Raw genomic sequence first — 144,179 nt, 5'->3', positions numbered from 1 at the left:
ATAAGATCTTGTCAAATACACCAGTATTGTTTACCCTATGCAAAGAAATGTTTAAAATAAAAAGATTTTTTATTTTAGATACTATTTCATTTATTACTAACATTTTTACCAACATTTATAATTAAAAACTTCCAATACACCGAATATCAAACCAAAGAATCAACAAAAATAAATGCCATGAAGAAATCATTTTACAATTTTTTTTTTTCTTTACCAATTTAACTTACAACAATAGAATAAAAACCTCATGAGGAAGGGATTTTTCATCCCCCCCCCCCCCCATTCTAAACATTTCCTTTGAGTCTCGCGCCAACTCGTGCCAAAAAATGACACCGCATCAAGCGCCATCTACCGGCGGACTCCAAGCAACAGCTGTTACGGCACGCACGCATGCAGAAAGTATGGGGGAAAACGAAACGGATTGTGTGGGAACCTAAGACAGGTGCGAACCGTGGGAACGCCGACAAGAAATTCCGTTCCGCCAACAGAACACGTGGTTTTCCTTTTTTTCTACCCCCTTTTTATATATTTTGTTTTATTATCCCTCCTCCCTACATATTGCCACGCGAAGAGAGTAGCTAAATCCATTTTTTTTTCTACATATATATTATATATTTAGGTATTAAGAGTGAATTTTCTTCAAGAAAGTTGATCTTTTTCCCACGATTGGTATACAAGGCAGATGGAATTGTAGTTTTTGAAGGGGAACTTTTAACTGGGAACTACTAGTGTAGATATTTTCCCTTCTTTATGTTTTCCCAGCTTTTTTTTTATTTCGTCTTTGTATCTATGTAGTTTTATCCCTGAAACGCCTACGATCGAAACCGTTTTTCTTAACTGTATTTTTTTTAGGTGCCTGCCCGTTTTTTGGGGCGATGTACGCTGGAAAAAGGGCATTTTTTTTCTTCTCTCGATGTAAATTTAGGCTAGCGGTGTAAAGATCGGGTTCTGGGAACCTATTGTAATTTTTTTTTAAAGTAATAAAAAAAACTTTACGATAAAACCAGCTGTTTTTTTAAATTTAAAAGAAAAATCTTTTTCAAAATCAATTCAGGGGAGCATAGTAGTTTCGGAAAATAATTTTAAAAAAAGGTGGTATATTTTCAGATTTTTTTTTTCAGGCACAAATTACAGTAATTTTTAATACACCAAATTACAAATTTTTTTACAAAATGGTGACCTCGGACTTTTTTTACGGTATGGCAGAGAAAATTAAAATAATTAAAACAATGATTATCATGAAACCCGAATGCGAAATAAAGCAGAATTTTATTTTTTAAAACAAAATAAAAGAACAAAACAATTGACTGATTTGTTATTGAGTTATTATTTTTCCAATTTTTAAGACATTGGTTTCGTGTAACATTAATTCGAAAGTTGAAAACAAGCTTTATCAAAGATTTTACAACAACGGAAACTGGCAGATTTCATTTTTTCCTGTACTTAGGAGGAAAACAATTATCGACAACTAACACTTATTTTTCTTGATTGTGACATGTAAAACTTCATTATGCTTGACAAGTAATAGTGGAAGTAATACTTTATTTACGTCGCACTAGAGCTGCACTGTGGGCTGCGGGATATTAGTGATGTGGGTGAGCGTCCACTTTGATCAGCCTGCGCAGGGACCGAGGTTCTACAGTATCGGTCCTCGTTAAACTGTTATACCGTTAAGTGCACTACTTTGAGCGCAATTCGTCGGGCTCCTTACATTAAAATAAAGATGCTGTAAGTTTACATTGGAATAATGATATTATAAGTTCATGCAATATAGTAAAAAAAATGCAATGCGGAGAAATACTGAAATCTATAATTTTGCATACGTAAAATCGTATTGCATATAAAATAAATGAAATGTTTAAAGATCAAATGCTTCACAGGATGTTTAGATTGCAAATCTTTAGAACTTCGTTCTCAAAAAAGAACTTTAGTTTATTTCATCAGCATGCAAACAAAGAAGATATAAGTATCCAACGAGCAAACTTAATGAGCTCGAATTGCGATGCAATCTAAAAGGAACAGAGAAACCATTTTAGGGGGTTAGCAAGGGGGGAGGATATTATGTAAAAAAAAAAATTGCTTGTTCGTCGTTGATCAGCCGATCTAATATTGTGTATACGACTACTAATGTTCAACTCCGTAGCATTGTAATTTTGAACCCAATCCAGATGACAAGGGAACTTCTGGATCAAGTAGTGGGAGAAATTTTCCTTCGAACTTTTTGATGGAACTAACTCGCATTTGCGTTACATAGAGAGAAAAATCTCGAACACCTCCCACGGTTAGCCTGATTTCAAGGGGACTCTAACCCATGATCCGTCTACCGATATTTTACGTCAATACTGTGGTCAGTGCAAGCCGGGTGCGGCGAAAGCTCTATCCCTGGAACCACCACGGTTCTATTGCCTATTGCCATAAAACAGATGAAATTTCCTTTTCGCATTGGCACCTAAGAACTGAAAACTTAAACACACCAAGATAGTCACAAACATTAACGTTGAAGCTTACATTTGTACGAATTTCTTAATGAAAAACTTTTTCTCGGGTGGACAACAAAAAGCTGAAACAAGCTGAGAGTTGGGCAGAAATGAAACGGTAAATCGGACAGTTCAAATTGGCTAACAAACTGAGCAACAGTTTTGTTTTTTTTAAAAAAAAGAGAGAGAGAACAGCGTTTTCTTCCCAGATTTATTTATTTAGTTTTTTAGTTTTATGCACTGTAAAAAATAGTAAACTCTACCAACAAAAAAAAACCTTTTTCACTAAAAAAAAAAAAAAAAAAAAAAAAATTAAGAAAATTCTGATTTTTTTTGTTTTTAACCGTTATTTGCGATGGATTTCACGAATTAATGTTAAAATAAAGGACCTATACTTAAACTAACTTAACTACACTGTACTTAAACTGTATTGTTTGAACATACTTAAACTGACGTATCTTCAAACAAGAAATTTAAAACTGTTTATAAAGGGAAATTCTATGAATTATTTGTTCCAAATGTATTCAATCTTAATGGGTAGAAATCGAATTATATGTAGACAAGTCAAAAATTTCACAAACTGTATCGATTTTGCATATTTTTAGAACTTTATTTTAGAAACAGTACCGGAATGCATGTAAAGCTAGACTAAAACATAAGAGCATAAAATGAGCTAACGAAGCGGGCTCAAATTACAAATCAATCCATAAGCCTAGCGAGCAGAGATAGGAGTATTCCAATTGATGCAAACACATTTGAGTCGCTCAGAAGTCAATGCGGTTAAGTCCAAAACACAAAAATTGAGAAAATTAATGTTTTTTGATACAATAGTTTTTAAAATTCTTGGTTTATTAATTTAATTAGAAAAGTGTATAAAGTCTTTTTTCGAGGTGTAAACTCTGCAAAAAAAGCAAGATATGTACAGGATGTGTAAATAAAAACGTAAGTATTTATTGAAATAATGACAGCATCTTAAAAATTTTAGGACTTATACCTTTTGGCAGCTGAAAAAGATAAGAAATTTATGTGAAAATAATAAAATAGCATTTATTGTCATATATGTTTTTCAGTGTTACCAACAAATATCGAAAGAAGAAGAATTTAATTTTTATTTTAAAGTTTATGTAAAAAAATATTGATAAAAGGTGCACTTATTCACAATGGCTTCTGAAATTATTATACAGTATATTCAGAAGCTATTAAAAAAAGGGCTGTCTAACCTAGAAAAAAGTAACCAACGAGTAAATCCTTTAATAACTAAGAAGATTATTATTTATTTCATCAAAATTTCCAAAAATTAGAAAATATCAAAAAATGAACTTAACCGCATTGGCTTCTGAGCGGCTCATTTGATATTAAAATTTGGCGCTCTAAATTCTCTACCACTAACTTTATTTTCTTAAATATTTACCTTACAAATATTATTACTAGTTTCATTTGTGTATTAAAAGTTTGATTTACAAATAAAAAAACTTTTGAAAAAATCATGAAAAAATCATGAAAAAAAAATCTTTTTTTTCTAGATGCTTTAAAAGAACGCTGCCAACTTGTTGATTTTATTTTTAATCGGCAAAGAAGAAAAGAAATATTTGAATCATACATGGGGGTGGTGAAGATGGACAGAGCGGGTGTTCCTGGGGCGTTAACGTTTTCCCACGATCTTCAAAGAATGCATGATATGCTTCGACGACCAAAGGTTTCGCCATCTAACCCACCTTACCACTTTTATTTATTTATTTTTTCTGCCTTACTTCTAACCCTGCTTTTTTACTTTCCAAATTTTTCCAAGCTAGTTTAATTTTCTTTTTTTTTCTTTTTTTTAGTTCATGTCTTGACTTTTATTCTTAACTAGTTTTATGACTGTAAGTCCCTGGGAAATGATAAAGTAAGAAATTCACATCAAGCTTGAAGTAATATTATATATATATATATAATGTTATATGACATCATCGAGCGCCAATTAGGAGAAAAAAATTGGCGACCGAAAAATTTCAGTTTTAAAATAAAATATTACATTTTAATTAAATAGGATAGTTGATACGAATTCTGTTCCATGCTCGCACCGTTCAAAGTGCTGACATAAAATATTCTCAGTAGTACACGAATATCATTGGTTATATTCCGTTTACCATCGGGATAACCATGGAAGGTTTTCTTGGTTTTCCTCTCCATGTGAAACAAATGCGGGTTAGTTTCATGAAAAAGTCCTCCACGAAGGCTAGTTTGTCCCAATGCTTGAATCTTGAAGTTCCCTTGTCTTCTGGGTTGGGTTCAAAAATACAAGGCTACAGAGTTAAATATTGATAGGCGTAAACTCAGAATTGGGCTGGTTATCACGCCGAAAAAAATTTTTAATTTAATAGGAGTGATGGTAAGATCGAATTGGATGCAGATTTTAAATGCATGGAACCGGATGCGAATAAACTGGGCCAAAAATCTAGGTAAATAGATATTTATTATTTAAACAAATTAAATAATAATAAAAAAAAAACAAATGCCTAACGTAAAAACAAAAAGGAGTAGAATGAAAAAAAAATTTTGTTTTTAAAAAAAAGGATAAGGGAAACCGTATTTATCTATTTATCTTGATTATGTTCTTATTATATTATCAATTAGAAAATGAAATAATGAAAATTATTTATAAAGAACAGAAAAGACGTAAAAAAGGGCTTTTTTTATTGCAGTTATTATACCATTCCGCCATTTTACTAGATTTAGCCTTTATTTATTTTCCGTGTTGGTTTCTAATTTTACATCATTTATATAACCTCATTGCCTCGTTATTAATCTCAATTATTTCTTTCATGTAGCACGTGCATGGAGTGCCCACTAAATTCTTGTTCTAACTTTTGAGCCTCTGCAGCTATAGTCACAGTGTTCATCTATATTAAAAGGGCAACACGATATTGAATGAGGTAGACGGGAAAAAAAGTAACCGGAAAAACAGGATCCGATAAAAGCACCCGAAAAAAAAGAATTATAAAATCATTTTAGAATGTAAAATTACTAAATTAGATTAATTTTGTTTAAATATAAAATTTCTTTGTAATCTTCTTCCATACTTTCATAAATAATTTCAATTAATGTGTGTACAATGGAAAATTTGTATAAAAAAACCCCGCATGTTTTAATAAATTATAATAATAATTTAAAATAATAATTACTTGTGAGAATTTATTCTCTTTTTTGTATTTATAAAAAGAGTAGTTCAGAAATAATATTATTGTCTTTCAGCTAACTATTAATATAAATTTGTAAAGAATAGTTTACAAAATAAAAGTCAAATAAATAAAAAATAATTCATTTTTTAAAAATAATTTATAATACATTTGTCATTAAAACACTTTTTTTTCTTCCATGATCGTTGGAATCAAGTTCATGAATTAATTATAAATTAAAACTCCTTAGACTTTAGGATTGTATTAATTAAAGTAAAAAAATGTCGAGATTATTTACTTTAAATCCATCAACAAATTAATTTTAGAAGTTGAAGGTATATATCTAAGAACATTTAAATGAATGAAGAAAACTAATACAAACGTTTACTGCTTTTTATATCTTTAATTGCAAATGCAATTATACAATTAATACAATTTATACAATTTATACAATTAATACAATTTATGCAATTATACAATTAAAGTACACTAGCATAGTTATTTAATAGTTCATCAAATAACAGTAGACTCAAAAGGGGTTGAATCTTTTGCTGAATAAAAAATATTAACAAAAATTATAATGTATATTAATTTAATGCACAATTTTTGCAAAAATAACTATTATTGGTATATTACTATTATATCGTAATATAATAAATGTAATGAAATTTAGAACAATTTTAGAGGAGTTCTAATCATTTTGTTAAATGGTAGTTAGTTGGGATAGTTCCTTTACGTTAGCTTTTAATTAATCCTCATTAATTAGTTTTTTTTTAAATTATCCAGTTTCATTCAAATGAATGTTTAATTGCTTTAAATTCTGTCTCAACGGACAGAATTGAATCTGTTGCGGTTAACTTCATGTAATTATTAATGAGGTACTTTTTTCCGGTGTTCGTATTCTCCGAGCTTTTTCTTCCGGTACTTTTTGAGTGCTCATTTTTTCTTCCTACTGATATAAAATTTTTCATGGTGTTCTCAGTTCCACAGCAGTTTTTTTTCCTTAAACACCGTCATTAACACATATTTTTAAGTTTACTTTTGACAATTTAAAACCGCCTGAATGCCACGCTAATTTTACATGGCTTATTGCATCAATTTCTCCAAGCCATTTTAGTGACGATAATAATATAAAAAAATTAAAAGCATTAAAAATTTACTCGAATTATGTGTTTCTAATAATCTTGGCTTCGCCGGTGACCGGTGACTACCCTGGCGCTACGAACAAACTCAGTGCCGGTCACCGGTGACCTCCATAACATTCAACGTGTTAAAAGCAAAGTCAAAAATATATGTATAGGCATTAGGATTCATAAGTTAATGTTTAAGAAAGAAAAAAAAAATTTACGAATTACTAAGAGGACGGTATTAAAAACATCAAAAAATTTTGATTTCCTTGAATGAGCTTCTAAACGTCTTGCATATAACTTCATGTGAAATTTTCTTTATTTTTGACAAGGATTCTAAAAATAAATATTACGGGTCACATTTTTCTTAACAAACATAAATAAAGATCTTTCGATAACTACGCTTCTCTTTAATTTTCAAACATCATATAAATCGAGAACAGAAATTAAAGAAAAAAAAACTAAATATTTCAATACTCTGTTGGATATATTTAACTATGCTACTTTTACATTGTTAATTGTAAAAGCTTTCTGTTAAAATTCAAATTTTCCTTCGAGATCTAAATCGGAACACAAAATATTCAAGGCATATAATTAAGAACATTTTAAAAATGCCTCAAAGTAATGGCTCATAAATAAGCACAAAATAATAACGAATATTTCTGTACTTGTTCAGTGCTCAAAATAAAAAGCGAACCATCATGAATAACTTTTAATCGAATCTTCACGGTCATACTTTAAAAAAGTCGTATTCTCAGGAACTATTCGATCGATTTCGCTCAAATTTTGAATTTTGGCATATTAAACTAGGGAAAAAACGTGAAGTTGTCGACCGAAAAATTAAAATATAAAGGTGAGAAACAAAAATAGAAAAACCGCAGTAGGGAACAGAGAAAAAAAATGGAGAAACAGAATAAGAAAAACCGTAGCCGCTACACTGTTGTACTAGTTATTCACCACCTTTCCATAGCTCGTTGAAATTCATTTTGCCCTGATTTGCTCCTCTCGGCCACTATGGTTTTTCTATTTTTGTTTTGTTTTTACAACTCATTTACGCCTGTCAACTCATAAAATGGGCACCTATTTTAGAATGCTTGTAACATGTCAACTGATATTTTCAACTTACATATTTTTGAAGCGAATAAAATTTTAAATCAACTATTTATTACTTCATGCCAAAAAAATAAAACGATTACAGAAATTGCCTGTAACCAAAGTTGCGTTTCCTTTAATGAGAAAGCCAAAATAAGCACTAAAAAATTCTAAATTAAATAGACCAGTGAGTGAAAAAATAAGTCGAATCTCTTGGATCATTAAAAAGGCTGTAATCAAAGGATTTATGTTTTACCAAAGTATTTCCCTCAACTATTGCAGTATTTGTCTGTTCATTGATTTGGAGAAAAATATATTGCTTTGCAGCACCGCCATGGAATACAGTACCAAACATTGTTTTTACGATTCATTTGGTGTTTCAAAATAAGAAAAAAACAAAGCAATTTCATTGATTACTTGGGGCCATATTCTCCGAAAAACTTCTCACAATCCATGATCTTCTCTGGGGCATCGAACATCGTGAGAACGGATACCTGAGGAACAACAACAACTGACCCGTGGTTCTGTGGTCATGCTGGCGGGCCATTTCTAGTGGCTGCTCAAGCGAGGGGATCATCTTCAACGTCTTGGAAGACATCCCGAGGAAATCCAGTGGTCTGAGAGGGCGTTCACGCTCAATCGGCGAAAGGATGGCCAGGAAGGAAGGACGCTGATCGATTCGGCAGATTTAATTTTCAGCTTGGTTAAATCTTTAATTCTTTTTATAGCAACTCTTTCTGAGGAGTATTTATTTATATCTGGAAAGGATAAGGTTCACTTTCTCTTCAGTTCATTTTAAGTAAAAGTAAAGCTTTATCTTTTTCTAAAATCAAATCGTTGGCTTGACTTCATTTGTTAAGCCAGGTTAATTTATGTGGAATCTTTGTTCATTTCCCTGCTTACATCAGAAAGGAAATGGAGTTTTTAAATGTGAAATTGAGTGTTTTCAATATCTCTTAAAATAGTCATCCTTATGTTAGATTAAATTTCGAATTATTTCTGAGTTGAAAATGTGCTCAAAATATTGTATAAGAAAACGCAAATCAAGTGGAATTAATTTAGAGTGCCTTTTCCTCGCAATACGAATTCTATCTCATTGTAATTGGAACGTAATTAAATATTTGAAGTTTACGGATATAAAATGTTAACATAATTTTAGCTAAATGAATAGGACTCTTCAGAAGATAAAAAAAAAATATTAATAATTCCAGTAGTTATACTTTATGATGTAATTAACGTATTTATTTATACGTTATAATTAACGTAACGTGCATTATGATGTAATTAACATATACAACTAATAACGTATAAACGTATGCTTTTCCAACTAATGATTTTTAATAGCGAATGAAATACGTTTTTGAATTTAGTAATATCAAAACTTTATAGAAAGGGCTACTTTCAAAGGAAAAAAAAAAAAAAAGAAATTGAATAGAATTTGGTATGGACACAGAATTTTGATCCCCCCCATAAAAAAGCAGATAGTAGAATAAACAAAATGACAGCAGCTGAAATTTGCATGTACCACGAAAAATTGCTGCGAAGTTTAAGCAATCACAGATAATTTAATTTACATTTGATGAATGAGTGAAAACGAACGCTGGGAAAAATCTGCACAGTAAATAAAGCATAACTTTAACTATTGTATGAATTTAATAATCGTTTAAAATTTACATTTTAATGTAATTAAATATTTATGTTTAAAGGTATTTATACAGAATTTCAAAAATAAAATTAATATCGGGTTTCACCAAGTTTATCATGAAATAAAACGTATTGCATTTAGTAGGGGTTCCTCAAACAGTAAATGAACAGTTGCATCAGCTGCGTAAGTCATAAAAATATCTAAAAATAATTCATATACAGAGGATTTGATAGGTTTTTCTCTCCGTGTAGCAAAAATACGGGTCAGTTCCATAAAAAAAGTCCTCAACGAAAACAAATTTCTCCCGATAATAGGAGTTCCCTTGTCTTCTGGATTGGGTTCAAAATTATAAGGCTACGGAGGTAAATATTGGTAGTAGTAAACTCACTGTTCAACGACAGTTATAAAATAAATTCCAGGGGTCTTTAAACGACTTTTCCGAAGGCCGTGGAGGCCGAAGTTGATTCCAATTATAATGTAAACTTTTATTTCTTTTTAAATTTGTTACCTAAACTAAAAAAAAGTGAAAAATCAAGTTTTTTTTCTTAAAAAAAAAGAAAGAAAAAAACTGTCTTTTTGAAATTAAGAGATAGAATTTCTTAAGCCAAATTAATAGCCTTCAATTAGCAAAAATCCGCAAATATAATTGAATAAAAACAGTCAATAAATACTAACTATGATTTTTTAATTAATTATAACAGTGAAAAAACTAATTATTAATTATATTGAATTTAACAAAATAAATCGTGATAAAAGCTTGCCAAACATTATTTCCTTTTTCTTTTTTAATCCCTCTCCTCCCTGCCTCCCCCTTCCCTATATCTCTTATCCTTCTTCTCTTTTTAATCCATGAATTGAATGCGTGCCTTCACATGCGATCTCTCTCTGTGAAGCAGGATTCATGAATGTCTGCTCTCTATCGCGCTCCGACGCACAAAGGGAGCGAAGGGGAAATGGTGGAGGACCTTTGGAGCATGAGAGCGATTGCTTTCCCACGCTCCCAGCTCGGCCCGCTCCTCAGCACGTGCATTTGTTCCTTTTTTTCTACCAGACAGCATGCGCCGTGGAATGGGCTCGTGCACCCCACGCGAAACACCCGCGCGTTCCCTCGCAGCAGGATCCGTTGCTTTTCCGCTCTCTTTTTTCTTCTTCCACTGCACTCTTTCATCTATTGGAATTCAAAATGCAGTGCTGCCATCTATTATTCAAAAGACGGACTAACTTTGTTATTGTTGTCGATTGCAGAGTAGAATTCCTATTTTAATTTAAAATTGTATGATTTTTATTTGTATAGTTCATTTTAATAATTAAATCATAATGATATAATTATTAGATAAATATAATTAAAACATATTTTACAATTAATTATAATTATATGATTATTTTCTATCATAAAACACTTAAGAATTTTTCAGAAAAATCCGAAAAAGTGGTTCGGGAGAAAGAACTGTTTAAAAAACCTTTTTTTTTTTTTTTTTAAGTAAAAAAAATAATAATAATAGGATTTCTTAAATTCTTACCAGAAAATAGAGAGATCCGAAAGGGTGTTTAAAAATAAATTATATATTTTAAATTCCTTGGGCTATACTTTTTGATGAACTTTGCGAAAAATCCAACAATGAAAATTAATAATTTAATATATAATACCACTGAATGTAAGTGGTACCACAAATTGGTTTTATCACGGATGTCATTTAGGTCACTGTCCTTAGAAATTTGTAGCAATTCTTAACTATATCAGCAATCAGTGGCGTAGTTTTAATGTATTCCAAATGTTTAAATTACAAAAAGTAAATAATGGAAAGATTTTTATATCTACATCCTATTTACCGTACTCATAAATCAAGTATGTATACATTAATGCATAATTTCGGATGGGGGTTTTGTCCCTTGAACCCTCCTCAAAACTACGCCACTGTCAGCAAATAATGTCTGAAGAAATGCATGTTTTAAATCGACTACAAGAAGACGATGCCAATGTTCATAAATTCGATTAAAATATTAAAACTACAGTACAACCACGATATAACGATTACGACATATTACTGAAAGTCCACTATAAAGCACATTTTTGAAATTGTAGTTTTTACTAATTAAATGTAAGCTGACCAGCGTCCGTAAGGAACTAAGAAACTGCTAGTAAAATTTTTACATGAATGTTTGAAAACTAACTGCTTTGTCTTTCCAAATTAATGTTCTTAAAGAATTCTTAATTTTTCAAAAGATTCTGATAAAATTGTAAAGAATCCCTCGCACGGATTCATTGATTTACTTTAGGTAAAGAAAAGAGAGCTTTCGAATGTTTTTTTGAATTCTTTCAGCCAGTTTCTTTCTCTTTTTAAGGATGCTGGTCACCTTAATTAAATAGCAATATTATATGAAAAAGTGTTAAATGGAAGACATTTTTATTTATTTCTGGTATCAGTACAGAAAAGTAAAAAAAAGCGAACATCAATTCCTACTTACAATTTTAACCCTTTATTATTATGAAGCAATGAGTGGGCGCTTACTGGCTAAGTTCTCTTCATCCTCACAAAAAAGTTCTTCAGTTATATTTGAAAATTCAACCACTAACTTAAAAGGAATGCTTCTTTATTCCCCTTCTTGACAACTCAATATTAAAATCAAAATTTTTTTCTATCAATGGAGCCAAAAGGTCTTTAACATCATTTATTTATTTATTTTTTAATTTCTTTTAAAATTATTATTATTATTATAATGTTTGTTTTTTTTAAAAAAAAAAAAAAAAAACTTGTTTAAACACTCCTGGCTAAGTTCTGACTTTCATGAAGTACATAGATACGTAATTTAATCTACAATATGTAGGCAAAAACAGTTTATTCTAGAAATGTATTTTAAATCAAACAGTTGAACAAAAGAAGAAAAAAAAACGAGAAGCATGCCTATTTCGCTTATTCTTTTTATTACTATTTTAATTTTAAATGTAAAAGTATTTGCTCATGAAAACAAGCTCGAAACAGAGTCAATTTCATCTGCTACAATGAATTGTCGTAACTAAACTGGATTTGAACTTAACTAATTAGACCTTAATTAATTAACTTGAACTTAACTTTAACTCAATTAGTTAACTTAGGTAGACAATCATTCAAAGAAAAGGGAACCGAGGAGGATGATTCATCTGAATGACTGGGGGAAAAATGGCCTGGAAAAAAAGTACGAAATGAATTTAAAAACTGATTTAATTCTGGCAGTTAAATACGAATTTAATATAATTTAATACTTGCAGCCTTTTATGGAAGATAAAATATGGTTTTATCATTTAGATATTCCGTTTTATAAACTTCTTCAGTAATAGCCTAGTAAGTTACGATTCTATGGTTTGTTTATATTCCTTAAATAAATTCTTTCTTAATTTGTTTATAAGACTTCAAGAGACTCTTAAAGCTGACACGAAAGAAATTTAAATTGTTTTGAAGTTTATGTTTCCAAAGAATTTTTACTTTCTCAAACATGATAAAAGGATTCAAATTCATTAACTACTGCTTTTTCTTCAGTATCAGTAATTGGTGAATCAGTTGTTGTTGTCTTTGTCTAAGGCAGTGCTCAATATTTCCAAAAATCCGGAGAATCAGTTAAAATACCAATTGATTTAATGTCCAAAAATTTTTTAATTAGACAACCATCACAACGGGTGACAATTGGGCTTACTGCATTGAAATATTAATCTGATCCTTTTAAAATAATGCATCTTCAGTTCGCGAAAATCGTCAGCGAATTGAATTGTTTTTAAGAATTCGTTATTTCAAACGATAATTTTTATTTCAGGTGGGTAGTTGAGTTTTTTTCTAAGACTTCTAGCATAATATTTAATTTTAGATCTTCACTATTCTTATGTTAACAATATTTAACAAATTTATTTGATGTTGCTTTGAACCAAAATACTTAATTGACAATCTCTCCTCTTTTACTGTCGATAAATTTTCTGTATTCCCTAAATTTACCAATTTATTTGATTTCCATTGCAAAGAAAAACTAACATTTTCTTCTATGTTTCGATTTTCCGTGACAACTGTGCAAAATTTGTTTAAGAGGAAGAAAAAAAAGAAAGATTGGAATTCTATTCAGTTCTTAATTTGTTCTCGCAAGAATTTACATGCTTTGAATTTAGTTTCTTGATAATTTTCGTTTCAGATTACAGTGGGGTTGAAAATCCACAGAGTTAATTGTTATCAAGGAAATAAATTTTGTTATCACATTTTTCTTTTTGGGAATATTTAAAAAGCAAATTTAAATTACCGTCGGAAAATAAAGCGTTTTTTTATTCAAAATAAAACCATCTACATTTAAACTCCAACGATTGATTTTTATAATATTATAAATGCAAAAGATACAACACTTTTTTCATAGACGCACTTTTAAATGAATTCTATAAAACAGCGTTGTTTTTCCCACTGCAATGAATTCACTTCTCTGATATTATCCAATTTGCTTGAACATTTTATGCATTCTCTAATGTAGTTTTCGTAGCATTTTTAAAAGTTTAATGCAGAGTTTTTGTTAAATCAAATGTAAAAACATTTGGAGTAAATCATTGGACTAGTCGAAAACAATAAATGTATTTAATAAAAAATTCCAACATGAGACAGAAACTTACTCTTTTATCATAACAAACTACACAGCTTATGTTATTAGGTAACTCAATCTCAACCTATTATAAATACTATAAAAATTAAGTACATTTTTTATGTGTTGCAAGAGCGTTTCTTTACAAATAACCTATTTTTCATGTTTCAAGAAAGTTTCCATACAAATAACCCTTTAAAATAAAAAATTATTAGCTTTTTTTTTTTTTTTAAATGCATTTACATGTAGCATTTTTTTGTTAATTAAGTCATTTGGTAAAACTTTTGAATGCAAAAAATGAATTTAGTATTAAGGACTAAGCGTAAATTAAAATTTATATTAAACACGAGGAGTTATCATTATCTAAATTAATTATTTATTATCTGGTACTACATTGAATTATTAGGCATCTTAAAAGAAAAAGAATAACACATAGGTTAGAAATAAACCACCGCTTTAAAGAGGGGGGGAAAAGATTTATTCCTATCAAGTATTTAATTTCGTTAAATAAATTCGAGTACGAGTACTAAGTTTAATTTTATTTTCCACAAACAAAAAATGCGAAAAAAATTTATTAATTTTGGTATAAATAATCTTTTATTCCCTAGATGACACTACTAAACGATATAAGTTTTGCTATCCTGTTAGAATTTATTAGATGGATTAACACATTTCATTACATATTAGTGGCGCCATCTGCTACAAATAATAAGAACTACAAAATTGTTTCAGAGTAATCGCTGTAATATGAAAACTATTGGAATTTTTATTGAATATAAAAAATTCAGAAAAAGATCTGAAAAATATTAAAATATGTTTAGCAAGTAATTAAAAAATAATAAAACGATCATGATTATATTATTCGAGTAATATTTTATTCATTATTAAGCATTAATATAAAATTCATAATAATACTTTACTAATAAAATATTACTTTTCAAAATAATAATTTTCATAAAAAGTGCTTATAAATAACTAAATAGATAATTTATCATTAAAAAATTCCTGTCATTAAAAATAGTGTTGATTATAAATGTTGTGATATACGATTCTAAACAATTATTAAAAACGCCTAAGGTGGCCAAACAGCAAATTAAATTACCGTATAAATCAGGGAAACTTCGAAATTTATTTCGAAAATTTGAAACTAAAATTTGTGCAAGAAAAGTAAACGGAATACTTTAGCTTTTAGTTCAATTCTTTGCATTCCAAATAAATAATATTATTTAAAATAATGGAATCACTAAGTCATTTAAAATACATAATATAACATTTTTATCTATGTTAAACAACAATAAAAGCAAAGTAGCTATTAAATATTAAGATATAAAATTCTAAACTTCAATAAGTGGTAACTTTTAAAGTCATATTAGAAGAGACATGACATTACGGTGAAAAGGATTAAAGATCAGACTATCGCTTGCGAAAAAATCTTGATGATTCGAATTGAATTGAATTGAAAATATGCCTTAATAGCACAAGGTATAAAAATGACTTTTAATGTTTCGAAACAGACACAGTATTTTGAAGCATGTTTGCGCCTATGAGATTTTCAGATGTAAATTAGACACAGAAATGTATTTTTCACTAAATAAAAGAACCTGCTTCAGCAGATTTGTATTCTTGACTGTGTGAAATGGTGCCATACAATGAAGTTTTGCATAAGCTAGTTTTAAAATCGAAATTACAAATAAAATATGAACATACATTTCATCGAAAAGATGTGTCACATAAGACAATAAGTTGAAAATAAAACAGAACTTCCCAATGAGGTAACCGGGGTTCGAATTTTGCTCCCAGCTTGCACCGACTATAGTGCTAACGAAAAATATCCTCAGTAGAGAATGGATCATGGGTTGGAGTTCCTTTGCATAGAGATAACCATAGGAAGCTTATACGATTTTCCATGTGACGCAAATGCGGGTTAATCTTATTAAAATAGTCAGATATTTAAATTTATCAGGAACTATTCGACCGATTTCGCTCAAACTTTGTGTTTTGTCATGTAAAATTACATTCTTTAAAATGATGTAAAAATTTTATACCTTTCAATTCAAAAATGTTTTGACTACTATTAAATAAAATAATGCATATTCGCTATAAGTTTTTTTTTTGTATGGAATTATCTTTAGTTAAGTGAGTTTTATAATTGTGTGTAAAAATTTTTCAATTCGCTTAGAAAGTTCTTGAAATAAGAAAAATAAGCAAAATGTAAAATTAACATTAATAGGTCCAAGCTTTAGTTCGCTCTCCTGACCAAAATATTGGAACCGTATTTCCCAGATTCCGGCTAAACCCTATATTCGAAACGGTGTGTTCAAGGAAAGTACGTTTTTGTGTTTGATTTCTTAGCTTAGAATTTCTGCACTAATTAATTAACAACTTTAATGTCAATATCTCGAACTAATAAGATTGAGTCCCATAATGCGAAGATCTGATCATTAGATCAAAAGTTATTTAAATTCATAATTCATTATTTATTTTTCTGAGCACCATTCATACAACTACATATTAATTACTCACATAGTACATCTGTAAATATCATGCATCTTCACCATTGTATAACCTGTGATGATGGGTGATGGTGAAGTCCTGCTAACCACCATCACCACTCACCTGTAATTCCCTCCGCATTCTGCACCACACTGTCATACCTCATCGAATCAATTTCAAGAAAAAGGCAGCATTGCAGATTCAGGCACACAGCTAAAATATGAAGATGAAGTTTCAAATTACTAGTGGTCCAGTTATGCATCAAATGCATGCTAAATACATCAAGGGCAATACCCATACTAAATCAGGCTATAGCATCTAGTTCTTGTTTCTAGCAGAATAGAACATTAATGATCAATCCATCTTGCGCAATGACAAAATCACACGATATATAACTGCTTTAAAATTAGAGCTTGAATATGTTTAACAATGTCGCTAAAACAGAACTAATCCAAATCATCAGAAATTTCTACTTCTTCTTCAGTGGCACGTCAAGCCTGGGTGGACCCTGGCCTTCTCAAAAATTTTCCTGCAGGCCTCTCTATTTTTGGCTATTGTCTTCTTATTAATCTCTCTCTTTAAATGACGAGATCCCTTTTTAGACAGTTAACCCATCTGAGTTTGGGTCAGCCCCTAATTTTTGTTCCAAAGGGTCTGTCCAAGAATATTTTCTGTGTTGGACGTTCTTTGTTCCTTCTAATAACATAACCAGCGCATCTAATTCTTTGGATTTTGATGTATTTAAAGATGTCGCGCTCTTGGAAGGCGAATTGAATTGAATTGAATTGAATGTTGGGTTTAATGGCACAAAGTCCACAGAAGGACATGCTGCGCCAAACAAACTTCTCTTGGAAGGCGCGATAAAGTTCTAAATTTGAGGGTCTGTGTCATAAGCCATCAACTTGTATCTTGTATTCCTCCAAAAATAGCTCTTAGTAACCCAGGGCTAAAGAGAATAGAAGGGCTGGTTCACTCCTTTGAAGTAGCTCTCGCCGCGCCAATCATCCGATTTTCTCTAGTGACGTCACTTTGGCGCAAAGCTGGCACTTTTACTTCAAGAACGGAGCGTTCGGTCTTACTAGCTCTAACTAATATTGGAGCATTTTTTTAGCGAGATATTCTAAGACATTTGTTAGTTTTTATAATGACTTTCCTCAGTTTTTGCAGTGAATTTACAAGAATTTAAAACTCGAAATGCCAGTTTGCGCGATTGCAACTTGAAAAAATTCTGATAGAAAAACAAAAGGAAAAAATATAATTTTCCGCGTGTTCCCAAAAGTAAATGAACAGCTAGGTAAAGAATGGATTCCGAAATGACACAGATAATATAAAACAGCAATACGTTTATTCTGCCGTTAAGAACTTTTATAAAAATTCATTATCTAAATAGAAACCGCCTCGTTATTTCAAAAATAAGGGCAGGTGAAAAAAATTAAAAAATGAATTAAGTCAAAGAAAATTAAAATGTAAATACAACGTATAAATAAAATATATAGTATATAGTTGGAATTCTCCTAATTTCGTAACATATTTTTTAATGTAGTTATTCTAAATATTTATGATTTTTAAAAAAAATTATATTCTCTTAAATTTAAATATCTATAAATTATATCATCGTAAATTTAAATATCTATAAACCATTGTAAAATTTCTAATGTCATTATGAACCTAAATTATTATTTTGTTTCAGTAATTAGCGTTTAAGGTTGATGTTTCCTAATGATTCAGTAATTAGCGTTTCCAAATTGCTATTAACGGCATATTTTAAAATCGGAGATTCTAAATTTAGCTCAACTTAATGTTATAAAAGAATATGTAGACAAAAAAAGGGTCGATATCAGGGCCCGATTAACCTCTGAAAATAGGGGAAGCATAATAGGATTTTGGGGCCCCCCTAACTTGGGCAAAATAAACTTTTGATATTTTTCGCCCATAAACAATACATTTTAAAGAGACGAGAACCATGTGAAAAATATTAGAACCTTAGAAAGGAATACAGAGATCCTATGCAATCATGTTGGACCCTTCTTTACGTGCTTTATAGTAGCAAAAACATGTTAACAAAATTTAAATATTTCACTAAATTAAATTATAAAATTTCTTGTTGTTATACGAAAGGTTCTTTGCAAGATTAGTCTCTTATTTTACGCCAATTTGTTTACTAGCGGCAAAACAACACAAAATTCTAATTCAGCATAAATTATTGCTACTGCACCAGAAAAATCATACCAAATAATTTTCAGACATGAAACAAAAATATTTTTTGTACTGATAGATATTTGAAAGTCTTGTGTGTTTAGTTCAACAATAAAAAGCAGAGTAAAATTAAATTGAGCACGCATGATAGAGAAGAAAGATTTTTAAAAAAATAAGAAAACTCATAGGTTACCATTACATAGGCTTTTTTTTCGTTTTCAAATTCGCAAAATCTTCAATAATATGTGCAAATTGTAACCTATTTGTAATATCACTCTCTATTGCTAAAAGGGCTAAACCACTTAATTTATTATTTGAAAGAGTTGATCTCAACCGATTTTTTATTCTTTTCAATGCAGAAAATGAACGTTCACTAGTGCAGTGCAAAAATAAGAAATTGGGCCCCTAATTTCAGTCATTTGGGGGCCCCCCTAGAATTTTACAGGGGAAGCACTTGCTTCCTGTGCCTTTTCGGTAATCAGGCCCTGGTCGATATATGCTTTAATTTTTCTTAATAATTAATGTTAAAACAGAACTTTTTAAAATAAAGTATTCATAGTGTCATTTTCGCCAACTAGTAAAACATTTTTATAAGTTTAAAATGGTATTTTTTTTAATATAATGGCCAAAAAAGTTTTTTTGAACTATGTTTATGAACGGTAATAATGTGTTAATTATGTAAAGTTTGAAAGCTAATAACCAGAAAAAGTCTAACTTATTTTTACAAAGAGAAAGATTCAAAGTTATCATAATATCTTTGCTTGCGATCTCCGAGATCTGTGGACGCAGTGACGTCATGAGAAGGGAAATCGTAGCTTCAGCTCTCAAAGCGGAGTGAACTAGCCCTTCTATTCTCTTTAGCCCTGTTAGTAACCGCCGTTAAAAGACTCTATGAGCATTTTCCTCTTCTTGTGTCAATGTCAGGGGCCGGGATAGCCTGATCGGTAGGGCACTGGGCCCATATCCAAGAGGTCGTGGGTTCGATCCTCTCCGACCGAAGACTCCCCGTGTAGTAAATGGTGACTAATGCACGTTAAATCTGTCGAGTCTCAAAAACCTCCATGTTCCCACAACAAATCAATACCTCTGGGGGTACTGATCCAGGAGTTTCCTTGACTTCTGGATTGGTTCAAAATTACAAGGCTACGGAGTTGAACGTAAGTAGTCGTAAACCCATGAAACTGGGTCGGCTGTTCAACGACGGTTATAAAATAAAATAAAATGTCCAAGTTTCTGATGAGCATGTGAGTATAGGTCAGATTAGACATTTATAAATTAATGGATTAGTCTTCCTTTTAATTACGTTCATCAGACATTTAATATACAAAAAAGCTCCAGAAGAAGATAATATAAGTAATAAGATCAAAAAACTCCCGAAAAATAAAATCAATGACATTATGACCAATTACACAAGCCTGCGAAATTAAACTTTTTGAAAAATACAAGAGAAGTTATTGTTGATTTATATGTTATTTGATGTGCTGATTTTGAAAATGACCTTCCTTTTCCCCAATCACATCAGGATTTTTTATAAAATCGATATTAATGTTTTTAGTAAAATCCTATTTGGAAAGGAATTTTCTCAAATAATTTTGCATGTACTATCCGGTAACTGTTCTCTTCATTCATTTTGATCTATGTAAAATTTAATCTTGTGAAAGAAAATTGATTTTTGAGCTATCAACTGATTTTTTATAGGTTAAAATGAATAAAAAATACTGTTACCAGATAGCAGAAGTCACCTCTGGTCAAGAGAAAAGCAATAAGTTCTTTGTGTTCAAACTTTTTACTTCAGTTTCTAGAAGAAAATCACCAACATACCATTTTAATTTCTTTTTATTGAGATAACTTACGCAAAATTGACGATTAACCAAGAATAACAAATATTGTGTATGTGTATATGAAAGTTTGAAACAAAAAACAAAACAAACAAAACAAGCAAAAAACAAAAGAGAAATGTTTCTATTTAAGTATATACTCGTTTTCCTCTGAAACTTATTTTTGATGATCTTTTTTCATGCTTAATCTCAGGTTTATCCCGAGCTATCATCCAACAGTAGTCAGAGAACATGTTCTTGTCCCATCTTCCTTGATATTATGCTAAATATCTCTGATCAGGAACCTTGTTCTTCGCTAACTGCTCCTAAATTTTCAGGGAAAAAATCCACATCTGAGGGAATCATTTTGACCCTCATCGAGAAACCCAAAGTTTTAAATTTATCCAGTATTTTCATTACGATTGCTTTAAAGTCAGTATCCTTGCAGTTATACAGAAATTTACTGACGACATCTTTGAAACAACCCAAGCTTCTTCTTCCGTTGTTGTCATTCTAGTCTCAAATTCCTTATCCTTCATGAGTTTGCGGATATCTGAACCAACAAATATTCCTTCTTACAACTTAGCTTGGGATAAACCTGGAAACTTTTTGCACAGGTATTTAAAACAATTGCCATCTTTTGGAACAGCCTTGACAGACTGCTTCATTGCACCTAATTTTATATGTAGCGGAAGTAACAATACTTTTTTCAGATCAACTAAGCTGTTTCGAATAACGTTCTTGGTGCCTGGGTCAAGATTTTGTCTTTTCAGCAATTATTTTTTGACCCAATGTTAAGTCTTGTCACGGCTGTCCCTCTCACAAATGAAACATGGGTACTTTATAAATCCCCCTTGTTAACCAAGAAGCATGCAGATAACTTTCAAATCACCGCAAATGGTCCAACTGTGGTCGATATATTTTATTTTGTTCAGGACGAGAGCCAGGTTCAGATATTAGTCTTTGATTTTTTCTGTTATACCCGGTTATACTTTGATATATTCGGTTATACATAGTCTGTAATGCTCCCACGAACATGGCAGGAACAAAACTAACAATCATCAAAGTGGTTTTGGGGCTCTCTCCACGTCATAGGAATTCCAAATCGTAAAGCAGTCTTCGTTCCTTGAGGACATAAGAGTAGATCATTTGCGACACTGCACACAAACTTTATGAGGTGCCCAAGATTTGTCCTGATCTCCGAGTTTCATGTCAAAATATGCGAGATAAAGTTGTCTTACATAGTCTGTAATGCTCCTCATGCGATTTTTAACTACACTTTATTCGCCGCATGTATAACAAAAGTCATCTGGGAAATTTTCACAATGTCTTGAACTCAAAGCCATGTTTCACGAAACGCACAGAAAAAAGCAAACTTTAAAATGACTCCCTATAACGCTTAATAGTGTTTCTGAGAGGTCAGCGGACCTAGATAAAGATTCTTAAGACGCTATTGGTAGAGAGAGATTGTTACAGAGAGAGGGACGGTGACAGGAAGTAGTGATAGAGGGGTACTTTTGTAGATATGACCAAAGTAGAATGCTGGTCTATCAAAAAGGGAAGAAATTCAAAAATGAAAATTTTTTTATGGTAAATGTTCAAAAAAATTCCATTAAAATTGAATTTTTCTAAAAAACGTGACGTGATGGACATTCTTCATTATTATTTTAAATTTCAGCTCCAAAAAATACATTAAGTTCAGCTATCAGACCCCTTGTATTTTTTTCATCGCAGGCCTGTGTTATTAGACTTAAAAAAGTAGCAAATATCCAAACGCTCTGAAAAATTGAAGTAATTTTGTTCCTCAAAACGAATAAAAGACAAGAATTGCAGAAAACTGTCGACCTTTTAGTTCACTTCCACACCTTGGCAAGATATTCAGAACAATTAACATGATAAGACTGGAACTTTTTCTCACTTTTACATCTAAAGAACAATAGGGTTTAATAAGAAACTCTCAACTACCAAACAACTCATAAGGATAATTTCATTTTTTTAGCGATAGATTTTCAAGGGAAAAAAAAACATTTTAATTTATTCTAACCATGGTCAATGCATTTGACCGCGTCAGACACCTTCGAACAAGACGACAATTGGATTTAACATTATTTTTAGTAGCTCCTTTGTCAAGGAAAATAAAAAAAAACATGAACAATTTAAGTACTTTACACTTGAAATAAAACTATAACTTTGAACTATATATACCATATTACTGTGAAGAATTATCTGGGCTTTATAGAACGGACAAATAACTTAAAATATTTTAAAAGATATTGAAATTTTTAAAAATAGCCAAAGCGAAATTTTTCTACTTGATAAATATCATTTATCAAAATCAATTAATTATTCTCATATTTTGCAAATTTTCATGAGACCAAAAAATGCAGCAATGGAGTAAGCTTTAAAATATTAAAAAATTAGACCGCAAACGTTTTTCATTTTCTCTAAACTGTGGCTTTTCTGCATAGTGACGTTTTGCGCCTTTTTCAGAACAAACTTAGAGTGTGCTGGCTAGAGATAGGCTAAGCTTGACTTAACAATCATGAATAGCTGTTGCTATCATATCAAAGGAGATAATACTTCAACAATTTCAAACACGCTTCCGAGAATTCAATCGATTCATCAATCGATTATGCACAATCGATTATGAGGAAAACGCTAAAGAACAGGAAATAGTCAATGGCTTTAAAAAACTACTGGATCCTTAGTTTTTTTTCACTAAAAATCCTGGTCCTTGATCATAACTGAATTAATAAGACATTGCATTACATTTAAATTTAGGACAGATTTTTTTTTTCTTCAAGTGATCGGTAATCATCTCCAAGCATAAAAGCTGGTACTTAATTATTCAAAGCTAAATTATATTAGGCCATCTATAAACAAGAATTGTAGACAGAGTCAAACATGTTTGTCATAAGATACAACTCCTCATTACAACTAATCCGAAAAATTCCCCCTTCACATCAAAGTAATTTGATCACGATTATATAGTAGATGTAATAGGGTCCTTGAATCAACTCTGTACAAAAAGTTGAACTTGCTTTTAGCAGGTTTCAACAAGAATCGAACTTCATCGTAATCATAAAAATCGAGATTTTTCTAAGTTATTTAAAGCTTCAAAGAAAATCTATTCAACTGAGCGCTAGACAGACGTATTGGCCTCGGCACTTTTTAGATTTCGATCATCTTTCAAGCAAGACGAAAAATAGACGTTTATAGAACAGCTTTAAGACACCCTTGAGAATTTTTAGCAATCAAGAACAGCTAAATTCTCCAGATTTTATTTTGAACTTTAAACAGTAAATAGAAAACTTAAAGCAGTACCAGCATCAAATATTTAGCAACGCGTAATATTTATTCACAAAGAATCGTAGAGCTATTGTCGCGTGTTTCTCCTCGTTAATAAAATTAAACCAGCTAATGTCACTAAAGCTATTATTCGAAAGAAGGAAAATACCGAACAATCACAAATGCAGCATTTAGAGCACCCTAACAAAATACTTAAACAAAAATATACTTCTTTCAAATTTTTATCAGTCCAGATTTAAATGCGGATGTTGTTCAACTTGCCGTATACGGAGGCGGGGCAGAGTCACATGTGCAAATAGTCTTACAATACAACTCATTTATAAGCAATTAAAGAATAATATCTGCTAATGGTACATTATGTTCTCCTCTTTTGATTAGTCTGAAATAAAAAACGAATGGGTTTGGGTATGTTGTATTAAACGTTACAGCTTAAACTGTTTGGGTATGTTGTATCAATCGTTACTGTTCAAACTGTTTGGGTATGTTGTATCAAACGTTATTGCTCAAACTGTTTGGGTATGTTGTATCAATCGTTACTGTTAAAACTGTTTGGGTATGTTGTATCAATCGTTACTGTTCAAACTGTTTGGATATGTGTATCAAAAGTTACTGTTCAAACTGTTTGGGTATGTTGTATCAAACGTTACTGCTGAAACTGTTTGGGTATGTTGTATCAATCGTTACTGTTCAAACTGTTTGGGCATGTTGTATCAAACGTTACTGCTGAAACTGTTTGGGTATGTTGTATCAAACGTTACTGCTTAAACTGTTTGGGGATGTTGTATCAATCGTTACTGCTAAAACTGTTTGGGTATGTTGTATCAATCGTTACTGTTCAAACTGTTTGGGTATGTTGTATCAAACGTTATTGCTCAAACTGTTTGGGTATGTTGTATCAATCGTTACTGTTAAAACTGTTTGGGTATGTTGTATCAATCGTCACTGTTCAAACTGTTTGGGTATGTTGTATCGAACGTTACTGTTCAAACTGTTTGGGTATGTTGTATCAAACGTTACTGTTCAAACTGTTTGGGTATGTTGTATCAATCGTTACTGTTCAAACTGTTTGGGTATGTTGTATCAATCGTTACTGTTCAAACTGTTTGGGTATGTTGTATCAATCGTTACTGTTCAAACTGTTTGGATATGTGTATCAAAAGTTACTGTTCAAACTGTTTGGGTATGTTGTATCAAACGTTACTGCTGAAACTGTTTGGGTATGTTGTATCAATCGTTACTGTTCAAACTGTTTGGGCATGTTGTATCAAACGTTACTGCTGAAACTGTTTGGGTATGTTGTATCAAACGTTACTGCTTAAACTGTTTGGGGATGTTGTATCAATCGTTACTGCTCAAACTGTTTGGGTATGTTGTATCAAACGTTACTGTTGAATGCATTTTATCTGGAAAATTAATTAAACGCATGGGTCAAACAATGTTAAACCATTTAATAAACCAAGTTAGACTATTTTTTCATACATAATTATTTGAATCGGGATAATAATTACATTTTAACATGTGTAGAAGATATCAAAAATATGGGAAACGTATAAGGGGAAAAAATTCCTCTTAGAACACGAGCCAAATGTCAACTATCGGGTGTGGGTCATAGGTGATGGCGAAGATGATGCAGAAAAAAAATATTTTTTATATCTTTAACAATATCTTTCAACAATATCTCCCTTGAAAAATATCTTTAACAATTAGAAGTAAACGGAAAAAGAACCGAGTGATGCCAAAGAAAAATTTTTTGAATGTTAACGCTCTTTCATTACGTTCTTTGTTACGTCTGTTAAATTATTTGTTTGCAGTAGGATTTTTGTCAACCAAACTTGGATATTTCGCAATATCTTGCATGCTTAGTTAACTAAAGCTAAGCAACACACTTTTAAAAAAGTCCTGTTTCTGATTTGGCAGCATTGGTTTCTGCTTAATTGTGTAAAAAGTCTAATTATAACTGTGAAATATAAGCCTTTGTGGCTGTCACAGTGATATTTAAAGAGTTGGCAACTCTTATGCGTCTTTTTTTATTTCTATATAACCACTTTTTTAATAGAATAATTAATGGCTCAGAGGATGGAGCGCTATCCTTCCAATGAGGTCACCCGGGATCAAATTCCAGCGATGACTGGTCGAAACGAATTCCGCACCCGATTCGCACCGACCATAATGTTGACGTAAAATATCCCCAGTGGTTGATGGATCATGGGTTAGAGTCCCTTTGTCGTCAGGCTTACCACGGGGAAGCTTTCGTAGTTTTTCCTCCATTTAACGCAAATGCTGGTTAGTTCCATTAAAAAGTATTCCACGATGGTAAATTTCTCCCAATACTTGATCCGGGAGTTCCCTTGTCTTCTGGTTTGAGTTTAAGGTTGCAAGGCTACGGAGTTCAACATTGGTAGTTGTAAACTCAAATTTGGGTCGGCTGTTTATTAAATAAAATTATATAGAAGGTTATGAAATAAAGTTATATACAGTCGGAAAGTTTAACATGACCCTATTATAAGTGTTAACCCTTTTATAAGTCTGATTGATACTAATGAAGAAGTCATTGTCATCAATTTCAAGTATTATGTTTGAAAAATACTACTGATGTTTAATATAATATTCTCTTTTTGACTTTATTGAGAGAATCCCGAAAATTTGAACATTTCTTTCATAAAACTACAAAAACTTCGCTGCTCTGACCATAAAAGCAAAGAATTCACTGAGAAATAAAAAAATTTTCATGATAGAGCAGGTTAAGCATTTTTTTCAAAAATCCTGAAACTAAAAGTAATATTACATAGTTATTTGGTTGTTCGAAACCTTTAGACCCCGTGGGTGCATCCTACCTCTTCATCACGTGATACTTCGTCTTCTTGTAGTTATAATCACGAATTAGAAGAAGAAATTAAAGAGAAAAGATTGGCTAACAAAATCACAAAATAGACTCAAGAATATAATTGGTTAATATGTTGCGATTATTTATATTAATTTACAATATGTAATATAACTTTAGTAGTAATTACTACTGTACCACCAGTAATTACTATTGAAGTTATATTCTATATTGTAAATTATTATAAATAATAAAAAAATTTAAACATTTGGTGGTAGATAAAATATTTAGTTTTAAACTTTATGTCATTTCCAGTCACTTTGTATAATGCTATTAATCAGAAATTGTTAAAATATGTTTTTTCGAACATTCTTTTTAATCACATCATCAATAAAAAATTATCAATCACAGCTTAAATAAGATTACAGCTCGATTGCAAATAAACAATTACAGATTAACTCACTATTACTTTTATTTGCCGAAAAGGGTTCGTCTTAGTAGGATTGTTGAAGTATTACTTAACGTTATCTTTAGGTTACATGGTATCCTTTTCAATTTTATGTAATTGGAGATAAATTTTTGACTAACATGTAATAAGGATAAAATTGAAATTAGTTACGTAAATGAAAACTTAATTTAGGAAAAACTGTCTTTACTATTATATAAATTAATTACTAGAGATTCTATGCAATTATAATTTCAATAAGATATTCAAAAATATCTCAAATGGCTTTAAGTGCAATTAAGGTACAAAACTTAAGGTGCATATTTAAATAAATAAATATTCATTTTTTAAAAATTTTACATTAATATAGATTTTAAAGTAGCTAATTCACGTTATTAGACTCGATTTTGTAAAGTTAACTGGAATTAAGGAAATCATTACTCATGTTTGCAAGTAAATCTTTATCTGCATTTCTATTTCGCTTATTTTATCCAGAAACTACGAAATTAAAACAAATGAGATAATTAATATTAATAATGAAAAAAATTAACAAAATTGGTAGCAGATAAAAATATTTATTTTTAAAAAATAAAATATCGGTTTCACTTTTATTTTTTATATCTGTTTCACTTTTTAATGTTATAGTTTGAATTGCAAACTGCAAAAGATTTTTTTACAGACTTTTGGCTAACTCTTTGAAATTCACTTTCATACAAATTAAACTATTTCGATAGTTACTTCTACAACGTATCAATGTTATGTTTTCTTCTGTATTGTATTTATGAGTGTATTTATGCGTATTGTAATATTAATATAATCTATTTCTGGTAGTCTAGTAAGTAGTATATTTATTGGTGCTTTTTAAAGACTTGCATTAAAAAAACAACTCATTATTCTACCATCAACCCATAGCTATGTATGAGCCATAGTTTGTTTTAAGCATGTTTTGCATGGTTCAAGTTAAAAAAAGGTCATCCCCCCATTATTCGATTAAGCCGAGCAAGTTAAATAATTTCATTGAATGTTGTATTTTAAACTTTTACAGAAGAATTTCTAACTATCGCGGAGCTCTGAATACACTTCTAAAGTCTATTCAAATTTAAATTTAACTTTTTTTCTATTAATTTCAAATTTTAATTCAGATTTACGATAATATAACAACACGAGATTACTATATGTAGCAATATTGTGCCGTCATTTGCCTTGTCTCAGCTATAGAATTGCAATTAACAGTGTTTAAACTCGTATTATGATGAACTTTAACTAAAGACACTTTTTTTAAAAAATTAGAATACTAGTTCATCGATTGTCTTATAAAATTGGTAGTCTTTGTCTTATGAATGGTGGAATACAAACACGAAAGCATCATCTGAATATATTTTATAAGAAAAAAATTGCGTCGAATTGCAATTAATTTTTAGTCTCAGAAGGCAGATTATTAATTAAAAACAAATTAAAATCCCGGGTCTTCGGAAGAGTTTTTTTAAAAAAAATCTTTTTCTAAAATGAATTGAATATTCCATGTTTTCTTGACGTCATCTAAAACAGCGACCTCTATAAACAATTCGAACATCCACATCTGGAGAGAACTCAGCTGAAGGAAAAGAAGATTTCTCCTCATCGTAATAATGGAAGCTAAATCAGCGAGTTCATATTTTCCTTTTCTTAGATCTTGCAAAGAGGAAACAGATTTACCTATTGAAGGCGAAGCGAAAGGTAAGTAATTTATTTTATGGTTTATTTTATTCCTTTATGTTACTGAATGTTTCACATAACTTACATGCTTCACAGACGGATGATGCAATGTAGGATCGATTATTTCGATCGATAACTCAGTGACGTCATGCAGGAGAACTAAATCTCCCTTATACGTCTCCCCATTCTTCCCCCAATTTTTTTTAAAGCGAAAAAGTTTTTTTTTATTAATATATTATTAAAAAAAACTATAAATACGTTTTTAGAAATTGCTGTTGATTCATTCCATTTAGGAGGTTTAACGTCATCCTTCATTTTGAAAATATGTTTTTAAATGTAAATTATTTAAAGGCAGATGTATTATTAATTATATATTTTTGCTGAAAACGCGATTTCTTTAAAAGTTGTTGTAAGGTAATGGGAATGATGTTAATATTAATCTTAGACAACTGATAAATAAGTTAGGAACTATATTTCCTCTTCGCGGGGACATTCATAGTTGCAAAGAAATAAAAATAACTAAATGTTTTCATATATTTTTAAAGCATATATAATATTTTTCAATTTTTTTATGTATATATCTTTGAATTATTCAAATGTAGTGATGGTTAAAATTAGTTTTCAATTAAATACTGTATCATAAATTTTGCTGCAACTTTATATAAAATGAAAAATATTTTGCTAAAGCCGGAGAAGTTACAGGTTTGTTCTATTTTCAAAAAGCCAAAATTAGACTGTTTTCTTTGAACTCACGGGCTTACTCGCAGTATCGTTAACATGTTTCTATGCTAAAAAAAGAATTTACGAAGCTCTAGCCATTAGGAAAATGTATATTTACGTTGAATGCTTGCAGCATTAACTGATATATATATATACTATTCATTTGTATGAAAATTGAAATGAAATTATTGAGAATTTACGAAGCTCTAGCCATTAGGAAAATGTATATTTACGTTGAATGCTTGCAGCATTAACTGATATATATATATACTATTCATTTGTATGAAAATTGAAATTAAATTATCTACACAAATTTTCGAATAAACAGCAACGTATTATTTAAAAAGAGAAAAAAATTAATGTTAAATACGAAATTATTTTTTAAAAAACTGTTAAATTTTAAAATAACTCCTTAACTGTTCAATTTTTTTAAATAAAAATGCTTAACTTGTTTATTGAAGAGATGTCTAAATAATTAATTACAGACAATTTCAATTTAAAAATTAGTAAAAACTAATGCGCCAAATGATGTAAGTTGTTTATCAACCCTAAATTATAAATACGTTAAATGCAGTAGTTATAGACAAATACTATTAATCAATATTATAAGAATTATATTATTATTAAGCATTATTGATATTATTGTCCAATACTATAAATGCATCATTAGTCTTTTCCCACTAGTATTACTTCTCAGTTAAAGACATCGTAAAACAATATTCCTTACCTTTTTGTTTAAAGAAAAATAATAACGCTAAAACATAAAAAAGAAAACGTTCTTTTTAAATGGAAAGATGAGTTATTATTCTAAGCCTTTTAACTGCTTCGAAGAATAAAAATCTGGGAGATGCTATTTGAAAGACTGGTTTTTAAATACAGAATATCAAGCTCTGCTTAAATATAAATACTGTTAAAACTGCACTGCAAAATAATAATAAAAAGTCAAGCCCTGTCACCATTCTTGCTAATTATGTAAAATTCCCATTTAAATGAGAATATGACTCCCGTTTTACCATTTTCACCCTTATCATCATTTTTTTTTCGGGAATGTTAGATTTCATTTGAAGGACTAGAAAGGAGAAAAGTTCTAAAATATGAACAGTAGTGAGAAGGATTCCAGTTTCATTCCATACCCTCTTTTCCTACCCCAAACGCTATTTTGGCTAAAAGCAGATGAGACTGAAAAAAAAGTCTTCCTATAGAGAGTTTCTTGCGAGAGTTTCAGAACTTCTCCATAAAAGAAGAATTGTTATTTTTACCGTTAAATTTCTTCTGGGAGGATAGAGAGGAGAAAGGTTATGAAGCATAAATGTTTCCTGGGAGGATGGAGATTACCTTAAATTTTAAAAAAAAAATTCATTTAAAACGAAATCGTTTAATTTTCAAAGGTACATTATTTCATTAATTACTATACATTCCATCGAAGGGAACTAGGCTGCTTATTATTTTATCTAATGTGACAACGTGCACAAAGATCAAAACTAAACATAATTTCATATTCATTGTTATTAAATTGTACGTGTAAATCTAATATTTGAGAAATAATATAAAGTTTCTATCAGAATTCTTTACTGTTTTGATACTCGATACAATGCTTAGAATCAAAAAAAAAAAAATTTAACCATCTTATTTTTTTATTCTTTTTTTTTTACAATATATTTGTAATAAATACAAGGGCAAGCATTTCATTGCATTCTAAAGAAAATACAGAAAAGGCAGAGCCTGAAACCAATTCCAAATTCCATATAACCGCATTAGAATTGTAATGAAACAAGCATGATAATTGTTGATACAGTTAGAGCAATATGCTTACGTAATAGTTTTCCTGTTAGAACAATATGCTAGCACGTAATCTAAAATTGTTTGACAGCAGTCGGGTTGTAATGTCCCAGGATATTAAAAATGCAGTATGTAAAATATTCATTCTTGTGTAAAAGTATACCCAATTTATCAAGTAAAAAGAATATAATCCTAATTGTTTCCTTTTAAAAATGTTAATGTAAACGAAGAAGACTTTTTACTTATAGATAATATCATGCTGAGACTGGTCACTTACAACTAGCGCATAGATGGTATCAAAATTTAAAATTAAGCGCAATTTGTTACACATGTCTCGATGTTAGTGAATAAATAAATAAAAATTAAAAATTTATCATTGAACATTCGCCCTAACACACTTATTCTTATTTTATCGTAAACACTTCAGCTGAATTTTCAGATAATGTTACAAATAAAATTAAGTAGGGAAATAACTTTCTTTTATGCTTGTTCCGAACTCAAATATCGAATGCATGTCTTTTAGCTAAATATTTTGTTACTTATATCTAACGGAAAAAACCCCGACTAAAAATGGTAGTAAAATAATACAAAATGTTTAATTCTATAATAAGAGAACTTTCTTTGAAAGAAACGCGCTTAGAAGCAGCAGAATTTTCAAAAGAAAAAATAATTGAAGCAATAAATTCACTAAAAATGGATTATATGGTCACCTCAAGAACTGGCTGAGCCTTCATTCGCTGAGCCGTTGTGGTATAACATCCTACTTTCAATTACTTAATTTTTTTTAATGTGAAATTATTTCGTTAGTGTTGCCACTGGGAAGAAACAAATTCAGACCTTTTTCCAGGATAAGAACATTCTTTAAACGAAACAGAAATTGAAAATTTAAAGTAAAAATTAATAGTATTATTTTGCTTTTAACAATGAAACACATTCCAAATTTAAAACAAAAAGAAAAGAAAAGTAAAACCAATTTCTACTGTTAGTGAAGTCTTAAATAAATTCAGAATAAAATTCGGAATAAGGAATAGAAATGTTTCTTTTCTTTAACAATTTAGTAGTTTAAAAGCCAAAAAAGACAATTTTTTTAACCTTGGCTCAAGGGATCATTTTCATTTTAAAAGCAACCAAGCATAAAATTACGAGAAAGTATACTAAAAAGTTAGAAATGCAATACTCTCTTTTATTTCCGGTTTCAAGAAAGATTGGATGACACATTATCATACACATTTTAAATAATTGATACTTGAATTCCGCGAAAGTCTTCTGAGATTTCATTTTTACGATCTTTCACAAGTATAACTAATCTTTAAAAAAAAAAAAAAATCTTAAAACTTTATTTGATTAAAAAAAGTTATGAAAAATTTGAGTAAACTTTTTAAAAAAATGTTTTTTATAAAACATCAGTTATTTTATAAATGTTTCATAGAAAATATCAAATAATTTCTGCAATATAAGATATTTCGTAAACTAATTATCTCTACGCCAGGGCTCGAAAAGCCTCCCGTCCTCGGCGGTAAAAAATTCCCCGCGGACAACAAATTTCTCGAATCCAACGTCCGCACGGACGGCCATTTTCCCGTTAATGTTCGTGATATATTTTCAATTTTTGTTATCTTACAAGAATCTAGCTGCTCACTTCTAAAATGACCCTCTAATCTCGAAATACAGCAACATACTGATGTTTTCTCTGTCTGGGAGTACTGCAGCGGTTGAAAGGGGCTTTTCAGCAATGAACTTGCAAAAAAAAAAAAAAAAAAACCACATTACATGCTGGTCTTAATAAATGAAAAACCTCTTACAGATTTCTGTGCAGAAACCTCTGCAAATCAGTGGCTTGATTGTGGAACTGGCAAACGTCGTATTTGATTCATTTAAAAAACGCAGTACCATCGGATAAATTGACATGATAATTGACAGATAACTTGACCTTTGTTATTTAAATTATTTCATTAAAGAAATAAATTATTTCATTAAAGAAATAATGGGTTTTACTATTAGTAACCTAGTATTTCTTTTATTACCGTATAATGCTATCCTAGTAATTGTAATCCTAGTAACTACTAATTCATTGCGCAATTTATATAATTGTTAGTAATAAATAGGCGAAAATTATATTTTTATTTATTTAGAAACGACGGGTTAGTTTCAAAGGAGGACGGGTACATTGTTGGACAAGCCGTCCTCGGGGACGGGTAAAATTTCTGACTTTTTTCGAGCCCTGCTCCACGCTAAATAAAGAATATAAAGCGATAGTGCCAATTTTTCAATTGCTTGTGGTATCAAATGATACAAAAGTCCTAAAAAAAGGGCTAAGTAATCTGAGCAACAACTTCACATTCAAACAATAATTATAATGATAAATGTGTAAATATGGAAAATTTAATAATTATTACCGCACTATGGCGCTCAAAATTGTTTCTGAAATTCTGCGCATAACATACTAAGAATTATTAAATAGATTTCTTTTCAGGTTTTAACCTCCGAATTCAGAAATTTTTTTTCATACGTGAATTGTTTTGACTTGGAATAAAATTTAAAAGTAGTCCCAGGAATTTATAATATTGTTGTCGTAGGCCATTTAGGTAAAGGGTGAGATTGTTCTTGTTTTTACAGTGACGCCATCTATGGCGAAGAATTCGACTTTTGCCACACCCCTAGTCATAGGTAGGACCTATTCATTCATCCACAGATCATAATTTTGACCTAAACCAGAGAACGATCAATCTCCAATTCAGTACCCCAGAGGTACAATTTGTTGTGGGAATATGGAGAGCTTTGCGACCTGACAGATTTAACGCGCAACAGTCACCATTTACTGCACGGGAAATCTTTGGCCGGCTGGATTCGAACTCCCATTCTCACGAACGAAAGTCCAGCGCCCTGCCAACCAGGCTATCACGACCCAAGGATTAGCTGCAAATGCTAAAATTTCTAACTTGGCGTTATTTGTAAAAATTCTGAATTAATCCAGTCCTGGAACTAAGCTTTCGGGGCAAGTCAAAATATAAATTTTATTTATTTACTTATTTATTATTTTTCTATGTTATTAGCCTATCACTTTTCTTTCAATTTGAATCTAACCATATCTGTTTATTATGCTTACATCTGTCAAAAGAAAAAAATGAATTTTTTTCCTTAAATTTATAAAATAATTCCAAGCGTTTCTAAACTTTGTGGGGCACTGTAAGAGTTTTAGTACACTTCAAATTAATTCTTGTAAACAATTAATTTAAAAGAAATATCTAATGACATCTGAGTTATATAAAAATATATTTGTTTTTACTAACCAAATTGAGTCAATTTTTTGAGATGCTTTTTTTTCCTATAAATTTTTCTCAGGATTCGGATGGACTGGGTTTGTGGTTTGTGAGCGGAATTGTATAATGCATATATAACGTATAAATTATTAGCTAAAAAAGCTTTACACATTTTTAATAAGTTAACAGTCATTTAATCATGTTTTATCTTAATTTACTTTGTCAGAATATTTAAAGAAACAATGTCAAAAACTTTCAGTTTGAAACATTGTAACTAAAAAGTGATAAATATCGCTAATTTTTTTTTCTCACGAGTTTCAACAAATCAGTTAAAAAAAATAATTTGACCTTGTATAATATTTTCAATAGAATTTACGAGCTTTTTTATTACTTATCTCAAGTTATCCACCTTTAATCTTTTCTTTTTACGATAATGTGAACTATTATTAACATTCTGAACATATTATTTTTGAATCAATTCCATTTTTTACAATGTCATTATTTAATTGAGGTAACTATTACGGCAAAAACTACACTGATCAATTCCATTTTTTACAATGTCATTATTTAATTGAGATAACTATTACGGCAAAAACTACACTGATCAATTCTGTAAGATAACATACATAACGTAAACATTACACAATTGATTATAATTGGTTTAATAGCGCAAAGGTCCATAGGAGCTGAAGGAAACAAAACTGTTTAAAAGCAAATCAAAAGGTAAAGTACGGACGACAAAATTTATCTCGCAAAATTATATTAAATTGATAAAATGGTGCTTATCGATAGATATATTTATAAGTGGATAAAATTATACCAAATTAACTCCGTTAAGCACGTATACATAATTTAAAATACCAATACCACGCAGTGGCGTAGCTAGGTAACCAAGGTCCCTGGGGCAAATTAAAAAATGGGGCCCCACTGCTATGTAAATTGATTAGGTTTTATCAAATAAAAATATGAAATATACAAATACTTTAAAAATGCTAAGCTACTTAAGCTCTTTTTTGTGCACTGCAGGGCAGGTAATAAAAATATTAAGCAGTAACAACATAAATTACAATTAATACTTGGTGTAGGTTTGGCTAATAGCGCGAAATAGAGAAGATTCAAGGATTTATTATATACAGATCGGGCCAACCAACTGACTAAATAACAATTATATTTAAAATTTTTTCCTAGCTTTAGTTTTCGCAGAAGTATCAATAACTTCGTTTAAATCCAGGCTTGATGCGGTTTTGTTTTCAATTGCTTATTATTTCTTGAATAATTTTTTATTATTTTTAATTTGCTAAATGACCTTTCAGCTGCTGCAGAAGTGACAGGAATTGTAAAGAATAATAACATTGCTGTAAATACTTCCGTTAGGTCGCATTCTAGCACTCCATATTTGCTCATTATTTCCTTACATAATTGGTGAACAGTCCATGCTTGAGTTAGTTGAGGTGAAACTAGGTGGTAAATATCTATTAATGAATTGAAGTGAAAAACTATATCTGAATATTTCCTTTGGAATTCGTCACACTTTTGTAATAAAGTTGCTTCATCAGCATGTAATAAAAATGTTGGTGTTAGAAAATCGAATATATGACAGACTGCACTCATACCAATAAAACGTGTATCTAATTGAGATATTACTGTGACTAGTACATTATTGAAAATCTCAATTTTAAATATTTTTTCTCGGTTTGGAAATCGGTGATCAGCAGCTAATTCATCAAAATGTTTTTTTAACTTCTCTTTGCCTTTTTTCTTGAAAATGGGTATCAATACCATATTTTCTTACAGTTTCACTGGCTTTGCACTTGAATAATTCGAAATCATTTCTATAAATTTGCAACTCTGCTTTGGTCTCAGCTAAAACTTTACTCGCCTCGCCCAAATTGATGTCGCATTTTTGTAAAGTTTTGGATGCATAATTGATGTCGTTCAATAATACACTGTGCATGAATTCGCAAAGCAACACGAACTCGAAATTTAGCATTTTTGTTTTAATACTCTCTGCTTCACTACGCTCATCTTTATTAGGGCTCTTTAGAACTATTTCTGATAATGCTTTGATAATATCTAAATAACGAAGTTTTATTGCTGAAATCGTATTGACCCTACTGGACCATCTAGTCGGATTTAGTTTTTTTAGAGTGGTGTCCGATTCGCCGGTGAATTTTGACAGATCCCAACGTTTGATGCTGTTTCCGAAAAAGTTATACAAATCTTGCAACGTTGCGAAAAAAATCTGTATTTCCACACAACTGCTAACGGCATCATTTATCACCAAATTTAAATTATGAGTGGCACAATGTACGTACTCTGCGTTAGGCTGGATATCCTTAATATGTTTTTGTACACCATTATACACACCACTCATCACACTGGCTCCATCATAGCCTTGCCCCACACATTTTTTTAAATCAATATTTTTGTCGATAAATAATGTTGTCACTTGGTTGACTAAATCTACTGCGCCATGTTTGATGGCTGCATAAGAGCCTAGAAACAATTCTTTTACTTCTATATCAATTGACTGTCCATTTTCCGATCTGGTTATTACTGCATACCTCACAACAATGCTTAGCTGATCTACCTTCAATATGTCCTGTGTCGTATCCATTATGATGGCAAAAAACGGTGACGCCCTAGTAGATGGGTTTCGAGTTTGGTCCCCAAGCTCTCAATCATTTCATTTTGAATTGTTGCACTCAGATATCTTGTAGATCTTAAAAACATAAAAAAACACAATTTCAAAAAAGTCCTGATATTAAACAGTTAATAATTATAAACAAAATAAAACGATAAAAAAAACTTAAAAATAATTATTATTACCTTTGGGCATATCCATAACTTGCCGCAAAATGTGATCATATCGGGTGACAAGCTCTACAAAGGACAGAAAATTTCCGTAGTATCCTTTCTGACTTAAGTCTTCTTGATGTCTTCTCAAAGCCAAAGAACTCTTTGCTAGGGTAAGTATGATATCGAGTAACCTTTGAAAAACCATTTTCCAAAATGATGCTTCTTTGCGAATTTCATTTTCAAGTTCCTTGTCGATAGTATTAGTATCGTTTTTTTTCTCCAAAATTCATACACAGCACATGCTTCCGGAAGGCCACTCGAACAACTGTGTTGTTTAATTCTTTCTGTTAAATGCTTCCAATCTCGAATTCCCGTACACCAAACATTATTCCTTTGTGAAGCAAATAACCAGCAGGGTTGACAATCGGCAGAGTCTAGTATTTTGGAATAACACAACCAAAAATGATTAATTGGCCCATATTTAGAACACGAAACGTAGTACGATTTTGAAAAACACCTATTGTTCTGGTTGACGTCTGTTGAAAAAGGTCCTGAAGGCTGTAAAGGCCCCATATCAAGAATTTGACGTTTTTCGTTATCACTTAATATCTTGTTCGTGAAGTTTCCCAAGTCATAAGAAGATTTGTCGTACACATTTTCTAAAAATATAGAGGTCTGTGGTTCCTCCAAACCCTCCGCTCTTATGTGTGTCATGCAAACATCATCCACGTTCACATGATCGGCGGCGGAGGTATCTCCAACTGCAATAATTGTCGAATCTTCTTCAGTAGGCTTCTCAACCAACACTGCAGTTACCACATTATTTGAGTCATTATCAATAGAAATATTTTGGCCAGATGTACTTGCAGAAGGCTGACTAAAAAACTTGTCAATTTTGGGCAATTTTTGTTTACCATCTTCTCTTTCTTGGCGTTGTTTGCGTTTAAATGCACCACTGGGTTTCTTCTTTTTATCCATAATTTTCTAATTTATTTAAACAATACAATATTAGATTGTGCTCGAGTAGGTAGGTACTCACTGTTCACTGACGACGTTAAAAGTAAAATAAAAGGAAAGAGAAACACAATGATACGCTACAAGTGTTGTTGGGGAATCCCCGGAAATAAATTATCACCGATAGTGTTACCACATTTAACGGTGGAGACTTTAATGGTTGGCAACTGTTTGGCGACCTTTTAAGGCGCATTTTGTCATCCCGTCGGAGGGATGAGAGAGAGAGAAAAGTTGATGTATGTTTGATATAATCGGGAGAGGGTCTCCCTTGGTATTCTAAGAGCTGGAAGCTCTTACTGGAAAACAATGCCCATTTCTTTTGTTTTTAAATAAAGTTAAGTTTCATTGTTTCAAAAATTTGGTCTGCTTATTTATTGGAAAGGAAAGGCATTACAGAGACCATGAACGATCTCCTGCCCGCGGACCTGAATTAATGTACCTACTGCAGGTGACTTGCATTTTTTCATGATATTTCGCGTTATACAATGAACTGTAGTCAAAATCTATATATTTGTTACGATTTATTGACTTAACGGACATGATGTGTGGTAAAATCAAATAAAATTGAGCCACTATATTGAACAGTACAAAAAAGTTTATTGACATTAGCTTACTTACTCCTGATACAGTATTAATTTTTCAACCGTTCTCGAAAAAAAATCTTAACTCGAATTCACAATAAAACGCACATCGATGAATAATAAAACGCACATATCACTATCCGTCAAATTGACAACACTGCCAACCTACAGAAAGAATTTAGGGGAATTCCCTAGGCATAACTTTTGAATTTCTCTAAACTGAGTTGTCATGATTAAAGTGGGGTTGCAATCTGTCATATTTATTTTGAAAATGGGAGAAATTTCCAAAAGTTCAGTTCGATCGAGATTTCTGGTTAGGATTCGAGGGCCCCCTGAGCTCGAGGGCCCCGGGGCACTGCCCCGCCTAGCCCCAAGGTAGCTACGCCACTGATACCACGTAGAAAAGCAAAGATGTGGGGATAATGAGTTTTTTCAACCAAGTTTTTCGTACATAAAAGATCTACCAAAAATGAAAGAATTCATTGATTGAATGTTGAGTTTAATGGCACAAGATCCAAAAGAGGATATGCTGCGCCAAACAGTACGTTAATGCAGCTTAAAATATAAAATGCAAACTAAAATTTTAATTTTATAAAATACAGGGTGTTTATGAAGTCCCGGACCCATTTTGATGCTTAATAACTCATCAAATAATAAAGATAGATCAAAATTAATAGCATAAATGGTTCGATAGACTCAAAAAGTTTCATGACCTTTGTCAATGAACTTCCACGTGTGCCCCCTTCTTCGCACGGAGAATATCAAGTCGATAGTCAATTTCACGCCAGGTAGCGGCAAGCATGTCGGCATCCACAGGGAATTCTGGCTTTCAGGTCATCAATGTTCGACACGATCCTTCTGTAAACATTGTCCTTTATAAATCCCCAAGGAAAAAAGTCCAGCAACGTTATATCAGGTGACCGAGTTATTGGGCCTTTTTTTTTACAGAAAAGACGGTGTCATCAGTCATATACTTAGACATGTTGGAAAACTTCGTATTTCCACAACTAGAAGAGCTTCAGTCACATGCTTTCTTGCAATAAGATGGTGCTCCACCTAATTGGGGTATCATCGTTCGTAGTTCTTTGAATGACCATTTTCCAGGAAGATGGATTGGGCGAAGAGGTCCAATTCCTTGGCCACCCAGATCACCTGATATAACGCCGCTGGACTTTTTTCTTTGGGGATTTATAAAGGACAATGTTTACAGGAGGATCGTGTCGAACATTGATGACCAAAAAGCCAGAATTACAACCGCAATAGTCTCTGTGGATGCCGACATTCTTGCCGCGACCTGGCGTGAAATTGACTATCGACTTGATATTCTCCGTGCGAAGAAGGGGGCACACGTGGAAGTTCATTGACAAAGGTCATGAAACTTTTTGAGTCTATCGAACCATTTATGCTATTAATTTTGATCTATCTTTATTATTTGATGAGTTATTAAGCATCAAAATGGGTCCGGGACTTTATAAACACCCTGTACATAAAGGTAATAAAACCGTCAACAGCGAGACGAATATATTTAAAAGTCAAGTAATTCCAATAAAGGCGCAGTTATGTAAAATACATGAAATAGGTAAAACTGTGCATGGGTAATAAATAACAGTGGATAAAATCAGATAAAACCTGTTATATACAATATAAAATTCCAATAGCTCGCAGAGATGCGAAAATGTTAGGATGATGGATTTCACCTAACAAATCCTTCATACATAAAATAGTGCTATTAGAAAAGGTAATACGATGTTAGTTAAAACAAGGACAAATAGTTAAAACGTGATGGAGCTTAAGTAAAACAATATAGCAGAAGCCTTTAACTAGGGTTCCACTATTGATCACTATTTGCTTAAAGTGTAGAGAGAGAAAAAAAATTCTGATTTTTTTTCTCCTTTCTTCTGTTGAAAAAGTTTAATGCATGAATATTTTCCATAATGCATGTTTTTACAATTTATTTTCTTGGATCCCAATAAACGAAAAAGAACAGAAATCGGCTCATTGACACTCAATTGAAACAAAAATTTAAACAAGTTCGTATTATGTGTTTTTGGATTGTTGTTAATATGCAAATAAAATCTCATTTTTCTTCTCCCTCTCAGTTAAGTTGCGCGAGTTGCGTAATGTAATACAACGACTTCCCGATAGGGGATATCGATATATATTTGTTGAAGAAGCTGACTGGTTGTTGGTTGATTCAGATGTGTAGCACTGTGTGTGCGAACTATTGTTTCCTCATATTATGTTTTAATAAATACCTTATTTGCCGGCATTAGCCTCTGTGTTATTCAACCAAACAACATGGATAAATAAGAATATCCTGACAATATCAAAAGAGATGTAAAACATCTAATAAAATAGAAAGTTTTTCGCATGCATACGTTTAAATGAATGACGTCATTCATTTAAACGTATGCATGCGAAAAACTTTCAATTTTATTCGTCTCGTTGCGACAAAAACAAAATATAGAAACAGAATTGAATAATGAAGACTACATTAGGTTAAAGATTTCAATAATTATTCGAAATGTAAAAACTTAGCGATAAAAAAAAAGCTATATTAAATTAAATACAATGGTAAGTCTACTTTTTATTTGGACTATGTTTTTCCAGAGTACTGAAAGCGTTTTTAGTATTTTGTATTGTATCTCTAAATTTTATGGATTCTTCAAACAAAGCAAAAAATTTTAAGACAGATCTTTTAGTTAATTTCAAGATATTTATTTAATATACAAAATGTAACAAAATTACGAGAGTAATTATATGTGAGGAAATTAAAAACCTATAGACGTTTCGGTGTTACAATGGTACATCTTCATCAGTAGGAAAAATGGCTTTAACAGCTCGGTAATTCCCAAAATTTCATGCCACTGTGTATTGCCGTACATAGAACAAACTAAACGAGCAATCAAACATCGGCTCAAAGAACGGCTCTGCGTCAAAAACTCCACCATTCATCTATTGTAAAACATATTGTTGTACAGAAGACCTTAGGTGAGATTTTCCTTCACCTCATATCATTCATAAATGTATTTCTTGTGCTGTCCTGGATTTTGGGGACAGATCAAAAATAAAAACTCTATGGTATTGATCTTGTTGAGCTACCATATTTCTAAAACGTTTGTAAATCATAATTTTTTTTAATTTTAAATTTTCTGCTACTTTAATGTTTTACCTTTAACTTAAGTATGACGTAACCTCCTTCGGTTTAAATCATCTCTGTTTTTACTTTCCCTGTCATTTATCCTATTGATAAAGGTGCACCATTGTGACACCGGCACGCATATAGGTTTTTTTTAAAAAAAATATTAAACGCTGTTTTCAATGAAGTTCGATATAAAATATAAATAAAAAAACTGCAACTTCCGCAATTATAGGTTAAAATCGGATGAAATTTTGTTATTACTGCTGATTGTTTAAAATTCACTAGCACTAGTACTTACAAATTGGTGTGGTACAGTACTGGTATGGCTTTGTTGCAACATGTTCTTTGCTAGTAGACTTGAATTATTTAATAAGACATTTTCATTTTAAATCATTTACTTAAAAGTTTATCCTGCGTGTGTCCAGGTGAAATTCCAAGATGGCTGAAAGGATCACTGATAAGGATAGGTTCTGGACTTCTAGAAGTGGGACCCGATCACTTCAATCATATATTTGATGGCCTGGCTCTGATGCACAAATTCAGTTTTCAAGACGGTAAGGTAACTTATCAAAATAAGTTTTTGAGAAGTGACACCTATCGACAAAATATGAAGGCCAATAGAATCGTCGTGAATGAATTCTCCACTCCTGCTATTCCAGATCCATGCAAGACTATTTTTCAAAGGTAACAACATAAGAACATAATAAAAATAACTAAAAATTTAAGATAATTAAAAATTTACTAAAAACTAAATTACTAAATAAAATTAATAATTATTATAAAATAAATAATTAATTATTATTAAAATTAATAATTAATTACTAAATTACTAAAAAAAGTTACTAAATAACTAAAAATTTAAGATTAATGAGGAAATTTACTGTAATCACAAATTACTTTCATTGTGACAACAACATTTAAAACATTACAATTCAAGTAATTAGTGATAAACAATACTGCTTTACAAGCATTATATTATTCGCATCAATATTTACATTTAATCAAACTAAAAAAAAATTCATTACTAATGTACTGTCCTTTAAATAGAATGGCTTCAGTTTACCTTTCAATATATTCACTGATTAAAGGTTATAAATAGTTATTAACTAGATCATTTTAAAACAAATGTTGAAGTAAGTACCCTGGACTTGGGACAAACCAATATGACGAACTCTGTGAGGGAATGGGATCAAACAATTCATTTCTATCAAATGCAATTGCGAATTGAATTGAATTGAATTGAATTGAATTGAATGTAGGGTTTAGTGGCGCAAGGTCCAGATGAGGACATGCTGAGCCAAACAATACGGTAAATTCATTTAAAAACCTAAGTGCATACGAAATTTAATTGTAACACAATTATAATTGATAAAATAGTAGTAGTGGGTGATTAAGACAAGATAATTTAATTAAAATCAGATAAAAAGTATGGATAAAATCAGATAAAAAGTATGAATACAGTATAAATCGCACGAAGTGGGTAAAATGTACAAAGGTGCAAATGCAATTGCAATTGCGTGTTTGGGGCGGTGTTTTGTGATAAGGCCTGGCACCTTTACATGCTGTTCTTGCTAAATTGCACGCCAATGCCTGCAGGAGCATTTTAAGCCCCATGCCCTTTCAATTTTATGGAATTTACAAATGCTACTCCAAGGACGAGAACGCTCCATGTCATGTTGCAGCATCTGTGAAGCAACGATGACTATATATGCTTATAAAGCGTTTTCCTTGCCCTATATTTAAAGTACTTTAGTCCCATAGAACATTTGTGGTGAGTTAGAGCTATGCTTTCGAACCAAGCAAACACGCTTGAAGTCTACAGTTTTAGCTGATCAGATATTTATGGCAAATATGGACACAAATCTCAATGGCTGCGAATCAAATCCTTGTTGAAAATAGAATAAGGGTTACTACTACATACATTGAAAGGTTGCTAGAGTAATTGCAGAAGATAGCAGATCAAATTTAATGCTTTATTTTCTTTATACCATAGTATTACGATCGATCATAGTAAAGGAACGTGTTATTCACGTTACGTTAACCAAGTGAAAAAAGGTGCAATTTGAAGTCACTGTGATGAGTAATGAATTGAATGTAGAAGTTAATAATACGTTTTTTTCTTTTCTTTTTTTTGAAAAAAAAAGAGCACGTTGTAGATAAGAAAGAAAAAGGAGTTAATGAACGTTCCATCGCTTTTATATTCAAATCCTCTCAATATATATGCATTTTTATTTTCATTTCAATCATTACACAGAAAAAGACTCTTACGCCAAAAATATATTACTATCAATCAATCAATTCCTATTTAAACGAAGATTCGCCTGAAATGTTTCAAATTTTTAGTTTCTCTTTTTTAGTCTATTGTTAAACATACAGTGATTAATTTTGATTTGCTTTAAACTAACTGAGCTGTCTTTAGAAACATCATTACTTTTTCAATAAAATTATTGCTCGTTTCAGGTTTTCAAGTTTATTTACAGATGAAATGACGGACAATGATCTGGTGAACATTGTTATGTTCTCCGAAGAAGCGTATGCTTGTTCAGAAACCAACTGTATTTGGAAAATTGATCCTGTGACGTTAGATAGTATCAAAAAGGTTAGTTGAGAAAACAATGAATGTGGTACTAAAATTGCGGTTATTTCACCAAGTTGTCAAAAGGTTTTGTGACCGATCACGAAGTTTCGGTGCCATTTACTCTGTTTTTAATTCATAGAAATTTTCGATTGTAATATTAAAAATAAATGATTAAAATTTTAAAATGCATTTATATGCCGTATCTGAGCAAACAGTGAAAGACAATTTTATGCAATTTATAATACAGCTTCAAAAAATTAAAGCATCGCCCAAATTTTATTTAATTTATAATGAATAAAGTTCTTTTATTAATATTTTTTGCAATAGAACTTTAAATTATACTGTTATGCACTAGACTTAAAAATATGTGTTTCTCAATAAATTATATTTTATGGCAAAAATAATAAGAGTGTAAAAGTTTAAAATTCTTACCACACAATTATAGCCTGACTGTAACTGATTTTATTTATTTTAATTTTAAAGTGGGTGTAAGTTTAAATTATGATTCATATAATAAGCTCACCGGAAAAAAATTAGTCACCCTAGTGCGCAAGCACCGATGAATCGTTAGATGATGCAGTGGTCAAGTGACGTGCTGAATTGCATGCGCATTGCCTCAACGTGTTTAAAGGCAAGTAGCCATCCGAGAGATATTTTCATTTCAAGAGGAATTTGTGGGTAAATATTGATAAGTGTCAGAATGTGACAGAGTGACAAAAAGGGCAATTGCGTTTGGTCGTGCCCATGGTCATACGGTGAATGAAGTTGCTCGATTTGTGGGTGTTACAAGCAGTGGTGTAATAACACGTGGTTGCGAAAGACATCGTCAGAATTGTCGCCGGAAAAAAGATCCTGCATGAGAGGAACCGGAGACGTGTTTCACGACTTGTCAATCAAAATCGCTTTCAAACCCGCAGGAATTGATTCAGTAAGTAAGTGTTTCCCAAAGTGGTCCGTATGGACCCCCAGGGGTCCATGGTACCACTCAGGGGGTCCCTGAAAAATAAAAACTGATTTAGGGGTCCCTGAACAACGTCAGGGGGTCCGCGTGAGGTTTTATATAAAATAATAAAATTGTGATTGGTTTTTATTATTATAGAAATTAAAATAAATAAAATAGTGGCCATTTTTACGTGCAAAGTAAACTATAAATAAAGGTGGGTGCTTATAATTATTAGCAGTGGTTTGTTACAAACTAAACAGTATGAATGAGTCGGGGAAAAGGCGCCGAAAATACAGTGTTGAATATTTGAAGTATGTCTTTATTTCTTCACCAGGAAATAGTACTTTACCTATGTGTCTTCAATGTAATAAAACTATAACAAGTGATTCAATGAAACATTCCAAGCTTAACGAACAATTGATAAAAATCCATAGTGACAAAAAAGATAAAGACTTAACTATTTTTCAAACAGTCAAAGAAAAATAACTGAAAACACTGTCACTGCAACAACTTATAGGGACAACGTCAAAGTGAGGTGACGATGTTTCTCATAGTTTCTATATATTACATGATTTCAAAGTCCGGAAAGCCTCACACTATTGAAGAACTTATTTTACCAGCTGTAAGTGAGATAATACTCACTGGGTTGCACAAACCAGCTTTTAACATTGTAAAAAGAATTCCACGGAATAATAATAATGTACAAAGAAGGATTGACAATATATCTCAGTGCGTAGAAAATTCTTTATGTGACACTTAAAAATGTCTGAATTTTCTATACAGCTTGACGAGTCCACTTATCCAAGAAACGAAGCTTTTACTTTTAGCTTATGTTAGATTTGTAAAAGAATAAAAATTTTACCAAGCATTGTTATTTGCTAAATGTTTGGAAAGCGATACGAAAGGTGAAACGCTATTGACTGAATTAAAAGCTATACCCATGACTAATATCATTTCTGTAACTACTGACGGTGCTCTGGCAATGGTAGGGAGATACCGAGGTTTTCTGGCTAACTTAAAACAAGCTGCAGCGAATGTATTTTCAGTACATTTGCCAAACTTAACGAAACTAATTTGAAACTACAAGATGAACAATTAAATTAAATCAAAACTAAAATCGTAAAACTGCGTTTGTTGCAAAACTTTCTCTGTATAAACAAAACTTGGGAAGAGGATATTGTTCTCTCAGTTTCAGAGCCGTAATGAACCTTATCACAAAAAAAAATAATAATAAATATATTATTAGAAATTAGTGCTCACAAACATTGAGCCTGACATAAATACACTCTTAAAATCTCATCATATTCACCCAAGTCATGAATTTTTATTTTATTTTAAACAAAAGATATAATTTCAATAAATAGTTCAACAAAACGTTTTTTTTTAATTAGTAATTTTTATACCGTATATATATGCAGTTTTTCACTTGGGGGTCCGTGGGCAAGTTTTGACCATAAAAAGGGGTCCATGGGTCAAATAAGTTTGGGAACCACTGCAGTAAGTGAACGAAGGTCCATACCAACCTGTTAGTGAGAGAACATTGCGACTGGAGGTGCATGCAATGAACATTTGGTGTCATACACCTAGTAAGTGGCCATTGTTCTCACAGGAACATAAAGCTGCGCGACTAGGCAACTACAATGGGCTAGAAGTCACCGAACCTGGACAGTTGCTGACTGGCGGAATGTACTAAGCTCTGACAAATCACGTTTTTGTCTTTATTCAAATGACGCGAGCCTTCAAGTGCACCGGAGACTAGATGAAGCATTTCATCCTGACTGTGTGCAAGCTCAGGTTCAAGCCGGAGGTGGGTCTGTCATGTTTTGGGAGTGTTTTTCTTATTATGAATTGGGCCCCCTCACTGAGGTGGCCACTAACATGAACCAACATATTTCTTTGAACATTCCGGATGATCATGTGTGTTACCTTTCAGTCAACATCTTCTTGAGGAGTGAGTTGTCGATACCCCTATTTTTCACGATAACAACAGCAAAGTTCATAGGACTGGAAGAATATGTGACTGATTTTATGAACACTCAGACACTCAATTACATTTCGACTAGGTTGTGAAATCACCTGACTTGAAACTGATTGAAAATTTGTGGGACAAGTTGAAACTACGGGTAAAATGCCGAAATCAGCATCCTCGCAATTTGGTGGATTTGCGCAATCAAATCCTTAGCGAGAGGCTTTAACTGGATTCGACATACCAGCAGAACCTATTGGATTCACTTCCTAACCGAATCCAGGCAGTTATCAAATCCAAAGGCGGTGTTACACGTCATTAAATGATGTTTTTAATGATTTCTCTAAGGATGACTAATTTTTTGTTAGGTGTGCTAATCGCTTTAGTTCTGACTAAATGCAATTTAAGATAAAATTGACTGAATAAATGATATTTTCTAACTGTAGGGAGTCTAAAGTTTCTCAAACGAATTAAGTACTGAGGATTTATCTGAAACACTTGACAAAGTAAAATATTAAACAAAAAAAGTTTTAAAAAAAGGGAGGAATTGAATTGAATGTATGGTTTAATGCCGCAAGGTCCATAAAAAAGCATGCTGAGTCAAACAGGCTGTTTGAAAAATATAAAAGGAGGAAATAAACATTATTATAGCCTCTTCCTTATTGTTTGTAGGACTAATTTTTATCTAAAGAAGATGAAACCCGTGAAAGGTGGGGTCTGTGCAAGGCAGTGATGTTTTTATAAAGTTGTGATTTAGAGAATGTACGGCATTAAGAACATTAATATGAAACAAAACTTAAAATGTAAATTAAGAATTGCCACTATAGTAAAAAATATTATATTTCAGGTTAAACTCAGTGATTTTGTTCCAGTAAATGCTGCAATAGCTCATCCTCATGAAGAAAAAGACGGAACTGTGTATAATGTTGGTAGCACACATAGTTTTTGGCCTGTATATAAAATTTTGAAATTCCCTCCAAAAGGTAATTTTTATAATTCAAAATATTTGTAGTAAAGATACAGTACAATTTTAACAGTGTAAAAATACATTTATTTCTAATCCAGTACAAAAATGTCAACATTTTTAAATAACATGTTCCGCAAGAAGAAAAAAAAATATTTCCGTTAAATTTGGTACGGCTGGTAGTCCTTTTGTTGGCTGCAGAAACAATGTCACAGGTGTAGAATAAAACACAGATTTTCATATAAGTTAAACGTTCTTAGTAATCCTTAAGAATATTTGAGTATTAAAATATTGTTATACTATATTTTGGAGTCATCTAGATTTATGTACCAAACGCCTAGTTAAAAGTTAATGATTCTCGAACGTGATGCAGGAAACTAATCAATATACTTGTTAAAAAATATTTAAATACTAGTGGGCTGTGCCCCCTGCTCGCTAACGCTCGCCAACCCCCGAAAATTTCTACGCAATCTTATATGGTTCGCTTCGCTAGCTTCTAACTTAGGTACATTGCAAATGCACAAAATTCTAAGAATTCAAAACAATCATTCTAATCCATATAACAACTTTTCCTTTTTAAAAAAATTTACATCTTTTTTGTAAATACTAAGCTAGACTCATTTTTCAATGAATAACTAAAAACAATAATAAAACAAATAAATTCGTGATATAAATCAAAAATCGTCAAATAAATTCGTAATATATAAATTCGTGAAAAAAAGCGCTTTCGACAAAATACTAAAATAGAGATCTATCGACAAAGACTACTCACTTCTGCCTAGCTTAATAGTATGAGAATGCCGCAGCTGATAGGGTGAATTTCGGAAGAGATCACATTTGATGATTTCCGTTTCTAAAAGCTCTATATGTTGAGCCACCTCAGCTAGATTTGGCATGTGAAATTTTTAGCGGCAATCATTGGCCGATTTTCTAGCGTTGCCATTCGGAGAGTTTTAATGAGGCTTTTTTTTGTCGTCGTGTAAGAGAAATATATATATAGATGTTTCGTTATCAGTACTAAATGTGAACACTTAAAGAATGTTTATTCATGCTTATAAAACGTTCTATATAAAAATACTACTATTTCTAATTGATCCTCCACTGTGGAATTGTTCAGCAGTATATTTTTACATAAATTTAATATGTAATATAAGACTCAGACCCGGTTATGCGTGCCAAACGTAAATAGGCAAATGCATTGTAGTACAGTGCGAAAAAAAAGGCTAACTTGAATAACTTTTGATCTAATGCTAGGATCATCACGTTATGAGCCTCAATCTTAATAGTTCGAGCGGGTGACCTCAAATATGCTAGTTAACTAGTGCAGACAATATTTTAAGTTACGAAATTAGGCACAGAAAGGTACTTTCTCTGAATAAACATAGATTTTTTTCAACGGATTCGGGTTTCTGACTTCCAAACTATAGAGGAGTTGCTGAAATCTCAGAAATAAGGTTCCCATAGTTTAATCAGGAGAGCGATCCTAAGTTTGCGCCTCATAATGTTAATTTAAAACATTTTGCACACATTTATAAAATTCGTTTGTCCAAAGATGATTCTATGCAAAAAATTTATTTCAGTAAATATTTATTATTTTACTTAATAGTAGTCGAGTTCAAAATGAAGATAAAACAAAGGAAAATTATAGATATATGAAAAAAGGGGAGGGGGGAAATAATTATGAAAAAAAAAGAAACAACTGATTAAAAAAAAGGATGAAATTTTTTTAATAAACCGGGGAAAAAGAGTTATAATCTTTTCATCAGCCCACACGATTATATCCGCAAAAAAGAGTGCTTTCTGATATTGTATCAATATAGCCAAAGCAAAATATATTAATACAATAGTGTGAGGAGCACTCAAAGAAATTTTTTACAAAAATTATAACAAATAAAATAGAACACAATAAGTAAAAATAACACGTAAAAACAGAAATTAAAATACAATAAAAAGAAAAACAGTATAAAACAAAAATTATAAAGCGAAATCAGATGTACTTACATGAACGGGAAATTTTTCAAGAATGATTTAAAAATATTTTCGCAACAAGATTCCCAGATTATAAAATATGAAAACAAAAGTGCAAAGAAGCAAAAGTGCCGTTCCTACTGCATTGCTGAAGTGAACTGAATGAAATTGCTGAATGAAACTTATTGTTTTTCTTAACTTATTTCGTGTTTTCTTGTATTTATTTATTTTATTATTATTATATATATATAGTACTAATGAAGTACTTTTTTTATTGCAGGAAATAAAGACGAAAGTCCGTTTCAGAAGGGATCCGTTATATGTAGTATTCCAACCTCAAGACGATTTAATGCTAGTTATATTCACAGCTTTGGAATGACAGAAAACTATATTATTTTTGTAGAACAACCCCTTTATGTCTATATTCCAAAAATTGTGAAAGTACATTTTTTCGGTGGAGGCCGATATTCTGATGCACTACATTGGGATGAATCTAAACAGGTAGATCAATATCAAGTTATAAAAATAAATCAAAATATAGATAGAGAACAAAGTATTTATTTCCGTTGCAATGATAAATAACGAAAACCAACAACGAATTAGACCAAAAATAGTGAAGCTAATCAGATGTTAGTTTACTTACTAACAAGTACGATCTTCATTAAGATTTAGATTCTGTATCTCTGTTAACTACATTATTATGCTCTTATATAATGTTCTACTTTTTTTGAAATTAGGGGACAGTTCTTATTAGTTACTTTGCTGAATACAAGGAGAATTTACCGCTGTTAGCTACCATTCACTCCTCACAAAAAAACAGTTCCAAAAAATAAAACAGGCTTTGGTAAATTATGCTGCGATGAAATTTTCAGCAGTGAACTCAAATCACTCGGTTGTTATTTTGTCGATATAGGACATTTGTATTATTTTTTCTCACAGCTTCTAATTTCTACTAGCTAATTTTGGTTAGAATTTTTTTTTATTATGATTTAATTTTGATTTTATTATTTAAATATACTTCTTTATATATATTTCTCAGATTTATTTTTTTCTTTCTGTTCTAGACATTATTTAAAACGGAAATAATCTGGGCTCTGTACTTATATGTATCTAAATACTGATGTTCAAAACGAAATTGCTTTTCTTAAATTGAATTGAATGAAGGGTTTAATGGCAAAAAAATCCATAAAAGGTTATGCTGCGCGAAGCAAACAGTTAAACCTTTGCTTTACAGGCAAAATTGTACAAGGCACTGAATTTATAAATTTCTAGATACTTAGATTTAAAACACAATTTTAAACCTTTTCTATAAAAATTGAATGTAAGGTTTAATAGGGAAAAAAAACTCCATTAAAGGACATACTATTCCAAACGTGTGATTAAACCCTTGTTTCATATCGAAAATTTCACTCTGAATTGAATTCATATATAAGGTAAAAGGGGCTAGTGTGGGAACATTTTGCAGATTTGTCAAAAAAAACATATAATTTTTAATTCATTAAGTATTTTTTTGCAACAATTTGGACATTTACCTGCATTCTGATTTATATTTGAAAAAGTTGTTGAGTTTTCACATAATAATTTCTTTTAGAAAAAAACGTTTTTGTTCAGACTAGCTCCACTATAGGGGCTGTTGTGGATGAACTTGGCCACTTATTAAGAAGTAATTTATCACAACTTGAAAAGGTATATTTAAAGCCAAAATGAAATTAATTTAAATTTTGGCGTGAAAATCAATCGGAAGTAGTAACCCTGACGTCTTTTAATACGACGAATTTTAACCCCTAGCGCCATCGGTTCTTAGCTTTACATGTATATATATATATATATATATATATATATATATATATATGTTACCGTTAAAGTATGAAATCCGCTATTTTATAGAATACCTAGTTATTTCATAGAACAACTAGTTAAAGAGTCAAATTAATAACATATTACACACTTTAACGGACACGATCAGTTATTTCATGGAATAACTAGGTATTGTATGAAATAACTGCATTATATACTTTAACGGTAACATATAAATATATAACATATATATATATATATATATTTAACGGTAACATATATATATATATATATATATATATATATATATATATATATATATATATATATATATATATATATATATATATATATATATATATATATATATATATATATATATATATATATATATATATATACGCTAGTTACGCTTTTGTTTTCATTTTTTGCAATCTGGCAATCTTGTTACGAAAATATTTTAAATCATTCTTGAAAAATTCCCTTTCATGTAAGTTCATTTGAATTCGCTGCTTGCTTTATAGTTTTCATTTCACGGTTTATTCTGTTTTTTCTTTATATTTTATTTTCCGTCTTTACGTGATATTTTTACTTACTGTGTTCTATTTTATTAGTTGTAATTTTTTTGTAAAATTTTTTGAGTGCTTCTCACACTATTGTATTGATATATTTTGCTTTGGCTATATTGATGCAATATTAGAAAGCACTCTTTTTTTGCGGATATAATCGTGTGAGCTGATAAAAAGATTATATCTTTTATTTTCCGGATTTTTTTTAAAAAAAAAATTTCTTTTTTTTTCTTGGTTTTTTGTTATTTTTATTATTATTTTTCTTTTTTTCTCCTTTTTCCATTGTTTTGCAATTTTTCCCTTGTTTTCTCTACATTTTGAACTTATTTTATGAGTTCTATTTACTTGCAGCTTATGCGCAATAAATAAAAGTTATTGTTTTTCTTAATTTTCTTCGTGTTTTTTTTTTTGCTTTTATATATATATATATATATATATATATATATATATATATATATATATATATATATATATATATATATATATATATATATATATATATATATATATATATATTGAGTCAGGAAGCTTTAGATGGTCATTGACATCAATAAATCTTTTTCACAGGCTCTTTTTCACGTTGTTCGTAAATCTGACGGCAAACTATTGAAGACTCAGTATGCAGCAAAAGCTTTTTATATGTTTCATCACATCAATGCCTATGAAGAGGATGGTCATTTAATTGTAGACTTGTGCACATATGAAAGTGGCGAAATTATTCAGGCTCTATACGTGAAAGCTCTAGAAGAGATGTTTGAAAATTTACAGAACGATAGTGTCAATAATTTTAAAACTCGTACAGCACGATACGTCTTACCTTTAGACGTAGATGATACCGAAAAGGTAGTATATAAATTTCTTTTATGTGGCACCATAAACTCAGGTATTTCTCTATCTATTGATTGTGATTGATTGGATATAGGATTTAAGGGCACAAGGTCCGCAAAAGGGAATGCTGGGTCAAAAAACGGTTTAAAAATTAATCGATTATTAAAATGTATACTACAATTTTTTTATTACTAAGACACAACAAATTTATAAATTTTCGTAATTTATAAAATAATAAAATTTGTAAAACTGTACACGACGTAACAAAAATATTCAAACGAGAGTAAAACCAGATAAAATGTAAACACGGAAAAACATAACAAAACAGTTGCATTTTAAAATGCTTTATATTATATAAAATTGTAAATAGGATAAAACAATTCAGTATAAAAGACAAATTGCGCGTAGAAACGAAAAAATGTTAGGATGATGGGAAGCACCTAATAAATCCTCCAGAGATAAAATAGAACTACCGAAAAAGGTAAGACCATGACGATTAAAACATGAGCAAATTATTAAAATATGATGAACAGTTCTCCATTGGGGTTTAAAGTCTCCAAATAGCAAATGAAGATAAGTCAACAGAGTGTGGCCGATTTGGAGACGGGTTACCTTGACATGTGAACGCGGCAGACGCAATATAGGTAAAGGGTGAAATCTGAAATGATGAGTTAAGTTATAAAATCAGACACGAAAATGCTTTACAATGATATTCCCTCGACAGATACTGGCGAATGCATATGCAACTTTCAAAATATGGAAAGTAAGCGCAATCTGAAAAATTTAGATCTTAATAGTTCAACCAGTTGTTAAAGTTGATTATTCAGAGTATTTTCAAGAATTGATGATGAATTTAAGATGTCAAATTAACCCTAAATAATTCGATAAAGAGATCATAAGATCCGATAAAAAAAATCGAACAAAAACAAAAAGACTGTGACCTGAAGAAGTTTACATAAAGAAAGAACAATCCCGTAGTTTAGTATAATATAAAGAAGGCGAGTAATCAGATTTAGTGAGTTATGATATCTATGATAAAATGTAAATCCAATCCACAATTCTTTGAAATTTAAATGAATAAACATATGATGAAATCCGAATTGCTTAGAAGGGCTTATGGGAAGGATGGCTCCCCTTTACGTTAATCCCACATTTTTTAATCGTAACCAAATTACAGCAAAATATTATTGAAGTGAAATTTAATAGGTCTGAAATCGTTCACATTTTTCTATATTGCGAGAATTCCACACATTACTACAGCTCTTAAAATTCACTCTTTAAATTTGAAAACTGGTTAAGTTTTTCCACTGGCTTAGATAGTTACATCAAGAAAGTCCTCCACGAAGGAAAATTTCTCTCAATACTTGATCCAGGAATTCCCTTATCTTCTGGCTTTGGTTCAAAATTACAACGCTACGGAGAACAGTGGTAATTGCTAACTTAAAATTGAGTCGGCTGTTCAACGTCGTGACTGTTAATAAGTCTGAAATATAAACATTTGTCAACATTTTTCTTACGTCTGCACGTGTCAAGCGGCAGAAATAAACACTGAACAACTATTCAATGGATGCTAATTAGTTCGCTTTCTGCAAACATTCTTATAAAGTGGTAAAGTATTAAAACATGCAGAAATTCAGTTATTTTTGCTAACACTTACGGAGGCTCGACACGAGAATTTATATAAAGTTGCGTTTTATTTGAATAATAGAATCATTTATATGTAGAGGTGGGAAAATAAATTATCAATCAAATTTGTTAAATTAAAAATCATCTATAAAACATAAATTTTCCTACGATTAAAAACCAATTTTACACAAAGTGGAGCAAGTTGGCATCTCTGCCATTGGCATCTCTGCTCATGGCGGCTTTTCAAGAAATAAAATTTTTCATGCAGTCAAAATTGTAAATATTAAACTTAGATTTTTTGATTACAACCTTCAAAAAAGTTCTAAATCATTGAGCTATTTAAGCATGTGATTAACAATCGTATCGCTGGTTCAGAGTTAAAATGACACTTCTGCACTCACTTCTCATGTTATTTGAATGGGAAGTGAGAACAGAAGTGTCGTTTTAACTTTGAACCAGCATACCGCTGGTTCCAAGTTCGGTTTCTTTTGTCCTCTAATTTTCAGGACATATCGCAAATATCTATTTCACAGCACAAAAGCGAAAATAATAAAAATTGAAAAATTCGAAGCAAGTTCACAAATTCACATGCAGCCTAGACCAATGGAATTAATATTTCGCCATTTCTTCAAAACGAAATTTCGTGAATCTCAAATATAATATAAATAATTGCGTGTCCACTTTTGAGCATATATATTTAACTTTCTGATATGTCCTGAGCTTTGTACCAGAGGGAGGATTTATAGATATTAGAATTTTGTGGTTTTTTTTATTCATTATCTAATTTGTTTTTAACTCTTATAGTTGAAACTTTAAAAATGAGAGAAAAACATTGCATTAAGTTTCATTTTCTATTAAATATGTCTTTAAGGAATTCAAATGTTTTTTTGAAAGTTAAACGAACACTTCCAATTTGTTGTTTTAAAATTTCAAAAGATATTTAGAGTAATCAAATGTACAATCGGGAAAAAAAAATTGAGAATTCTAATGCAACCTTCTAGGTGAAAATTTAAACAATTCCAGCTTGAAACAAAACTGAGAATTGCAGATAACATATGCTGTAAATTATTGCTAAGAATTAATAATGGAGAAAAAAAATTTCCAGACATAAGAAATATGGAAAGATCATTAAATTACCCAGTACTAGCCCAGAAAAATACATATCTTAAATATATTAACCTTTTTTATATCTTGAAATATAAACCTATCCATTTGAGGATTTTTAATGTTAGTTGTATATGGTGGCAAAAAATTGACGGCCTGCTCGTTACCCGTTCAAAATTAAACTTATGACTTGAAAATAATAAATGGATTTAAGAATGTAAAGATGATACTTTATAAAATTGATTTTTCTGTGTTTTTCAAATTTCCTGTCCAGATTCTCAATATTGACCTATTATTAGGCACAATATGGCCTTGTTATAGTTTTTTCGCCAAAAAACATAAACCTAATAAAATCAATTTCCTGACAAATAAGACAGAAGCACATATTATTAAGTTTGAATCTGCATCGCAAGGCTGTTTTTAAGTTTTATTAATAACTGTAATTGAAGAAAATGTAAATTTTGATAAATAATTTACATATATGCTTGCCAGTTTACAGATGCGTATATATTAGGGTAGTTTCTGTATTCATAACAGATGTTCTTTAACTTTGTAGGATAAAAATTTAATAAAATTGTGCAATTCAAAAGCTACAGCTGTTGTACAAAAGGATGGCTCAATTTTTTGTACACCTGAGATTCTAGCAGGTAAGTTGTTTTGTGGCTGATAATAAAAATTTGGAAGTTGTACAAAAAAAACTTGCTTACTGTAAAAATATACAAAATGTAATGTAATTTATTCCACTATTGCTGACTAAATTTGAAGAAGTTGGCTAATTTTATTCTATTTTAAATTGTTATTAAATATATTAATACTATTTCTTGAAACAATCATAATAAATCTTTTTATTCATGAACAAACTATTACAAAGTTTATTCACGTCACATAGTTTTCCTAAACTAAGTTTTAGCTCATAAGGATGATTATAGTCCTGATCTTTTTTTCTATTAATGTCAATGATAATTTTCCTTTTAATTTTAATAACTATAATCTTTTAATTCAAAATGTTTTAAAGAAGTTTACTTAATTTGGTCGATATTGAAGTCTGCACAAATAAACCTTCACGGTGAAAAAAGGATTTTTTGTTCCTAATAAATATAGATGGCAGCACTAAATTATACTTTTTGATGTTTTGAGAGATAGTCTTTATTCATTCACATTTTCCTCTTTATTCAACAGAAGAACATTGAAATGATAAAGAGGATTGAACTGGGGTGATTTAATTTAACTTCGATGTTTTAAAGATCGGGCAATTTTTTTTTCTGATTATTTTACGTCTTTTTCTTAATTTAGATTTATTTGTTTATGCATTTTATTGTAACCCTGATAATATATTTTAGTTTTGTGTACCTGAAAACTTAGGTGCAGAATTAGTTTATGTACGACAAGGGCATCATGGTTGCCTTTGCGTTAAGTAAGAAATATATGGTGAGAGAATTGAAATTTTTGTGATTGAACATGGAATGAAAAAACAGTATAAACGTAAACATATGCCACGTTTCAACAACCAATCAGGATCGAGGTAGCCCCACTACGTCACTTGCAGGTATCCTATAGATACATACGCCTTAAAGCGTGCCTCTATAAGCTTTAATGGTAATTCAATAAGATTTAATAAAATAAAATTTTGGTAAATTTTGAAAATCACAAGTTCAAATATAATGTTCGCATATTTTTCTTTTTAGTAAGTTGAACTTCTAACTCATTATATGATAGGTTGAAGCTGCAGGGACCATACAAAAAAAAAAAAGATTTATTGGGTACCATTAATGAATAAGCATTACTAAATTAAGGCACAATAATATTGCCGTGCAACTGAAAAAATAATGCAAGTGCTTCACAATAGATTCCGAGAAAAGTGGCTTGACAACTATTTTCCTTCTGTTGCTAAAGCTATAAACGCTAAAAAACAATTTCAAAAAACTGCTGAAATAAAATTTATTTATTTATTTTGTTTTTGCAATATGTACCTTACCATACAAAGATGCCAAGTAAAAATCTCAATTTTGAATTTTTGTCGCTTACGTTGATTACGTCGCTTACGTTGATACGACAGAATACAGAACAAACCTTATGGCCACAGTACCTAAAAAATAAGTTTCATTTTAAATTATTAATTTAAATGGGGAAAATGTACTTATCCGTTTATGAGAACCGTGTAAAATTGCTTTATTGCAATTGACGCCAATGATGCTTAAAAAGTTTGGAATTGGTACAAATTGAAATTTAGAAAAATAATTAACATTGTGCTAAAAAAAATTAATGGCGAAAGGTTTTCATTCGTCTAAGACTAAGAGAAACGTAAAAAATCGCCGTATTAGTTATTGATGCCAATGATAATTAATTTTTGTAATAAGTACTATTGGTATTATGTTAGTTCGCGCTTTTTTTATTGGGTACTAAATATACTAATGTTGAAACAAAGATACCTACTATAGGTACTGTAGAAATAGATTTTTTACGACCCACCGAAAGGAATAAGTACCGGAAAAAATTGTCGATTATGGTACTTTTTGACTGCCAAATCACCTCGAGCAATGTCAAATGTTACTGAATATAGTTAATCTGTATTTTTAAGAGATGAATTTCTAAAGACATGTTTTTCTTAATCTAATAACGCAAACACAGTGCAAAAGGTAATAAATAAAAAAATAAAAAATTTTGAAATGAATCGTTTTAGCCCAGTTAACTATGTTGGTACTACATTTCTTTTAATTTCGCAGTTTTGGTCAATATAGTTTTATTGATAATTTACTTTTTTTAATTAACACTTCATTTCAAACGTTATGACGAAAATTATGCTAAATAATTGCGAAATTTCAAACACATTTTTTTGTTTTAGAAACATGGTTTCCTGAACTACCAAGAATAAACTATCAGAATTTCAACGGCAAGAAATACAACTTTTTCTATGCCATAGCACAGAGGGACAAATTAAGAAGATGTTTGGTATGTTACAAATCGTTTTCAATTAGCGTAGCGACAGAAAACGTTTTATTGCTCATTACTAACTTAGAATAAAAAATTTTTTTCATTTTAGATCAAAGTAGACACAGCAAATAACAGCGTGAAACATTGGAACGAAAATGGAACTGTACCCTCAGAACCTATATTCATACCTAATCCAAACTCTTCAGCTGATGAGGAAGATTCAGGTGAACGTTAATTACGTTATATATTACGATATTAAAAGTGGAGTTTAATGGCTTAGGATGAGGTATCGCTTATACTGCACTAATGTAAGCTGCATTACGTACTTTAGATCAGTGATTATCAAACCTTTTTTTATCGTGGACTGGTCAACGTTTGATAATTTTGCAGCGGCCCTCTGAAGTGATTGTTTATATTTTAGATTATTTACTTATTTGCTTATTATACCACTGCTATAGATGATTTGATTAAACACAGTTTCGCTTAAAAAGAGAATCCATTGGAAATGAAAAAAAAAAAAATGGTTCTAAAGACCTCCAATATTTTTAACCACATAAATAACTCCTACTATGACTTCGCCTATTGCGCTATCTATGCATGTGGTAAAACATTTAAAGCATTCAAATTAAAGTTTAAACTAGACGCAGATTAAAAAAAAATTTAATTTTATTATTGTTAAACTTGTCAAATGAATAAATATTAAAACTAATAAAGAAAATATAGATTCATGAATTTTCCATCAAATATACAGTAAATCCTTTTTTTTCTTCTCTTTTTAGGAGTCGTACTGGCATCGTTATTATATACTGATGATAAAAACAAGGTATCTTTGCTAGTATTGAATGCTAAAACAATGGAAGAAATTGGGAGAGTTACTTTTATTACAAAATCATCAGTACCTGCAGATTTCCATGGAACATTCATTCCTAGCTAAAGAATCAAATGAAAATTTTAACAAAGCTTCAATTAGTGTTTGTAATTTTGTACTATTTTTTATAAATCTGTAATTATCTGTACTATCTGGCCAACTGAATTTTTATTTTTTTGAAGAAAGAGGAAAATAAATTGCATAAATGAAATGTTTTTTTCGTTATAAATCATACTATGTACTGAGTGCTACATACGTTAAAACTATAGGTATGTATACAATTCTAAGAGTATAAATTGAAATATATACTGTCCGTTAAATAACTAGTAAAAGGTATCAGCAGCACTTGTGCCAAGACAATGGACACCGTTTGTAAATAGATAAATAAATAAATAAAATAACAATTTAAATAATAAATTGCAACTTTCTATCTTACAATTTCGCCTAGAAATTTTCATAATTTAAAATTTTGTTAACGTTTTGAAACAACGCGATCCAACGATCCATTATCTTTATAAATAGTCCTTCATTACTTCCAACATCTACTCTTTTGCTTTAGAATATTTCTTACGGATAAGAAGTTACAATGGAAACTGTAAAAAGTAACCAGAATTTTTTTTAATGCCACCTACTCTTGAAAACATTAGCAATTGATTTAAGTTGATCTGACCTTTAAAATACAGGCTAACTTACGATGAATATAGCGATTATAAACGGCTATAACTACTTAATGAAAAAGAATTTAGCGATAAAATTAACACAGAATGTAGAAGGAACTTCAAAATTTTGTAAACGTGCGTCACAGATTTTCTATGTGACTTCCCTTGGTCGGTAGTCTATTTCAAGCCATACATTCTGAACCATTTGTACAGTCACCCACGCAAGCGCATTACAAATGCGTTCTTTGAGTTCTTCAATTGTTTTTTTAGACATGGGAAGCACATAACCCCATAGATAGAAATCGCAGGGAGTCAAGCCTCTCTGCTCGGTGATAATAGAATGACAATTGTTAAATTCTAACAAGTAGAATGCTTTCTGCACGGGACTCGCCATTTTCACTAATGAACTCGCGCATGCGCAGGATTCCGCTTCACTACGCCTTACGTAAAGAAATTTTAAAGTTCCATCTCCATTCTATGTCAATCTTATCAATAAATAATTTTTCATTAAATAGTTATAGCTGTTTGTAATCACTATATTCATTTTGAATTACCATGTACAAAATATTATTTTTGCGGTAATAAAAATTCTTTTAATTCAAATTTATTTCACCAAAAAACCAAATTATAAAGTTTAACATGAGATAGAATGGGGACAAATATTCCTCAGTCGTAGGATATTATAACATTCGTATATAGAAGTTAACTTTGATAAAAAGTAAGCAGTTTAAGTACCTTTAAGACAACAGAATTGCTAAACCAAACACAAACTCGCATATTCACGTGATGTAACAATCTGAGACTCATTTCGCTAGGTTCGAACAATCTAAGACTCATTTCGCTAGGTTCGAACAATCTGATACTCATTCGCTCATTACGAACTGAGACAACAAAATAAAGAGCATGATGATCGCTAAGATACCTACCTCAGGCTCGTAAAACAACACCGTTAAGATATGTAGTGAGTGCTAAAATAAACTTAACTTTAAATTATTAAAAAATGCACCACAATGTATTAAGAAGTAATTTGGGATGAAAAAAATACGCATCGACTGATGTGACATTAAACTATAATATTTTAAAGTTTAATAGTAACTTATGTAGTTGCCAACTTGTATGGTCATCAAGGAATTTTTTTTAATAGGTAGCAACATTTATGTGTTAAAGTATAAGTATTGTTTTTAAAGTTTCAAAGACAAATAAAATAAAATTGTTTTAATAATCATGACAAATTGACGTTGTTGTCTTGTCTGTTTCAAAAATGATGATATATAGGAAGTATCATAGCATTATAGATAGTATGATAACTCGATAATTTAAACATATGTACGTAGGTTTACTAGTTATGCAGTATGCTTTTATTGGTGAAGTAGCTGAATTTTCAGAGAATTCTCCCCACTTGAATTATTGTTTTATTGTCACTTTGCTAAATCTTTCCCAGAGCCTGTACATATGTTGGCAATTATGAGTTTATAATTGTTTAATAGAAAGTAATACATCAAAAAACATGAAAGAATTTAAAAAATTTAAATTTATTCACCTTTAATTTTTTTTTTATTTTTAGAATTATCATTTTTTTAACATATTTTTTTTAAAAAAAATCTATTGAATGTAGGATTAATCAGAGTTTAATATTCACCTGCAGTATTTAATATGAACCCCAAAAAATGGAAAAAGCTAATTTTTTGTTTAATTTACGTTATAAGTATAAAATATTGAATTCTCAAATACAGCGATTTAAAAAAAACATTGGCGTTACAACCTGAAATGTTCAACCTGCTTTTGGTGGAAACCAAATTCATAAAAATTTCCTTAGGTATTGTGTAACCAAAGAAAAACTATAAATGTTTTGAAAACATTTAATGTGAAGAATAAAATATTTTGATCGAATTATCAAAAATTAAAATGAGGTTTTAATTTTTGAGAATTCGATGATTAAGATTAAAACTTAAAATTAGATTTCATGTCAGTTGAATTCGTAGGTTTGGTCATCTAGTTTAATTCTGAATTTATTTAATTTATTAATTAATTTATGTTTTTAAAAAAACATGTAAGCTTAAAATGAATTAAATAGGCTTAATCAAGCTTTTGCTAAAACGAAGGGGAAAAAAATACACTCTCTGAAAATTATAATTAGGGCGACATATTTTGCCATTGTTGAATTTAGTTATTTTGTCATGAATTGATAAGTTCGATAGGGAATATTAATCCAATTTTTTATAAATGCATAGCCTTTACATAGTTCGTTCAATATATTATTAAAAAATTTCTCCAGATTTCCTTTTAACTTATGCTATTTATTTTTTCAACGGCTTAACACTAGAAAGACGGAAAATTAGTATATACCTATTTTTCCCAAAAGCAGTCAAAATGACTGGATTGTGAATGCGTAAATAAATTTGTTTAAAATTAATTTTTAACATTTTTTATATTATTTACAGTTATACAACAAGTTATTAGTAAATATTAACAATTAAAAAAATTATATGTTGCACAAAAAGTCACAAAATTCTAAGAAATTGTGTCATTATATACATCATTGTTTCTCTAATTGAAATTAAAAAGCAGTCAAAATGACTTCCTTAGGCAATCTAGTGTTAAATGATTCTAAAAAATAACAACAAACAACCGAAACTAAATAAATAAAGAATTATCGATAGGATATTAAGTTACAGGTTTCAGAAATCATCACTATTTAAAAAAAAAAAAAAGGCTTAACTTATGAGGCGGAACCTGTATAACTTTTTTACGAAACCCTGAGATTCCTAGGAAAACTTTTTGGGAACCATAATATCATATGAGCCTTTTCCATGTGTTACATATGAGCAACCTGTCTTTGATAATATATTATTTAAATTTAGTCTACATGTTTTAAAATTGAATGTGAACATTTTTGAATTGAACATTTTTAAAAAAATATTCTTCAATTTTAATACTAACTAGACTATAAAACACTCTCTTAAACCATAAATGAGAAGAAAATGAAATAAAATAAGAAATAAAAATATCAAAAGAAAAAAATGAAAAAACGCCCTTCGTTTCATCACAAATGTTGGAGATAACTTTGATACCATTTAGAAAGATTTGTTGCTTTTTCTTATTTTTTTCCACAAAGCTTTTTTTTATCAATAATGCACGTGAGGTTTGCTTGCATGTACTTAACGCAGATCACATATTATATTATATCATCCTTTTTAAGTATCCCTTGCTCGTAGCGACATCTATACATTGTTGACAATTTTCGCCTCAGAAAGGGCTGCGTCACTCAACCATCGTAAAGCATGGAAGGCAAACCAGCAAGTTTGTATATTCCTTTTTTGAGATCTTGTACCGAGGAATCATCCTCTCCTATTGAAGGAGAAATAAAAGGTAAATACAATATTTCACTAACATCGATTTTGAAAAAAATCCGCTACTCTGAACTTTCAGTGGATTTTGCGGCCATGAACTAACAACACGAGAACTAAGTCACATGGTTGAGGGGTTTTTTTTTGTGTGTGTCAATTGCAGCCGGCGATCGTTGCTGAAGAACACTGTTTTCTTATTTTTTTCTTGAGAAATTTTTTTTCTTTTTTTCCGCACAAAAGAAAATTGATGGAGCTCTTGTTCTTTAGTTTTAATAAAAAAAAAAATTTAAAAAAAATTCCATCAGCAGCGTTTAAAAAACATGTTTAATTTATTTTCAACAATTTCATTTTGAATTACACTAAGTATATATCTTATTCGAAAAGTAAATGAAAACAATATTTATTTTACAATACAATTCCTTTTCTTTTTTTAAATCAATTTTATATGTACATTAGGTTCTTATCAAATCAATTTTTATTCTTTTTTTTTAATCTTTTTGTTAGAATTAATTTTATACTATAGATATTCGATTTTTCTTTTTTCTTCTTGGAAGACTTGCTTAATTTATTTTCAACAATTTCATTTCGCCTTATGTGTACCTTATTATTAAATTTTATGAAAACCTTTATTTTACACTGCAATTTCTTTTTTCCTTTTCATTAAAATCAATTTTATATGTACTTAAGGTTGTTATATCAATTTTTATTCTTTTTCCCTCGTTTTGTTAATATTAATTTTGTACTCTCTAGGTTTTTATCTGATCAATTCTCAATAGACTTTTCTTACTTCTTCTTGGTAAACGTTTTCAATTTATTTTAAACAATTTTATTTCGAATTACTTTATGTATATCTTAAACTTTCGGAAAACAATATTTATTTTGCACTTACAATTTATAGATATATTTTTTGCTAAAATCAATTTCATATATAGTTTAGGTTTTTATCGTATAAATTTTTATTAATTTTTTCTCTTTTTGTTAGAATTCATTATATAATCACTAGGTTTTTATCTGATCAATTCTTATTTGATATTTCTTTTTGGAAACCGTGATGAATTTATTTTCAACAATTTTATTTTGAAATACTATATGTATACCTTATTCTTAAATTTTCTGAAAGAAATATTAATTTTACACAACAATTTATTTTCTTTCTTTTTTTCAAATCAATTTTATAGGTAATTTAGTTTCTTATCATATCAACTTTTATTCTTTTTTTCAGTTTTTGTTAATCCTGTTCTCTCTAGGTTCTTATCTTATCAATTCTTATTCTATTTATCTAATCTCTTCTATGGAGCAAAAAATAAGAAAAATACACTACTGAAAAGATTAAAACTAGCAATATTTTCTTATTTCTTTTAATTTATTATGAAAAAGAATTAAATTTCAGAATTTTTTAAAATTTTTGGCATGCGCTCCAACCTACGGGAACAAGAAATATGCAGTAAAATTTTGTGGTAGAATTTGCGATGATTATTTTATTAACTGGGGTACTATTAGAATTTTTAAGCTATTTTAATACAGACTGGAGGGCATTTATGACACAATTCGACTTGTAACTAAGCTCAGTTAAGAATTCAATGTTTTTTTTTTTTTTTTTAAATAGTATTGTTTAAATCGAAGGCCATAATTAGAAAACACACTTGTCTCTGCCATCTCTCTAATAAAAACGTCCATTTTTAAGCAAAAAAGTATATTTCGAATTTTAAAAAAAATTTGTAAATCATTTCAACTTCACACATCAGTTTTACAAAATATTAACATTTAAAATAACGTTATTATATTGAAAAAATAAATAAGTTATAAAAAAATAAGTGTAAAAATAGCAACAAATAAGCGCTAAAAAAATATTTTATGGAATAGAGAAAAATTATCATTTGTGATAGCAGGGTTCGACCAATCCCGGTTGACAGGAAGTCTTAAAAATCATTGTTGGTGCCTTATATTTTAGTAAAATTTAACCTGCGTTTATTTTTCTTTCTTTCATTTTTATTTATTTAAAAAAAAGCTAGAAAATTTGAATATTTACGGGCTGCTGGTTCCTAAAAATTATGCCCTCCTAGTATGCCAATTATGCCCACTAGGGAATCGCATATTTTTCTCCTGATTAGTGATTCAATCAATATCTAGAATCACTCTCGTAAAGAATCATCCCTGGGTTCTTAATGATCGGTGATGAGCAACTGAATTTTTAAGCCAAGTCTTGGCTGACGCTTCGATTCTTAAGTTCGTTTTCGGACTCAATTTGGATTAGGATTCCATTTTTTGAAATATTCTTAAGGCGTCTTGTACCTAGTTCAGCCGAAGGAATATTTTCCTGAATCTTCTTCTCGGCAGTTTCAGAGATACTTTCTGTGTAGTTTTCGGTCTTGCTAGAATCACGTATTCTTTCGGCTTGTCAGTCACCACTGGCCATCGGGGTTGAGCTTTTCTTTTTTACACATCAGCAAAAGCCTCCTTTACACTTTTTAAATCTGTAATAGACTTTCTCGGCTCTTCTTCTTGGCCTAACGTGACCGTAAGCGCGTGATTCAGCGATGCAACGATCGATCTCGTGTAATTCTGATGTTTATGAATAATTCAACTGAATTCGAAAGGGTGAGTTTCTTCTGCGGATTCTGAGTCAACTTCGAGATATGTTTTTGATGGTACTAGTAGTCTTTCAACCAAGTCAGTCGACATTTTACCTCCATAATTCACTTAAGCTCATCCTCACTCCCTTCACATTTTTTTTATCGTGACCATGGACAATTAAATGGCCTCGTGTGCTTTCAAAACAGCATCCGCAAGCTCCAATACATCCTGCACTGTCCATGGAAAAGGCGGGTTGATAGAGCCTCGAAAGGTTGGAATTCTACCTGTTGGTCCGTGGAAGGTATACATAAAAAACTATTATAAATTACATAATTATGGTGAATTTTCTTCTTTAATTAACGATCCAATCATATGAAATGTTTAGCTAAAAAGATTACACAAAAAGCAATCAGAAATGGTTTAAGACAATTTTTTTTATGTTATGTAAAGAAATAATTTAACTGAAAAAATTTTTATAATTATGCAAAATTTCATTATGTGTTACATATGGGAAAAATTAAATTAAAAAAATGAGTATGATTGTAAAATAGGTTTCTATATTCTTTCTCTAACCGAAATTTTGATTCCAATATTTTGCCGCCATAATTCGAATATTTTGGTATAGATGAACTCTCTCCTATTTTCTTCATTTTTGATTAAGTAACTTGATTGATTAAATAAAATTGCAAATTATTTGTACTCTTAATTAAAATTATGATAAAATTTAATTGAATTGAATGTAGGGTTTAGAGGCACAAGGTCCAAATGAGGACATTCTGAGTCAAACAATATGGTAAAATAGCTTAAAAGCCTAAGTGCATACAAAATTTAATTCTTGCACAATTTTAACTGATAAAACAGCACTAGACTAAATAAGACAAGATAAATGATCTAAATAAAATCAGATAAAAGGTATGAATAAAATCAGATAAAAAGTATGAATAAAATCAGATAAGAAGTATGAGTACAGTATAAAAATCACGAAGTGAGTAAAATGTACGAAAAGGGTAAGATATTTATAAAAGTGCATAAAACAGTAGATGTGTTAAAACTTTTGTATGCAATTAAAAATACTACCAGCTCGTAAAAATGCAAAAATATTAGGATGATGAATGTCATTCAATAAATCCTGTAAAATTATGATAAAATTAATGCAACTAAATAACACCAATGGGTAACTTGTGTTGTAAACATTTGTTTTATACTTAGAGTTGACCTTGTTTTTTGATTTGTCACTTGACCTTGCTGAATTTGCTTGAAAAGAAAGGCACGTGGTTTGTCTTCAAGGGTATTATGGAGAAAAAACGTCACTCCCTCGCAGATTGAATTAAGTAAAGAAAAGATAACTTTCTTTTTCTCTTCTTTTCTTTTTCCAGAGCCATTTTTTTTTAAGTGAGATAATTTGCTTGTGTCCAAGATCAGCGTTAAGAATACAGTTAACTTCAATAAAAAATAAGCATACGTGCTGTTTTAATTTAAATTAAACAGATGTCACAAGCACAAATTTAGATACAGAGAGTTCTATGCAACACATTTTGAAGACTAACCCACTTAGACCTACAGAAAAACCTACATAGAAAAACGTCACCCTAAGTATCATTCTAATTAACTTTGAACTTCATCATAAAGGCAATACTTTTACGAATTCATTTAGAATTTTTATTCAAAAATATTGTGTAAGCTAACATCATATTAGCATTTTATTTTTGTTAAAAGTAATGCATTTTTTGATTTAGTATTCCTCTTAAAAAATTTTAAATTATAAACGTAAAAGTGAGCTATTTGTTGAAATAAACATAAGCGAGGAGAAACAACTTACTGATGCAATGATTACACGATTTTACAAAGAATGTGTAAAATCATTTAATCATTATATCAGTAGTTATCCAATGATCACGTGATTTCGATTAGGGAGAAATAATGAGCGTCAATTAACTCTAAAATGTTAAAGTAATTCCCTTTGCAGGGAATCAGTCCCCTTATAATTATGGACATTTAAATATTTTTTTAATTATTGCGAATAAAATATTTTTATCTTATAAAAAAAACTTTTTTTTTAAAAAAAAGGGGGAGAATATCACGAAAAAGAAAACAGCAGGAATTTTAACAATAGAAAATAACGTATAAAAAATTAATGAAATAAAACTTGAAAAAAAAAATTATTCTCGCATTTTTACCTAAACCTATAGAAATATCATACACGATATTAACAAAATAAACTCCGTCAGTTAAAATTGCATAAAACTAAAAGACAAGACTAGATAAATAGAACTGATTGTAGCAAAATCGTATAAGTGCTGTGATGCGCCAAAATTACGTTCTCTAGGTATCAAAACGGTGTTTTAAACTAATTCAGACTATAGAAATACAAATAAAAGTTCATAGGAGGAACTTACAGATGGCAGTATTCATGTTTACGTAAAGTACTCAGAGCATTCAAATAACAATGTTTCCTAAACATTTAACAACTCAACTCAACAAATTCGTGCTAGGGACTAAGTTGTTCACAATACCATTTTATGTCAAAGTAATAAAGTTGCAAGTAGAAACTAAAATTCTATCTCCTTGCTTCATTTAGGAGAATACCACAAAGTTGATGGTCCTATCTTTAAATTAACTATAAAGATAAAACTTTTTCAAACTCAAACAATAATATTTAATAAAAATTGCAAAAAAAGTTTGTATTATAGTTTTTGTTAATTTATTAATTGATCGTACTATATATCAGTGTTACCTGTAACCAGTTTTAAAACTAGATATATCGCTCATGGGCTGAAATAGCGGCACAACTCAAAAAATCAAATTTTGAGATGAGTGGGATTAAAGTTTTCATTGCTAAGCAAAATGCATAGGAAATGCTTTAGTTTGCTTAAACGAAGATTACCTTCAAGTTGAATTATGAGTTGTGCCAGTATTGCTGCTGAAAGAATGTGTATTTTCATATTTACACCAACCAGTTCTTAGTCCAAAATGCGTGTTTTTTGAGTTGTGCCTCTATTGCAGCCCATGAGCGATATATGTTGAAAACTATGGTTAAGTTTTAAAAGCGCAATAGAAGTTTAGTGTACAGAGCTCAAAGAAAAGAAGAAGTAAAAAAAAAACGAACATTCTAAATAAGTTATGATCTAATAATCGAATTTTCACTTATTAAAACGTAATTTTAATGGTTCGAGTGTCTAATTTTCAATATGTTAATTAAATTATGTAGTTGATATTTTTAAGTTACGAAATAAGACACAAATCGAAAAAGACTTTTTGTTAATAAATGTACATATTTTCAAACAGATTTGAATTCGAGACACTCAACATAAAAGGGGTAGTCGCAATCTTGGAAATCTTGTCCCAATCGCTTAGGTAGGAGAGCGGTCAAAAGTTTGGATTTTGCCATATGCCGGAAACTTAAGCGAATAGAAATAATTTTGCACATAATTATATAATTCGTTATGACTATATGCAAATTGTTCTTAAAGAATTATTTATTAATAGTTACAAAAATTTTGAATATAGAGAAATAAATTTTTTTTATTGATTTGAGAGAAGACATTTAAATGGTAAAATACAAAATCTAGTGTAAATAGAATCGGTTGAATAGTTTTTGTGTAATAAAAATTTAAAAATACAAATCTTTGAGGTGAAATACGAATAAAGTGAAGTTAACACTACAAAGTTTCGATCGATTTTCTAACCAAACTATTGGGGCTATTTTCCAGATTGAAGCAACTCCCCATATTTTAAGGGTCTAAAATCCAATTCCGGCTTATTCAGGACAACAACTTAAGTCTGATTTCGTAATTTAAAATATCGCCTGCATTATATATATATTCACATAAATAGTCACAATTTATATGGCTCTTATTTTCTGTAAAGTTACTTCTAAACCTAAACAACCTAAAATTTATAAACTAAATCTGAAAATAGTTTCTGCTTTCATAGTTATGATTTTATAAACGCGTTTAATTTGTGTTCAATATCTTGCAGGAGAAATTCCGAAATGGCTGAAAGGCTCTCTTCTCAGAAACGGATCAGGATTGCTGAAAATCGGTCCCGATCAATACAATCACCTGTTTGATGGAATGGCATTAGTGCACCGATTTGGTGTACAAGATGGTAAAGCGACGTATCAAAACAAATTTGTGAGAAGCAACGCATACCAAATCAACATGAAAGCCAACAGGATAGTAGCGCATGAGTTCGGCACACTTGGCGTACCTGATCCTTGCAAAACGATATTTCAGAGGTAATAATCAAAAAAGAATATGCCATTATGGACAAAGCACGTAAAAAAATAAAGAAAAAAAGGATAAAAAAATTGAACTTCGATGCAAATTGTTTTAATTTTCTGGGCGGTACACGTTAAATCTTTTTAAAACTAACTATGAAATGATAAAAAATAAAAGTCATTTTTTACAGACTTAAATTTATGCATGAAGTAATAACTGGGGAGGGCATACCGTTTGAATAACAGGACCATTTACGAGGTTATAGCAAACGAAAATGAACGATATCGATGTTCGTCCCGTGGACTGTCAGGCAAACGTTTACAGCTCCCAGTAATTTGAGAAAAACTGTTGAGGTTGGCTACACTCGTATAGCTGCGCTACCTCTAAAAGGAATGCAAATACCACCAACATGCAAAAAAGTTTAACAACCTCTAGCTGATATGACATTTTTTCAGTCGCTTTAGAAATCTACTTCATTTAAAGAGGATTTATACATTTCGCCAGTTTTCGAAATTTTTGTAAACATTTCTTTAAAGAATGTTCGTCATTTTCTTTGCAACTTGATTTCCGCCATCTTCCCAACCCTGATCGTTTAGTAAAATCTCTTAAGGTGAGAGTATCTTGCTCTTTTTCTGTCGTTGGGGCTTCCAAAACCAGAGGTTCAAAATATTCTCTAAGGGTAGTATACTAATATTTTATGTCTATCTACAAATAAAACATGAGAGGAGAGGGAATTACGTTATACAATATCGTAATGCTATAAAATGTATTGACGAAAGGAATTGATGTTTGCAATATCGGTCATACAGCCCACTGAACAAGGTTAACACATTGGCAACACAAGTATGGGCATCACTTATTAACTAAAAAGTTTCAATGATAAATTCTAATGTTTCTAAATGTTTCGAAACAAAATTTTAAATGGTTAACGGCGCCTTGACGCGAACTTTAAAGGCCGTTACCAGTTCGAGTAGAAGATATGATTGTTTTTATGCTGTCCGATACATTCCTAAGAGAAACGATTCCCAGTTACAGAAACATCTCTGTTTTCGAGTTTTTCCTAACCCAGAAGCTAGCTATAGGGGTAAAAAAATTTCTCCATAATAAAATCTACGGAAACAATAAAATACACTTTTAAGGCTTTTCGAAAGTTTGATTCGAAGCCCTCTTTAATTGCTAATTTAATCAAAACAAATATTTTTTAACTCAAATTTTAAAAAAAATAATTTTAGGTTTGCTAGTCTTTTCAAAACTACTGAACTAACGGATAATGACTTAGTAAATGTCATTATGTATGCTAATGAACCATATGCTTGTTCGGAGTCCAATGCTATTTGGAAGATTGATCCTGTCACATTAGAAAGCTTGGAAAGGGTAAGAAGATATTCATATTGTTTTTCTTTCTTCTTTTAGTCGTTGTAACAGAATAACGTAAAGATAGATTAATTGAATGTTAAGTTTATAGAATTAGACCCGAAATCAAAACACGAAAAATGATATTACTTATTCAATGTTAGTTGATCAGAAACTGTGTAAAGTACTAAGAGACAGCAACAAGTGTAACATAAAATTTGGATATCAAACAAAACTTTTTTTTTGTAGATTTTGAAGTGTTAAATTTGAATATGTTGTTTATGTTGAGGTCACTAGAATAGTCCCTAGGGTAAACCCACCAAATGTAAAGAGTTTTACACTGCATATAACTGAGAGAAAAAGATAGCAACAGTCGTGATGATCGACGATGCAATGCAAGTTTTGACTGCATTTTTTATAAATTTGAAATTTATAAAAGTTTTCTTTCATGTTTTTTTTTTAATATTTTTATTATTGCTTCTATTTTTATTATATTACATGAAATATACGAAGTAATTCGCATCAATGAACAAATTTTTAAAATTATTTGCTAGTATCTTTTCGAAATAAAAATTTGGAGAGAAATTAATTCAGAGAACGATGGAAAACGGGTTAAGAAATGAATATGGCCCACACAGTATTTGAACATAACACCTTTGGTGCAACTGATCTGTTTTCTCATTGCGCTAACAGAACATCACGATTGCAGCAATCGTTTTCTTCTTCTGATGTACCATAAACGTTTTTGTGGGCTAGAACTTCGAAAGGGCCTAAAAAAATGTATTCGAGTTCAAGGCCTCAAAGTTTTGTCAAATATCAAACTTTTATGCAACACTTTATGTAAGTTGCTTGCAAAAAAAAAAAAACTTTTTTTTAAAAAAAGGTGAAAGAGCGAGAGAGAGAGATGCAATAAGTGTAGAATATTCTGGTGATCGTGGGGCTCGTTTATATCTAAATTGGCACAAAAGCATTTATCCGGTGCCAAACAAAAATAGGCCAACAAATTAAATGATATTGTAAACAAAGTTTGATGCGAAAAAGAAGTTCGTTAACTATGTTTATGAATATGGAATATTTGTCAGAAATCATTGACAATACTATTGATCATTTTAATGCAATTTTTTTTACGCGATATAACTCACGGTAAAAATTGTATGTTTGGTTTTATTAACAGCCATTTTAAAAATTTTTGTTTTTGAAGGATACATTACACAATTATGATTGTTTTTATGCAAAACAGAAATCAATGTTAACGCAATGTCAAATGTATGCTTATTATCTTGAAAGTGAGTGGCTGTAAATTTAATTTTCTATTATTTCGGTGAGTGAGTTATAAAATTTATGGCGTAAGAGCCGTGTGTTATGCAATGTTATGTGTTAGTGAAAAATTTTATGTCCATATGTTATGTGTTAGAGCAATATACCGCCTGGGTTGATGTTAAAAGTATTCAGGTTTAAGTCAATATATCTCGGTTAAAATTAAAACTAAATTTGATATCTTTGAATTTGGTTGAAAGTAGAAACATAAAAAGCAAAGTCATACATAAAAGCAAGCTTAAGTCATACAGATGTCATCAAGATAAGAGAAGATATTTGCATGAAGTTTGTCACCTATCAAATAAGGTAGAATTTGGTAGGCGCAGTTTGAATGGCGTCGTCTCTGGAGTTTTTTTCATTGAGTGAGAAAGTGTGTGACTTTTAAAGTCTAATTACAAGCACAGTATACTCGACGTGATTGTTTTAATGAAAAATATCTGTACATTAAACGTGTGTGACCACTGACCAATGCTTACTCTGTTCGCAGGGCTCAGCGTGTTTTCAAACTGCGCTGTTTTTTGTACAATGTTACGGCACGGTAATTTCAAATTCGAGTCGATTTCATTATAAATCTACTTCGTTTTATATTTGTTGTGTCCTTTTCACATAATTTTTTAAACTTTAAATTTTTCTTCAATGATGTTATCACGTCTCGCGAATTTTAGCAATGACTATTTATTAACAATTTACGTATTTGAAAATCACTCTTGGTCGTATACGATTCCATCATGATTTCTCAGCGTTTTATTTTTCACAACGATTACCCCAGACTCACGTGCGAATGTTTACAAGTTACATGTAAGACAGTCGCAGGCATTGAGAATGCTTCATGATTTTTCGATTCGTAGAGTATATACTCGCTGAATTTTTTTTTTTTTGTATTGAGATTTCTGACAACCACTTTTCTTATGACCACTCATAATTTTATGATCGAGTGTTGTGACTAGTCTCACTCTTTTCCTTATGCTTCGTAGTGTTAGAAAAGTGATAGCGGACATCTGGTAGTAAAAGGAAAAAACTTAAACGTTGCTATTGTAACAAATGACGAATTAGATCAAGCACGAGTCGATAGATCTATAAGTTTAGAAACTTTTGAACCAATAGCCCTATCGTTTCTGATACGATTTCATTCGATTTAGCCGTTTATATTGAAAACTATTAAATAAAAAAAAATAAAAAAACGGTAGCAAAATTTTATTTGTATAAATAACATGTAGATTTGATATATTTGACATGTTTAAACTTCTATCTTTTCTTTTATCTCCATTGCTCTTCAAGTTCTAAATGTCCAATGTTGTTTTTCTTATTTTAACGTTGAATAAGGAAAAAATAAGACCACTCACACAACTTAATCAAAGAAATGCGTATGTAGTTGTGAAACTTACTATTAAGATTAGTTGTGCTTATGACATTTTTTACTGTTTATTTAATACTTTTCATTTATTTTGTAGGTAAATTTGAGTAATTATCTACCTGTCAATGCTGCTGTTGCTCATGCACATGAAGGAACAGATGGCACAGTTTATAACGTAGGAAGCGTTTTTTCAATGCATTCAAAGTACAGGATTTTAAAATTCCCTCCCAAGGGTAACTTTACATCAACCATTTTCTAATAATATTATTTTTTGTTTCTAAAATTATTAGCATGCAATTTTCGTGAATATCATAGTAGAAATTTTTCATTTACTTAGCTAATTTTAATTTTTTTATGACTCTTTCTTTAAAGTACGTTTTTTCCCATCTAATTTTGCAACTTAAAATATCATCTGAACTAGTTAGCTTATTTAAAATTAGTCTCGCAACAATTTTCTCACATAACTCATTTTTTTCACATATATGTTCATAGAACTGTGATAAAGGTGTAAATTATCCAACTGAATCTAAAGGCCTGGTTTCTTAGGACAGGACGCCGTCAGCTGGAAATCAGCGTTAACCTCTGATTGGTCCATTTGTGAGTTTGATAGTATACGTCATCGAACGCTCATCTTGAACTACAATTGCCGTCCAACTCAACTGCAGTTGGATTACAAGGTGACGTTAACCACAGAAGCAATGGCGGACAACATCCTGTTGCACATTGAAATCAGCCAAGATTTTGATTTTGACATTAAACATAGCTTCTTCATTAAACATAGCACTCTTCATTTAGCTCAGCTATAATGTGTTTTTTCTTGGACAAAGTCATTATCTGTTCTCTAAAACACTGGTCGGCAATAACAAAATCAATACAAATTCTAAATAAATATTTGTTTACGTTATTAACGCATGCGCAATGAGAGATAATGTCTGCGTTGGACCGACTGCTCACGCTGAGCTAACAAAAAAATATTTTTTTGGCGGCAGATCTACGTCAACTTTCCGCTGACGCCCAGATAAGGCGCTAGTTCTAAGAAACCAGGCCTTGAGCTAACAAACCAGTATTTTGTTGGCGTCAGCGGGACGTTGACGTCCCGCTGACGCCCAGATAAGGCGCTTGTCCTAAGAAACCAGACCTTAAGAGTAGAAATATAAGTTTTAAAAAATTTTTTAAATAATTTTTTCATCACGGATACTACGATTTTGTGCCACATTGTTATGCATGATGCTATTTAATACATTTTAAAAAAAATATTTTGTAAGTATTTACATATATAGTTCTAAAATATCTTAATACCAATAACTAAAAAAAATTTTATTAATAAAAAACCAGTTGAAAAGTACAAGTGACAGTTCGATAAAAATTATTAATTTAGTTTAACAGGTCGCCTTACCGAGGAAGAAAATTTTCGTCGCAAACTTTCCTTCTCCTTCATTACTAATTTAAAAGAAAGAAAAAGTACAGGAAAACCTAGAGTAAGTCATTAAGTTTCAATTTCTGAAAAAATACTTAAAAATATTAAAATGCAAACAAATTAATATAAGAGAACTTTTGCGCTGCTTAATTTAAGTTATCATCTTGTAATTTATTTTCATTTTTATATTTTTGGTATTTAAAACTTCGTGGCTTACTCTAGGTTTGTCTGAACTTTATTTTTCTGCACTTGAAATTTTAAATTAGTAAAAGGAGAAAGAGAATTTGTAATGAAAATATTCTTCCGTGGCATGGCGTCCTTTTAAGTAGGGGAGAGTGGGGTCAATTGCAACAGGGTACGATTGTAACAGAGCAAAAATTTCGAGTGTCGGGTTTTAGATTTGGTTCCTAGGTGGCGCACAAGGTGTATTTAATAAATCTACATGTACACCCCTGCTGGCAATCATTTTTATGTACTTTTGAAAGAGTTACATCACTAAAGATATTTTCACGCTACGTAAGTACTTTTTTTGGTATTAGAATATTATATTGTAACAAAGTAATTTTGTTTAAACAAATAAAAATTATTAACCGAATATGTAAGTGGACACCTTAATTAACATTTCAAAAAAATATTACTTTTGTTAATTAATTAGCATTGTTTTTAACAAATGAAGCTGAAATGGCGTCTTGGGGACGATTGTAACAATAAGTAAAGGGACGATTGTAACAGCTGAAAATAAATAATCTTATGTTTACAAACCATTACTTAACTCTTTACAAACCACCAATAGTTTCCTATATAATTTATATTATGTTGCATGTGCATTATTTTATTAGTCACCTTTCACAGCATAAATTAAAATTTTTAACCCCTTAAAGTTAAAAGTTTAACCCTTTAGGTCTCTGCTCATTATTATTTTTACTCCTAAAATATCACTACTATTTTGATCAATAAAAAAATATATCACAACTATGATAATATGTATAATTAACTATGTTTTAGTTGAATTTATGAACTGTTACAATTGACCCCTTAAGTGGGGACAATTGTAACAAGTGCACGACTGTCAAAAATTGTTAATAACTAATATAATAACATTTAAAATAAGGTATTTATTTTATTTCTTGTAGAGGATAGTCTACTTTATTCGTCCGTCAATTAATACTAATGATATATTGGATTTTTTGCTAGTTAAAAATAGTTAAGTAAAAAATGTTACAAGTGACCCCACTCTCCCGTACTAATTCCCTTTCATTTTTTTCCTCCCTACATGTTGCTCAAACGCTATTAACGGACTAGGTTTTAAAAATTATTTAACGCAATCATAAAAATCGATTATCAATCAGATTGTGGAGTTTTATAATTGCGTTCAAGAAGTTTTAGATTCGTTTTATAAGTTATCGAACGAACTGTCGCAAAATACGCAAAAATTAACACTATTTTCGACCTTTCTCTTGATATTCCATATTTTCCACATAGCGACTACTCTTCCCAAATATTTAAGAGTCAAAAATCTTAATCTGTCAACAAAGAAGTATATTTATTGAGATAATCAAATCAAAAAATCCTGCACAAAAACTGCTTTAATTTAGCACGAATTCATCAGTATATAAAGGCATGACCGTTTGAACCATTAAGTAAGGCCCCTTATGCGTGAAAATCTTATCATAAAAACTAAAGTTATTCAGATAGCAATTTTTTTTGTCATATTGTACTAATAGTATTGTTTATGCTTTTTTTATAAGAACATTAAAATTGTGAATTTTATCCAACCATTTTATTGTAGAAAAAGAATCCGATAACACATTTGAAAAAGCTTCAGTTGTTTGTACCATACCAGCTTCGAAAAACCTTTCCCTCAGCTATCATCACAGCTTTGGCATGAGCGAAAATTATTTTATATTTGTGGAACAACCTCTTCAGCTGTCTGTTCCAAAGTTAGCGGGGTCTGCTTTTATCACTAAATCAACAACATTTGCTGATGCTCTCTCCTGGAATGAAAGCGAGCCAGTGAGTTATATTCATTTGTGTCAATCTTATTTTCAGTCATATCTCTTTTTATCATATATGTTACACCATTATTCAATGGCGCAATTGATTAAATTTATCTGTTTTTATAAATAGCCTAATCAAATTCAGGTTTTTTTCTTCTGAATATTATTGCGAACGATTTGAAACTTGGCAATACTGTTAGGACAGGTGAACCGTTTTCATTATTGTTTGAACTGTGATTATACTGAGATGATAAACGCATTTAGGTACAATACTAAAATAACAAAAGGGATGATTAACATTTACAACTTAGCGTGTAATTTGTTTTTGTTTTTGCTCAGTTAAAGCACCAATATCAAAGGAAATATAGGCTGATCTGCCATACTTAGATTGAATGAGATGTTTAGTGTTTCATTACTTTTGACTAGCTAAAACGCTAAATAAACTTATTTGTACTTTTATATACTTTTTATAACTATTAGTCATGAATCATGCACTTTTTCATTTTCTTGTCCGACCATTGTTTTAAACTGAATGATATAATTCAACGGAACACAAAAGTGTCATAGGCTAGTCACTCATTGAAGATACGTAATTTATTGCATGGCAGTGACAAGCTGTTTTTCGATGTTTCATTGCAAAAAAAGTGATAGCAATTTTCCCCGTATTTTTTTAATCTAATAAATGCATAATTTTTAATCATAACGAATATTTTTTTAAAATTTAAACATGCAATTTTTTCCGTATTTTTTTAACCTAATAAATGTTTTTTTTTTACCATAACGAATTTTTTTTAAATTTAAACGTGAAAACTTTTTTTTTAATCTAAAAAAAATGAATAAAAATAAGTTAAAAACTACTTTATGTGATATAGTTTTTGCCTTTATTTCAGTTTACGATACAATGTTTAAAAACTATTTTAAATTTAACATTAAATATTTCTTAAATCTCCGGCTCCAGCTTTGAATATTATTGAACTTTGAACTAATGGCAGGAAATGTAATTTTCTCTTATAAACATGCAGCTTTGAGAAGGAAAAAAAAAGAAATTCATGAATGGAATAAAAATTCAATTAACTAGACTCAAGTAACTTTTGAAGTTATTTTTAATTTTTGCATAAAATATTATAAATTTTTAAATATTTAATGCAAATTATTAAAATGTTAATGGGATAAAAATTCAATTAACTAGATTCAAGTAACTTTTGAAGTTATTTTTAATTTTTGCATAATATATTATAAATTTTTCCGGATTTCTAAAGTAATTTTTTTTTTTAAATTTTGGTCATGGAATAATATAATAAGGTATTTATTTACGTGTCACAAAACTATTCTAAAGATTACTTGAGTCGAAATTTCTCACTTTTACTATAATTTTGTATTGTAATTAAAAATTCTGACCAACTGGAATAACTCTAATTATATTTTTATATATATAATTGCTTTATAAATGCATACAATCAGGAAAAAATCCCAAAATAATATATTTCAAGTAATAAAAATTGTAAAAAATGTAGTACAATATATTATTGGAAGCTAGGTCTTAGGAGGATATGACATTAACATGCATGTTCAACATACTGAACATATTTTTATTGCATGAATAAAGTTCAAAAATATAATATTTTTCTAAGAATTGAATAGGTTTAAAAATATATAATATTTTACTAAGTTTGTTGCTTTACCTAATAGTTATTACTTTTTCAAACATACGTTACTTGAGGAGCTTGAAGCAATATGCACTATCTTCAAATAAATCACACTCATCAAACTGTTTCTTGCCTCATACTTCAAATTGTAATGTACCTATCTAGGTATATTCCAAGTTTTTAGAATTTCCACCAGATGACAATGTAGTAATAAAGAAACATATTTTAGACCACATAAAAATCATGACCTTTTTGGCTCTCTTGAATAATTTTAAAACGTGGCTTACATCACCCAACACCCTCCAAACACTCTTAAGAATTTATATTCAAAATATTTAGCATCTTGCTCAAGAGTAAAACTAATATGAAATTAAGTTCGTGTAATAACTCGAAAAAATTGCTCATGGGTTGCAATAGCGGCACAACTCAAAATCAAGTTTTGAGATAAGTGGGTTTCGTTTAAAGTTTTCAAAGCAAAATGCATAAGAAATGCTTTAGTTTGCTTAAACAAGATTACCTTCAAGTTAAATTATGAGTTGTGTTAGTATTGCTGCTGAAAAGAATGCGTATTTTCATGTTTACACCTGTTCTTAGTCCGAAATGCATGTTTTTTGAGTTGTGCCACTATTGCAGCCCATGAACGAAATATCTTAATGGGTTTTCTAACTAGTACTATTCTTAGGTCAATGTCTACATTCAATACAAAGTAAAAAGCTTTTGTGGGCAGATGGTGCATGCAATTGGGAAGTGAAAATAGTGGCTAGAAACTTAAACATAGTTTCTTAGAAAAGTGAGAAATTGTTTCTTTCGTATGCATTATTTTATGCTGAGAATAAGACAAAACCCAAATAAACAAGACCTTTATTTAAGAAATTATTAAGGTTTAATTACATGTATGTAATAAGTACAATTATGCACGTATACGTAGTTACACATCTGAGATTGCGTAAATTGGCAAAATGTAAAATAAATTTCTAAGCTTTTTTTCCCCATTCCATTTATCCGTATATTTGTCTCATTCAATTTGCTGAATTCAATGAGATAAATTTCAAGTCGATAGAATTTAAAATGTTAAGTTTAATGAATAGAGTTTTGTACTTATATTTGTTCACGCGTTTTTAACCTACAATCTTTTTTTTAGTGTCGCTTCCATGTCGCACGGCGATCTGATGGCAAACTGCTGGACACCGTGTACCTCTCTAAAGGTTTCTTTGTCTTTCATCATATCAATGCTTATGAAGAAGATGATCAGCTTGTAGTTGATCTTTGTGTTTACGACGATGGAAAGATTGTGAATGAGCTTTACATAAAAGCTCTTGAAGATTTCTTTAAAAATAATCCCCATTGTCCTAATGGCATTCTAAATTCAAGGACGAAGAGATTTGTTCTACCTCTAAAAGTAGAAGGAAAAAATAAGGTACGTTTAGTGTTGTATATTTAAACATATATTTGTACATTGTGCATATTTGTGTTTATAAACAAACCAATATAAATTCTTTAACGACTTATTTCTTTCATGTATCGAAAATTACTGAAATTATTTTTTTATACTCTAATATCCATGATGTAAGTTAAAGTTTCAGCAATGGTAGAAAATTTCCACAATTAGCACACCGCACAGAAAAAAAGAATGAAAACCTAAATGGTTTGAGTAATTTTTGGAGCAAGATCCATTTTCAGGTACACACAGCGCTTAAAACAGGGAACATGTAAATATGTTCAGACGCAGTTTTAAGTTACGAAATCAGTCACAAAAGCGTTCATTCTTTTAAACGACATAATTTCTTTTGTTGTCAGATATGGATTTTTTTTAAACTACAAAATATAACTGCAATTTTTAAAATCAATCCAAGGGTTAAACCTGATCGAAAATTTCACCCTGTTTCGGTAGGGGGAGCTAACATTGGCCAATTGAGTTTACTTGAATTTAATTGATTGCAGTGATATGCTTCAGCAAATAAACGGTTTTTTGAATAATTCTGACATATTTACCTTAATATTAAATTTTCACAAATACAAATTTATATTATTAAAATATGTAAAATTTTTAAAACAGTATTAACACACAAATGCATTCACAAGTTATAAAATCAAATAAAAGTGTAAATATGTTAAAATTAAAATGGTTAAAAATGGCACGTAAGTTATAATATACAGTATAAACTAACAATAACGCGGAGAAATGCAAAGCTGTTAGGATGATTGGCTTTTTTATACAAAACTAGCTGTACCCTGCGTGCGTTGCAACGCTTTCAATTTGAATTTGAATTTTGTATTTAAGTGTGTAAATGACATTTGCGATTATGATTTGAAATGCAAATTTTATTTAATGGTGACAAAAAGCAGTTAATTCTCTAGGATATCATTAGTGCATTTTCAAACAGACATGTATGGTGATGCACACGGAGCATGAAACATATTTTGGACAATGATCTGAAATAAGACTGGATCTATGGTGACATCAAGAATTTCTGCTGATATCTGATCAGTTTTAGAAGGTGGTTTTTTTTCAATAAGCCAAATTAGAATGTGTGCCTGAGGCAATCCTCGTTTTTGCCATTCAATAGAGTACACCGAACACCGTGTCTCTCTAAAAACATGACGCTTCACAATGAAATCAAGTAAAGATTATCATTTTTGTTTGAACACACGTGCTGTAATATCATGACGATCCGATGATGATTGTCCTGGTAACAAAATATCTCTAATTTCAACCCAAGCAGAATTGCACGTAAATGTAATAAATAAATCTAGGAGCCCATATGCGAGAACATATGTCATTGCATCCTGTGAGTATTCATACATGTGCCTTGGAGTCCAAGGCACATGTATGAATACTCAGACATGTATGAATACTACATTTGCAGGGAGTCCAAGTTTTTCTCCCTGCAAATGTAGTCGGCAATATAATCATTTTCCCCACATCATTAGAATTAGCGTTACCATCATTAATTATTGCATCCCGTAAATGAATGCATTCTTCTGAACGTAATTTGGTTTGATTTAATTTAATATACAGTAGGCGTTCAGTTTCAATTTTCGCATACATATCGACAATGTATTGATGAACTAATTGTCGACATTTTAAAGTATGATTATCAGCGTTTTGGCAATCATTAATCTATATGCATAAAAACTTATTGCACTTGCTTTCTTATTGGTTTTCTCGCCTGTTTGCGGACTTCTTAATTTTATGTTAAAATAATATCCCTCCTCTCCTCACCAAAATAAAATAGGATATTGCAATGCATCATATGATCGATACGTTTCTGAGAACTCTTTGAACGTCACGATTTCTGCGATGAAGAACTGTATCGCGGGAGGTAAATTCTTCGCCAACTATAACAATAGCCACTTCATCCAATGTTGGCGCATTGTATTTTTCTTTGTGGTGGCCTACAGGTGTTTTTTCAGATCTAATAACAACTTTGTAAATATCGGATGACATTTAGTCTAGGGCAATTGTGAACAGCCTAATTAACTGATTATGTTGATCGAAAAATTTTTGTAATACGGTAACAATTTCTCGTTTAGTGCCATTGTTTACCTGACAACGTTGATTGACTTGATCATTTGTGTTATCCATGAAATAAATTTGTAGAAATTTATGATCTGCGTTAGGCATTGAAAGAAGTGATCCTTGCACGATGATAAATTTGGCCTTGCACTTTGAATGTTGGGATGTAATTCTCGTTCAGGATACGTGTAGCACCGAATAAAGTCATTTAGAAACACGAATTGTACCGGCGTATATGCGCCAAAAAATGTTTTGATTGGTTTGTTTGACCTGATACGAAGGTTGATAATGTCTCGGCAGGCGACGTAAAATCTTGTAGTTTCTGTATGCTTCTAGAACAGCAAATTTCAGCTGTTTCATTTTTAAATTTGAGAGCATTACAAAACATACATAATTGATATATTTCTCCGATGATGACACTTGGGGGAAGACTATAGTTTGTTGTCGGATCATAGTGAAATGCACTGAAATTCAAATCAGAGTATTGGCAGCGTCTGAATAGCGAAATGCGTTCTCGGTCGGTTTTCATTCTTGCTTCCCGTTGCTCTGATGTTTCCGACGAACGGGCTTGTGTAGTTGATTTGTTGACAGTCTTCTTTCCTGTTGCTCAGACGTTTCTAAGGAACGGGCAAAAGCATTCTGTTCTCGATTAGTTTCAAGTCTTTTTCCCGTTGCTCCGATGTTTCTGAAACACGGGTAGTTCTCTTTTTGCGCGCTTGAGATGTCGACCGACTAAGAGCGATTTGCTTAGACGGCATATTTTTGCAAATATTCTTTCTGACAACGAAAAAGAAATGTAAACGTTGGCAGTGGTCGCAAATTTGCTAAATCGAAATATCACATACATATTTTAAATAATAAAAAGAGCAATAAAAATGAGATGAATAAGAAATATGAAAATTATAAGATTTAAAACAAAAATCAATTTTATAAATGAAAGAAATAAAATGGATGAATTCGAAAACTTTGCATAAATAAACAAACAAACTAATAGTTTTCAAATGACAACTGTCACAGCACTGAAATCTTCGAAAAGTATATTTAATTTTGCTAACCTAAAATTACGTACTAAATATAAATATTTCTGAAAACGTGCAATTTGAATGAAATTTGCTTTTGTCTTTATATTTATTAAACAGTTTTCACAGTACTGAATCCGTGATACGACCAACAATTAAGAAATCTATTCTCGTTGATTTTACTTGCTTGTGCTCACCTGACATAAAGAAAAGCGCGAATTAAAAATTAAAGTATATGCAATTTACTTTAATTTACTTTTCTAAATGAATAGAGTTATAAGATAGAAAATATCACTGTTGTTATCTTCAAGATATTTGAAAATTGAATCGTTTATAGCAAAATTTAAAACAATGGCTAGCTTTTAACCAATCAGAAAATTCCATTTCGACTTTCACTGATATCGCTGGAACGGTTTATCGCACGGGATAAAAAGTATCCTATGTCCTTCTCCTGGCTCTAAACTACCTCCCTGCCAATTTTCAGCTAAATCGGTTCAGCCGTTCTTGAGTTATAAGTGAAGTAACTAACACGACTTTCTTTTATATATATAGAAGAGTTACCAAAAACGGTGAGACAATATTGTTTAAAGCATGGGCAACCTAATACTAAATTACCACAAATAAATGCTGTATATATTTTTCTATAATTTTATTTACTTTTTAAATATTCTCAACATTTATGATTTTAGGATGAAAATCTTGTAAAATTGCCAAACACAACAGCTACAGCTAAGCAATCGGAAGACGGTTCAATTTTCTGTACCGACGAATTACTAACAGGTACTGCTTCCTTTTTATTATAATACTTTTTTTGTTAAACATTTTTATTGTTTTTTTTTTCACAAAAATAAAATACATGAATTGCAGAAACTTTTATTTTCAATTGATTACATGCAATTTAACTTGAACTATATACAACAAAAATTTTGCTAAATAATAATAAAAATATATAACATTCTATCAGGATTTATTGTTTTACATAAATCAAAATATGACTCATTAAGGTATGTTTACTTTTGGTTTTTATTTGAATTTTTAAAGTTAGCCAAGAATTTACATCTGTTCTCATTCTTAACATTAAGAAGCGACGGAAATTAATTAAGCAAACGAAAATTATATAGTTTTCATAAATTTGAGAAAATAGGGGAAGTAAAAAATGATGTATTATGGAGTTCAAATAAAATTAACGCAATATATGCAATATTAAAAATTAATATATATAACCGCTGATTTCGTATAATATCTATGTGTGTTTTTCGAAGATAAATGATTTCAACTCAAGTTCGGAAAGATAAAAAAAAATGATTTAAAAGTGAAAGAAACGAGTCATTTTATAGCGGAAATGTAGAAAGGCACTCAAATATATTTCAAGGCCGGAACTTCTGATTCTTCAATAGCTACTAAACCTCTGCAAAATTAATTTTAAATAATTGGTGAAACTCATTTGGTGAAACAATGACGTAACTGCAAAATCAAGTTACGTCATTGTTTCACCAAATGAGCGATATAAAAAAATATTATTTTTCCTTTGAAAAACAGTGACCAATGGCAAAAAAAGGATAAATTCGGATTAATTTTTTATTTATTTTATTTTTTATTACTTTTTTTAACCTCTCTTTCGATATTTTAGCGGGAATTAAGTGTTCTATATATTGCTCATTTGGTGAAAAAATGACGTAGCTTGATTTTGCAGTTACGTCATTGTTTCACCAAATGAGCGATATAAAATTTAGTTTAAAAATTTTGATATTACTCACAAATCTCAAATTATTTTCAGATGAATGGTTTACAGAATTACCGAGAATAAATTACGAAAAATACAATGGAAAGAAGTACAAATACTATTATGCTATTGCATCAAATGGAAAGACTTCAGAAAATTTTTTGGTAAGATTTGAATTTCGCAGAAAAAATAGAATTTTGGCAATATGTTTAATAAAAATTAAATCAGATCCATCTTTTAATAGATTAAAGGAGATGTTGAAAACAAAACATCCATTTCTTGGTTTGAAAAAGGAACTATACCATCAGAGCCTGTATTTATTTCGGATCCTAACTCAGAAAATGCTGATGAAGACTCAGGTACAATAATTTAGTATTAAAAATAATGGTTTTCAATTCCAGGTTCAGAAGGTGATGAGGTTTTTATTGAGCAAACATTGGACACAGCATACCCTTTAACTATTAAGGAATTTCCATATAATAATTTAGCCCACCACTACTAATTTGTTTAAGCAGATATATAAAAGTAGTTAGGTGGTATTGTCACTTTTTTAAGTTTAATGAGAAGTTTTACGTAAATCGTTTGCTTTAAAATTTTCTGGCTCATTTTGAAATTGGAAAAAAATGTTTTGCAACAACCTCAAATGTTAGAGAGGATGGTAAGGGGAATAATAGCTACTTAAACGATTATAGTTCAAAATATTTCACGCATTAAAAACCAATTTTGATGTATTAGAGCAGCCAGTGTTTCCCAAATTTATGACTTTTGTGTACCCTTTCTAAATTTTTCGTAACGCTGTGTACCCCTAATAAAAAATGAATGTATTTTTTACTATAAGAAATTGCACAAAAGTTAAAAATCACAACTGGCTGTTGACACCACTAATTATTAACTGTTAACTCTGCAAAAAATAGTTAATAGAAAAATACGTAATCGTAAATTTTCATGGCTAGCTTAGTTTTTAAATGAAATTTTTTGACATTTTCGTTTGTTGCAAGATATTTTGCATTAGAACGCGTACCCCCGCTATGCTGTTCCCGTACCCCCGGGGGTACGCGCACCACACTTTGGGAAACATTGTATTAGAGGGTAGACTTCAAACATAATGATTATTTAGGTCTACTAAAATCAAACATAAGAACGTGATTTGAATTAACATACTTTTCTTTTATGGATTTAGAATTTTAACTATCGAAATAAAGAGTGTAGTCACAATCTGAATACTATAATCTCAAATGGTCTAGATCAGGAGAAAGTATACGCTCCTTAATCATCATTGCACTATTTGCTACATCTAGGGAAGTTTTGAAAGCCATTCAAAAAAAAAAATTTGCACAACATTATAAAACGCGTTTACCCCAAGATAATTCGATGCAAAAAATAATTTCAAGAATTATTTTATTTATTAATGATGCCATGAGCCATTTATTAATGATCATTTGTGACTATATCACACAGACGAATATTTTCATTCTAAAGCATTCTCAACCTTGCTTTACGCTCGAACTGGTTATCATTTCTTATTATTTATTTAAGTACTTTTGTTTATAGAACTGTTGAGTGCTTAGATTTTGAAATAAAGAACTTGTCACTATTTATACTTATTTTTTTAATTAATTAATATGTAGCAATTTTTAAGATTTTCCACTATCATTATTCAATTTTAGAGATACTTTAATTTGCTTATTAAAATTACAATGAATGAAGGTGAGGAAAGCTGGAAGAAAATGCCACAGCCAATTTGATTACTTTATAAACTTTGAAGTACTTACCTTTATACTTAATTAAGTAATTCTTACCTTTAATATTTGCTCAACTTAAGCATCTCTATTTTTTCCAGCAATTAAACAAGTTCTGATGTTTTTATTCCCAGTGTTTCACATTAGAGAGTTTCACCCAGGCATTGTTTTTGTTTTATATTTATATACATATAAATGTGTGTGTGCATTGTTTAAAATGACATAACAACCATCACAATGTTAATCCTATGTTTTAGTAGTTTTCTCGCTTACATGTTAACTTGCGCTCCCTAATGTGCATACTTTTTTACTTCATTTTAACAAGGATTCCAAAATTATAAATTAAGGGCAACTAATTACGAAATACCTTGTACATAGAAAATAATTGTACTTTTATTACAAATTTATAAAACCTTAAAATAATGCAGAAACAATGTAAAAAGCACAAGTAAATTTTAAAGGCAGATGGTTGTGTCAGTACCATTATCAACTTCGAGACGCAGAATAACCTTTTTAACTATAGTTAATTCCTTATTTCAAACAACTGTCTCCTCTTTCAGACTTGTTTATTTGTGCTTTTTGCTTCGTCTCTTATTTGTTACCATCATTAAGCGAGTTTCATTCTTTTTAGGTGCGTAAATTATTAATACTCAATTATTTCATTTTAAAATAGATTTAATCGGTGGAATCAAAGCTAATTATTAAGTGAATTGATGTATTGAAATATTTGAAGAAAAAAAACAGCCCTGAATTACTTTTGACCTAATGATAGGATCTTCACTCAACGGTTTAAGGGGTGATCTCAAATATGCAACTTAATAGCGTAGATGATATTTTAAGTTATGAAATCAGACACAAAAATGTACTTTCCCTGAATTTTTTTCCGACGGATTCGGATTTCTGACTCCCATAACATAGGGGGTAGTCGCAATCTGGGATATATGGTCTAAATAGTTTGGTCAGGAGAACAGTCCAAAGTTTTGACCCCTTAATCTTAATTTTGATTCATGTGTATTTCGTCATATCTCAAAAACATTTTGCACACAATTATAAAATTCATTTATCCAAAGATAATTCCCCGCAAAATAACTTTTAGTAAATATTTATAATTTATTTATTAAAAGTCAAAAAAATTCTGAATTGTAAGGTTTACCGTTTTTTACATCATTTTAATGGCAAAACACAAAATTTGAGCGAACTAGATCAAATGGTTCCTAAGAAATCCAATTTTGAAAAAGTTGTATTTTTAAAATTCGATTTCTTAAAAAACTATTCGACCGAATTCGTTTGGATTTTACATTTCGCACTTTAAAATAACATTCTTTAAAATGATGTAAAATTTTAAAATATTTTTTCCCGTCTAATATTAAATAAAATAATAAATACTTAAATTAAAGTTATAATTTGCATTGAATTATCTCGGGATAAACGAATTTCAAAAGTTTTTTTAATTAGCTTAAAATGTTCTCGAGATATGGAGAAATACGCAAAAAATAAAATTCACTAACAGTCGAAAAAAAAGGAATGCTTATTCAGAGAAAGATAGTTCGTAACTCAAATTATTACCTGCGCTAATTTAATAACATAAATGAGATCACCTCATCAAACTATTAATATTGAGTCTCAGAACGTGAAGATCCGATCAGTTGATCAAAAGTTATTCAGAAATTTTTATTTTATTTTGCTCACTGTACATAGTACGCACTTTAAAAGTTCCAAAATTAAATTATCATCTCCAATTATCATCTGCACTAATTAACATAAATGAGATCACCTCATCAAACTATTAATAGAATCTTAGAACGTGAAGATCCGATCAGTTGATCAAAAGTTATTTAGAAATTTTTATTTTATTTTGCTCACTGTACAAAGTACGCACTTTAAAAGTTCCAAAATTAAATTATCATCTCCAATTATCATCTGCACTAATTAACATAAATGAGATCACCTCATCAAACTATTAATAGAATCTTAGAACGTGAAGATCCGATCAGTTGATCAAAAGTTATTCAGAATTTTTTATTTTATTTTGCTCACTGTACATAGTACGCACTTTAAAAGTTCCAAAATTAAATTATCATCTCCAATTATCATCTGCACTAATTAACATAAATGAGATCACCTCATCAAACTATTAGTAGAATCTTAGAACGTGAAGATCCGATCAGTTGATCAAAAGTTATTTAGAAATTTTTATTTTATTTTGCTCACTGTACATAGTACGCACTTTAAAAGTTCCAAAATTAAATTATCATCTCCAATTATCATCTGCACTAATTAACATAAATGAGATCCCCTCATCGAACTATTAATAGAATCTTAGAACGTGAAGATCCGATCAGTTGATCAAAAGTTATTCAGAATTTTTTATTTTATTTTGCTCACTGTACATAGTACGCACTTTAAAAGTTCCAAAATTAAATTATCATCTCCAATTATCATCTGCACTAATTAACATAAATGAGATCACCTCATCGAACTATTAATAGAATCTTAGAACGTGAAGATCCGATCAGTTGATCAAAAGTTATTCAGAAATTTTTATTTTATTTTGCTCACTGTACATAGTACGCACTTTAAAAGTTCCAAAATTAAATTATCATCTCCAATTATCATCTGCACTAATTAACATAAATGAGATCACCTCATCGAACTATTAATAGAATCTTAGAACGTGAAGATCCGATCAGTTGATCAAAAGTTATTTAGAAATTTTTATTTTATTTTGCTCACTGTACATAGTACGCACTTTAAAAGTTCCAAAATTAAATTATCATCTCCAATTATCATCTGCACTAATTAACATAAATGAGATCACCTCATCGAACTATTAATAGAATCTTAGAACGTGAAGATCCGATCAGTTGATCAAAAGTTATTCAGAAATTTTTATTTTATTTTGCTCACTGTACATAGTACGCACTTTAAAAGTTCCAAAATTAAATTATCATCTCCAATTATCATCTGCACTAATTAACATAAATGAGATCACCTCATCGAACTATTAATAGAATCTTAGAACGTGAAGATCCGATCAGTTGATCAAAAGTTATTTAGAAATTTTTATTTTATTTTGCTCACTGTACATAGTACGCACTTTAAAAGTTCCAAAATTAAATTATCATCTCCAATTATCATCTGCACTAATTAACATAAATGAGATCCCTCATCGAACTATTAATAGAATCTTAGAACGTGAAGATCCGATCAGTTGATCAAAAGTTATTCAGAATTTTTTATTTTATTTTGCTCACTGTACATAGTACGCACTTTAAAAGTTCCAAAATTAAATTATCATCTCCAATTATCATCTGCACTAATTAACATAAATGAGATCACCTCATCGAACTATTAATAGAATCTTAGAACGTGAAGATCCGATCAGTTGATCAAAAGTTATTCAGAAATTTTTATTTTATTTTGCTCACTGTACATAGTACGCACTTTAAAAGTTCCAAAATTAAATTATCATCTCCAATTATCATCTGCACTAATTAACATAAATGAGATCACCTCATCGAACTATTAATAGAATCTTAGAACGGGAAGATCCGATCAGTTGATCAAAAGTTATTCAGAATTTTTTATTTTATTTTGCTCACTGTACATAGTACGCACTTTAAAAGTTCCAAAATTAAATTATCATCTCCAATTATCATCTGCACTAATTAACATAAATGAGATCACCTCATCGAACTATTAATAGAATCTTAGAACGTGAAGATCCGATCAGTTGATCAAAAGTTATTCAGAAATTTTTATTTTATTTTGCTCACTGTACATAGTACGCACTTTAAAAGTTCCAAAATTAAATTATCATCTCCAATTATCATCTGCACTAATTAACATAAATGAGATCACCTCATCGAACTATTAATAGAATCTTAGAACGGGAAGATCCGATCAGTTGATCAAAAGTTATTCAGAATTTTTTATTTTATTTTGCTCACTGTACATAGTACGCACTTTAAAAGTTCCAAGTGTTAATTTGCACGCTTAGGATTTTTAAAATCGAAATAACATTACCGTTAAAAGTAACAATTAAATGAGTTGAGCAAATTTTAAGAGCTTCTCAAGAATCTTCATCATTAAATTAAAATTTGTGAAGCATGAAAAGTTCCTTTCAATAGAATTCAAATAAATCCTTCTTATATTTTAAAAAAGTATTTAATGCCTTCAAATATCAATGGTCTGAAACGAAACATTCGTTTAATTCATTAGTTTCATGTACTTTCAACCTTAATACTTTTGTTTCATGTACTTTCAACCTTCTTCTCTTTATATTGAAAAATTTATCAGTTTTGAGTTTTTGGCACAAGAGACTAAGAAGCAGGCTATACAACACCTAACACTTGGTTTATATTTTGAGACCAATTAAAATTTTGAGTACTCATCACTGTCTGTAGGGAGCTAGATTTCAATGAGGAAGCGAAAAATTTGTGTTAATGTTTTGGCACACTTATTATATTTATTATTTTCTGTTGCAGGTGTTCTACTGGCTTCACTTACGTATGAAGATGACGAAAATAAAGTTTCTCTGCTTGTTTTGGATGCTAAAACTATGAAGGAAATAGGAAGAGCAACATTTCTTGCGAAATCTTCTGTTCCTGGAACATTTCACGGAATATTCGTCGATAAAGTTTAAATTGCATATAAAGCTCTATAAACATGCAACATTGTTCAGGAATTATTTTATAATTTTGATAATATAAATTTTTTATGTGCATTTCAAAGCAAATGTATTTTTGTACTGTTTTTGTAATTAATAAAATTGAAATATAACGATTATAGATGTATATGCTTAGAAATGTATGGGTTTCCTGAAATTTAATGAGTTCAGCCCGGTGACCTGTTCTATTGGAACTGAGTAGTTTTAAATTCTTCTTTTGTATGAGTTCCGAGTCCCCACAATTTTTTTTAATTACTTGGCTAATAATATAACATTCGTGCAAAACACTAAACAAAAAATTTTATTTATTAATATATATATATATATATATATATATATATATATATATATATGTTTATTTGTTTGTTAATATGTTTATTATTTTAATATATTTATTAAAAACATTCAGGATAATTTGTCGGATGTAGAATACAATAATTAATGCAAAATTCTTGACGAAAAATTTTCTATGCAGAAATCTGTTCATGCTGAAATTGCAAACAATCATTTGATGAAAAAAACTTTAAAAAATTTCATAAACTTAATTTTTAAAGTAAATTATAAATGTTAATTTAATTACGTAGTGTTCGCAAGCTATTGACGGTGATAACCCAGCTTGTAACGAATAATTAAACAGACGTAATCATTAAAAAAATCAACAGCGTACAATAAATTCCCTTTTTTTTAATGAAAATTAGCAGTAAGCTAGCGAATATTACTGGTATTATCTTTAAAATTTTAGGATAAAAAAGAATTTTTTACAGTTTAATATATATAGCAATGGCTAATGCTAAACCAGATAGAAAATTAGTTTTTTCGTTGACCGACTAATTTAAATTTTAAAAGGATTTTTAGGATCGATGGTTAAAAACTGCTCCTTTTGTTAATTTGAAAATTTCACGAACCTAAAACAAATAGTTATGAAGTTATAACAGACAAAACAATGACTATGTCGGAACAAAATTCTGACACAGCAGTAAAAGAAGAGATGGAAAAAAATCACTCTACTTATATTTTTCGCGAATACACAAGAAGTATTGAAAAGACTCTCTTAATACATTATATATATTGAAGATTCCATTAATTTGTGATTTAAATTTTTCTTAGTAATATAAATTAACTGTACAACTTAAAAAATTTCATAAGGAAGGAAAACTGATAGATCACAATCTGATTTTGTGAGTAACTCAGCATGCATTATATTTGCCCATTTTACTGAGGTAATAGAGATGCTCAGTGACTTACTGAACACAAACCAATCACTGATATTGATGTGATAAATTCGTGAATGGTGAGAGATGCTGATGTAAACTGTTTTGAAGTAATTATACCCTAAAATACGTAGGGAATAAATTTTGAATCAATGAATAAAAAATATATTTTCAAAAAATTTTGATTAGGGCAAAGACATTAACTTGTTATTTTATTTTATAACCGTCGTTGAACAGCCGACCCAGTTTTATGAGTTTACGACAACTAATGTTCAATTCCGTAGCCTTGTAATTTTGAACCCAATCCAGAAAACAAGGGAACTCCTGGATCAAGTATTGGGAGAAATTTGCCTTCGTGGAGGACTTTTTGAGGGAGCTAACCAGCTTTTGCGTTACATGGAGAGGAAGACCACGAGAACCTCCCACGGTTACCCTGACGGCAAGGGGACTCTAACCCGTGATCCGTCTACCACTGAGGATATTTCACGTCAGCACTGTGATCGATGCGAGCTGGATGCGGGATTCGTATCGACTGGGATTCGAACCCGGTTCGCCTCACTGGAAGGCGAACGCTCTACCCCTGAGCCATCGCGGCTCTTAATACTTTATTTCTACTAACGAGACCAGTGGTTTCCAACTGGTGGTCTGGGGGCCGCATCTGGCCAGCGAAGACTTTTTTTGTGGCCCACGAACTAAAATATTTTAGTTGTCATTTTTTTGCGGACAATTTTAGTAAAAAATCTATATGGGTTAAAATATTTGACTCGTTAATAAAAACTTAATTTCTACAAAATCTTAATTCGGTACAAAAAATTTATTTCTCAGGTTTTGCATCCAAGAAAATATTTATTCAAATACAAAAATAATCGTGTATGTTGCTCTTTTTTATTTCATTTTTTTGTAATTTGTGAATATAATTTAGCATGTGTGTATCAGAATTTTCTAGAAAAAATTCTCCGATGTAACTTTTTGAAACCACTCATTTTGGACGAAAATATTTACACATACATTTGTTAATTTAAAATGTAAATATCTATTCTCTGGTGGTTGCAGCAGACAAACCTCAATATTCTCACTGAACATTTTGTGTGTTTCAATGTAAGTTTTAATACCAACCTTTTTAAAGTTTCATATCTTAACAATTAGATATTTGTTGCACAGTAATTGTTTTAATACATAGATGCACATTAAAGTTATTGAAGCCCGAATTTTTTAACATGCAATTAAATATTTTTAAAAATCTACTTCTTGTTTTAATTTGCAATTCAATGCTATTGTTTTGTATAATTTGGTAAAAATCTGACAGTAATAAACACAAAAGAGTCCTACATAAAATTTTGATAAAGTTGCGGAGCGCCATTTGATTTGTGCTTTTAATTGTGGCCCCCAGCCTCATGTTAGTATGAAACCACTGAACTAGACTATAAAACACTCTCTTAAACCATAAATGAGAAGAAAATAAAAATATATCAAAATATAAAATAACGCCATTCGTTTCAATCACAAATGTTAGAGATAATTTTGATACCATTTAGGAAGATTTGTTGCCTTTTCTTAGCATTTTTTCTTTTCCAAAACTTTTTTTTATCAATAATGCACGTGTGGTTTGTTTGCATATACTTAACGTAGATCGCATATTATATCATCCTCTTTAAGTATCCCTTGCTCGTAGCGACATCTATAGTTTGTTGACAATTTTCGCCTCAGAAAGGGCTGCGTCACTCAACTATCGTTAAGCATGGAAGGCAAACCAGCAAGTTTGTATATTCCTTTTTTGAGATCTTGTACGGAGGAATCTTCCTCTCCTATTGAAGGAGAAATAAAAGGTAAATACAATATTTCACTAACATCGATTTTGTAAAAATCCGTTATTCAGAGCATTAAGCGTATTTAGTGGCCTTGAACTAACAACACTAGAACTAAGTCACATGGTTGAGTTTTTTTTTTTTTTTTTTTTTTTTTTTTGTATCAAGCAATTGCAGCTGGTGATCGTTGCTGAAGAAATAAAAAAAAAAAAAATTTTATATAACTTTTTTTTTCCATAGAGAAGAAAATTGATGAAGCGCTTGTTGTTTTGTTTGTTTTACAATTCCTTTTCTTTCTTTAAATGAATTTTGTATGTGCTTTAAGGTTGTAGCTTAAGGTATCAAATGAATTTTTATTCTATTTTTTATCTTTTTGTTAGAATTAGTTTTATACTATAGATATTCGTTTTTTCTTCTTGGAAAACGTGCTTAATGTATTGTCAACAATTTTATTTTGCTTTTTGTGTACTTTATTCTTAAATTTTATGAAAGTAACCTTTATCATATACTGCAATTTCTTTTTGCTAAAATAAATTTTATGTATACTTTAGGTTCTTTTATCAATTTTTATTCTTTCTCTCTTTTTATTAATATTAATTTTAGACTCTAGGCTTTTATCAGATCAATTTTCACTCCTTTTATCTTATTTAAACTTGGTAAACACTTACTTTATTTTAAACAATTTTATCTTATTTATTTAAATTTTTTTTTTATTATTTCGAATTACTTTATGTATATCTCATTCTTAAACTTTCGGAAAATAATATTTATTTTACACTACAATTTATAGATATATTTATTTGTTAAAATCAATTTCATGAATATTTTAGCGTTTTATCGTATCAATTTTTATTCTTTTTTTTTCTTTTCGTTTGAATTCCTTTTATACTCACTAGGTTTTTATCTAATCAACACTAAGTTGATATTTTTTCTTGGAAAACGAAATTAATTTCTTTTTAACAATTTTATTTTAAATTACTATATGTATATCTTATTCTTTAATTTTTTGGAAGCAATATTAATTTTACATTACAATTTCTTTTCTTTTCAAATCAGTTTTATATGTACTTTAGTTTTTTATCATATCAATATTATTCTTTTTTTATCTCTTTGTTAAAGTGAATCTTATGCTCGCTAGGTTCTCATCTGATCAATTTCTATTTATCTAATTTCTTCTATGGAGAAAAAAAATAAGAAAAATACATAATTAAAAAGATTAAAACTATCAAAAAAATTTTCTTATTTCTTTTAAATTATTATGCAAAAGAATTAAATTTCAGAATTCTTTTACACTTTTGGCGTGAATTCCAGTCTACTAAAATTTTGTGGAGGAATATACGACGATTTTTTTAATTAATTGGCGTACTTTTTGAATTTTAATATAGACTGGAGGGCATTTAATGACACACAATTCGACTTTTAATTAAGCTTGTGGGGAATTATAAATCGACTATGTCAACCTTCTTCTATCAAAAGGGACCTCAAGATAGAATCAATTGCTGGATGCTGGATATGGTTGAAATCTCAGTGTTTGGCGAGAAGCGCCACTAACTGATTCATCTTATTCTATTGGTCATAAACTGTAAAGACATATATATATACACACAGGAAAAACAATCGTAAAATATAAAAGGTAGGGTTGGAGAAAACTCCATTGTCAAGAATGATGTTGAGCACATTAAAATCGTTCGATAATTACAAAAATAAAATTTAACTATATACAACAATATAGAAAAATGGGATGAGCAGGTATAATTAAAACGAATGAAAATTATTTACAATAATTCAGGGGTCTGTCCAGACCGAATTTACTACCGTTTAGCGGTACCTGCACAAATTCAACTTTAGGAAAAACGGTATTTTTACAAATTTAATTTTAGGAAAAACGCTAGTTTCACAAAATACTTTTTCTTAAAATTTTATTTTTGTATTCCTTAAGAAATGATAAATCCATATTCTTGCCATATTTTTGTGTTGGATTTTTAAATATAATTTTTCACAAATTATGTCTAAATTTTCACAAAATAGGTACCTCTCAGAAAAACCTAGACAGACCCCTGAATATATACATGTGTGTAGAAGTGTTCCACAGCGACCCGGTGATTACCGCTCGTACCGGGTTGCTCACTGTATAAGTTAGCAGGTATGTGGCTCACCCGGTTACACCCTTTCGGGTTGCTCCTTCCCCGTGCGCGCCACAACCTGGTGATATGATTAGTGTATGTTTGTGTTGTTTATGTTTTAAAGTACTTTGACATAATACTCGTACAATCTGAGCTTAAGAAAGCTGTGATAGGGCTATAGTTGATATTATCCTTAATAATGTCAATGTTTAACAGAAGGTTGAAATCCGAGGTCGTACATTTCATTGCGTCACTGAAAAACTTTGTGTTTAGTTTGGCAACAAACTCGTCTATATTCTCAATGTTAAGATCGTTCCTTATAGAGTCATTGCTAATTGCCATTGGAGCTCCTAGCATCATTCTTAAAATCTTACCCTCCGTATTGGAGAGCCTTTTTTTCAAATTGTTAGTCATGGTATTTAGAGCTGGGCATGCATACGTAAGTATGGGTCTTATGACTTGTAGGTAAATTAATCTTTTATTCGCCAAGTTGAGTTGTGAATTTTTACCAATAATTGGCCTAAGGCCAAAGTAGGCACCTCTTGCTTTTTTGATAATCTCATTAATATGTGTACTCCAGCTTAGGTTTTGGGTTAACTTTTTTAACAGGTTTGATAATGGTATTAAATAAGTTAATGTTATGGTTTGACTGCTTTTTATTATTAAATACTAGCCGCTTAAGGCGGCCAGCTGTCCGCCACGCTAAAGGTTTTCACAAATAAAGTTTTTTAAAACATAGCAGGAAATCTGAAGATTAGTGGACAATTAAAGTGTTCCTGTCCTGCAATTTTGTCTTCATATCCAGTTCTGCTGCAGACAAAAGTTAAACTTTTCTCCACTTTGATAAATGTAAACTAATGCGAACCTTATAACCTTCGTATATTATTGGTTTAAGTTGTCGAAAATTAATATTTCAATTGTAAGGTTCGCATTAGCATACATTTATAAGAGTGGAGAAAAGTATATGCAATTTTTAATAGTTTTTTGAATATGGCTCTTTGAAGACGAAAAAGCATAGATTTTCTTACAAAATGACTGATAACTAAAAAACTAATCCAAATTTTTGAAAAAGAAAAAAATACTTCATTATGTCAAAACACAATTATGTGCCGAGTTTCGTGCCTGGGCGAGGCTTCTGGGGCGATATATTGTGATTACAGACAGACACACACAGAGCAGACCTTTATTATTATGTATAGATTAGCTGGCTTTTGTCTGGGTGAAGTAGTATCCTCCATTTGATACTCCAATCTTCTACTCGTTTCAATTTCATTTGGAGTAATGCTACCTCTCTTTTGGAACTCATTGACTTAGTGACTATTGCGGTATCATCCGCATATAGGACAACCATCTCATTTATATTGCTATTATCTATGGGGAAATCGGGCCATAGTCTCATTCTTGAATTTTCCATTACTAATGAATTCGAGAATATTTATAAGTTGTTTAGTTGTTGATAGATTGGGCTTGAAGCCGTATTGTTGCTTGGGAAATTTAATTGCATGTGTTAACCGAACACAGTATATATAATATAAAATAAATACATATAACTTATTTGCTCTTAATTTTAAAACCATAACTAATTACCTTTATCATAGAAATATATAATCAAAACAGAACTGTATAAAAATGCCGTTAATTAAGAAAACTTACATAGTTTACGTGTAAATATAAATTACATAATTATGGCGATAATAGCCGAAACATTTCCTGATTTTCTTCTTTAATTAACGATCCTATCACAAGAAATGTTTAGTTAAAAAGATTACACAAAAAACAATCAGAAACGGTTTAAAACCATTTTTTTATGCTATGTAAAGAAAACATTTAACTGAAAAATGTTATAATCATGCAAAATAACATTATTCGCTGTAAAATTAAATGGGAAAAATTAAATTTAAAAAAATTAGTATATTGGTAAAATAAATTTTTATATTCTTTTTCTAACTGAAATTTTGATTCCAATATTTTAACGCTATAATTCGAATATTTTGGTATAGATGAACTTTCTCCTACTTTCTTCATTTTTGATTAAGCATCACGATTGATTAAATAAAATTGCAAATTATTTGTACTCAAATTAAATTTATGATAAAAATAGTGCAACTAAATAACACCAAAGGGTAACTTGTGTTGAAAACATTTGTTTTATACTTAAAGTTGACCTTGTTTTTTGATTTGTCACTTGACCTTGCAGAATTTGCTTCAAAAGAAAGGCACGTGGTTAGTCTCAAGGGTATTATGGAGAAAATACGTCACTCCCTCGCAGATTGAATTAAGTAAAGAAAAGATAACTTTCTTTTTCTCTTCTTTTCTTTTTCCAGAGCGATTTTTTTTTATTGAGATAATTTGCTTGTGTCCAAGATCAGCCTTAAGAATACAGTTAACTTCAATAAAAAAATAAGCATACGTGCTATTTAAATTTAAATTAAACAGATGTCACAAGCACAAATTTAGATACAGAGAGTTCTATGCAACACATTTTGAAGACTAACCCACGTAGACCTACTGGAGTAAACCTACATAGAAAAACATCACCCTAAGTTTCATTCTAATTTACTTCGGACTTCATCATAAAGGCAATACTTTTACGAATTCGTTTAGAATTTTTATTCAAAAATATTGTGTAAGCTAACATCATATTAGCATTTTATTTTTGCTAAAAGTAATGCATTTTTTTATTGTCTCTCTTTTTCAATTTTTTTTAGTGAGATAATTTGCTTGTGTCCAAGTTCAACCTTAAGAATACAGTAAACTTCAATAAAAATAAGCATACGTGCTATTTTAATTAAAGAGATGTCACAAACCCAAATTTAGATACAGAGTACGTACCGACGTAGACTTACAGAGTAAACTAACATAGAAAAGCGTCACCCTGAATTCATTCTAATTAACTTAGAGCTTCACCATCAAGGCAATACTTTAACGAATTCATTTACAGTTTTTATTCAAAAAAATATTGAATAAGCTACCAGCATATTAGCATTTTGTCTTTGGTATAAGTAATGCATTTTTTGATTTAGCTTTCCCCCGAAAAATGTTCAAGTTATAAACGTAAAAGTGAGCTATTTGTTGAAATAAACATGAGCGAAAATAAACAACTTACCGATACAATGATTACACGATTTTACTTTGAATGTGTAAAATCATGTAATCATTATACCAGTAGTTGTCCAATGATCACATGATTTCGGAGAAATATGCGCATTAATTCTAAAACGTTACAGTAACGCGATTTTTTTTTCTTCCTTTATTTACTGAAAATTAACACAAATCAGAATCAACCTATACAATACAGTTCGGAGAAATAACCTTTTTGAATGCAGATTCGTTCTTCTTTTACCATTAGGTGAATATAAATCTTAAAATTTAATTAAAATATACCTGTTTGAAAGATGTAGGAAATCAGCCCCCTTATAATTACGGATAGTTACATCTCCTTTTAATTATTGCTTATAAAATATTTTTATCTTATAAATATTTTTTTTAAAAAAGTGGAAGAAAAAAAACAGCATGGACTTAATCAATGGAAAATAACATATAAAAAACTAATTAGATAAAACTTGAAAAAAATTTAAATTTATATATTTTCTTTCCTTAACCAATAGAAATATCATTCACTATATCAACGAAATAAATTCCGTCCATTAAAATTGCAGAAAGCTAAAGCTGATTGTAGCAAAATGGTACAAGTGCTGTAATGCGCTAAAATGAGACAAAATTACGTTTTCTATATAACAAAAAACGGTGTTCTAAACTCTAATTCGGACTCTAGAAATACAAATAAAAGTTCACTGGAGGAACTTACAGATGGCAGTATTTATGTTTGCGTATAGTGCCGTATTGAGGCGAATTCCTCCAGACTAATATATCTGGGGCTGTCTGCTGCTAGGGTAACAAGCGAGTGGTACTCAAGCGACTTTGGTAAAACAGAAGTTATGTTGCAGAAGAGAAGATGCATGAACTGGCAGAAGGGTATATCAACCCACGAGGATCCAGGTCCTCCCAGTGTGCTCCAGGGAGAAGGTATCAAAATTTAATAAAGCATCATCACGTTGTTGAAATGTAGTAAAATTTCAGATAAATTTAAATTTAAAAGGTAGTTTCAAATTATTAAAAATGAAGATGAATTGGAGATCCGCAATCTGTGAGCACACAGATTGTGGGGGGAGAGAAAAAAAAGCTCTACGGGAAATGCTGGTCTATCTTCAAAAGACAGCGTTTCCTCTTCAACTGCTGCGAGAATCTCTACAGTGAACTAGATAAGAGTTGAGCCCTAGAGGTTTGGCAAAGGTCAAAGACAACCAAGAAGGCGCTTCAGTTGGAGACAGTCCAGTAGGCAAATGGCTCAACAAACATTGTTATAATCACATCATAAATATATATAGTTTCTTTATACCACGTTTATATAAACTTGCCTTCGTGTATGTCTGTCCGGGTGGAATTTTGTAATCGATTTTAAACTAACTTCCCGACTAGCTACAAACTTCAAATTTGGCACATAGTTCAGAATTGGATGACAATAAATGAAGATAAAGAGAAAAAAGACCTAAAGTGAAATAAAATTAAAATTTAAAAAAAGTCATTTTAGAGTTAAGTTGAGATTGTCTTTTGTTGTCGATTCCATTATTTCAAATTAGTATTACATGTCAGGTGAAAAGATTTTTATTGTCGGAGTATTTTTATTGGCTGAAAAATCACGTGGTAGGATCCAGTTTTTCCTCATTCATTTCCAGATTGTTTTGGTTCTCATCAGCATAAAACTAATGAAAGTCGTAAAGGTATTATTTTTCTATAAAGATTTTTGTATCCCTAATTTAAAATGAAAGTTCTATTATTTTAGTAGTGGTCTTGTAGTAGTCTTGACTAAGAAAAATAATCTAAATAAAAATATATATTTTTAAAAACCACGTTTTTTGTAGTGAAGAAAAAAATTGAAAAGTAATAATTTTTAAAAATATGTAATATAAATTAAAAAAATTATAATTTAAAATAAAAAAATTCCAAACCACCAATTTTTAAAAACCATGTTTTTGTAGTGGAGAATAATAATTAAAAAAAAATTGAGAAACGAAAAACGTGGGGCGCATGAAATACATAACAGTACATATACACATTTTCTTACTCATACACATGCACAGCCACTTATACATCCACATACATATGCATATACACAAACATATTCCACATTCAGATACAATTACAGTTACAGATATACATACACATATTCTCAAGAGCACACATACACACACTAATATAACATTACTGTTGTGTATTTCATGCGTCCCACGTTTTTCGTTTTTCAAATTTTTTTTAATTATTATTCTCCACTATAAAAACGTGGTTTTTAAAAATATTATTTTTTATTTTGAATTTTTTTTTTATAGTTATGATTTTGTAAATGCATTTAACTTATGTTTAATATATTATAGGAGAAATTCCGAAATGGCTAAAAGGCTCTCTTCTCAGAAACGGATCAGGATTACTGAAAATCGGTCCCGATCAATACAAACACCTGTTTGATGGAATGGCATTAGTGCACCGATTTGGTGTACAAGATGGTAAAGTGACGTACCAAAACAAATTTGTGAGAAGCAACGCCTACCAAATCAACACGAAAGCCAACAGAATCGTAGCGCATGAGTTCGCCACACTTGGCGTACCTGATCCTTGTAAAACGATATTTCAGAGGTAATTTTCATAAAAGAATATGCTATTATGAAAAAAGCACGTTAATTTTCTAGGCGCAACACGTTAAATCTTTTTAAAACCTAAGATAAAAAATAAAAGCCACTTTCTTTCAGACTGAAATTACGCATAAAGTCATTACTGGGGAGGGCATACCGTTTGAATGACGGGACTATTTACGTTACACAAAATCGTAATGTTATAAAATGTATTGACATAATGTATCAATGTTTGCAAAATCGGCCATACAGTTCAATGAATAAGGGTAACGCATTGACAACACAAGTATGCAAGCATTGAAACTTTTCAACAAAAATTTCAATGCTTGCAGGAAATTCCGAATATTTTTACATAATTAATTTCTAAATGTGTCGAAATTTTTTTTAAATGGTTCAGAAATTATGCGCCTTGACGCGGCAAACCTTAAATGGCATTACCAGTTTGAGTAAAAGTAGAGATTGTTTTTATGCTATCTGGTACATACCTAAGAATTTGCTACTTGTACACAAACTATTCCCAGTTTCAAAAATAACTCTGTTTTCAAGTTTTCATCATTCAGAGGCGAGCTATAGTGGTAAAAAGGTTTCTCCAAAACAATACAATCTACGGAAACATTAAAATACACCTTTAAAGCTTTTCGAAAGCTTCATTTAAAGCTCTCTTAAATTGCTAGTTTAATGTAAACAACTATTTTTTAAACTCAAAATTTTTTAAAATTGCAGGTTTACTAGTTTTTTCAAAAGTACTCAACTAACAGATAATGACTTAGTAAATGTCATTATGTATGCTAATGAACCATATGCTTGTACCGAGTCAAATGCTATTTGGAAGATTGATCCTGTCACATTAGAAAGCTTGGAAAGGGTAAGAAGATATACGTACTGTTTTCCTCTTTTTTAGCTGTTGTAACCAGGGCCCAACTTAGCCTAATTGGGGTCCGGGGCAAAAACCTCTTTGGGGCCCTCCTCTTCTTCACTACTTCAGTAATGAAGAACCGAACTTTATAAACTTATTTAAATTTTTCGCCTGATTATAGATATATAACAAGAAATTTGACTAGAACCTAAAATAGCCATTAAGTCCCCCTTCCTCTAATAATCAGACGAAATATCGTTCTGCCATTTTATTGATTTTCTGACAATTCTATGATTTTCATGTAGAATGCAATTTTCTGACAGTTAACTTTGTCACCTAGCTGCGAAAAATTCATATTCTTGCTAACATTATGGTGGAATTAAGCTAAAGTTTCGCGATTACGATGGCTCAATTAAGCCAATCAGAAGCCCATATTTTTGTCAACATATTGCATTTTGCGAAATTTAAAAATGCAAGTTTTTCATTGGCCAAATTTGTCCATCGCAATTACGAAAATTTAGCTGAATTCCGCCCCCGAAAACCATGGATTTACAAAATTTTTATTTATTCTATAGATTAATGAAGAAGCTAACATAAAACTGACTGATATTACAGTATGCTGATATTTTGTTTTAAAAAAAAGTTCACCAAAGACTGTAACGTAAAAGTAAACTTTCCATTCGATTTGGGGCCTTAGTTCAACACCTCCTAGAAAAGAGCAGGCCTCAGCACGGGTTACCATAAATATCCTTTAGAAGTCCAAACGTAATGACATATTTCGTATTTTCAACCACTGCGCAGCTTAGTACTCCGAACGTAATGAGATCTTTCTTATTTTTCATCTACTGTGCAGTTAACTTCGTCACATCGGACTGCTAAATTGATCCGTGCTGAGGCCTTCCTTTTTCTAGGAGGTGTTGCTTAGTCAGGCTCTGGTTGTAACAAAATAACGTAAATTAATAAGATAGATTAATTATAATAGCAGAGTATATCGCTCATGGGCTGCAACAGCGGCACAACTCAAAAACTCATGTTTTGAGATAAGTGGGTTTAAAGTTTTCATTGCTAAGGAAAATGCATAGGAAATGCTTTAGTTTGCTTAAACGAAGATTACCTTCAAGTTGAATTTTATTAGTATTGCTGCTGAAAGGCTGTGCATTTTCATATTTATTATTCGACTGTTCTTAGTCCAAAACGCGTGTTTTTTGAGTTGTGCCACTATTGCAGCCCATGAGCGATATACTCGGTGTATTTTTTTGTTGTATTGGTAGTGAGATTTCTAACAACCACTATTCCTATGACCACTTATAATTTTATGCTAGAATATTGTGAGTTTGTCTCTCTTTTCCTTATGCTTTGTAGTATTAGAAAAGTGATGGCGGACACCTGGGAATAAAATGAAGAAGCTTAAACGTTGCTATTTTAAGAAGTGAGGAATTTTTTATTTATTTACACAAAACGAATTAAATCAACCACAAGTCAATAGATATATAAGTTTTTGAACAAATAGTCGTATCGTTTCTGATATGAGTTCATTTGATTTAGCAGTTTATATTTAAAACTGTTAAATAAAAAAGAACAGTAGCACTATTTCATTTGTATAAATATCATGTAGATTTGATATATTTGACTTGTTTAAACTTTTATCTTCTTCTTAAATCTCCACTGCTTTTCAAGTACTAAATGTCCATCATTGCTATTCTTATTTTAACGTTACACCAGGAAAAAATTACACCAGAACAACTCACGCTACTTAATCAAAGAAATGAGCAGGGATGTAGCTGTGAAACTTACGATAAAGAAATAATCGTAATTGTTGTACCTAATGACAATTTTTAATGTTTATTTAATACTTTTCATCTATTTTGTTGGTAAATTTGAGTAGTTATCTTCCTGTCACTGCTGCTGTTGCTCATGCGCATGAAGGAACAGATGGCACAGTTTATAACGTAGGAAGCGTTTTTAAAATGCATCCACAGTACAAGATTTTAAAATTTCCCCCAAAGGGTAACTTTACTTCAACCATTTTCTAATAATATTACTTTTTACTTCTAAAATTATTATGAAATTTTCGTAAAAATCGTAGAGTATGAATCTTTTCGTAAAAATCGTATGTATGGAAAGTTTTGAAGCTAGTTATTATTGGAAATATTGTTAGTGACATACCAAAAAAATGATATTTTGAAATTCAATTAAATTTTTTAAATGTATAAAACAGTCAATGCTAGTACAAGGTCATTTTAAAATACTTACAGCAGTGCTATTAATAAAAATTTTTTTAAAAAAATAGTTCTTTTAGTAGTATAGTATTAGATCTTGGAGCAAGAGACTGTAAATTGTCATATTTCGTTTCATTCCAAATGTAAATACCTAAAAATAATTTTATTACTAAAATATCAATTGAAAAGTACAAGTGACGATTCAATAAAAATTATGAACTCAGCTTAAGATTAATTAATCTAAATTAATCAATTAAGAGGAAGCTATACCGCGTCCTCTTAATTTTTCGTCGCGAATTCTCTTTCTCCCTCATTACTAATTTGAAAGAAAGAAAAGTAAGTTCAAGCAAACCTAGAGTAAGTTACCAAGTTGCTGAAAAAATGCTTCAAAATATTAAAATGTAAACAAATTATAGGAGGAGAATTTCTCCATTGCGCAATAGTATTTGTAACTTCAGTATTTGTAACTTCAGTATTCAGTATTTGTAACTTCATAGCTTACTCTAGGTTTATCTGGACTCACTTATTCTACACTGTAAATTTTAAATTAGTTTTGGAGGTGAAACACAATTTGCGATTAATAGTTTCGACCTTGGTATGGCGTCCTGTTAAGTACTAATTCCCTTCCACCTCCCCAACATGCTACGCAAACGCTATCTCAACGGACTAGGTTTTAAAAATTATTTCGCGCATAGAATTAAACGCAATTAGAAAACTCGATTATCTATCAGATAATTGAGTTTTATAATTGCGTTAAATATAAGTTTTAGATTCATTTTATAAGTTATCGAACTATCGCAAAATGCGTAAAAAGTGAAACTAATACTATCTTCGATCATTCTCTTGACTAAAACTATTGGGACCCAATTTTTCAGATTGCGACTACTCTCCCCAAATATTTAAAAATCTTAATCTGTTAGCAAAAAAGTATTATTTATTGAGGTAATCAAATTAAAAAATCCGGCATAAAAACTACTTTAGTTTAGCATCAGCATATGAGCTGCAATGGCTATACAACTAAAAAAAAAAACATGTTTTGAGATAAGTGGGTTTAAAGTTTTCATTGCTAAGAAAAATGCACAAGAAATGCTGTAGTTTGCTTAAACGAAGATTACCTTCAAGTTGAATTATGAGTTGTGCTAGTATTGTTGCTGAAAAGAATGTGTATTTTTATATTTACACCTGTTTTTAGTCCAAAAAGCTTGTTTTTCGAGTTGTGCCACCATTGCAGCCCTTGAGCGATATAAAGACATAACCATTTGAACCATTCAGTGAGGCACTTAATACGTGAAAATCTGATCATTAGAACTAAAGTTATTCGGACAGCAATTTTTTTTGTCATATTGTACTAATAGTATAATAGTATGTTTTTGATAAGAACATTAAAATAATGAATTTTATCCAACCATTTAATTGTAGAAAAAGAGTCTGATAACACATTTGAAAAAGCTTCAGTTGTTTGTACCATACCGTCTTCAAAATACTTTTCCCTCAGCTATCATCACAGCTTTGGTATGAGCGAAAATTATTTTATATTTGTGGAACAACCTCTTCAGTTATCTTATACGAAGTTAGCTGTGTCTTCTTTAATCACCAAATCATCAACGTTTGCTGATGCTCTCTCCTGGAATGATAGCCAGCCAGTGAGTTACATTCATTTGAATCAATCTTATTTTCAATAATCTTCTTTTTATCACTTATGTTACACCATTATTCAATGGCGCAATTAATTTGATATATTAGTTTTTATAAATCGCCTAATCAAATTCAGTTTTTTTTTTTTCTTCTTCTGAATATTATTGCGAAAGATTTGACACTTGGCAAAATTATTGGGACAGGTGAACTGTCCTAATAATATTCAAATCGCAATAATCAAATCATTAACAATAATCAAATCGCAATAAAAAAAGAAGAAAAAGAAAAGAACTAAGATAATTAAAATTTAGGTTTACTGTTCTTGAACGAAACAAAAAAAAAGTTTAAATAGTTCTTCAAAAAAGTTTTTTTTTATTATTTTACTTCAAATTATTTTTATTTAAATAATAAGATTTTTTTTGGTATTTCTTTAATTAATTTGCTTTGTTTTAAAAATTGTTTAGATAATTATAAATGTTTTGTTAGTTTTATTTTCTTATTCATAAGTTTGATTTACTGAAAGAAAAAAAAAACTCGTACAAAAATGAGATTATTATGGAAGTTTGAACTAAAGTTTAAATTACGTAGAAAAATGTATTGAATTTTTTGAAATTGAACCAGTTAAGTTTAACTTAGTAAAGTGTTTAAAATGATTATACTTAAAAATGAAACATAGGTGTTAAGCGAATTTGATTGCTAGAAAAATGTTAGTGTTCTTAAATTATGTTATTTTTTTAAGTTATGCATATAAATAAGATTCGCGTTAGAATCTAATTATGTGAAGATTGAAAGTGTTAAGTATTTTGATAAAAGATAAAAAAAGATCTAGTTAGATTCAGTTTTTACATATTGTATGTACTAGTTACATTCCATTGTATTTATTTTATGTGAAGTTAAATTATAGTATTTATTCACATTCTAATTTTATTTTGATATCTAAATTGGGTTACAAGTGAATTGTATACCAATGTTTACAGCAAGAGTCTAAAAATAATTTAGCAACTTTAAGTTTTAAAGTTAAATATTGTACACCACTTCTAACGTAAAAATTGTATGTTGCATTTAATTTGACAGTTAGAAAATTTAGTTTTAAAAGAGACCGGGATAGCCTGGTCGGTAGGGTGCTGGGCCCATGTCCGACAGTTCGAACCCCGGCGGTCGAAGACTCCCGTGTAGTTGGTGACTGATGCACGTAAAAATTCTGTCGAGACGCAAAATCCTCCATGTTCCCATAACAAATCAAAACCTCTGGGGGTACTGGATTGGACATCAATCGTTCTCTGATTCAGGTCAAAATTACGATCTGTGGATGAATGAATGGGTGTATGAATGGGTCCGCCTTATAAACAGGTGTGACGTATGATGCGGCAGAAGTCGAATTCTTGGCCATAGATGGCGCCACTGAGAAACAAGAAGCGCCCCTCTGCCTTAAATCTGCTCGGTTTCACCAAGCAGACTTTCTATTAAGGCAAGTATTATTAGAAACAACCAACCTGTTTTAAAAGTGAATTGTTTTGATTGTAACATAATGCATTGGTTTTAACCATTAGTTTAAAGAAATACACAAAATACAAAGTTCATAAATAATTTTTCCTTTGTTTTCTCTGGAAAAGTTCTTCCATGGGGTGAGGAGTTATAAAGTCTAAAAATAGTAAAAATTATCGGGTTAGCAAAAGCACGAATAAAATAAATAAAAGCACGAGATTTCATGAAACATCAGAGAGTTTTTGATTTTTTAGAACATAGTTTTGGTTTTCGAATTTGATTTTTTATTGCAACAGGCTTTTTTATTCTACAGGCTTTTCTATATCTAATTGCAAGATTATTATTAACCCGTTACAGCTAATTTAATGTCATTACTGTATTTGTAGTTGTGAAATCTGGAAACCTTTTGCCTCCCCATTTTCAAAGCAAGTCACTGCCATTTTTTTCCCATGAGTCACGTCTTTTTCTTGATACGAAAAATTTACGCAAAAAGCAAAGAAAATTTGGGATTTGCCTAAAACAGAGAAAGAAGCAGCCAGATTCTTTCAAGGGAAAGGCGTTTTAGCTGAAATCGCAATTTGTGATAAGAATCATGAAATGCGAAGATGAAATTCAAGGGCGTTGCAACCTTTCATCTTGTCCGCTGTAAAAGAAGTATCCGTAAAGGCACATGGTTTCAGTCATCGAAATTGAGCTTTTTGAAGAGTTTATATATTGTTGGAGTGAAGAATTAACTTCAGTTATATGGTGTGAAAAGCAGTTGGAAATTAGACACGGAACAGTTGTGTAGACTCATGCATGAGGTTTGTGTGAATTTTTTGCTTAAACGTGAACAACGGAAAATAGGAGGACCTGGCATGATCGTCGAAGTGGACGAAAGCGAAAAAACAATGCGGGTAGGATTCTATCACAACAATGGATATTCGGTGGAGTCTGCCGGAAAACGAACGAATGTTACCTTGTGGAGGTGAAAAACCGATCAAATAACACTTTATTGAAGACAATTAAGAAAAATATCAAGAAAAAAACTATAATATATTCCGATTCATGGAAATTTTACTGACTAGTAAGCTAGAAGATGAAAGTTTCGAACATTTCAAAGTGAATCATAAGTACAACTTAATCGATCCGGAAACTTGGACGCACAAGCAAAAAATGGAGTGGCTGTAGAGCAGCGCTAAATGGTGAAATAAGAAACACAGAGGAACGGCCCGCTATCATCCCGAAAGTTATCTTGGGGAATTTATGTGGAGAAGGCACACGGAGGACCCTTTTGAAAATATTTTAGGTGTGATATTAAAATGTTTATGTCTCTGAAGTAAAAAAAGAAAAAATTGAACCATTTATTAACAGTTTTTTTTAATGTGTATGCTGTGTGTTGCGGCCAATAAAGTCTGCTTGGCGAGATTTGCGCCGGTATAAAGGAAAAGTACCGTACTTTTTAATTAAGTAGTAAAAAGAGTTGATGGGCACATGGCACATGGGATTGGGAAGAGAAAAAGGTGGTCAGAATCTTAAGCATTACTTCCTAGGAAAGTGAGAAATTGTTTATGAATTATTTTACACTGAGAATGCGACAAAACCCAAATCTACAAGAATTATACAAGGAATTATTAAGGTTCAGTTATATGTACGTAACAACGACAAACACGTAACAATAAAAACAATTTTGTACGTATACGTAGTTACACAGAGATTACGTAAATTCGTGAAATATGAAATAAATTTCTAAGCTTTCTTTTTTTCGTATTCATTATTTTTCCGTATATTTGTCTCACTCAATTTGCTGAATTCAATGAGACAAATTTTAAGTCGATACAATTATAAATGTTAATTAATGAAGAAAGAGTTTTGTACTTATATTTGTTCACGCGTTTTTAATCTACAATCTTTTTTTTTTCTTTTAGTGTCGCTTCCACGTCGCACGTCGATCTGATGGGGAACTGCTGAACACCGTGTACCTCTCTAAAGGTTTTTTTGTCTTTCATCATATCAATGCTTATGAAGAAGATGATCAGCTTGTAGTTGATCTTTGTGTTTACGACGATGGAGAGATTGTGAATAAGCTTTACATAAAAGCTCTTGAAGATTTCTTTAAAAATAATCCCCATTGCCCTAATGGTATTGTAAATTCACGGACGAAGAGATTTGTTCTACCTCTTAAAGTAGAAGGAAAAAACAAGGTACGTTTGGTGTTATATTTATGCATAAAAACATATACATATTTGTACATATAAACAAACCAATCTAAATTCAATTCTTTATCTTTTCTGATTTCTTTAAGCATCGAAAATTATACTGAAATTACTTTTTTATACTCTAATATCCATGATGCAAGTTAATTGAATTGAATGTGGGGTTTAAAGGCGCAAAAAAGAACAGGCTACGCCAAACAAACGGTTTTCTTTCAACAAATGTAAGAAAAAAGCATATTTGTTTTGTCAAAATGCATTGTTAAAACTATGCATAACACACAAAACATCCAGGAGTCAATTAAATCAGACAAAAGTGTAAATCGGATAAAATTGCATAAAACAGGTTAAAACATTACATTGTAATGAAATACAAAGCGATGACGTAAGTTAAAGTTCTTCTGATGTAGTAGAAGAGTTCTACAATTAGCACACTGCACAAAAAAAAAAAGAATTAAAACCTAAATGGTTTGAGTTAGTGATGTAATTTTTGGTACACGATCGATTTTCAAGTACGAAGTTAGTCACAAAACTGTAAATTTTTTTCAACAACATAATTTTTGTTATCAAATTTGGATTTTTTTGAACTACGAAATGTAACTGCAATCTTTAAAATCAACCTAACAGTTAAACCAAATCGAAAATTTCAGACCGTTTAGTTAAGGAGCAGCTAACATTGGCTTATTGAGTTGGCTTGAATTTAATTGAATGCAGTGAAATGTGGCAGCAAACAAGCGGTTTTTCGAATGATAGTTACATATTAATCTTAAATTTTCGCAAATACAAATTTATTTTACAAGAAATTTATCTTATTAAAATATGTAAAATTTATAAAACCGTATTAACACACAAATGCATTCGAAAGTAATTTAATTAATAAAAGTGTAAATTTGTTAAAATTAAAATGGGTAAAAATAGTACGTAAGTTATAAGATACAAAGTAAATAAAATAAGATAAAAACAGTTAGATACAGTATAAACTATCAATAACGCGGAGAAGGCAAAATTGTCAGGATGATAGGCTTCCTCCAAAAATTATTTATACATAAAATAGAACTAACAAAAACGGTGCGACAATATTGGTTAAAGCATGGGCACAAAGCATTTTAACATTCAAACTAAATTACCCCAAATAAATGCTGTATATTTTTCTATAATTTTATTTACTTTGTAAATATTCTCAACATTTATGATTTTAGGATGAAAATCTTGTAAAATTGCCAAACACAACAGCTACAGCTAAGAAATTGGAAGATGGTACAATTTTCTGTACCGACGAATTACTAACAGGTGCTGCTTCCTTTTTATTTTAATGCTTTAACATTTTTATTGTTTCTTTTTAACAAAAATAAAATACAAGAATTACAGAAACTTTAATCTCCAATTGATTACATGTAATTTACATTGAACTAAGGTAAACCAACCAGTGAAAGAACACACCTCAGTGAATGAACATCAGATAGATATTTTTTTTAAAAATAAGATTTTAATAGTAATCAAGTTCGGGAAGAGAGAAAAATAATTTGAAAGGAAAAGAAACGATCCAACTTATCGGAAAAGTAGGATAGGCACTCAAATATATTTTAAGGCCAGAACTTCTGATGCTTGAATAGCTAATAAGTCTCTACAAAAATAATTTGAAATATAAAATTTCGTTTAAAAATTTTGATATAACTCACAAATCTTAAAATTATTTTCAGATGTATGGTTTACAGAATTACCGAGAATAAATTATGAAAAATACAATGGAAAGAAGTACAAATACTATTATGCTGTTGCAACAAATGGAAAAACTTCGGAGAATTGTTTGGTAAGATTTAAATTTTGTAGTAAAATAGAATTTGACAATATGTTTAATAAAAATTAAGTCAGATCCATCTTTTTATAGATTAAAGGAGATGTTGAAAACAAAACATTCATTTCTTGGTTTGATGAAGGAGCTGTACCATCAGAGCCTGTATTTATTTCTGATCCTAACTCAGAAAATGCTGATGAAGACTCAGGTACAATGATTTAGTATTAAAAATAATGGTTCTCAATCCTAGATTCAGAAGGTGATGAAGTTTTTATTGAGCAAAAATTTAAATTGGGCACAGCATACCCTTCAACTATTACTGAATTTCCATATAATAATTTAGTCTACCACTACATATAATTAGTTTAAGCAGATATATAAAAGTAGTTTGGTGGTATTGTCACGTTTCGAACTGCTTATTTGTTAATAATTATGAATAAAAAATAAACAATAATAGATAAATAAAGTAATATATTTTCTTAAAGACTAATGACTTCATTTGTTCGTATATGCAGAGCCGGATTATACCTTTCGTAGGTCCTAGGCATAGCCGTTTTTGGGCCTTCCCCTCTTTTCAAAATATATGCTAAAATTTTCGACATTTTGCGTAGTTTGGAATTCGACAGCATAATACAAGATTTCGTTGAATCCAAAAATCGCAAAAAAGTATTATATTAGATCATAAGATTCTGCAAAATAATTTATTACCGAAAAATATTATATTTTTATTTGTATCTTCATAATTTTGTGCAAAATACACTTGTTGTTTTTAAAGCTAAATTATTTTTGTCAACAAATTTTTTTCTCCCAAGTTTTTCGCAGGCCCCTGAATTTCGTAGGCCCTAGGCACGTGCCTAGTGTGCCTATAGGTTAATCCGGCCCAGCGTATATGTTATTACCTGTCCGTGTTATCCCTGTTTTGTGCTATCCTTTCTATCTTCTTTTTCCACAATATTATTTAACTATCTAACATCAAGTTTACTAACCCAAATAATTTTAACATCAATGGCCTTTGATTCAGTTTGTAATCATATCATTTACGGAGGTGGCCTTTCTGACCAGGTACGCCAATTACTAGTACTCCAGTGCACCAATTACTAGTTTCCGCAGTTCATTGTCACGTTTTTAAGTTTAATGAGAAATCGTTTGTTTTGAAATTTTCTGGCTCAGTTTAAAATTGGAAAAAATCCTTCGCAACAACCTCAAATGTTGAAGGGTAAGGTAAAAGGAATAATAGCAACTTAAACAATTATAGCTCAAAATATTTCCCGCTTTAAAAACCAATTTTGATGTATTAGACGGTCAACTTCAAACATAATAATTAATTAGGTCAACTAAAATCAAACATAAAAATGTGATTTGAATAAACATACTTTTCTTTAATGAATATAGAATTTTAATCATCAAAATAAAGAGTGTAGCCACATTCTGAATACTATAATCTCAAATTGTCTAGATCAGACGAAAGTATAGGCTCCTTAATCATCATTGCACTTTTTGCTGCACCTAGGGTTTTGAAAGCCATCATCATCAGTTAGTTTTGAAAGCCATTCTAAAACATTTTGCACAAAATTATAAAATGAGCCTACCCAAAGATAATTTCATGCAAACAATAATTTAAATAATTATTTTATTTATTAATAATGCCATTTGTGATTACATCCCAATGATGAGCATTCTCAACCTTGCACTATGCTCAGACTGGTTATCAATTATTATTATTTATTTAAGTACGTTTGTTTATTGAACTGTTGAGTGTTTAGATTTTAAAATAAATAACTTGTCACTATTTATACTCATTTTGTTATTTAAATAATATTTAGCTATTTCTAAGACTTTCCACTATCATTATTCTATATTAGAGAGATATTTTAATTTGCTTATCAAAAAAAAAAAAAAAAACAATGAATGAAGGTGGAGAAAGCTGAAAGAAAATACTTACTTACCTTTATACTTACTTAATTAATACTTACCTTTCAACTGAAGAATCTCTATTTTTTTCCAGCAATCAAAAAAGTTCTGATGTTTTTAATCCCTGTGTTTCTCATTAGAGAGTTTCATCCAGACATTGTTTCTGTTTATAATTAAATCTTATTATTTTCGAAAAATATTTAAATTAATCAAATTAATTCTTATTATATTCGAAAAATATTTAATATCTTCCAATATCAACGATCTGAAACAAAACATTCGTTTAATTCATAAGTTGTGCAATTGTTTTCGATGCTCCTCTTTTTATTGAAAAATTTATTAGTTTTGAGTTTTTGGCACAAGAGACTAAGAAGCAGGCTATACAACACCTAACACTTGGTTTATATTTTGAGAACAATTTAAATTTTGATTACTCATCACTGTCTGTAGGGAGCTAGATTTCGATGAGGGATCGAAAAATGTGTACTAATTATTTTGGCACACTTATTATATTTATTATTTTCTGTTACAGGTGTTCTATTGGCTTCACTTACGTATGAAGGGGATGAAAACAAAGTTTCCTTGCTTGTTTTGGATGCTAAAACTATGAAGGAAATTGGAAGAGCAACATTTCATGCGAAATCTTCTGTTCCTGGAACATTTCACGGAATATTCGTCGATAAAGTTTAAATTGGATAAGATTAAAGCTCTATAAACATGCAACATATTTTGCTCCAGAATTATTTTATAATATTAAAAATAATTTTTTTATGTGTATTTGAAAGCAAATGTATTTTTGTACTGCTATTGTAATTAATAAAATTGAAATTATTGATGTATATGTTTAAAGATGTATGGGATTCCTAAAAATGTTAATGAGTTCAGCCCGGTGACCTGTTCTTTTGGAACAGAGTGGTTTTAAATTTTTCTTTTGTATTTGAGTTCCGAGTCCCTATACATTTTTTTTTATTACTTGGCTACAATTATAGCGTTTGTGCAAAACACTAAACAAAAAATTATAAATTTTCCAAGTACAAGTATTTAGCGCATAATATAATACTAAGAAAATTTACCATATGTATTGTACGTGACTATGCATGTGGCCCCATGATATATATATATATATATATATATATATATATATATATATATATATATATGTGTGTGTGTGTGTGTGTGTAAGGGAGTTAGAGAGCCTACTTCTACTCTAAGTGAGAGGAGAGACTCAGGCATTCTTTGTGAATCATCGTGTCAGAACGAAAGTGAAAAAGCCTGTGTGGCAAACAAAAAGTCTTTATTTACTATTGTCATAAATCTAATATAAGTTTATGTTTTTTTCCAAAGTTATTAAATTTATTTGTTATGTTTAACGAACTGGTTATTTCGTATTAGTATACTTTGAAGTAGCTCGGTCTGCATCCCTGATATTTTGATGTCAGAAGTGTTCGCTGTAATTGGATAAAGGAAAATTACGAATTTGTGAGTACTATGTTTTCTGACTATCATTCAGTGTGATTAATAGAGAAAAATAAAATAATGAGCTTCTTGTCCAGATCTAGAAAGGAAGATCTGTTAAAACTAGCAGAAGAATTAGGGGTTACACTTCCTCCTAGTTCTAAAATTATCAATATAACACAGCTAATTACTTCCGATACTAAATATGATGAAATATTTACGAAAAATGTGTTCGAAAATGTTGTTTCGGAACGCTTGGAACAAGCTACTGCCGAAAAAGAAAAATTAGCATAGGAAATTCAGCTTGAAAAGCTTAAAGGGGAAAATTTAAATCGGCAAAACGGAACTCCGACTCCAGCAACAGGAACATTAAAAACAAATGACTTGTATAAACTAATTAAAAGTTTTGATGCCAACGTAACCGATATCAGTACTTATTTACAGCTATTTGAGCGACAAGCAAGCAGAATAAATATAAATAAAATTGAATTCGTCACGTATTTAATGGAACTTCTCCCACTGAGCATTGTTCAAATAATTGCTCAAGAGCCGGAACAATTAACTGCAGACTATAATTTTGTTAAAACTTTGCTTCTGAAACGCTTTATTTTTTCCCCGGAACAATTCCGTCAGAAATTTTCTTTCCATAGAAAAGAAGTAAATGTTTCTTGGAGAGATTTTGCATATCAATTAAACCACTATTTTGACGAGTGCATTAGCGGTTTGAAAATAAGACTTTGACAAGCTAAAAGAATATATGGTCGTTGACCAAGTAAGAAGAAAATTACCGTCAGATATTCGCGAACATTTATTGGATGATTTACACCAAATAACTGAATTAAGTGTACTGATTGATAAGCTAGAAACATACGAAAACGCGCAAATAATAAGAAAAAAAGTAGACACCTCTAATAAGAATTCAATCTTTAAAACCAAAACATTTCCGATTCAACAAAAACGAAACACACCCATCTCTTCCTTTTCTTCTGGTTTGAATTATCCGAATCAAAATAAAGATATGGCTCATATGAAATGCTTTAACTGCTACAATTATGGGCATATAAGTGCAAAATGTGATCAATCAATCAAAAAGTGTAGAAATTGTAATAAATCAGGTCATTCCAGTCATGAAAGTACCGAAAGAAACGTACAAATAATTCAACTAACTCGTATTGATAAAAATATTGTAATATTTAACAGTAAAATTAATGCAATTATAGACACAGGCAGTGAAATAACCATGTGTAGTGATGTATTACATCAAAAATTTCCTCCTATCCCCCTCTAATTGTCCAATATTATTTTATCTGGAATAAGCAAAGAGCCTATTTCCCCATTGGTTGGTTTAATACAAACATAGATATAGATAATTTTATGCGTAATGCTAATATTTATGTTATTGATAAAATGCAATTCGATTTTATAATCGGTATGGATGTGCTTAATTGTTTAGACATCAATTTTGCTAAAGGTAAATTATTTGTTAAAAATGCATCTATCCCCGAAACAGTTAACGTTAATACAATCATAAACCGCCTCTCTTTCAAATTGTTTTTATTCTTCCGATATTTTTCAGTCAAATAAATATTCAAATAATTTAGAAGCTTTTTCTTTCTTAACTCAGATCTCAAATGTCATTGATCATAATGAATACGAATTATGGCATATACTGAATAAGAAATTAAAGCAGGATTTAACTCTTTTGATTAATAATTATAAGCCATTGCAAATTAAAACAACAAATATTAAGAGGAATATAATATTAACAAATGAAATTCCGATAGCTCAACATGTGCACCTTTAGTTTTATGCAAAAAAAAAAAAAAAACGATAATTCTACAAGTGTTTGTGTACATTTTCGTAAATTGGACAAAAAAATTGTTCGAGATCGTTTTCCCCTACCCCTTTTAGAAGATGTAATTGATCAGTTAGGTGAGGCTACAGTATTTAGCAGTTTAGATTTGAAAGCAGCTTTTCATCATGGCGATGAAAAGCTGCTGAAAATAGTCGTAAATACACTTCATTTATTACACATAACGGACAATACGAATTTCTAAAAGTACCCTTTGGTTTAGCAAATAGCCCTGGTGTTTTTCAAAGGTATATTGTGCATGTGTTTCGAGATCTTAATTAGAGATAAAACTTTAGTGATTTACCCAGATCAGGGATAAGCAGCATGCGGCCCGCCAAGCATTTCTAAAATTGAATTTATTTTATCCGATTTACCGATTTAAAATTTAATTTTCAGTGCTCCTAGCACGCAGGGCTATCTACACTTTCATCGAATAGTGAGAAAACAATAAGGGAGGAAAGGGGGTCAGGGGGCGTGCAGGCGTTCTGCATATAAATGAGATAAACAGTTTAGAATTAGTTGGCGCCAACACGGGCGCAGTCTGGGTTAAATATATACACATAATAAAGTGATTACATTGAACAATAAATACGCATATGATGAAATTAAAACTGAATAATAATTAGAGAATATATACAAATAACGAAATAATTACATATGTACATCGAAGAGCGTTTGAACGTGGAAATTTGAAAGGCCCTTTTTAGGGCCATTCACCCATCGTATTGCTAAAAAATTATTTATAATAAAATGGTAGTACATACTTAATCGAAATTTTTTTTGTGACGAGTTACTCACTTGTCGGCGACTTGTTCAAACATGCAATACGAACGCGCCGCGTCTGTGCTTGTTTGTGTTTGCTTCTGTGGCGGCAGCACTTGCAACCATCTCTGTGTTGTAGCGCCACCTATAGACTGGCTTGCCGCAGTTAGAAAGTGAGGCTGAAGCGGAAACACTTGTCTGTGAACACTATCAGATAAAAACACTCTACCGGCCAATTCCTGGCGAATGACACACGTTGTTATGTCTGAAAGTTATAAGTCGTTGATATTGCAATTAATGCTAGAAATGTATAATTATAATGCGTAAACCTGTTGATTATAAATAAATGTGCGTTCCGTGATAAATGCATTTTATTGATTCATTCGAGGCACTCGACCCTTCTGTCACACAATCAGTCAAACTGGTAAGCTGTTAACTAGCAATTCTTGTGTCTCTTGAAAGGCGTGAGTGCAATCCATAATAGCATGTCGGAAAAGCAAACAAAAAAACGAAAGGTTGCGATTGAGCACAGGCATTTCCGAGAAAAGTGGAAATTTGATTATTTTTTCACTTTCATCAAAGATAAAGCTACATGCTTAATATGCTCAGAGACTGTGTCGACATTAAAAGAATATAACATAAAAAGGCATTACGATACAAAACATGAACAACAATATAAAAACTTAACAGGACAACTCCGGATAGATAAGTTTAATAAAATGGAGAAAAACTTGGGAAACCAACAGGCGATTTTTAAAAAAAATCAAGCTATTTTACCAAATACGGCAGTAAAGGCTAGTTTTGTTGTCAGTCAAATACTGGCAAAAAAAATGAAACCCTTTGCGGATGGAGAGATGATTAAAGAATGTTTGACTGCTGTTGCAGAAATAGTATTTCCTGATAAAATAAATATTATTTCAAACATTAGTTTTCACCATTGCAAGGAGAATTGAAGACTTGTCCGAGAACATAGTAACAACGCTTCGTGAACGCATTGCAAAATTCGAATACTGTTCTTTTTTTTTTTGGCACTTGATGAGAGTTGCGATATTAGCGATACAGCACAACCTGCTATATTTTTAGGTGGTATTGACACCAAATTTAATATTCCCGAAGAATTGTGTTCACTGATTCCAATGCAAGGGACTACAACCGGCAAAGACCTGCACGATGAACAAAAGGCTGTGTTTGAAAAATTTTCAATTTCATTAGAAAAGATTATTGGTATATCGACAGATGGATCACGTGCAACGTCAAGCATGAAGGTAAGAGTATCGGGAAGGTTATTTCAAGACATTAAGAAGGTCACGGGAAGGGAAATATTCGTTAACCACTGCATAATTCACCAGGAAAATTTGTGTTTCGAAAAGATTGAGTTTGCCAAATGTCCCAGTACCAATAACTAAATTAATCAATTTTATAAAGTCGTGCGCGTTAAATCACCGTGAATTTAAAGAATTCCTGAAAGATTTAGAAACTGAATATGGCGACGTGTTTTTTAAAACCGACGTACGTTGGCTTAGTAGAGGTGCAATGCTAAAAAGAGTATACAACTTAAAAAGCGATATACAATTGTTCGTGGATATGAAAGGATATGCCTTTCCTCATTTTGGTAATAAAGAATGGATGTTCGATTTTTGGTTTCTTATCGACATGACTTAGCATCTCAATGGTCTTAATGTGGAACTTCAAAGCAAAGGACAGTTTATTCACAATTTGTATGATAAAATTCAGGACTTTGAGCGAAAATTAAAATTGTGGAAACAACATTTTTTGCAGAATAATGTGTCTCATTTTGAAAAAGAAAACGTTACTACTTCTCAAAAATACGCACAATATATAGACATTTTAATCAACAAATTTCAATTACGATTCCAAATGTTCAAAGCTGAGAAGACAGCGGTTACCATGAAAATGTTTTCCTCGCCATTTAATATCTATGTGGATACAGTTCCAGAAGACTTTCAAATGGAAGTGACTGACATGCAGAATAATACCGATTTAAAAAATGTATTTCATCGAAAATTTTTATAAATCGTATGTGAGCCCTCAGAAATTTTCGCTTTTGACGAAAAATGCAAAGCAAATGATGTCTCTGTTCGGAAGTACGTATGTTTGAGAACAATTATTTTCAACCATGAAATTAATCAAAAATGACCACCGATCAAGACTGAGTGATGCACGATGAGAAAGCTGCGCACTTGTAGCTACCTCATCAATTCCGGCTGATATTGATCAGCTTGTATCGAAAAAACAGTGCCATATTTCTCATTAAAAATTTTAAGTAAATTCGTTTTATTGTTCTTTTCTTGTTTGTATATGAAATCGTTACTTTTTTTTTCAATTTTATATTTTTTTATTCTAATGTTTAGTACAAATAAAGTTTTGTAAATTATTAATAAGTGTTACCTTATATGCGGCCCACCAAAAAATTTTAAAATTTTTATTGGCCCGTTAATTAAAAAGGTTGCTCACCCCTGACCTAGATGATATTTTTATTCCTGCTAAAGATGAAATAGAAGGTTTCACTAAGTTACAACGTGTTTTACAAATGGCTTCTGAGTACGGATTAGAATTAAATTTTAAGAAATGTCTTTTTTTTTGAAGCGGTCGAAAGAATGTCTAGGGTATATAACTGAAAATGGAATTATTAGTCCTTCCCCTTCGAAAACATTAGCAGTTAAAAATTTCCCGCAACCTAAAACACATAAACAATTAATGAGTTTCCTTAGATTAACAGGATATTTCCGTAAATTTATTCCAAATTACTGTATAATAGCCCAACCTCTCGGTGATTTGCTTAGAAATAATGCTGATTTTAGATTCGATAATGAACATAAATCTTTTCAAAAGCTCAAGATAGCCTTAACGAATGACCCAGTCCTTCATTTATATAAGCACAACTCTGAATTAGAACTTTATACAGATGCTAGTAGTTTTGGTTTCGGAGCAGTTCTTCTTAAAAAAGCAGATAATGGTAAATTTTATCCAATCCATTATTTTAGTAAAAAAACGTCCCAACAACAAGAGAAATATAGTAGCTATGAATTAGAAACTCTTGCCATAGTTGAAGCGCTAAAAAAATTTCGAAACTATTTATTAGGTGTGAAGTTTAAAATTATAACCGATTGCGCTGCTCTTCAAAGCACAATGAATAAAAAAGAAATTATCCCTAAAATTGCGCGGTGAGCGTTGCATCTTGAGGAATTTCACTTCGATATGATACATCGGCCTGCTACACAAATGAAGCATGTTGATGCCTTAAGCAGAAATTTTGCTCTTAGAATTCAACATGATGAGGTAACCATGAAAATAGCAGCTGCCCCAAAAGAGGATGAGCAAGTGAACACTATTAAAACATTAATTGCCAATGGAAATGATAATATACACTTTATTAAAAATGATATTCTTTATCAATACGATTGATTGATTGAATGTAGAGTTTAATGGCACAAAATCCAAATGTGGACATGCTGCGCCAAACAATATGTTTATACATGTCAAAATTGAAGTGCATACTTATTTTCCTAAATATAATTAAAAATTGATAAAATCATATACAAACAATCAACGGTAATATTGGAATAAAATCACGTCAAAGTTAAAACACAGTAAAATAGTATAAAAGAAAGAATATCCTTCTAAAAATGAATAAATTCATGAACAGAATAAACTTATATACAATTTAAAATGCCAATAGCATGTAGAAATGCAAAAATGTTCGGATGATGAGAGTCACCTAACAAATCTCCCATAGATAAAATAGAACTGCCAAAAAAGGCAAGACGATGCCTGTTAAAATACGGGCAAGTGATTAAAATATGGTGAATCGAAAGTAAAACATCACAAGTGTTGCATTGAGGAGGTGGTTCACCAAACAACAAATGTAGATGGGTCAGTCTGGTGCGTCCGTTTCGCAGACGGGTAAGCTTAACATCTGCACTACGTAGTCGCAACACAGGGAAGGGTTCCAAATTTGACTTATGAGCGTGCAACTTATTATTCACTTGGTTATCCCACTGCTGCTGCCATAAAGATTTTATATACTTTTTAATATGTATTTTTACATCTGAGAATGGTATAGATAAATTTAAAGTAGTAGTAGCAGATCGCGCTGCTGTGTCGGCTAAATCATTGCATGGGATTCCAACGTGACTTGGAACCCAGCAAAATAAAATATCGAAACCATTTTTATGAAGATTAAATAGCAAATGCTGTATAAAACACAAAATGGGATGAGTTTCATTGTCAAAATGGTTGAGTTGACGCAACACGCTCATACTATCTGAGTAAACGCAGTATTTTCGATTCAAACTAGCTGAAATAAGCCTTAATGCCAACAGAATTGCAACTGCCTCAGCGGTGAATACGGAACACATCGTTGGTATTTTATAACTGTAGGTGTCGTCAGCAATAACAATACCACAGCCTACATAGCCAGGACATTTTGAGCCATCTGTGAAAACCGGAATATGTTGACAATATTGCTTTATCAATACGATAATGGTAGGAATCTTTTAGTATTACCAGAAGCGATGCAAAATGATATCATTAAAGAAGTACATAGTAAGGGACATTACGCACTCACTAAAACTGAAGAAGCTATTAAACAAAACTATTATATTCCTGGTCCAAAAGCGAAAATACTCCTAGCGAATTGTGTTCACTGTATTCTATGCAACCGAAAGCGTGGAAAGAAAGGTTTCTTACACCCGATTCCTAAGGAAGATGTACCTTTAAGTACATACCACATTGACTTTATAGGTTCATCGCCTTCAACAAAAAAGAAATATCAGCATATTTTTTTTGCGATTGATGGTTTTTCAAAATTTGTATGGCTTTATCCCGTCAAAAATGTAAGTGCTCAAGCTGCTTTAGAGAAGCGGTTACAACAGACAACTTTTGGTAATCCCACCAGAATTATATCAGACCGTGGTGATGCATATGCGTCCAAAGAATTTAAGGACTATTGTCAAGAGAAAGATATTCAACATATTTTTATTACTGCGGGAGTACCTCGTGGAAATGGTCAAGTCGAGAGATTGCACGAAACTCTCATTCCTATTTTCACAAAGTTATCCATCGATAATCCAATGGACTGGTATAAACACGTAAACGATGTGCAACGATTTATAAATAGTACAATTTCCACCAGTACAAACAAAACGCCATTTCAACTAATGATAGGAATACCCATGAAAAACAAAGAAGATTTAAGGATTAAAAAAATTTTAACAGACGAATATGAAAACTACTTTATGAAACAACGAAAAAACTTATATTCGACAGTTCATCCCATCTGTTTGGCAACAACAATGGGATCTAAAAATTTATAACAAGTTGCACTCAATAAAAACAGATTTTAACCCTTATCCTGTATTGAGTCTGCGGCATGCAGATGTAAAATTAAATCGTCTCCGAATCGGCCACACTCGGCTGACACACTTACATTTGTTATTTGGGGAACCTCCACCCCAATGCAACACCTGTAAAGTTTTACTAACTATTCATCATATTTTAATCATCTGCCCATGTTTTAACCGTCATCGTCTAACCTTTTTTGGTAGTTCAATTTTAACTCTCATCATCCTAACATTTTTGCGTTTCTACGCGCGATTGGTCTTTTATACTGTATATAACTGTTTTATCCTTTTTATCTACTTTTACTCACTTTTGAATACCTCTGTCACGTTGTACCTAGTTTTATAAATCCCGTGTGACTTTAAATGAAGAAAATTTGTATTATACATTTACCTCATTTTAAAACCGTTTGTTTGGCGCAGCATGTCCTTCCTTGGACTTTGTGCCATTAAACCCTACATTCAATCAATCAATCATGAAACAACGAAAAGATCTTAGAAGGGATGCACAGCAACGAATTATGGAAATTCAAGAGCAGAATAAACCCACCCACAACAGAAAGTACAAACAACCCCACAAGTACAGAAAAGATGACTTAGTGGCGATTCAAAGAACACAATTTCGAACTGGTTTAAAGTTGCGTCCAAAGTTTCATGGTCGTTACAAGATTGTTAAAGTGAAATCCAATGACCGATACGAAGTAGAAAAAGTTGGGCAACATGAAGGTTCTGACTTAACAACCACTGCTGTAGACTATATGAAGTCACGGACAAATTAGTGCATATTTACTGATGGAACGATGCAGCTTTGTTTTTTCCTTCAAAAATTTTTTAATGTTTTGTATACTGCTTAGTTTTTTTTCTTCATCTTTTCAAATTTCTTAGTTATTCTCTTAAGTTTCGTGGACGAAACCCGTCGGATGCCTGAGAATGTAAGGGAGTTAGAGAGCCTACTTCTACTCCTAGATGGCACTGTCTCTATGTGAGAGGAGAGACTCAGGCATTGCTTGTGAATCACTGTGTCAGAACGAAAGTGAAAATGCCTGTGTGGCAAACAAAAAGACTTTATTTACTATTATCATAAAATGTCAATGTGACAAATTTTAAATCTACAATAAGTTTATGTTTTTTTCCAAAGTTATTAAATTTATTTGTTATGGCTTAACGTATTGGTTATTTCGTATTAGTATACTTTGAAGTAGCTCGGTCTGCATCCCTGATATATATATATATATATATATATATATATATATATATATATATATATATATATATATATATATATATATATATCGCCCATGGGCTGCTCAAAAAATTATGTTTTGAGATAAGTGGGTTTAAAGTTTTCATTGCTAATTAAAATACATAAAAAATGCTTTCGTTTGCTTAAACGACGATTACCTTCAAGTTCAAGTTGAATTATGAGTTGTGCAATTATGCTGCTGAAAAGAGAATGTGCATTTTCATATTTACACCTGTTCTTAGTCCAAAACTTGTGCTTTTTGAGTTGTGCCACTATTGCAGCCCATGAGCGATATATATATTAAAAAAGCTTATGAAAGAAATTCAGGATAATTTGTCGGATGTAGAATACAATAATTGCTGAAATTGCAAATAATCATTTGATAAAAAATAAAAAAAATACTTTAAAGAAATTTCATTAACTTAATTTCTGAAATAAATGATAAATGTTAATTTAATAACGTAGTTTTTGCAAGCCAAAGAGCTTGTAAAAAAATAATTAAACAGGCATAATCATTAAAACAATTACTTCAACCATGTACAATTCCCCCTTTTTTTTATTAAAAAGAGCAGTAAGCTAGCGAACATTACTGGTATTATCTTTAAAATTTTTGGGGAAAAAAAGAATCGTTCACAGTTAAAAATACATAACAATGGCTAATGCTAAACCAACGAGTAAATTTTAAAACGACTTTTAGAATCGATGGTTAAAATTGCTCCCTATAGCTGCTTTGAAAATTTCAGGAACCTAAAACAAATAGTTATGAAGTTATAATAGATAAAACAATACCTATGTCGGAACAAAGTTCTGACACAGCACTAAAAGAAAAGATGGAGAAAAAAATCACTCAACTTATATTTTTGCGAATACACAAGAGGTAGTCAATCTAATAAACAAATTTTAAAAAAAACTCTTAATGCATTATATTCAATGACGATTCCATTAATTTGTGTTTTAGATTTGTTTTAGTAAAATAAATTAATTGTATGACTTAAAATGTCATAAGGAAAAAAAATGATCGATCATAATCTGATTTAGTGAGTTTACAACTCAGCATGCATTTTACTCCATTTACATCCATTTTACTTACCGTGATAGAGATGGAGTAAAACTCTCTCAGTGGCTTACTGAACACAAACCAATCTCTGACATTGATGTGATAAATTCGTGAATGGTGAGAGATGCTGATGTAAATTGTTTTTGCCCGAGCAGATAGGGGGAAATATGACGTCTAAAATTATGGAAAGAATTTTGAAAAGCAAATTCGAGCAGAAGCACAAAGCTACGCTTGCATCTGCTAACAGCAACGTTAAACTTAGGAACATCAGTATTGTTGTAGACCCCTTATGTTTTCCCATAAGTTGTACATAGCAAAGCAGTCAGCTCGAAAGTATTTCAAATAATCTTTTACTATGTCCTAGTTCACAGAAGAGGGCAGTCGAAGGGGAACAAAATCTATGCAACATTATAGTAGTCATTTACACCCATTAAAGAGGATGCAACATCTGAAGGGTCCTATGTTGTGATCGATGTTGGCTTTGCTATGTCCTTGTTCACAGAAGAGGGCAGTCGAAGGGGAACAAAATCTATGCAACATTATAGTAGTCATTTACACATATTAAAGAGGGGAATGCACACATTACAAATATGTTTAAAAAAAGTTAGCTACACTCTCAATACCCTCGCCAGATTGGCAAAGGTGAACGAGGGTATGGGTTCAAAGGCCTTGAAAATTATTTATGATGGAGCAGTCTTGCCTCAGCTAACTTATGCTGCACCAGTATGGTTTGATGGCATCCGCTACAATTATAACAGACGCAAGCTAAGAACGATCCAGAGACTTATAGCCCTACGAATTATTAAAGAATTTCGTACGATCACGTATGACCCCTTCTTCTGTTCTAGCTGGAATTGTACCAATCTGTATTAAAATACAGAAATGTGCAGACATTTACTTTAAGGTGAAACCAGATGCATTGAGTGATACGGAGTCAAATCTTGCCCCAAGATATTGGCTGCATCCTGGAAGGGTTACTTCTATCAACAATAACTTAGATAATGATGATCATCTTCAGATTTATACAGATGGAAGCAAAATCAATAATTGCACAGGCTGCGCTTTTGTGGTGTATTACAATGATAATGTTGCTACTGAAAGATCATTTAAGCTTCACCCTAATTGTTCTAATAACCAGGCAGAGGCATTTGCTATTCTCCAATCTTTGAACTGGATGAACTCCAAGGATGACTTCTCATTCAATAACATCATATTATTCACAGATAGCCAAGTCAACTTATCTAAAATTCAAGACAGGAAGTGCCATGACGATGCTACTGAAAATATCCGTTTCATGATTTGGAAATTCTCTACACGAAACATCAATATTACTTTTAATTGGGTCAGAGGCCATTCTGGAGTTATTGGAAATGATAAGGCTGATGAGCTTGCAAAAGCGGCGGCCGAATCAGATCTCACCATCAGCTTCAGTAAATTGCCTAAATCTTTTATCAAAAATGATATTCTTCGAAAGACCGGGGATTTGTGGCAAGGTGAGTGGGACTTCACACAAAACGGCATAATAACAAAGAAGTTTTTTCCATCAATGCAAGAAAGAATTACCCAAAAATTTATTCCCAATTTTAAATTTACACAAATTTTATCCGGACACGCTCGTTGTAAAAAATACCTACATAGATTAAAGCACGTAGAATCTCCACTCTGCAGCTGTGACCAAAATAAAATTCAAAATATTGAACATATTTTATTCTTCTGCCCTGAATTCGACTCTCATCGTAGTGAACTTTTCAAACATGTAATCACTAGTGGATTACAATGGCCACCAAACTGTCATACTCTGATCAATACGGACTGTCTACCAATTTTTCAAAAGTTTGTTCATAATATTCCTTTTCTTTCTTCTTGATTTTACTTGTCTGCTTTTATATTTGTATTTTTGATCTAAATTTGTTATTCTTATTCTTTAATGCATGTATTATAACTCTTGTTATAATACATGCATGCTGGAAATAAATATTTAAGAAAAAAAATTAAAAAAAACATGCTGAAACAGATTAACTTGAATGCCCACAGATGGCGCTCGAACTGAACGAACATTAATGTTTTTTTCTTTTCTGTTTTAGTTTGATTTCTATGAAGGATGATCGTTTTTATGTTTTGTCCGTCCTCTCATTAAATTTGTTTAATTATTAGAATTCGTTTTCTTTTGAACACAAGTGACGCAGTAGCGAAGTTACGGTAAAAAGATTGAACCAGGTAAGAGAAAAAATTAGAATTATTTCTACTATACCCTTTTCAGATGCATAACCTGAAGGGTCCTATGTTGCGATCGATGTTGGCTTACTATGTCCTAGTTCGCAAAAGAGGGCAGTCGTAGGGGAACAAAATCTATGCAACATTATAATAGTCATTCACACCTATTCAAGAGGATACAACACCTGAAGGGTCCTATATTGTGATCGATATTGGCCCATTGTTGCAGTTGTGCGACAAGAACAAGCCTCTCTTGGAGCAATAGCTGATGGCCATTTCCAGTGCGCAAAGAAATAAATGGAGCACTCTAAATAACTTTTGATTTAGTCATCCAATATTCATGTTCTACGACTAAATGGTTCGAAGGGATGATCTCAAATATGCTAATCAATTAGGCAGGCGACATTTTTAAGTTATAATATCAGGTATAAAAACGTAGTTTCTCTGAATAAATATACCTTTTTTTCGACAGATTCGGATTTAATCCTCAAAATTTAAGGAGATAGTCACAATCTGTGAAACGTTGTTCATTAGTTAGCCATTATTATTTATTTAAAAATAGCCGTTGTATTAAAAAAATTTTGTATTAAAAATTTGACTTGTAAGGTATACAATTATACACATAATTTTAAAAAGTGCAATTTAAAATGGCAAAATACAAAATTTGCACGAACAGTCCAATAATTCCTGAGAAATCTTATTTTAAAAATAAGACTTTTCAAAATTCGATTTCTCAGTTACTATTCGACCGATTTCGCTGAAATAATGTATTCTGCCATATAAAATCGCATTCTTAAAGATGGTGTGAAACATTGTAGACAATACAATTCAAATTTTTTTTTTATTATTATTAAATAAAATATTAAATATTTACTGAAAGTGGCATTTTGCATGGAATTATCTTTGAAAAAACGAACTTCATATATTTGTATGCAAAATTGTTTTAATTCGCTTAAAATGTTCTCCAGATATAATGAAATACGCAAAAAAGTAAAATTAACATCAAGGGGTGAAAAATTATGACCAAGTGTCCCAGATTGCGGCTATCCCCTCTATTTTTGGAGTTAGAAATCTGAATCCCTTTTTCTTGATTTTAGAGCTATTTGATTTGAGTTTAGTCCTCCAATTGCAGGTCTTTATTTACTTGAAATTATATTTCCAAACAGTCATTAAATGCTTTTATGAAATGTTCAGCAACAGTTAATAATGTCTGTAACACACAAAAATATTAAACAGGGATAAATCTCACAGGTTGCCCTCTTTCTTCAAACTTTAACACCACAATCAACTTTATTAAGGGAATTTCCGTCATGGCAAATTTAAAGCGGACCTTACGGAATATCCACACAGGTTGATTCGTTTGCTGTAAGGATTGAACTTAGAATTCCTAGCTTTCCATTAGAATGCTTTCCATTTGCAGTTGAAGACAAACAGTTTCTTCATAGTAGATTTTCTTGAAGATAAAGAGCTAGAGGATGCAGCAGTCCAAATTGATGTATCACTGGATGATATGGAATACTTGGAAAGAAAAATTCAAATCCTCCAAAAAGAAAACTACCATCTACGAGAAAAAAGAATGTTAACAAGAACATTTGAGGATGTGACTAATCAAAGCATAGGCTGATTTAAATTTTATACTGTACTGAACTATGTTGTAGTTTTTAGTGCACTTTTGACATTAATTTTATCTGTATAGCAACATGAAATAAAAATAGTGGTTACTGTCAGTACAATTTTTTACTCGTGGATACACGTTTTGTCTGTCAACTTGAGGAGTTTAATTATAAGTCCATCACGAAAGAACTAAATAAATTTGCCCAGTCCTTCAGAGATGTTTCTCTTGAAAATGTGAGGTGCATTTTTGACTGTAGCGTAATTTTCATTGAGAAACCTCATAACTTTACAACAAGAGCACAAAGATACTCGAACTATAAGCACCACAATATCAATTTCTAGTGGATATAACTCCATTTGGAGTAATTTGTTTCAAAATTTGTTCAGTTCAAAATTTGAAACAAAATTCTATTTAGTGTGTTCCTTTTTAAAGTATCTAAATTGCTCAAATAACTCAATATAAAGATCAGTACACAAACATTATCTGAAATTACTGCAGAATATAACACTACACTATTTTTTTTTATTAACATAGGCTATATTTTTTTCTACTCAGTGATGAAGTTGGGGGCCCATGTTACAATTCTCCAGAAATTTTAAGTTAACACGTTGACTACCGCGAGCAATTACAGTAAAATCTCCTTCAGGCCACGAGTACCGTCGTACGAAGCGTATTCTGCTGGGCACTCCCATCGATATTTTAATAATGCAAATTGCTGGTGGTTCAAGCAACTAGCGGCTGAAATGAAACGAACGAGTGTCCACTCCTGCTTCTCATCTGCTCCAGCTCAATATGACGTTAGCGATAGATGCGTGGGTTAAACTCTGTGAGATGAGTGCTGTAGGTTGTTTACATTTTGCTAAGGAGCTTGTTTACGTTTCTTCCGAAGTTTCTAATTATATTAAATGTCTCTAAATGATGAAAAAAGTCCTTTTCAGAACCATCAAAAAATAAATTTTTTTGTTACGTTTGTGATAAATCTTTTTCTTCAAAATTTAATTTGAAAAGGCACATAAAAAATATTCATGGTCAGGAAGTAGAAGAGCCTTCATTAAATGGACCACCGGTCAAGAAATTTCTTTGCAAAGTTTGTAATAAATCTTTCGCATTCAAATTTAATTTGATTAGACTCGCAACCAGTGCGCATGGACAGCCACCAACAGAAACTGAAAATTCTTGTAGCTTGAATATCCAAACCAACCAACAACTTCATCAGAAATCGAAATGCCATCAACAAAAATTGTGAATTCCAGTAGCTTGAATATCATATAACAGTCATCAACTTAATGTTCTGTTCTGTTAGGTGGTTCGGGGTGCCTGAGGCCGGAACGACCCTTTACCCCTTCATCGTGTGATGAGAGTCTATGAGGTAATGCCTTGTGGTTGGAATGAAAATGAGATTTAAAAAGATGAAAGGCTACATCAGTGGAGAAAAAACTTAATGAGAAATCGAAAAACCTTTTGTGTGAAAAACATAGGAACTTTTGTGTGAAAAACAAGAGAAAAACATAGTGTTATAAATTTGAAAGGATATGTCCATTGTGCAATGAAAGATCTATAAATATAGTACAGCATTATTTTTCAAGCTTTGAAGTTTGGAAATTAGAAATGGAAAAAAATACAAAATATTTTTTTCGAAAGTATAGAAGTGATGAGAGAAATGCTAATATTATGGAGGTTTCTGTAAACATGATTTTACATTTGTCATCATATTATATTTAATAACTTTAATTTTTGCTGGGCAAAATCCATTAATTTTGTTACTACCAGTTATTTTTAAATGTCTCTTCCCCAAACCTTTGGAGACGAAATTCCCGGATCTGTGGCACTTGTAATAAATTGTAACCTTACCATTAACCCATTAACTGCCGCGGGCGGAATCATTTCGCCTATCATCTGCTGTAGTAAAACATGAAAATTATTATTTTAGTGTGAATTTGTGGGTGAAGGAGCAACTTAGCTCTGAAAATTCTTGAGTGCTATTTTTTAAGACACGAGGTGAAACTTCTGTGGAACACACTTTCCTTTCCATGGAAGATTTCACATGGCAGAGATGGATGATGACAGAGGCTCAAATAGAGCTGTCAAATAAGTTCGGATCAGATTATGTGTGGCTTGATGGCACGCATGGGTTAAATGCCTATGGTTTTGAATCGATAACTCTTTTAGCGATAGATGACATGCGACAGGGGTTTCTTTGTGCTTTCATGGTATCTAGTAGATGTGATCAGCTTGTGCTGGAAATTTTCTTCAATGAAATTCAAAAGAAGACTGGTGAAATAAAAATGCAATGTCTTCATGTCAGATGCATTTCATAATGCACGGTCCTCCACCATGCTATTGCCAGAGAAACGTCTGTCTTGCGCATGGTACGTGCATGGAGGAAGAATTTGAAGCGCATCATGTCTTCAGAAAAGAAACTAGCAACATACAAGCTCTTAAAGTGTCTGTTGTAATAAGTTGGCCATTGCAACTCATGGAGGATTGTATATGTTTACCTGCACACCTTTTGGTCTTCGAAACAGTGCCAATTCCTTCAAAAGATTAATGAACGTGGTATTATCAGGCCTCGAACCTTTGAGTATTGAAATTTATATTGATTTTATTGTCATTGCCAGTAATAGTATTGAGGATCACTTCCCGAAACTTAAAATGGTATTTGAAAGGTTGGTAAAAAAACAAATTAAAATTGAAACCAAGTAAATGCTCGTTCCTCACTAATAGAATTAATTACTTGGGCTTTGTTATTCAAGATGGTATAGTTTACCCGTATAAAAAAATATAGGGGTTATCAAAAATTTTAAAACCCCAAAAAACAAAACTGATGCTCAGTCATTTTTAGGCTGTTTTGGGTACTATAGAATATTTATTCCTAACATTGGTCAAAAATCGCTTCGGCTAACAGAATTAAATGAAAATGACAAATTTGAATGGGACAGCCGGGCATAAGCCGAATTTTTAAATCTAAAACAATTCCTAATATCTGAGCCTGTATTGGTTTTGCCTAACATGTCAAAATCTTTTCATTTATATACTGATGCCAGTAAGCATGCTATCGGATCAGTGTTAGCTCAACTGGATGATGAAGATAACTTAAACTTAACAACTTAACATCGATAACTTAAACCCCCAGAGACGAGATATTCTGTAACCGAACGTGAAACCTTAGCATTAGTTTATTTCACTAATTACTTTAGACACTATTTACTGTGGAAGAAATTTTATATTTACACTGATCATGCTCCTTGAAGTTGAAGGATTCTTTTTGTAGAATTGCATGATGGTCCATTTCGTTGTCACAATTCCAATTTGAGGTAAAATATATTCCAGGAAAAATTAAATGTATTGCAGACTTTATGAGTAGAAATGTTAAATACGCAGAGAGCTTAGAGGCAAAGATTTTGTATAATGAAATAGAGTGTGATAAATCCAAATATTCTCTAGAGCAATTAATTGAGGAACAAAATAAAGATGCATTTTGTAAGGAAATTATAGAAAATTTAAATGAAAAGAGAGCCGTTGGTTCCAAGTTTCATTAAGAGCCGCATATTAATGTGTAAGAAAAGCCCTATTTCTGAATTAGAAAAGATTGTCATACCTCAAAGTTTAATTAAGGAGATTTTGGGTTTCTACCATGAATCACCTTTGGTTTGCCACTCTGGTCGAAGCAAAACTTTGAAAAAGATTAAGAACGAATATTTTTGATCTAAAATGTCTTCTTACATCATAAATTTTGTTAAGTAATGTAATAGTTGCCTAGAGAGAAAAGAACATCAACCAAACGCCTAGTCCCATTAGAAAGGATGCCCTTGCCTGACGACCCTTTTCAAAGGATAGCATGTGATATTGTTGGTCCCCTTCCAGTGACACTGAGTGGCAAAAGATATCTAGTGACAATAGTAGATCATTTTACTACATGGTTGGAGGCTATTCCTGTGGCATCAGTTAACAGTGAGGATATAGCAAAGAGGCTTTTAAATTTTATTTGTCGTTTTGGCTCCCTTAAAACTTTAATTACTGATAGAGGCTCAAACTTAATAAGCGAGGGTATGAGTCAGATTTATAATTCGCTAGGTATTGAAAAAATTAACAGAATTCCTTATCGATCACAGAGTAATGGTGCTATTAAAAGAACTCATAAGACGAAAGCTAATTTTTTGTGTCATATAGTGAATTCTACCCATAATGATTGGGATCTCCAACTCCCCTTTGCCTTGCTTGCATATCATACTTCTGTACATAGAATTCTTAAGCAACAGAGGCCATTTTCATATGCTGACCAGGAGGATTATGCTAAAGATTTGTTAGACAAATTGCATAGTACTTATGCTACAGCACGGGGTAACTTGGAAAAATCTGCAGCGGCTAGGGAAAGTAGGAGGGAAAAACAAGCAAAGGACTGTAATTTTAAGGTCAACGATATAGTATATTGGTATAATCCAGTTTTGAACAGGGATAAGTGTAAGAAATTTTCTGAGTTCAATGAGGGTCCCTTCAAAGTGATTGGGGTCATATACCCAGTCGCTCTGAAAATTCAACATATCAAAAGGGTTGGCTATACGAGAACAGTCCATGTGGAGAATGTAACTAAAACCGAGCAAAGACTTGAAATTTTACAAACTAGTAAGAGTGAATCCGGTGACTCAATCAGTGACAATATAGATAACGCCTAAGTGGAGACGCCTGCTCCTAGAAGTATACAGTATGAGACAGGTCGTTTCGTACTTTTTCCTCAGTCTCGTTGCAACTTAAGACCACGTATTCATGGAACGGTCGTGAGAAATTAAGAGTTTAGAAAAAGAAGGTTCTAATAGTTTAGAGGTTTATTAGAAAAGAAAAAATCTTTTTCAAATTGTATTGAACGTATTTTTATGGAGTGTCTCCGAGATGAGAAAAAGTAGTCTATACCTGAATATGTAAACATTTATTTACATGGGCTGGAATGTAAGGAGTCAGTGGGGACTGATTTCTTTTGTAGGTGGACCTCGGTCCTTTTATGTACATTCGTTTAATTTGTTGGTCTCCTCTGGCAGTTTAACTATGTAACCAATCAAAAACGGCGTTTGGCCCAATTTTTTCTTAATATTTTAAGTAGTAGTGTTTTTGAAATTAGTTGCAGTTTGAACTTCGTGAGCTCGAATTTCCTTTTCTTTGTTTCCTGATAACGTTACAGGTCATTTGAACAAATTGAGCTTTGGTATTTCAAAAAAATTAAAGGTATCTTTCAATTTTTTTTTGATAAGGCGATGGTATTGTAATTGAAATTTGTTGTTTTGTTGTAAATATCTGTTTGCTATAGCTTTAATCACTTTTTAAAGTATTTAATTTGACTGTTTTTTCATTGAACTTTTTTTTTGTAGTTGTAACGTTCGCTGGTGCTGCGCTGCTACGCGTGGGAGTAAAGAGATCGCAGAATTCCTCCGCGTTGCCCGCACAAGTTTAAAATGGGTGGTGGAGCTGAGCCGAGACAGGTGGAAGTATGACGGAGCCTCTGGAACTAAGCCAGGGGCGACAGGAGATTGCTTTAGCCAGAGCTGCTGTGGGGTGGAGTCAGATCCGGAACCTCTGATCGATGAGTGGAGTGAGAGGAGTTGGACCGGAGATACGGAGTCAGGATCTTTCCACTCCCGGAAACAAGCTGGTCCTCGAATGCAATCTATCTGAGTACATCCAATATATCCGAGTATATGAATACTATTGTTACGGCGACTTCACCAACTGAGCGATTAGGTGCCAATAGGGCAGCCCCTTCTTCATCAACCAATCAGAAGGACTTTGAGGGGTTACCCTGAAAGGATGAAGAATCTTGAAGAGCCGTCCGGTAATTGGAAGGTGACCAGTCTGAAGGAAGGACGCTGATGTGAGGGAGAAAGGTGCAAGGGTATGTTGGCTTTATTTATACTTAAACTATGTAGCATTGTGAGTGTTAGGGTTTAATTAAGTTTTTGTAATAATCAAGATGTGTAATCAGATAATCAGGATTAAAATTATAATTTGTTGTTTTCATATTATTTAAATTAATTTAGATGAACTAATTAAGATTTAGGGATCCACGTGTGAATATACAGGTAATGACATAATTATTAGATCTTACTAAATAACAATGCAATGTACAGTGAACTTCGTGTCATTGGCGCCGTGACCAAACACGGAATTTTTTTTTTTTTAAATTTAAATTGATTGATTGATGTAAATTTTTGGCGCAAGAGCCATGGTTTGGCTATACCGCGCCCAAACCTAGGTAAAAATTACTGTAGCTTTGTTAAAATCAGAACAATTAGGCTGAAAAGAGCAACTTGTTCAAAATTAAAACTAATTTAAAATTTGTCAACTAGGTTATATCTAGAACTAAATCAAATTGTAAAATCCGATATGTTTGATGTACAGAATTAAATTAGGATGAGGTGTGTCTCCAAGTAAAAATGATAAAGTCGGAAAGTCACAGTTAAAGTACTGTCGTCTTTTAGATTTAAATTTCATACACTGGGTCAGAAAATGTTTTACTGTAAGAGACTCTTTGCAAAAATTGCATTGTGGAGGTGCTTCATTTAAAATTAAATATTTGTGTGTCAAGCGGGTGTGCCCAATCCGTAGTCTGTTGATAAGTACCTGGGTTTTTCTGCTGTAGTTAGTCAGTGGTGCAAATGGTTTAATATCTGATTTGATCTCATGTAATTTGTTGTTTATTTCATTATCCCAGATGGTCTGTCTGAGTTGGGTAAGAGTGTCTGCCACTAAATTTCGAATGTCAGGTAAACAGTGTGGTTTATTTGTAAGATTGTGTGTTGACTTGGCTATTGAATCAGCTTTTTCATTACCTGGAATGCCTACATGTCCCGGGATCCAAACAAATATTATTTCAAAGCTATTGTTACTGAGGCTTAAATATGTATTTATTATATGATGTATGATAGAGTGAGGTTTATTGTCAAGATTCTTAAGTGCATCGATGCAACTTTTAGAATCAGAGAAAATCAACCATTTTTTGTACAGTTGCCTAGAAATAAACTGAAGAGCAAGCAAAATAGCGTTGCATTCAGAAGAAAAAACGGAAAAGGCGGAATGTAGCTTCTCTGAAATTACCTCTGAGTCACACACAACCGCGCTGGCAGCATGATTATCAAATTTAGAGCCATCAGTATAAATTGTACGAAAGTCATTAAAATGCTGTAAGAAAGCATAAAATATTTGTTGATATATAACTGGAGACGTTTCGTCCTTAGTCAAACCTTCAAAAATATCGAAAATTTTAACTTTGATGTTATTCCAAGAAGGAATAAGTTCTGCAATCTCTAAAACATTAAAATCTTCTAAATATAAATCAGTCAAGAGTTTTTTCATCCTTAATCCAAAAGTAGGAATTAAGGCAGGTCGGTTGCTAAAATGTGTAGAACATGATGGTGTTAAAACATGAGAGTACAATGGATGTGAAGGATGACATTTTATATGAAAGTAAAAGTTCAGAGACAGTTTATTTCGCCTCGAACTAAGAGAAGGTTCGTTATACAATGCATATAAGCTACTAATAGGTGATGTGCGAAAAGCTCCTGTGGCAATTCTGAGTCCCTGATGATGGATGGTGTCCAAATACCTTAAAACAGACTTTCTAGCTGATCCATAAACAGTAGCCGCATAATCAAGTTTAGAACGGATTAAAGCGTTATGTATTCTAAGCATGGATTGAGTATCTGCCCCCCATGATGTATTTGCAAGTACTTTTAAGATGTTTAATTTTGCATAACAGGATTTTCGTATGTTTTGTATGTGAGCTGAAAATGTTAATTTAGAATCTAGTGTTACACCCAAAAATCTCGTTTCTTGAACAATAGGAATTTGTGCATGATTAATGTATAATTCTGGATCAGGGTGAATTCCTCTCTTTCGGCAAAAATGAATGCATGATGTTTTAGAAGATGAAAAGGTAAAACCATTGAGTTCAGCCCATTGTGTAATTTTGTTTATCGAAAGTTGTAGTTGCCTCTCAATTGTGCGCATGCATGAAGCTCTACAAGTTAAACGGAAGTCATCTACAAATAACTCTCCATTGACTGTATTTGGTAGAATAGATAAAAGCTCGTTTATTTTGATGAGGAACAGCGTTACGCTAATAACGCTTCCTTGTGGAACTCCTTCAAGCTGGTTAAAATTATCGGATAAAATTGAATTGATACGTACCTGAAAAGTCCTGTCAGCTAAAAAGTTCTTGATGAAATGAAACATGTTTCCTGAAATATTATATTTGACCAAGTCCATTAGAATACCATGTCGCCAAGTTCTGTCATACGCTTTCTCAAGGTCAAACAACACTGTTATGAGGTGTTGTTTTTTGAGGAAAGCTAATCGTATTTCAGTTTCGAGATTTTGTATATTGTCGATAGTTGATCGGCATTTTCTAAAGCCACTCTGTTTATTATGATAAATATTTTGGATTTCCAAGAATTGTACGAGTCTATTATTAATTATTCTCTCAAGTAGTTTGCAAAGACAGCTAGTTAATGCTATTGGTCTGTAATTGGATGGGTTTTTAGTATCTTTACCGGGTTTGGGGATAGCTATTATGATAGATGTTCGCCAAGAAGATGGAAAGTCTCTCTCCAACCATATTTTGTTAAATAGTTTTAAAATTACTTGAAGATCAGAATCTGAAAGGTTTTTCAGCATATAATTATGAATATTGTCAGGTCCTGCAGTTGTAAGTCGGGATACACTGAGAGCGGATTTTAATTCAGAGAATGTTATTGGACAATTATATTCATTAAGCGGATAATTTGGTGGCTTCAAAGGTATTTTTTCGATTTTATTTTTGTGAGATTGAAATTTTGACGAATAGTTAATTGGATTTGACGAGTTGCTGAAGGTTTCGGCTAGAACATTTGCTATATTTTTAACGTCACATATTTTGTTGTTGTTTATTTCTAAATGAGGGATAGATTGATTTTGATAATGACCTGATATGGATTTAATTTTTCGCCAAACTTCACAGGATGTGGTGCTGCTATTTATGTTCGATACATATTGTATCCAAGAATTCTTTTGGCTTCTTCTCCTAATATTTCTGGCTAGGGCTCGTGATTTTTTAAAAATAATAAGATTTTCGATGGTGGGAAACCTGCGAAATGTTCTCCACGCTCTTTTCTGTGCTTTATGAGCGCAGCTGCATTCCTGGTTCCACCAAGGTTTAGGGTACCTTGGGAAATTACCAGTAGTGCGCGGTATAGATTTCTCTGCAGCAGCCAGAATAGCATTAGTAATTGATGTTGTAGCTTCGTTGACAGAGTTATTGACTAAATCATCATTTAAATTAACTGAATTTCGGAATAAGGTCCAGTTAGCACGTTCAAACTTAAATTTAGGTGATGCGGGAAGATTCCTTTGTCCAGATCCAGTAATAGATAGAAGTAAAGGGAAATGATCACTCTGACCTAAATCATCGTGAACATTTAGGTTCAGTAAGGTATAAATGTTGGGACTGCAAATAACTAAATCAATAGAATGATATGTTCTGTTTAAAAATAAATTTAATTTCGACACGTGGATTCTATCTTAACCATCCAGTTATATCAATGAGTAGTTTTAATACATTAATAATTAATTTCTTTAAACTATGTATATTTGTTTAAAATTGATAATTATTTCTTTTTTATTTTTAATATCGAGAAGTAGGGATTAACTTAGCTGCTACGCCAAATTTTTTTTATCTAAGTCTTGCCACGTGCCGATTCACCGACTAGTGTAATTTTAGCATTAATGTATTTAAAATATTAAACCATCATGAGTAGAAGACGTCAACGTTCACCTGAACATGTGGAAGTTAGAGAAAATAATGTTCGCCTTAATAATTCAGAATTTTTAAACTTATTGCCTGAATATCACGGTGATAGTGATGAGTTATCTGTTACGGAATTTATAAACAAATTAAATCAGATAGCTCTTCTAAGTCAATGGTCAGATCAAGAAAAATTAATTATAGCCAAATTAAAACTTAGAGATTCAGCTGCTAATCATTTAGAGATAAATAGGGAAATTAATACCACAAATGATTTTGATATGTTTAGTAATCTTTTAATCCAAAGGTTTTCAAAGAGAATACCCTTGCTACAAATTTGCAACATTTTGCTCAATGCAGACAAGAGGATTTGGAATCGGTTCAAAATTATGCATCCAGAATTAGGAAATTAGCGGTCGGCATATTGTCGCCGGTTGAACACTCGCGTGAAGTTTTAGAAGCTCACGATAGAATGATACAAGCTCGTTTCACCAGCGGTTTGAAAGAGGGAATTCAGCGAGCTGTTTTATCTAAAGGACCGACAAGTTTTTCACAAGCGATAGAGATAGCTCTAACAGAGGAGCTTAACGATTCAATGGTTGCACAGTCGCGAATTAATAACAAAGTTGACCAGGCGGCTGTCCAAGGGTCCGTGATTAATCTTTTGGTTGATCAAATATCCGCATTGAATTTAAAAGTTGATAAATTAGCTGAACAGGCAGCATGTTCAAATCCTGTTGAGAATAGGGTGCATAATTATCAAACTGATCGGAGATATTATAGAGATAATAACGAAAGATTTAGAATACAATGTTTTCTTTGTAAAAATTTTGGGCATTTCAAAAGAGAATGCCCCATGTTGCTTCAAAATCAAATTCGACATCCAGATAGAAGATCCAGAGGACAGGGAAACGAAAGGGGGGGCTTCTCAACAAGAGCTCGAGGTTGGAACGGGAGGCCCCGGAGAAATTAATTCAAGAAATAGAAAATAATAGTAAAAAAATATCCTTGCCTTTGATAAAACTTCACTGTGGAGATTTGGAATTTTTTTCTTTAATAGATTCAGGCGCTAGTGCAGTGTGTTCCAAACTGTGGGGCGCGCCCCCCTAGGGGGGCCCGAGACAGTTGCAGGGGGGGGGGGCACGCAGCTGATTCCAAAATATCATTTTCTAATACAAACCAAAAAAGTCGAATAGGTGTCAAAAAAATTAATCAGAAAAACGGTTATACGTAATCCACAATCCTCACCGCGAATTTCTCGGGTATAAATGCTAAAAAATCCATCCATACTCTTGCTGGAACGAAAACATCTTGCTTTCCCATTTGGAGCCGAGCGCGAGGAAACACTAGACAAGCACTCGGATCATCCCGGGTATTCTCGGGGTTACTCCCGCCAAACTTCAGTAAACAGAAGCAGGCCCCGACAAGGCTTATGAGCCAAGGCCGTCGTTAATTCGACGACGTTAGCGCTCATTACATCTGGTGTGGAACTATCATCAATTGCGTGCGACTGCGGGGTTTTTCAAACTCGGACGACGCGACTACACCTGGATGCGTGCGCCCAGACGAGAGCGGACACGCGGCATTTCGTTAAGAAACGTTGGTTAAACTCGACCGTTTCCACGCAGATTGTCTACAAACTCGCTTTGGTACACTTCTAAATTAATATTGAGGTAAATTTCAAAACTGTTATAAAGTATTTTTATTTGATTTAAAATAATAACCCTTTTAGATGGATAAATACGTAACTGGGTTAAAAAGAAAATTGAATGAAGCAGAAGCAGACGGCAAAAGAAGAGGTAACGAAAATAGCGGAACATCTTCGCAAAATAGTAAACCTAAAATGTAGAAAATATGATCCAATGTACTTATCATTTGGATTTACATGTAAAGTCATTAATGGCCAAGAACGACCAATGTGTTTGCTGTGTCTGAATTTTTGCGTCGTGCCATCTAGGGGTATTTTTTTAAGCTCGGTATCAATTGATTTGAGTTGTCAACATAACGAACTAATGGTTTACCAAGAACTGGCTATGTAAACAACATCGTTCTTGAAAAATTGTGAGCTTAAGTTACAAACAGTTTCAAATTTTTTAACTTCGCAAAATCAGAGGCTGGAAAGTCTGCTCGGTTGAAGAAGTTCTGGCTATCCTGGCCAGGAAGGTAGGTTATACTTTAAAAGTCTTATCAATTGAGATAACAAATCATGCATAATTTTTTATTTTTAATTATTATTATGTTAGTTATTTAATAATTAAAAAGAAAATGCACCCTGGGGTGACTTTGGGTGGCTGGGGTAACTAGAAAAGTCTGCGGCTGCAACTATATAAAGCTCCTGAAATCACCGTGGTTCGGTGTACATCTTTTTCCATGTCGGTCGAAGCGTCTAGCAACTGATCGAAATATCCCAGGTTTGATTCAAACCAACGAACACCAACCCTCCACATTGATGACCACGCATAATGAACACGAAACTCTCTCGCCTTTTGACAGATGACAACACCACCACGACTCGATTTTCTAGGGCAAACACAATCTCCTCCTCCACAATCAAATTTTTTGATGTCAATTGTACTTTTATCGTATCCCACATAATCTGATATGTAGGAATAAAAAAAAATCTTCAGTTCGAAGATTTTTTAAATGGTTTTGTTTCAGAAAATATTGTTGCTGCTTTTTTTTCTGTAGCACAAAGAAATTTTCTGGTCGCCAGTGATCTTCTATAATAATACGGAATTTCTTTTTTCCTTGCAGTGTAGTACTCAATCAAATATTTCTCTATGAGTTTCATTTTATAGGAAAACGAAAGCTGGAACAACTTTAGATACTGTAGTCTGATTCAGATACTCTGAAAATGATCTGAATGTTCAACACTTGCTTTATTTTTGTTTTGACACATGATTATTTCGTTATATATATTTTTTTGGTGCAATTATTTATGAAATAAATATTTTTTTAAAAAGTATTTATTGTTATTGTATATATTTTCTACATTTAAAAACTAATGACTAGTTTTTGATAAAATTTTTGACCTACACTGGTGGACAAAATTAAGAGATTGAAAGTATTTTCGCACATTCATTCGCACA

At 31.1% G+C, this 144,179-nt stretch overlaps 4 protein-coding genes across 5 annotated transcripts; 3 read left to right on the top strand and 1 right to left on the bottom strand.

The window, feature by feature from the left end:
* Positions 1 to 28,717: 28,717 nt before the first annotated feature.
* LOC107444254 (carotenoid-cleaving dioxygenase, mitochondrial) lies at positions 28,718 to 60,507 on the top strand. Of its 2 annotated transcripts, XM_087151640.1 has the most exons (10): positions 28,719 to 28,880; positions 42,580 to 42,838; positions 44,615 to 44,753; positions 48,489 to 48,624; positions 50,854 to 51,074; positions 53,507 to 53,782; positions 57,054 to 57,144; positions 59,340 to 59,446; positions 59,538 to 59,652; positions 60,208 to 60,507. In XM_087151640.1, exons 1-10 carry the CDS (start codon positions 28,793 to 28,795, stop codon positions 60,360 to 60,362), a joined length of 1,587 nt encoding a protein of 528 aa, XP_087007766.1. In that variant the 5' UTR covers positions 28,719 to 28,792; the 3' UTR covers positions 60,363 to 60,507. The 2 variants fall into 2 exon arrangements, with proteins under 2 accessions (XP_087007767.1, XP_087007766.1); XM_087151641.1 differs by lacking the exons at positions 59,340 to 59,446; positions 59,538 to 59,652 and having other exon boundaries at positions 28,718 to 28,880.
* Positions 60,508 to 64,021: 3,514 nt separating this feature from the next.
* LOC147803985 (carotenoid-cleaving dioxygenase, mitochondrial-like) lies at positions 64,022 to 92,966 on the top strand. Its single transcript, XM_087151638.1, has 10 exons — positions 64,022 to 64,324; positions 70,855 to 71,113; positions 72,329 to 72,470; positions 75,218 to 75,353; positions 78,327 to 78,550; positions 81,322 to 81,597; positions 85,406 to 85,496; positions 86,494 to 86,603; positions 86,684 to 86,798; positions 92,666 to 92,966. Exons 1-10 carry the CDS (start codon positions 64,237 to 64,239, stop codon positions 92,821 to 92,823), a joined length of 1,599 nt encoding a protein of 532 aa, XP_087007764.1. The 5' UTR covers positions 64,022 to 64,236; the 3' UTR covers positions 92,824 to 92,966.
* Positions 92,967 to 95,727: 2,761 nt separating this feature from the next.
* On the top strand, positions 95,728 to 116,605 carry LOC107449852 (carotenoid-cleaving dioxygenase, mitochondrial). The gene is made up of 10 exons (XM_087151639.1): positions 95,728 to 95,884; positions 103,419 to 103,677; positions 104,397 to 104,542; positions 106,405 to 106,536; positions 108,168 to 108,391; positions 111,776 to 112,051; positions 113,260 to 113,350; positions 113,761 to 113,870; positions 113,949 to 114,063; positions 116,299 to 116,605. The coding sequence occupies exons 1-10, from the start codon at positions 95,797 to 95,799 to the stop codon at positions 116,454 to 116,456; spliced, it is 1,599 nt and encodes a 532-aa protein (XP_087007765.1). The 5' UTR covers positions 95,728 to 95,796; the 3' UTR covers positions 116,457 to 116,605.
* A 6,904-nt stretch (positions 116,606 to 123,509) lies between these two features.
* LOC147803984 (uncharacterized) lies at positions 123,510 to 124,214 on the bottom strand. Its single transcript, XM_087151363.1, has one exon. It carries the CDS (start codon positions 124,212 to 124,214, stop codon positions 123,510 to 123,512), a length of 705 nt encoding a protein of 234 aa, XP_087007489.1.
* Positions 124,215 to 144,179: the final 19,965 nt, after the last annotated feature.

This window comes from Parasteatoda tepidariorum, chromosome 9 (genome assembly GCF_982258835.1).
Source record: "Parasteatoda tepidariorum strain Cologne lab strain chromosome 9, Ptep-v5.0, whole genome shotgun sequence".
NCBI lineage: Eukaryota > Metazoa > Arthropoda > Arachnida > Araneae > Theridiidae > Parasteatoda > Parasteatoda tepidariorum.
This window is presented reverse-complemented; position numbering and strand designations above follow the sequence as displayed.

Coding starts and splice junctions, on each gene's coding strand:
- LOC147803985 (XM_087151638.1), top strand. CDS start 64,237: ATGGAAGGCAAACCAGCAAGTTTGTATATTCCTTTTTTGAGATCTTGT. Junction 81,598..85,405: donor AAGTAGAAGGAAAAAATAAG/GTACGTTTAGTG, acceptor TTATGATTTTAG/GATGAAAATCTTGTAAAATT. Junction 85,497..86,493: donor TACCGACGAATTACTAACAG/GTACTGCTTCCT, acceptor AATTATTTTCAG/ATGAATGGTTTACAGAATTA.
- LOC147803984 (XM_087151363.1), bottom strand. CDS start 124,214: ATGTGTTCCGTATTCACCGCTGAGGCAGTTGCAATTCTGTTGGCATTA.
- LOC107444254 (XM_087151640.1), top strand. CDS start 28,793: ATGGAAGCTAAATCAGCGAGTTCATATTTTCCTTTTCTTAGATCTTGC. Junction 57,145..59,339: donor TACACCTGAGATTCTAGCAG/GTAAGTTGTTTT, acceptor TTTTTGTTTTAG/AAACATGGTTTCCTGAACTA. Junction 59,653..60,207: donor AGCTGATGAGGAAGATTCAG/GTGAACGTTAAT, acceptor TTCTCTTTTTAG/GAGTCGTACTGGCATCGTTA.
- LOC107449852 (XM_087151639.1), top strand. CDS start 95,797: ATGGAAGGCAAACCAGCAAGTTTGTATATTCCTTTTTTGAGATCTTGT. Junction 106,537..108,167: donor TTTAAAATTTCCCCCAAAGG/GTAACTTTACTT, acceptor ATTTAATTGTAG/AAAAAGAGTCTGATAACACA. Junction 113,871..113,948: donor AAACTTCGGAGAATTGTTTG/GTAAGATTTAAA, acceptor ATCTTTTTATAG/ATTAAAGGAGATGTTGAAAA.